Here is a 144,179-nt window from a genome sequence, read left to right as displayed (position 1 = left end):
TAATCTTCTCAACTAAATGCCTAACGAAAACAAAATGTCAAGAGCAACTGGGCTTTCTGTATTTCTATGGGAGACAACTCCAAAATGGAGACAGCCATACACAAAGCTCCAATTGCTCTCATTGTACAAGAAGGTACCCAGTTAATGGTACATGCTGACCTGTTCTTTACTGGCTCCTTAGGTCATATGAAGAGTCCTGGTTCTTCAGCTATGGACCTCAGGTCATTAAGGGCTTTCAAAGATTAAATCCAGCACCTTGAATTGAGCCAGAAACAAACTGGCATCTAGAGAAGCTGGCACGTCATAATACAGCATCCAACAGCAGATGAAAGATGGACAGTTGCTTTCAGTTGGATGTTTCAGAGTTTTGTCTTGACAAAAGTAGATATATTTTCCTTTGGAAAGTCTGTAAGCAGATATTGCATTTTCGAGCAAGTCTGTCAGCGCCATTTTTCCAACAGCAAGTGCTCACTTCATGTCTCTGTGTCACATTTTGGCAATTCTCGCAATATTTCAAACATTTTCCTTATTACAGTACATTGTTTTTTAGACATAATGCTATTGCACACTTAATAGATTACAGTATAGTGTAAACATAACTTTTATATGCATTAGGAAACCCCAAAAAACCTTGTGTGACTCGCTTTACTACGATATTCGCTTTATTGTGGTGGCCTGGAACCGAACCCGCAATATCTCTGAGGTATGCTTGTAATTTCCCCGTCACCCCATGAGAGGAATTATTTAAATCATAGCTTTAAAAAAAGCCCTGTGGAAAAGAACATGCAACAATGTGACAATTAATGATACGGAATGTTTATTCTTTATTGTTTTGTATTTGGACACAATAAATACATAAAATAAAGTAGCACATATATCAGCTATATTTTGGGAGTTATTTTCATAATACAGAAAGACACCAGATAGCACACTGTTCTCTAGACACACTGCTTGATTCCAGTCAACTGTATTGGAAGAATGATTGGGAAGAAACCTATACAACAGCAGAACAGGTTGTGAGGACTGCAACCACATCATTTTCTCACTTGTAGTTCAAGATAGCTTTGTAGTTACTGCAGGAACACCCAGCAAAGGACAGAGTCGCAGCATGCAGATGGAAAGGTTCAGCTCCGTGCTGTGGCGGTTTGAGGTTGTTCTGACTGTAGCTGCTTCCCAAGATATTCCCTGAAAGAGAGCGGAGAGAGAAAAATACATGTCAAAGAATATTTATGGAGATTTTAGAAAGTAGTTAACACAAATCCAAGAACTGTTCCTCAACTGATAGGAAAATGCACTCCCAGAGAGCAGAATGGACTTGAGAAAAATGAAATATAAGACAGAAAAGAACCTGAAAGGGGAAGAGTCACAAATGTCTTTTCAGGGTTAATAAAGGGTCACTTCTCTTGGCAGTCCTTCATTAACTAATGTAATGGTTAATCACAACAAAGAGAACATGTTCAGTTGGGTCTAAGGTACTGTGAGCTCTCTCTGCTCATGGAACCAAAATTTCTGCATCCTAATATCCTTCCATAGCAGCCCTTGAGATGCTGGGGGATCCAGGGATTTGAGGGTCTGCAGTAGGAAAGGGGAAAACCAGCAAAAACTGTCCTCTCCTCTGCAGCACAAGCTGCAGAACTCAACAGATGAAACCAAATTTCCTAGTTGACACATTTTAGATAAGGATTATGTTAATGATACAAAATAAGCAAGGCAAACATAGGCCTAGGAAATGTTTCACAGTTGAGTATATTTTTGCATATTTGGAGATATTATTAAAATAGCTTGTGTAACATGGGCAATAGTAATAAATCTGTCAAGGTGGAATTATGGGAGGCCAAGGCAAGATCTTCAATAACGAACAACTAATAGCTCGATGGTTATATTTCTAAAAGCTCCAACCTATAAATTAAGGCTGTTCATTGTCAACTGTTTGAATTCTATAAAGATGTATCCACTTAGTTTAAAACAAATGGTCTTGATTCCAACCAGCCACCTGTACAACAGGCAAATATGTCTGCTTGTGCAAGGGAAAGTCTACAATGTTGCTGAGTTTTCCCCACTCAAACAGCAACCTTCCATGGCGCATCCTGCACTGTGTCCAAAGGACCCCTGATTCTCAGTAGTGGTTTTTTGTGTGTGTGCTTAAAATAATTTTTTATTCATTTTTTAAAAGGGGTACATAAAGGGAGGAGGGGGGAAAAGGGAAAAAGGGGGAAGGGGTAGATAGGGAAAGGTTGTACATTTTGTTTCGTGTCCATGTCCGTCAAAACTCGTCTACATTTCTGCTCTTAGCGGCTTTTTGAAGGGTGCAGTTAACTGCAACAGGAAAGAGATAGTGGGCAATATCCATTCTGTAAATACAGATTAGCTTGCAGTTCCTACGATTCAACCCAACGTGAATCAGGGAACAATCCTACCAAAGGCAAGTACTTTGATGGCTTATTGATTTCACCTAGAGAGAAAACATGTGTTTTATGTCCCCTTGATTGCAATAAAAGAGTTTAAAGTACTGAATTCTGGCCCCAAGTTCATTTTTATTCATCTAGAGTTGCTTAAAAAATCCTATTCAAAGAAAAATTGAAGGTGTCTCCCAAATTAAGCCTCTCTGCTGAACAGTTTAAAATTCAACCTGAATGTTTTATTTGCTTTGGTGCTCTCATATATTTGCTTAATGTGCATGATTCAAAACATTTTCACCAGGCTGAGTAGAAAACAATGAGTATTCAAAATCTTGCCAGTTTTATACATACCAGCATAATGTTAAGAGGCTGGAGGGGGGGGGGACCCTGAGACTTACTGAACTTTAATTAGATTGTGTGTCAATGTTTAAAGCACCATTTGCTCCAATAAAGAATATAAGAGAAGCAATTACTGTCATCTGCAAACAAATGCCATTTCAACATTTCAAATGCATGAAATGCTAAACTGAAAAGCTGAAGAAAAATAAATTATGGAAGAGGTACAGTGCAGGATTCCAAAGTGAAACCCCGGAGCCAAGAAAGTACAAACTGCTGATATCAGCGGGGAGATAACCATGCTCCATTAAACTCACTGGTGGAGACATATTCAGAATACTCATATCTGACATTAAAATATATTTATGCAGATCTGCATGGTTGTGGGAGCTATTTGTGAACAGAAAAGCAGACATCTGCAAATTTGTTAACGTATACTAGCACTGCCATCCTAAGCAGAGCTGCCTCCTTCTAAGTCCATTGAAGTCAATGGGTTTAGAAAGGTATAACTTTGCTCAGGATGGCACTGTAGGTCACTCTTTTTTCCCCCCAAGTCAAAATAAATGTAAATTTAATGCAGAAGCTGAAACATAGCAAAAGAGAAGGAACATTACACATACCAACATGCTTATTTCTGAAGATCTCTTAGTAAATTTATTTTATTTATTTTTTATGACCCATGGGAAAAAGTTTTATTATGTATGGGCTGACATTAGTACACTGTACATTATGTTGCAACCAGAGTTTACATGCACTGTAGGTCTCTTGATCACCAGGGGTGCTCAGTCGTTGCTTCGTTGTTACCAAGGCAGTTCCATGATGCCACAATTTTTTTAAACCAGCTAAATGCAGTGTTATCTTTAAAAAGCATTTTTAAAAATATTTTCAGAGTACAAGATCAAAGCTTTGCAAAGCCTGGCTGAATCAATAAACTTCACTCCACCATGCAGGCTGCATTATTTATGGCAGTGCCACTTGCTAATGATTTAAGTTAGGAGGGGAAAGGAGACTTGATGATCCTGCCAACCACAGCAGAGCCCAGGCAAGCCACTATGACGGGAGATTTACTGACCAAGCGTTAATTAGCACCCCGGGTCTCTAATGTCCATGGTAACATAGAATAAAATATGTAGCCACCAATGAGGGCTTGATAAGAAAAATATGAGATGAGATAACTTAACAAATCAATGGTCCAAGAAGCCTTATTGAAAAATAAATGCTTGTTCTATAAGACAAACGTGCTGATGGGGCATGGACTGACAAGAGAGGCAACGGCTGCTGCAGACAAGCTCCAAAGACTGAAACCTACTTCCAGATCTGGGAAAGGAAAGGCTTGGAGAGAGGAGAGGTCCCTCTATGGTCCAAGAAGCCCATCCAGTTGTTTCTGCTGCTCTAGGAAAGTCCTACTGGTTCTACTACACTGCACAACACCTGCACACCAGTGAAATCCACCTATTTAAAAAGACAGGGCAAGAAAAAACAGCTTGCCGTTACTTAGGACGTTCCCCCACCTGCTATCTTGTCTCTCCTGAGTGATGAGCGGCTGGCTCATTGCCTCCCACATGGCAGGAAGAATGAACGGTAAAGCTCCGAGCACACACAAGCCAGCACAAGTACATTTCCAAGGAAGTCAGGTATGACAGTTACCCACTTCCTTTTTCACTTTGAGAAACAAGAATGAAAAGGAACTGCTTGGCTGTCTGTCCCCTCCCCAGATGTTTAAAATGTATATAGATATATTCTGACCCAGCCTAGGAAGCTGAGGAACCAGGAAACCCCTTTGTTGGTATAATGTTTGAATATGGCACACACGAGCTGCTATTAATTCACAATACATAAATTTTTATTTCACTTATACTGGGAAAAGGTCAAGTCAGACTGTCAGGGAGGTTTCAGGTTTAATCTGGACAGATGAAAAGGCAGCAGGAATGAGGGAAGCATCATATAACTATATAAAATGGATAGTTTGTCACAAAAATGTAGCTGTTTTGTTCTATAGACAGGTGTTTGTAACTGCTGAGATCACTTGGCTGTCATACCTTGTGTCAAACGAGCATAAGTTTATTTGACACAAAATTTCTTGAAGCAGGAACATACACACAGGTTCCAATTTTCCTTCTTTAACACATGACAGGGATCATCCCCCTTTCCTAGGAGCTATTTCCCTCAGGGAAAGACTACAGGTTTCACTTCCTTCTTTCAGGATCCTCCTCGATCCTTCACTCTCCTCCTTCTCTACTCCCTCCATCTTCCTTCCTAACTCTCAAATCACACCTACTAAGAAGGGACACAGTGTCGTATCTTTATTTGGCTCCCAAGGAGTAGAAAGATGGTAATAATTTGTAATAATCTAACACTGACATCAATCAGGCTAGTTAGCTGCATTTGCTGTCATTTACCCATCTCACAATGTCTAATTATACAAGGAGAACCATCTCAGATGGTTCATTTTGAACTTCTATGGATTAAATTGCTACAGATGAAAAGGCCTAATGTTCTTTCATTAAACCTGAAAGTCTGCTTTATTCCCCTTGTCTAAAAGCCATCTGTGGCAACTGTATTTAAATCCGTAGCTGCCAGTTTCAAAGAGAAGGAGGTGTGTGATCAAGGCAGACAAAAACATAAATCCTCCTAGAATCCGTATGAAGAATATGCTTTAGGACAAGATGCAGCAGATATGTACTGATCTTTAAAAAAAATTCTGAGTAAGTTCTCAAGACCAGAGCATTACATGATCCTCCAATTCTGATCTGCCTCTTATAAGCAAGTCAAAAGATTCCACTGACCAATGTACACAGCTTGTGCAGGAATGGGGAGAAGGAAATATATTTTACATTCTCTTTCTAGAATCTGCATCTTTAAAAAAAAATCCAGCCTCAAGCCATCAAGTGCTTCATGAGCGTTTTATACCAAATGCAATCCGTGTGGCAGCCTGCACTTTTTGCCCTGCGCTATATCAGGTCCCTCTGTGCAAACGCTCACTATTTCCCCCACCCCAATATGTCACGGTTCCTACCCTAGATGACATTAAGACAATTTTTTTAAAAAAACACCTTGATTTATCCACTACATCACTGCAGGAGCCTTTTAAAATGAAAATTGTATTCAAAATTGCTGAATTAACACATGATTAAATCGGGGAGGGGATGGCAGAATTAATCACCCATGCCCTTTCTAGAGTAACTTTTGGGTTTCTGACTCAGAAACAAAGATTTGCTTTATATTCTTCAAGGCCGTTGATTGAGGGGTGGATGAGAGGCTGTCAGACACACCAAAGCCAGTTCATCCTCCAAGGGCCGGGAGCTCAATGGCTTTCTTCACTGAGTCACACGAGTCTGTCTCAGAATATGAAATGCAGTATTGAATAAGCTTTCCTGGTCAGTTTTACCCATCAGTTTGTTGTATTTTAATCTACTAGCTTGAGGGGCAGAAGGGTGTTTGATATCCTACATAATAAGTCATACTTCAATACATATTAATGCTTGAGGGCCAAAATGCCAGTAATCTGTTATAACGGCAGTCTACTAAATAGCTGGTAGATGTGTAATATAGTAGTTAGAGCAGGGGTGTCAAACATAAGGCCCGTGGGCCAGATCTGACCCCTTGAGAGCTCTTATCTGGCCCATAAGCCAGCCAAGGAAGCCAACCCCCCCACTCCAAAGCAGGGCTGGCGAGGCATGGCTCGGCCCAACCAAGTGTTATATCTGGTCCTTGTAACAAATGAGTTCAATACCCCTGGTTTAGAGTTATAGGTCATTTAGCATGGGAGTTTTACCTGAAGTTCATTGCTCACTGGACCCGCACTTTTCTGTTGGGAGTCTCTGCACCAGCAGTTTCCAAGCTCAAATCAGTAAGTATTTGAATACCCACCCCTTGAAATGCTGCTTCGTAATTGGCTGTAGTGAGAGAAAATTTCCCTCCCCATCCAAACACAACTGCTGCATAAAAAAGCATTTTAAGAACATAAAAAATGGAGCAATCTGAAAAGAAGGGGGGGGGAGAAATCCAAAGCTCGGTTTTAAAAAGCCTTTCTTCTGCTCAGAAAGGGCTCTGAGGAAGCCGAAAGCATTTGAATCCCCGCCTCTGGGCATGCTGCTTTGTACATGCTGTGAGCGAAACTAAGCTTGCGTGTCCCACACTTTGCCTTATGCATGGAGATTTCAACCAGGCTGAGCTCAGGGGAGAGGGAAGAATCGGATTAACAGAGGAACAGGAAGGTCCAGGATTTGTGAGGGCTGGCAGTGAGGTCATCTCTAATGGAGGGACAACTCCGAGAAACAACCAAGACAGACGGGGGGGGGGGGGGGAGGTAGAGAGGGAAACGTGAAAGTACCCATGCATAGACAACCTTAGATTAGATCTGGGCGACCAGGTTTGAACCCCTGCTCTTCCATGGAAGTTCTTTTGGGCAACCTTGGGCCAGTCACTCTCTCAGCTTAATTTACCTCATAGGGCTGTTTAGTGAGGATAGGACAGGAGCGCAGAAGGGCGTTTTAAGATATAAAAAGGTATATGAAGACCTGGATCTAAGGTCAAATATATGCACTGGGCTGAGTGAAGTGATTCAACTGAAAGTCACTGAGGACTTCATTCTGCTGGAACTGGCTTTCTATATACATATATAACCTGGGGGAAGGACAGTGACATGTGCCACTTGACCAAATATCATGGGATGTATGGAGTGGAAGTTATTTTAGCACAACAGCATTACAGCATCAACACCTGACCAACCCACACTTATTGCCAGTCTTGTTTTATGTGTGCATGTGTATAAAATGCTGTCAAGTTGCCACCGACTTACAGCAACCCCTCATGGGGTTTTCAAGGCAACAGACTAACTGAGGTGGTTTGCCATTGCCGTCCTCTGCATAGCCACCCTGAAATTCCTTGGTGGTCTCCCATCCGAATACTAACCAGGGGCAACCCTGCTTAGCTTCTAAGATCTGATGAGATCGCGCTAGCCTGGCCATCCAGGTCAGGGCCCAGTCTCACCACCATCTGTAAAATGTGGATAATATAATATACTTAACTGAGTTGCTGTAGAGTTAGACCGGCAACTGCCTGATGTTACCAAATCTATTTTCTACTGATTAATGGGTATTTGTGGATGCCATTTCCCCTTGGTTCAGATACAATATGCTCTTGTGTGTGTATTTGGCTTAGCACTTCAAGTGCAAGAATAAAGCCAGAGACGTGAGGAAGAAATTTCTCCAGGTTCAGAACACTGCAAAGGCAACCTGGGAGCAAGTGTGGGATCACAACAACATAGGAAATTAATGGCTCAGGCAGAAGTATCGGTCAGACTCCATACTTCAAAAAATGAGTTCATTTGCAAGAACAGCAGCCCATTCATTTCAAAGGCGTCTTGCTAGAACACTCTATGCTCCAAATAGCTGAAACTAGGAATTTAAATGCAAAATCACAATAAAATTACTTATTCCAGAGAGCTAGCCACGGTAGTCGGCTGCAGCCAAAGATTTTGACCATGCTTACACGTTACATTAATATACTGACGAGATAATACATAGGACTGCTTGTGATAAATTTCCAAACGTGATTCATAGTGGTCTATTAAAAATCAAAAAGAGCAGTGAATACATCTCAAGGTTCCTATTTCTCAAAAGCCCTTGCTCCATAGGAGCGCTTTGGAAAACAAGTCATTTCAGCAGAAGAGATTTTACAGAAGCAATTGCTCCAGTGTAAGAATGATAGTAGCCCCTCCTGATCCTTGTAATGACACCCCCACCAAAAAAAAGAATGAAACTGTGGTTGCTTGAGCCTGAGATAGGAAAGGATGCAGTTTTGTCACAGCTGTATATGCTGCTTATTTTGACCCTTTAAAGCTGGGAGGGGCTGTGGCTCAGTGCCAGAGCATCTGCTTGACATGCAGAAGGTCTCAGGTTCAATCCCCGGAGATCCACTGCCAGTCTAAGTAGACAATACTGACTTTGATGGACCAAGTCTCTGGTTCAATACAAGGCAGCTTCATGTGTTCATGGAAAATGAAGCTGCAAAAGTACTGCTGTGGTCAGGGTCAGTTCAGGCTCCCGACAGCTGAAGTAAAGAACTGTGCCCCACTTTTCCCCTAATGGCAGCATGGAGGAAGATGGTAAAAGAGGAAGGGAAGAGAGCTGATGGGTAATATTACATGAAGCCATTTTTCTGTTAAACATTCGCAGTAAAGATAAATGCAAAAATACTACTTTTCTATTCTCTGAAAGGTTGCTTGCCACATTATTTTGCTGTAAGCCATTCTAGTGGAAACACAACTTAAGTCAACAAAATGAAGCATTCCAAGTGCCAAAGGAGAAGGGGGCCCCTCAGAATAAGCCTAAAACCTAATTCAACACTATTCACTTACATTATCTTTCTGAATCAAAAAAAAAGAGGAAATTGGTAGCAAAACCAAAACCAAAAAGCCTGATAATTTCATTCAATGGCAACATTGCTGACATTTGCTGAGCTCACTCTGAAAATTAAAGCCCGTGACAGCTCTTGTTTCAGTGGGGGAAGGCACCAAGCCTACTTAAGTACTGGCCCTTTAGGCATCATAAGAAGAACCCACGTTGGCAACCCAGAACCAGAAAAGAGTCTTCACGTACCAGTTGTGGACCATCAGCTTCTGCACAGCAAGCAACGCATTATAGCGCACCTGCTGGTCTTCGTGATGCATGTGGTTCATTACGAGCTGTTTTCCACCGAGCTGCTCAATCACTCTGTTGTTGTTGTTGTGTTTAAGAGGGGGAAAGGGAGAGTGAAAAATCAGAGAGAGAAGAATGGTAACGTATTTTTTTTTTTTGTAAAGTTCCCTTCCGTTTGGATTAACAGCAGGCAGAAACCTCCCCACCACTTGGCTGTGCTGAAATCCCAGTATCAAGAACTGGAAGTCCGTGCGAACGCCTCATGGGCCCACCTCGTTCCTGAACTCTGTCTCTTAGGCCCTATTCAGATCACCGTTCTAAACCAGATGTCATCTGTTGTTGGCCCGTTTTGGAATAAAGTGATACAAAGGTGGGTGTTCATACAGCTCATCTCAGTCCGTCTATGAGCCAACTCTAAAGCTCTCTGGCTAGTTCAAACAGCCCTGCAATTGTTTTCCTGCCTCTTTTGAATGTTCTGAGATTTGCATTATAGCGGTATAACAGAAATCTCAGAACATTAAAAAAAAAAAAGCCGGAAAAGAACACACCAGCAAAAAGGTGGGAAGACAACCACGGTCCTTCCCAAAACGCTCCAGGCAGTTCAAACAGCACACTGGAGCAATTCATAGGCGCAAGGAAGAACTGAAAACAGTTTTCATAAAAACCGGCTCAGCCTCGCTTTGTGAATGGGACACAGGCGGCTTTGTCTGAACAGGAAAAAAAAATCCATTAGCCACCAGGAACCAAACCGGTTATGTCTGAACGGACACAAAAAATCCACTAGCAACCTGCTGCTCAAACGGATTATAAAGGCAGTTTGAACAGGCCCTTTGGTAGCTGCCTATGGAACCTTGCCCCCGAGCCCGCTTGGCTGGCCTGGCAGAGCAGTCTTCCTTCTCTTGCCTTCATTATACACTGGAAGCAACAGGCTACATTTAAGGAAACCATCCCCGAAGCATTTTAAAATCCTGCCCTTTTAAAACCATATCAGCCCAAACAACTAGAAATCTCAAGAATGACTTTTGACACTGCCCTGAAGATTTTAGCGAGGCAAGGTGAATGTGTTCAAAAACTATTATTTGTCTCTAAACAGTCATCCTGAATATTTAACATTCTCAACTTTCACAGCAGGTTACATAAAAAGGGCGTTCTTGCCAGAAGCTCTGTCCAGCATTCTTGAAGGAAAACTAAAACTGCAAAATGAAGCAACCCAAGCCTATGATACTAGTTCATAAACTACACCATATGGCAATCAATACAAGCAGAAGACAAGAGGTTTTTGGCAGAGAGATTTTCTGCCGGGAGGCAGGGAAAAGAAGCAACGCATCTGTTACTTAATGCCTAGGACTAGATGCATTAGGTAGTGAGGTTAAACTTGCTCCAATAAATTAGTTCTGCTTGGGAACCAAGGGGCTGCTGGAGGAATTTTAAAATTTTAGCAGACAAGTGTTCATGTCTCAGATGGTGAATTAAAGCACTACGGGTTCAGAATAAGAGCAAAAAAGAAAGTCAACCACACACATGTGACACCTGGCTGAATTAAAAATGGCAGGGAGGCAGAATACACCTGTCAGTGACATCGGAGCCATTGTTTGTGGCTTCCTAAAAGCACCTGGTTGGCCACTGTGTGAACAGACTGCTGGACTTGATGGGCCTTGGTCTGATCCAGCAGGGCCTTTCTTATGTTCTTATCCAATAAGTGCCTACAGCTCTTGAACAACTACCATCCCCGCCGGAAAGGGTGTGATGATCATTTTTTATTCAACATGAGCAACTGCTTTGCAGCAACTGCAGCTAGGGAGACTTGCTGAGAGACTTGCTGGAACACAGACAGGATGGTGCTGCTGCAGTCGTCTTGTTTGTGGCTTCCTAGAGGCACCTGGTTGGCCACTGTGTGAACAGACTGCTGGACTTGATGGGCCTTGGACTGATCCAGCAGGGCCTTTCTTATGTTCTTATGTTAATATTGTCTAAACACTAAAGCTGCTACGAGGGACACTTCACTTGGTCTCCTGCTATAAGTCCAGCCTACCAAAATATCATCTGCAGCCTGACTGTGTAGAATGGAATATTACCAATGTGAAGGATTTCTAATTCTAACCAACTCTTCCCCTCTCAGCTTCCCTTTTCTCCTTTGACCCAAGAATCTCCCTACTAGGCTTGTGCCCAGTCCTGTTTCTATCACAAAACTCTCCTTCTGTATCAAACCTGTATTCCACCTGTTATGTCAGTACAAACCTGCAGCAGAAGCACCTACAAACTATTGACTGAGAAGAAGAAGAGTTGGTTTTTATATGCCAACCTTCTCTACCACTTAAGGAAGAATCAAACTGGCTTACAATCACCTTCCCTTCCACCCCCCGCAAACAGACACCCTGTGAGGTAGGTGGAGCTGTAGCTCTAAGAGAGCTGTGACTAGCTCAAGGTCACCCAGCTGGCTTCATGTGGAGGAGTGAGGAAACCAACTTGGTTCACCAGAGTAGTGTCTGCCACTCACTACTCCGGTTCTCCAGATCTGAGTTCACCGCTCCAAACCACCGTTCTTAACTACTACACCACACTGGCTCCCAGCATGGAAAAGTTTCCTTCCTGACTGGAAAAGTTTCTTTCCTACCTGTGTTTTCAAAGCTGACAAATAGCTCCATGGACCCCTTTGCTCTCTACCCATACAACTATCTACTGCCCATATGACAGGCAGTTCATGGATACACAGACTCACAAATGCCCAGGGAAAATTCCCCTAGCAAGAAAACCTGCTTCTTTGGCACCCCTTGCAGCCATGTGAGTGAGTGTGTGTGTCTCCTTTTTGATATGGTCATGTTATATTTGATATTAAAGACCTGTGACTTGCTGTTCCAAGACCAAACTAAACAGGAGTTAACCTTCCAAATAAGGCTTCTGATACTCTGAAGTTAGAATTCTTCTCAAGCCTACATGTGCATGGTCAATGCTGACTTTTTACTGCAAGTATGAAGCAAGACGCCCTGACCTGGATGGCCCAGGCTAGCCTGATCTCATCAGATCTCAGAAGCTAAGCAGGGTCAGCCCTGGTTAGTATTTTGATGGGAGACCACCAAGGAATACCAGGCCTGCTGTGCAGAGGAAGGCACTGGCAAACCACCTCTATTAGTCTCTTGCCATGAAAACCCCCAAAGGGGTCGCCATAAGTCGGCTGCGACTTCATGGCACTTTACACACACATGAAACAAGACAATATTCCTAAACCTAGTTTTCAGCTGGTTAAAAAAAAAATACTACATCTTTGAGTTAATTAGCAAATATGCTGTTTAGCAGAAGGTATTTTGTAGACCTCTTGTTCAAGAATATCCCTTCTATTTGTTACCTGACTTCTCCCCTGAACTGTGCAAAAAAGATTCTGCAAAAAGAGATCTGAATTAAAAGATAATTCACCTTTAGACAGCTGAACACTGACGAGCCTGCTATATATAGGAATTAATAGTGCCTTTTCTCCAATCTTAAAATGCAATTTTAATATGTAATCTGAAAGCTGATCTACATATCCTCCTACATCTCATAATCATGTAACAACAAGTGTTCTCTGGGGAGGAATCCTCTGGATAAACTAAGCAAGAATATCTATGCCATAGGACTATTTGCTTCTCTTTGTGTCTGCCCCAGCTAAGGAGGGAACCTTGTAGCTGCAAACCAGGAGGACCCCAGCCTTCAAAAGAACACACGTACAGAAAGTGGCTAGTCCCATTTCAAGGGTCTACAGGAAAAGGTGAAACAGCTAAACCTGAGGAATAACAGATTATATTGTCTAACAGAAACAGCATACTCGACTACTGCACCTAAACTGAACTACAGGAATAGCAGTATTGGGAGGTTTAAGAGCAACCAGTAAACAACATGTTCCACGGACATTTAAAAAGAAAGAACACTACACTAAAACTCCAGCACTGACCAAGTGTCAGCAATTTCAGATGGAAGAATAGTACACCTGCTAGAAGAAGAGTTGGTTTTTATATGCTGACTTTCTCTACCACTTAAGGAAGTCTCAAACCGGCTTACAATCACCTTCCCTTCCCCTCCTCACAACAGACACCCTGTGAGGTAGGTGGGGCTGAGAGAACTCTAACAGAGCTGTGATTAGCCCAGGGTCACCCAGCTGCCTTCATGTCTAGGAGTGGGGAAACACATCTAGTTCACCAGATTAGCCTCCGCCGCTCAGGTGGAGGAGTGTGGAATCAAACCTGGTTCTCCAGATCAGACTCCATTGCTCCAGACCACTACACCACACTGGCTCTCTTGCTACATGGTCACACTGTCTGCTACACAAGTCAGAATTATTATTTAATGAAGCTGCCCTTACACAGGGATTTTTCACCACAAGGAATGCCAGAGGGGCCCTGATTTAAATGGGAGCATCTACATGACATAGTGCTCCATCTGAGCATCACTTGGGGGGGGGGCGCTCTTGGGGCTTTCCCATTTCATTTGGTTCCAAGGGAAACCTCCTTTGATCCAATTCCCAGGTGGAACTGTGAGGTGGCTGAGAGTGGAGCATCCATGAGGACACTCCTCTCCAGCCCATATGGGAAGGAGGGCAGAACTAAGATCTGCCTTCAAAAATGGCACAGCTAAACTCTGCATTTCCTCCCCGCACCCCCTTCAGGCCCTTGTAAGGACTCTTTCCTGCCAAGTCACACGGCAGCTTTTCAGTGTGGCTGGGAAAGAGGGTCTCGCTGGGCTGTGGAGGGTCCAGCTGGCCTCTGTTCTGTCTGTCGTATCTGTGCAGAAGTACAGACACAAATAAAGGGGGAGACAAAAGTAGTGGCAGGAGAGAGAAGCATAGGGACAACGGGACATATGGATAGATGCTGTTCTCACCTATTCCCACACCACTTGCTACAGTACCTAAGGTGGGGGATTATTCTGTATTCCCAGGTGGAAGCAGCCTCACTTTTCAAGAACTGTGTAACCGGCCTCGAGTCTCAGTGAGAAAGGCAGAATATGAATGAAGTCAATCAATAAATACATCTGTCAAGTCAAATAAACCCTTCCACGCAAGCATATGGTTTAGCCATTAACTGCAATGCAAGATGAAGGCCTCCATACCGTTTCCCTCGAGGATAGTGTCGGACATATTCTCCCACATCGTGAGCAGCTACAGCCAGGACCTGAGGGTCATCCGATACCTCCAAGAGCTTTGTCAGAATTCTAAAGGATTTCAAATAGACAGTGAGCATTCTCTAAAAAGAACTAGATTAAAAAGAACTAGAACACACACACCCCGCCGCCTTCACTCAGCATCACTGTAAGAAAGGCAGAAATGGCCTATTTCAACCAATATCTTTTTGGATTTGCTTAATGATCAAGTTACCTTGACCAGCACTATTAATCATGAAGCGTATACAAAACTAAGCTACCCAAAAGACACAAAGCCTGTAGCCAATAATCAGAAGAGAAGCAGAGAACAGCAACCTAGTGTGGCAGATTACTCAGAGTGCCAAATTAGAACTGGGGGATCAAGACCTCAAATCTGTACCCTGCCATGAAGCTCACTACATGATCTTGGGCCAGTCATACACACAATTCATCCAAACCAACTCCATGGGATTGCTCAGAGGCAAAAATGGGAACAGGAAAGGGGGGGGGGAATCATGCCCTGATCTCTTTGGAGCAAAAACAAAATGTAAAAGTTTTGCTGATGCCATTGCCCAAGAAGATTATACAAATAAATCTAATATGCTGACAAGCTTTACTTCGAAAGAAATTCTTAGTTTTGTCAGGGACCAAAAAGCTCTAGTTGTGTGCAACATACCAACACAGAGATTCACAACGCAACTCCACCGAATGCTATTTAAACTCTTTTGAGTAAATTTAGTTCTCTGCAATGTTTCTAGACAGTCACATATTTTGAAAAAGAAGTTAAGCAGCAGTTATAACAAGTCACGGGACCACAGGCTCGTAGGCAATGGTGTTCACAGCACTTTAACTTGCTTTTTTTTTTTTGGCTGGGCAGTTTCAGTTGAATTTTACACTCAAAATCTGATACACAAGAGGCAGAGAAAGATAATGGTTTTGTTTTTCATCTCTCTTTTCATTATATGTACTTGGATGGATAAAGAGTCAATCTTTTTTTTAAATTAAGCTAGTTCCTGTTTGTATGAAAGCAAGTCAACATTATCTAGAATAAGTGATTTACTTCATCCTTAGCAAAAACCTTTGATCTTTAAGGAGCATCATATATATCTACAGTCACTTTATTTCTAAGCAGAGATACCAAAGCACCAATTAAAATATTATGGATACCAGAATGAGTATCACATTTTGAACAGACAATATTTGAACTTCCAGGGAGGTGTATTAAACTTCACTGAACACTTAGCCCAGATTCAAATGTTCTGAGAGTGATATGGTTACTGATGAAAAAGCACACTTGCACAGAAGCTTCCTATTAAGCCATTAGTTTAAGTAGATGTTCTGCATTCAAGCATTGTTAAAAGAGACAAAAATATGAAACATAGACTCTCCCATTGCTTCCTACAGGCTCTTGAATGTGAACATTTATACACACGTTTCAAATGCTGAGATGACAAACCTTTGGGTTAACGAAGCAAGTATGGTGCTATGACTCATGCTCCAAAATACTGTGAAGGGGCCTAGACTGAGAGGTTGTAGTGCATAGCTTGAGAAAAATTAATATTGTAATGCCCTTGTATAGAGCTATGTTGAGGCCCATCTGCAGTACTATGCACAGTTCTGCTCTCTATACCTCATGGGGTGGGGTGGGGGAGATCCTGCAGAACTGGAAAAAATGTGCAGAAGAGAGCAACCAAGATGGTTAAGGGGTTTTCTATGGGTGCTTTTCAGGCTGGAACTTTTCAGTTGGGGGGGGGAAATTACAAAGGGGGACACGATAGAGGTTCATAAAAATTATGCAAGGGATGAAGAAAGTGGACAGAGAGAACCTTTTCTCCCGCTTCCATGATACTAGAACTTGGGGGCACCCAATGAAGTTGATGAGCAACAGATTCACGATGGTCAAAATGTCTTTACTTAATAAGTAATTAATTGTGGAATTCACTGCCAGCAGACATGGTAAGCATAAGTGACTTCAAAACAGGATTAGACAGATTCACTGCGAATAGGTCCATGAATGGCTACTAGCCATCATGACTAAAAGGCGCATCCAGATTTAGAGAAAGTAAAACTCTGAACAGCACTAGGAGATAAAAATCACAGGAAGGACTATGCCCTGACTGTTGGCTACTGTGTGAAACAGGATGCTGGAATAGATGGACATTGGTGTGATCCAGCAGGGCTCTTATGATCTAATAGTGAGAAGTTCCACATGGGGGAAAAGATGGTGGAAATGCACCATGTAGAGAGGTCACAACACTGGGGTCAGTAAAGAACTAGAGCAACTGTTGGTATGATCATCAACCTATGTACAAGTCATCAAAAGAAAAAAAGGAGGAGAGTGAATCCAACATTTATGAGTAAACATGTATAAAATTGGGCTTTGTATAGGATGGCTGTGATCTGTTAATGAAATCTTTAAGATTAGACCCAGTCTGATAATGTCAGAAAAAGCTACTTGCCTTAAGATAAATTGCTGGTAACCTGCATAGGATTGACCACTGCAGATTAAGATACATTCACAAGAGATTAGTTGTCGGAATTAAAAATTATGAGTTTATATCTTATTAAACAATATATCTGTGACTGTAGTTTCATTTTTGCTCCTAACCCACACAGGAAGACGATTAACACTTAAAGATCACATGGGAGCATTAAGCCTAACTTGTGAGGACAATATGACAGACAAGTGGGGGCCCGCGAAACTTGCTGGGGGAGGAATCCCATCTCCCCCCCATCGCAGCTCCAGACCTCCTCCTCCTCCCCCAGCCCCACTCTCTCGATGGCTTTCCCAATGCTGCATCGGATGAGCAGAGCCAGGCCTCCCCCACCCCCAACCACTTACCTAAAAGCCTGAGCGGCTCCAGGCATCCATCGCCGCTGCGGCGCAGTCTGGGAGCTACTCCTGGAGTCTGCCTGCCACTGGCACGGCCAGGCCCAGCTGTCTGTGGCACAGGCTGAAGACAGTTGTCTGCACATGTGCAGACAACGCTCTTTTAAAAATCAGGGAGATTTAAACCCCCTGGCCTTTTTTTTTATTTTTTATTTCAGATTTTTCTCAGGGGCTTCCCTGAGTCTGCAGAAAAACCTGTTGGGGTGAGTGTGCCCCCTATCTGCAGGTTTAAGTATCCGCAGGCAAGGCACACACTTCAGAATTAGATATATGGACTGCTTTTATGGTGTATAAGGTAACACAGAAGGTACAACTTATACAGGGGGTTGGAATGAAAATTTCTCTTTTGAGCTGGCAGAAGAGGCCACCAGTAGCACAGAAACATTTAAGCCAACTCCAGGATGTCTCATTGCACCTTTGGGTAGCTACAGGTTAGGGCATTTTACATACAAAACTCAGATGCAATACAGCATGGGGGCATGTAGCTAAAAGGAAAGCAATCAATTGTTCCACTGGGCGAGGACAAAGTCTTGGGGAGCCTCAAGTCATTCTTTGGCTCTAGAAAATAAAAACGCAGGCCCTCTATCTAGTGCTGCAGCTATTAATATCCAACTGAACTTTGGTTATTTTGAACAACACAACCATTCCAACTGTTTTGTTGTTGTTGTTGTTGGTTTCAAACGGAGCAAAAAACAACAACAACACAGAAGTTTTTGAGAGTCAGAAGAAGAACTTACTTCAATAGCTCATAGTTCTTTTCATTTAATCTTGCAGCATTCTCTCGCCAGAATTTCTCCGATTTGTGCACAGGACTCCACTCTAGTCTTCCCGACTTAAGCTCCGAACTGTACTCATCAAATGAGCTGCAAGGCAGAGAGAGAACACAAAAGACAGAAAAATAAATCTGATGTGCATAAATGCAGTAACAAAATATGGTAGGGTAGATGCAAACTGCAAAGCTCTAATTAAGTTTGCAGATTTATTTATCTCATTTATCCTCTATAGCTTTCTCCCCAATGCAGACCCAAAGCAGCTTACATCATTCTACTTTCCACCATTTTACCTGCACAACACCCCTGTGAGGTTGGTTAGACTAAGTGTGCATGACTGACCGAAGTCATCCAAGCACACTTCCAAGGCAAAATGAGCATTCAACCCTGGATCTCCCATTATTCTGGTCCAGTACTCTAACCACTACACTACATTGGCTCCCTTCAGATTTAAGAAAAAGGAAGGTTCCACTTAAAGCTCCCCAGCACAAGAAGCTCTGTAAAGATTACTGCAAAAGTTACAAAGTCGCATTTAGAGCCACAATAACTATGAGAACTTGCAAATATTCCAACCTCTCAGTTAACAGGCAACATAAAAGAAGAATTGGTTTTTATATGCCGACTTTCTCTACCACTTAAGGCAGAATCAAACTGGCTTACAATCACCTTCCCTTCCCCTCCCCACAACAGACACCCTGTGAGGTAGGTGGGGCTGAGAGAACGTGACTAGCCCAAGGTCACCCAGTTGGCTTCGTGTGTAGGAGTGGGGAAACAAATCCAGTTCACCAGATTAGCCTCCGCCGTTCATGTGGAGGAGTGGGAAATCAAACCCGGTTCTCCAGACCAGACTCCACTGCTCCAAACCACCGCTCTTAACCACTACACCACACTGGCTCTCCAGAAGTATAATAGTGTGACAATAACGATGTTAATGGCTTTAAATTTGAACCGGGCATCCTAAGGACTACCGACTCCCAAGTTATCCTACCAGGCTATTATGATCTTCACTGGACCAGCTCTGTGTGCTTCTCCCCACTCCCCTCTAAAATGCGAGCACAGAGCTTAGAGCAGTTCCCATTTGAAAAACTTGCGGCCTGCAGCTTGGCATCTACTCATTTGAGTTTGAGGCGCTGGATGAAGACAACTGTGCTTTTCCAAAGCTTTCGTGGTGGATAATGTTGGGGGAGGGGTTCCCTGTCCTCTTGACTTCCTGATACTGCATTGCAGTCATACTGCTGAACGTGGATTTTATCGAGGTGGAGGGTGATCGGTTTAGATGAAAACATTAAGCATGTTAACCAGACAAAAAACGCAGCTATCCAACTCGCCACTCATTAAAATAAAGGACAGAATCTCGTTAGGGAAAGTTTCTCCAATTAGCTTGTAACGTAAGGCCACTGGATGTGTGACTCCCTGTAACAAACATTCTCATTAAACAAACATCTTATTTGTCCAAGAAAAAAAATGCTTGAGGCTGTGAATCTTGCTGGCAGGTGCTATTGAATCGTGCTGCAGAGAACGGTTAATTGTCATGCTAAAGTGACCAAATGCCTGCAAGAAGGATACTAATACGATTAACTTGGAACTATAATTGTTGTAACCTGCCCTGAGCATGGCCTTGGCCAGGGGAGGGCAGGCTAGAAGTATGAAAAATAATAACATATAATTGGTACCTCCAAGCTCTTCCTTGCTCAGAATGCCATCACACTAAGAAAATCAGCATGTAACTACATTTTCAGGCTGCTTGTCTGCTTATCTGTTTCTACAAGGGTCGGACAATATGAGCCTTATGCCTCTGCCTTAAAGAAAGATCACAAGCAACACACACTCCCTGTCTTGATTCGTTTCAAGCTGTGTTTAGGCTGGGTTATGGGACTGAGACTTCCTTGGTTGCCTTCGTTGATGACTTGATTGAGAAAAGGACAGGGGCTGGGGGGCTGTCTAATTCTTCTTGATCTCTGTGGCTTTTGATGGCACTGAACATGTCATTGGAGGGGGGACACCCCTTTGAGGTGGCTCTGTTCTTTTTTAGGGGGAGGTTCCAGAAGTTAGCCTCGGGTCATTACTACTTGACTCCATGGGAATAAGCCTCTGGATTCCCACGGGGTTCAACCTTATCACCCATGCCTCTCAACATCTACAGGAAACTGCTGGGTGAAGTCAGCAGGAGGCATGGAATTCAGCGTCACCAACATGCAGACTGCACCCACCTCTGTTTCCCCCTACCCAGGTGGTACAGGCCTGGAATCAGAATGGAAGGTGAAATTCCCGTAGATGGGATCATTTTGTGCTGGAACGATGAGATTCACTGCTGGAGAGCAGTTCTGGATCATCTGCTGCTCCTGGACTCCCAGGCGGCAGCAGTGGCCAGGGACACCTTTTATCAGTTTTGACTGATACGCCACCTGAATCCCCTTTTGAAATACCAAGACACTGCTGTAGACATCCATGCCTTGGCAACCTCTAGATTAGGCTAATACTATTTCTTCAGTCTTTGTATATGATCTGAAAACTCCAACTAGTGCAAAATGCCACAGCCATACCCTTGTCTGGTGTGAACAGGAACAAATATACCATATCACAATAGTGAAACAACTGCACTGGCTTCCTATTTTTTCCCCCAGGCCAGGTTAATGGTACTGACAATGACCTTGAAAGTCCAAAATGTCACAGGCCCGGTCTACCTCAGAGTCTACTCCCATGGAGAGCCTTCTCCTCATGCATGGCCCAGGGTGGCTCTTGCTCCAGGGGTTATTTTGTAGGGAAACCGGGATAAGCTTCACATGCAGCAGGGCTTCCTTCATAAGTGACCCAGAGTTCTCCATCAATACAGCTGTCCTACCAACGAAGAAACACGGTTTTGCAGGGTTTCTAAGAGAGTATGATGCAATGAGTTTGTCGACTGAGGTTTCACACCCTCCTTGTCAACTGCAATCTGAATAACTGCACTCATCTTTAATTATCATTGTGGCTTTAAAGTTGTTTTAATGATATTAGGATGGCTGAACACTATTTGTTATATGCCACTTGGAAGTTTTTGAAAAGGAGCTAAGAAATCTAATAAATGAATTTGCATACAGAATTTGCATACAGATTCCGTTACTAAACGCCACAGGCAAATTTACCTGAGGTCCTGGACACTCTCCCCAAGTTTCTCCAGTAGAAACTTGATATCCTCACTTATGTCTTCATCATCATATTTCTGTTGCTCCAAGTTCTCCAGCTGCTTTAGAACTTTGCACTGGATCATAGCAAGAGCGTACTCTTGGCGGGTTTCTCTTTCAGTAGACTTTTCTAGAAGATTCTGGAAAGAAAACAAATAACAAAACTTCTTCATGAAAACCTTGACTACCACCATTAAAGGAGACTTATTGACTCCTCTGCACTAACACAATCAAAGGGCACTATATACGTGAGTCATCCCAATCACTTCCAACTTACATACTTGAAGATGGTCCATCAAAATAAGCTATGCGAACAGGTGGAAGGAGCTGAGACAAGATGGTGGACTGCAGTTCAAGCAGAGACCACCCTTCAAGATACCACCTGTAACTGCTCGGTATTTTTTTTTTTTTTACTATTTCAATTATGGAGCTCAGGAGGACATTTATTAGGGCAATGGCACTTACACCACAGCTTGTAGAGGGCCACATTTGCAGTTACCATCAACCAAAGGAGTCACATTTAATTCCATCCCCAGCATGAGGCCTGTACCTCAGGGAGGCTTGGTGCTTAGCCATTCTTTTGGAAGCTGCTGTTTAAAGGTGGGAACCACATGCCAAGCACAAGCCCCACTGCGCAAGGGTCTTACCCACTTTTCTGAAATCTAGGGCAGGTGCCACACTGTGGAACAGTGCTCATGGAAGCAAGAAGCTATATTATACTGGCTGACACTATTGGCCCATGCAGTTCAGTATCGTCTATTCTGATCGACAGAAGCTCAGAAAGAGAACCGTCCACCCCCATACCTCCTATCTGAGACCCTTTAACTGGAGGTTTGAGGGACTGAACTTGGGACCTTCTGCATACAAAATGTGTGTTCTGCCTCTGAGCTACAGCCCCTCCTGACTTTCCTTCCATAGTAAGAACATTTCTCTGTATAAAAGATTTCTAGTCCACACCTGGAACTCACCCGGAATGCTGCAAGGATGATCCTGGTTACTTTTTCTTTCACAGACTCCTGAAGAATGTCTGACAAGACTGGGACAATATTATAACGCCGCAAATATTCGCACATTTGAGGACTAAATGCCAACAGCCAGACAGAGAAAATCATCTGATACTGGAGCTGGAAGCCACATTTGTTACTCAGCACGCCCATGATACTGGAGGGGGGAAAGGTCACATGAAAACATAACAGAAGCATTTGTGATCTTAAGTGTCCATGTTCCCAACACCCTCTTACAATGTCACTTGCCACCAAAAAACCCTCCAAAAGACTAAAATATCACAAAGGGTAAAGCTGTTCTTTTTCCAAGGCCATTTGGAAGCACTTCCGTCATGAGTATCAGCTTAATGAGCACTGAAATGTCCACACACTGCACTTGTGAAAAGGTTCCCTTATGATTCAGCAGATAAGACTCTAGACAGAGCCAAATAGTAGACAGTCATTTAGTCCAGATCATCCTGGGGAGCTTTGGAAGGGCTGCCTCTGCTTCAGGATTGTACAGAAGAGCTTTGAAATTTCAACAGGAATTGCAAATTTTAAAAGATGGTCCTATTTCAAGGTTTTATGCTAGTGTGCTTTCAAAACACAGCTCAAGGGGAAACAGAAGCTCTGAAACAGACAACTTCTTTGCTGCACTTCAGTCTTGTGTTAGAAAAGGATTTAGGAACAACAGTTTCCCCCTATAACCCATAATTTATCTGCTGTGCAATCCTAAGCATTTACTCCAATGTAAGTCATAAGAATGCAAGGTTTTGCTCCTATGACTGCAGGTGAAGTTGTATGTGCACTACAAACAGTTCCTAAAATTAACATGGCTTTCAGGAATGGGACTGTGAATTGCCTGGAAAGGCTACTGAAAGTTCTGTTCAAGACCCCTGGTTTCCATACAGGACTATTGCTATGGTTGCGCCGATGCTAAAATAATACAAGTTCACTTGCCTGAAGGGGCAAGCTGCATTAAAGGGACAAGGGACAGAGTGACAGTTTTAGGGTGATGTGTAACTTGGGAAATGCAGTCAGGCAGTGTAACATTCACTAAACTAAATAAAATCAATCAGCATCCATCTTCTGCTGGAAGACCAGGTTTTTGCCCCAAGGCACCAAGCGACAAATCGCCCCAAACACAAACTGTGAAGTGGGGGACCAGAAACAGGGAGTAAACCCCAAATTGTCATTGGTCTGTACCAAGGAATTCCCTCCAGTATGGAATCACTGAAAGAGAGATGCCCCACAATGTACATCTTTGACTATTCTTTATCTTGTCCACACAACACAGGGGAAATGAGCCTCACCAAGCTTATTCAGAGATGGGCGGAGACTGACCCATCCCTCAGCCAAGGACCATGGGAGGATAGTCAGCAAAATGTAAGTTAACTCTGCTTAGTCTGTTTTAGGTTTGTTTCTCTCTAGTCAATCCTGTGATATTTTTTCCTTTGCTGTAAAATACTTCCTAACTATTTGTGCTTCCTGTTTAATTCTTTGTTCAAAGTGTTTGATCTTGGGAAAGAGGGACTGCCTTGTGTAAAGGACTCCAGCCCATGTAAACCCACAGACTGCTAAGCAAGGAGGGGGAGACCCAGAAGGGAGGGAGGGGTGGAGCGATAGCCAGGAAGGGGAACGCACCTAGCCAAGGGGACCAGAAACAATCTTTTCTATTATACCAGGAAAGTGCCAATAACTGGAATCTCTCTGGTGGTGGCTGCCACCCTAGATTTGATCCAGTTAGGTGAGCAAAGCCAAAACTGGGCAGAATGTTCCCCGCAATGCCCAGTTCCTCAGCAATGTAGCTCAGGCACCGAGCCAAGGGGCAGGTGGAAAGGAATGAGTAGGTTGCTAGGGGAGTGAGGTCATGACAACTATAACCTCCGGAATTCTCTGAAAGACAAGAGTATTACATTGTTCTAGGATATCCACGTAAACATGCTCGAGAGGATTTTTTTTTTAAGGAAGGCCAAACTCAACAGTCTGAAGCATCATCATCACTTGGAAAATATGCCATTTGTATGTTAAAAGTTTAACTTCTTCAGTGCATCAAATACTCACCAATTCACCCCATCAGATTCCACCCAAGCAAAACGATATTCATTGACCCTCAGCATCAGCTGCAGACATCCAGCGACACACTGCACATATTGTGAACTCTAAATGAAAGATGGCAAAATACCGTTAAGAAATCCTAATTTACCATGCCATCCTGCCAAAACCGAAAGAACAGTTAGGAGTCCTGCAGGGCAGACGCCTATGCCTCCTTCACGGGAATATAAAATGAGCTCATTGTTGCTAGTGCCTGATGTTTTGCCACAGTTGGATCCAGTTGCTGTTGCAAAAAGCATCCTCAATCTTGTTTACCAATTCATGCAGTCAGGCCATTAATCAGTTTATTTATCAGTACTCTGGCTCAAACTGGCTGCAGATAGTGCCTCAAAAGAAATAGAAATACACTTCAGTCAGTGCTAGTTACAACCGCGTGATGAATTCGGAACACCTCAAAAAGCAGGATAAGATCAATGCCACATCCAAGCTTGGCTAATTTCACAATATTTTTTCTGAGTTGGGCCCTGCCAGCTTTCTCGCTGGCAAAAGAGGGAGGGAGGAGGTGAGCCTCTTCTGTCAACCAAAAAGGTTATGCCAGGGATTGTGGGACCCATTGGGCAAGAGCCATACAGGACAGGGGCTGCAGCAGGGAAGGAACTGGGCGGGACTGTGGAAAATCTAACCCTTTGTTCTCTTCATATTTCTTGTCTTTCCCAAGTCAGTTTAGTTTATAAAAAAAATGAAAAATACATCACAGATGATCAGCACAGACAGCAACTTTGAAAATAATGACAGGAGTGACTGAATTTACTAGCAAACCCGCGTTGACTGAAATGTTAATAAACAAAATGACAACAAATACGTATTAGCTTAAGACACTACTGTTGGCAGATTGTGTTCATCCTCTCTTGTCCCTGTATAAATAGCATAAAAGCAAAAATATGCAACGAAGGACATATGATTGAATGGGTAATGCTTCACTTTCAGAAGCAAGAAATATTTAGAATTAAGAGCATCCGCTTTATATATCTCTGGGAAAGGTTCCGAACAGGTAAACCAGAGGCTATTCTGTGAGGCTGCATCTGTATTATGAAACATACGTTCCTCAGAACTATTACAGAATTGCTACTGTCAACTCACCCTCTTACAAAGGACATCTTCCTATACAGCTTTTATTGAATCCTTGAACTTCAAATCAATTAGCCATGACTCTGTCCTCTATGGCACGATCTCCAGGTAGGAAAAAATGCTGAACATCAGTACATGTGAAGCGAGACATCAGCGTTTGTTTTGCTGCCAGTTCGCTGCTTGGAAGCACTGTGACAGCATCCCAATGCACACTGCTACTGTTTGGGCTACTGCCTAGTAAATGTCGGGATGTGACATCACCCCATGGGTCAGGAATGACCCGGTGCTTTCACAGGGGACCTTTACCTTTTAAATATGGGCTCAGATTGGAAAGTGGACCTTTGTCACATATCTAGGGTGCACTCACCTGCTCAATAACACACAGTAATACATACATGAATCTGGTACAAGCGTCCACTAGAAAACCCTCCTCTGACACAGCCCTTCGTGTGGTCAAACTGCCCATCCCTTTCCTGCACAATTTCATGTTGGTCTCCATAACCCTGGGAACAGATGCCTCTATAAAGTGGACCTCAAGGTAAATCACAAGAGCCCCAAAAGCCGCATGGCAGCTAGTAGGCCCATCTGATGCCTACATCAGCTTCAAAAGCAACTTACACCAAGAGGTGTCAGAGATCAGGCTAGATTGCCTGCCTACAGAAAGTTTAACAGAGATTCGAATCCCCACTCTGCCATGGAAACTTGCTGGGTGACCTTGGGCCAGTCACATGCTCTCAGCCTCGACCTCCCCTGGCAAGTGTTTGGATGGGAGACCTCCAAGGAAAAGCAGGGCATGACAAGGAGGCAGGCAATGGCAAACCACCTCTGAACATCTCTTGCCTTGAAAACCTCATGGGGTCATCATACGTCAGCTGTGATTTGAGAATACTTCACACACACACACACCGTTTATAATCCTTCCGTTTCCACATCCTGGAAGTGGAATGCTGTAATTTGTTTTAACCATTATCCCTTTCTCCTTCAAGGCTGAGCCTCAATGATTGAAAAGATGCCATGAATGATCCAATAATAATATTTTTAATGACCCATGACAGTCCACCTCCATTCCAAGATTATGTGGCCTGTATCTGATTTGAATGCTTTAATTTCTTGAGAGACATCTAGTGGCAACACTCAGTACTACAGCTTTGAGACAAATGGAGTGTCACTCTTTGAATGCAACTTTAATATTTTTAGCTTTTTACTACTGCTGATCCATAAGTCTTACAGTGAGCAAATACATGACAAGTGATGTCAAGGCTGAAAGAGTGATTTTTATGAAATGCAAGATTTGCATAAACATGCCTCTTACGTTCTTTGTAGAACTCATATAACATCCCCCCTTCCATTAACTATAGTGAATAACCAGAGAAAATATTGTCGAAGGCTTTCACGGTCAGAGTTCATTGGGCTGTGTAACCGTGGTCTTGGTATTTTCTTTCCTGACGTTTCGCCAGCAGCTGTGGCAGGCATCTTCAGAGGAGTAACACTGAAGGACAGTGTACACACCCTCATTAGCAGATTATCTTGATACTTACAGGACAATGATTAGCACATTACCTTTGATACCTTTTGCAGGACAATGATTCAGCTCAACCCAACCCCTTTCTGACTATATATTACTCTTCCTACACACTTGACACTGAGAGACACTGTCCTTCAGTGTTACTCCTCTGAAGATGCCTGCCACAGCTGCTGGCGAAACGTCAGGAAAGAAAATACCAAGACCACGGTTACACAGCCCGGATAACCTACAAGAACCAATAACCAGAGAGTTGGCATTTTAAACATTGGAACTGTTTCTGCCATATCCCTAAAGACAGAATGAGTGATCTGTCGAAGTGGTTTGTCCTCTGAAAAAAAGAATCAAGGTACAGTGTTTTAATACAAGTTCAGGAAAAACCTGCGCTCGGGCCAAAGGTCTTTTTCATAAGAACAAAAGAACATAAGCCACTAACAAGACGAGTGCAGCAGCACCATCCTGCCTGTGTTCCACCGCACCCAAAATAATAGGCATACTCCTCTGATACTAGAGAGAATAGGTATGCAGCATGACTAGTATCCATTCTAACTAACGGCCATGAATACCCCTCTCCTCCATGAATATGTCCACTCCCCTCTTAAAGCCCTCCAAGCTGGCAGCCATCACCACATCCTGGGGCAGGGAGTTCCACAATTTAACTATGCATTGTGTGAAAAAATACTTCCTTTTATCTGTTTTGAATCTCTCACCCTCCAGCTTTAGCAGATGACCCCGTGTTCTAGTATTATGGGAGAGGGAGAAAAACGTCTCCCTGTCCACTCTCTCCAAACCATGCATAATTTTATAGACCTCTATCATGTCTCCCCTCAGCCGCCGTCTTTCCAAGCTAAACAGCCCTAAGCGTCTTAACCGCTCCCCACAGGACAGTTGCTCTAGTCCCCTAATCATTTTGGTTGCCCTTTTCTGCACCTTCTCAAGCTCTGTAATATCCTTTTTTAGGTGTGGTGACCAGAACTGTACACAGTATTCCAAGTGTGGTCTCACCATAGATTTGTACAAGGGCAGTATGATATCAGCAGTTTTATTCTCTATTCCTTGCCTACCGTATTTTTAGCTCCATAAGACACACTTTTTTCCTCCTCAAAAGTGAGGGGAAATGTCGGTGCATCTTATGGAGTGAATGTGCGTCTTATGGACCCTAGCCCAGTCCATAAGACGCACATTCTAGCCTGGAAGGATGGCGGGCGGGGCACACAGAGCCGGCTGGGCGCGCCAGAACGACGCGAGCCGGCGTTCCCCACCCCGACAGCCAGCTGGGAGGCGGGCGGGGTGCACAGAGCAGCCCCCCCCCCCCGCCTCCCAGCTGGCCTTTGGGGCGGGGAATGCCGGCTCGTGTCATTCTGGCGCGCCCAGCTCTGTGCGCCCCACCCGCCAGAACGACGCGAGCCGGCGTTCCCCACCCCGACGGCCAGCTGGGAGGCGGGGGGGCGCACAGAGCGGCCGGGCTCGCCAGAACGATGCGAGCCAGCGTTCCCCGCCCCAACGGCCAGCTGGGGGGGGGGGCGTCTTATGGTCCGGTGCATCTAATGGAATGGAGCGAAAAATACGGTAATTATAGCCAGCATGGAATTTGCCTTTTTTACAGCAGCCGCACACTGGGTTGACATCTTCATTGAGCTATCCACTACCACCCCAAGATTCCTTTCTTGGTCTGTCGCTGCCAGCACAGATCCCATCAGTGTATACGTGAAGTTGGGATTTTTTGTCCCAATATGCATCACTTTACACTTACTCACATTGAATCTCATTTGCCATTTTAATGCCCATTTTTCCAGTATGCAGAGATCCTTCTGGAGCTCTTCACAGTCCGATTTTGTTTTAACCACCCTAAATAATTTGGTGTCATCTGTAAACTTGGCTACTTCACTGTTTAACCCCAACTCCAGGTCATTGATGAACAGGTTGAAAGCACCGGTCCCAACACAGATCCCTGAGGCACCCCACTGCTCACATCCCGCCACTGTGAGAACTGACCATTGATTCCTACTCTCTCCTTCCTATTTTTCAGCCAGCTCTCAATCCATAAGAGGACTTGTCCTCTTATCCCGTGACTATGAAGTTTGCTTAGCAGTCTTTGGTGGGGGGCTTTGTCAAAAGCTTTTTGGAAATCCAAATACACAATATCCACAGGCTCATTCCTGTCCACATGCTTATTGACGCTTTCAAAAAACTCTAATAGGTTAGTGAGACAGGACCTACCCTTACAGAAGCCATGTTGGGTTTTGCCCAGCAGACCTTGCCCTTCTATATACTTGACAATTCTGTCTTTAATAATGCTTTCCACTAATTTACCCGGAACAGACGTTAAGCTAACTGGCCTGTAATTTCCTGGGTCCCCCCGGAACCTTTTTTATAAATGACCGTTACATTGGCCATTCTCCAGTCCTCTGGTACAGAGGCTGATCGAAGAACATATTACGTATCTTTGTTAGAAGTTCAGCAATTTCCCATTTGAGTTCTTGAAGAACTCTAGGATGAATACCGTCTGGTCCCTGTGACTTGTTAGTTTACAGTTTGTCTAGACGTTCTAGGACTTCCTGCCTTGTTACCACTATTTGCCTCAGTTCCTCATTTTCCCCTCTCCAAAATCTCTGTTCAGAAGGAATCTGCCCTGTATCTTCAAACAGTGAAGACAGACGAGAAGAATTCATTTAGTTTTTCAGCAATCGCTTTATCCTCCCTTAGAGTTCCTTTACTCCCATTGTCATCCAATGGTCCAACCGCTTCCCTAGCTGGTTTCCTACTAATATACTTAAAGAATTTCTTATTGTTTGTTTTGATGTGTTTAGCAATATGCCCCTCAAAATCTTTTTTTGCATCTCTAATTATCTGCTTGCATTTTCTTTGTGCAAGTTTGTTTCAGTTCAGGTAAGAACTGAAAGGAGAAGAAAAATATCGTCTCTGCATCCCTAGTCTATGAAAATGCACACCAAACAAAATTAAAATTTTGACAAAGAACAAAGCACATTTACACTCATAACCTCACCCTTTTCAAAGAAGGTATAGTACAATGACTCTTCAAAATGCTATCATTGCCACATGCATATGGTGCATGGCCAAAATGATCACTCAAGAATGATGACAAGAGCTTGTGAGCCAATTGCCTGCAGTTAAGTTCTGCATGTTTGGAGGTTCATAAAAAGCTTGATGGGGCTGATAACAGCCTTTTAAGTGGATTTCACAATTTGGACATTCACTACTACATATACATCAATGTGCTCGCGATCCTCTTGGGAAAATGAGATTCTCCGAGCATGTCTTCCAAATACTGTTCATCAGTTACTGAAGTGCATAGGAATACCCATGGGTAAGTAGCTCTCAAAGCACTTCAGTATATTACTCACATCAAATCCTACATTACCTTTAATGCAAAGGATCATAATACTGCAATCCAAAATTTATTCCCAAAGTCTCACTGAACTGTGGGACTTCTGAGTAAGCCTACTTATGAACTTTATAATGAGCTATAGTAATTAACACACTTCTACTGGATGGCTCCCTTGCCTAGTACTAGGCTCTTTCCTAACACAGGGATCAGACTTATTTCGTCTCCTGACGTACTCAAGCAAAAGACTACATCCCCACACTGGCAAAGTTGCCAGCTTCCCCTATGGACCGCTTGGATCACACTGAAAACAACTGTGTGCTCATTGCTCATGTTTCAAAGGTGTAAGAGATAGCCATTGGGTTCACAGGGACCAAACCTCAGAGTAAGACTATATTTGATTTGTGGAAAAAGCCAGTTCAAATGCAAGAGCTCGGAATATATATTTAAATATGGGTTTCTTAAGAGCATTCCTAGCATCAGTTTCCACCATTTGCAAAACGGCCCACAAACATATTTCAAAAGGAACGTATCAAAAGATACAAGATACTTACATCAGTTCCAGTTTCATTAGCACTTCCAATACCACGTAGTTTCTAGTATATAAGGAAAAGATTAGGTTCTAAAGATTCTCAGTGAAGTACAATAGGAGATAATCCTATATGTATTAAGCTACATGCACAGCCTAACAGATACACAAACAAGATGGAGCATTTTTGCCATCTATACCTAATTACAGATCTGGTGGTCTATATATTGCTCCCAAATGGGTTGACAGCACAGCGACTCTGAATTAGCTATGAGGGAGAGCCTGGATTTGTACTGGGACTCTCCGGGGTTCATTTCCAGCTACACTGGCTCTAATAATGCACTATACATGGGGAGAATTTTTTCAGTAATTAAAGCTTTTAAAATTATGATTCTCACATCATACCACAGTTTAACTGTTTTGATTTGAACTCAAAGCCATTAAGGGATTTATTCAATAGGAAGGTTTTCCACGCAAGCTCCATTATGTTTAATCAAGCTTGTTCCATAGAATGTCCCACTGGATATGCCCTTTTTACACTGCCATCCCAAGCACAGTGGCAGCCCTCTAAGCCCATTGACTTTAGTGGACTTAGAAGGGTCTAATTCTGTTTAGGATGGCGATGTTAATTAATTTAAATCCTAGAAGTCTGATTTGTAGTACAAATATTATATATATATATATATACACACACAGAGGTATGTATATATATACACACACACAACAGTACTACAATATTATTTACCTGTGAACTCAGCTGGGTTTTAATCCAATTGAAGTAGTAGTTCAAGTCACTGCCTTCCATAAGTTCTCTTCCCCAAGCTGCCAGTTTAGCAATAATTCTGGCTGCCTGAAAGAAAACGAAGAAAATAAAAACTTCAGCCTCGCACATCTGTAGACATTGAGATGACAAATCCTAATAGCTACTTCAGCTAAATATTAGTTCATTCTAAAGAGCAATGTTAAAACATAAACAGATTGTCACGGTTTAGTTTTAAAACATACAGCAAATATCAAGGTTTAGTCTTTCGTGTTTTTGGACCAAAGGGTTGATGCATTTAAAAGCACATGAACCTGCACAGCCTAGGAGAAATCGACATGACGAGCAGCCTGTGATTTCTACCACTCAGTGGACTGCACAATCAGAAGAGTGGACTGGGAATTTCCCTGACAGCAAGCATAACTGTGACAAGCCTTAAAGAATATAACAAAATAGACTATCAGCTATGGCATCTCCTTTGCCAATATCATTTGCTTGTTTACTTTGCTTGTTTACTTTATTTGTAGTCTGTTCTTCTCAGAGAGACTTAAGGAGGAGGGCATGAGAACCATTTTAGCTCATTCTGGCTAGCCAGATGCTCAGATGCCACTCGCCAGTCTGAAGTGCAACAGTGTGAAGCAACGGCCCCAGACTTACCTAGGGCCACCTTTGCGGCCCAGGGCAAGGAGCTTGAAGCGGAAGGCTGTTGGGCCAGCCCTGCACTGGTGGCATGGCTCTTTGCCCTTTGAGGGGGCGGGAGGGGGAGGGGGACTGTTGGACAGTCCTGATGAGAAGAATCATAGGATTCTTTTAATACAACTGTTAGTTATATTTAGGGGTGTGCATTCGGAAAACTCAAACCAGGTAAAAAAAAAAACCCCGAAAAATACCTTTTCGGTATTTTTCAGGGGATATTTTACCAATTAAAAAATGGCGGCAATAAAAGGGAGTAAAAAATAATTCCAATTTTTTCGGCATTATTCGGGGTACTTTGGCCCCACCAACATTCCCCCCTCCCTTCCCCTTACTTACCTGCTGGCTGAGTCAGATCCCCACCGACTGCAGTCTCTGAAGTTCATGGACTTCAGAAACTGCAGGCAGCAAGGATGTCACTCAGATTGGTCCCCCTGCGAAGTCTGGCACTTAAGAGCCCAGCACTTAGATCGGTGTCCCCTGCTGCCCCCAGTCTCGGAGATGGCAGTCGACCCTGCGTATTTTTCAGGTTTGGGTTTATTAAACGCAAAAATTTTCAATTATTCGGAAAAGCCAAATCATTTCTATTTGGCTTTTCTGGGTTTTCGAAATTTCCAGGTTTAATAAAACTGAACCTGAAAAATACAGGAGAAAATATGGTGCACACCCCAAGCTTTACAGTTTTGCAGCACTGCAAACCAGGGACTTCCTGAACTGCTTTAACACTCCACACCCTTCAATGGTGTATGGAATTGACTTTCAAGAGTCTCTAGCCTCCTCCCAAATTCAGGATATCTTACCAATGGGAAGCTTACCATATGCACAGTGAAAAGATCTTGACGGTTCAACATCGGCAGAAAGTAGGACCAGGCAGTGTTCTTGCCTCGTTTTGCATAGTCAAAGAAAATACTAACACGCTGGTGATTTTCCTGTAAGGATTGTAAAACAGAAGTGTGCAATTGTTACCAGACCATGGGGGATCACCAAGTGTGGCAAAGGGCTTCAAAACTATAAAGACAATTGGGGAAAGCTGCATAAATAGAGGCATATTTAATAAAGGAGTATAAGGCCAGGTACTAGCACAAAAGTAAGCAGAAGGACAGCTATTCCTTGAAGAATACCTGCCTAGCAAGAAGCAGTGTTGGTAGGGGAGGGGCAGATCTGGCGCTCATCAGAGAAAGGAATCTTTTTCTGGCTAATAAACTATGCTTTTGACTCAGACAAGCATCCTATTGAGTTACATTGATATAAAAAGTCAAATTAAATCCGAGAAATGATTCGTCTACTCTCCTTGGTACAGATGACTCCATTGCTGGAATACTGTCTTCCATCCTCACATCTCACAAAAAAGCCAGGAAAACATAGCAGGAACACATGGAGAAAATTACATATTATAAAAGACTAGAGGGATTTGTTTAACCTACAGAAAATGTCAGGCAACACTCAATAAAGGTCTTGATGTGTATTAAACTGTCCGATGAAAGATGATGCTCAGCATTCTTTGTCCGTCATGTGCCACACACCAAAATAAATGGGGAGAATGTGCTGCTGGTGAGAGGCAGGTAAAATTGAGAGTAAGGTGTGGAGCATTAGGATACATGCATGGGATGAGCACACGAGATAAAGCATTGGTTTACTTTGGCCAACAGGATTTGATCCTCAAGACAGAAGGACTGTCTGAAGACGCTGCAAGTCACTGCCCAGGTATATCCAAGCATGCCCATCCCATGACAGCATAAGGCAAACACTAGAAAAAATCACCACCTCTATTGCCCTAGTTGCAAGACACCCAGAAGCATCTAACTGGATGCTGGGGAAACAGGATGCTGGATTAAATGGACCTTGGTGTGATCCTGAAAGGTGTTTCTTATGTCCTACTTCAAAATATGATTTCTGCTTTGGGAAGGAGACCCAAGGGCTCAGAAGATCCATAGCCTAAACATCTGTGTTGGGATTCTTGTCTAGAACAAACCCAAGGTGTTATGTAGTTACTCTGGTCTTACAATTGGCCTATATGTGTTCTTATACAACTCTCCTGTTAATCACCATGATTCACATCAAGAATTTAGCATATAAAGTATTAGAACAAATTTTAAGCGATTTTTCACTATTCATTGGTAATGCATTGTAAATGCATTACAAAATTTACTGTAAAGAAGATGCTCCTGCCAGAGGGGAAAAAAGTTTCCAGACAGCAAGAACTGGTTTTCTCATATAGACATGCACCGTTAGATCAAATTCAGTCAGGCATATTTGACATTTAATGCAAATGTGTTCTGGGTATATCCATCAAAAGGAAGCACAACTTTAAACATGCAGCAGACTCCTGAGCATGGAGTCCCAAGTAGCCCTGGCTACCCCCTGCACATCTACCATGCAGCCTTGTGCATTTCCCCTTCAAATTAAAAGTGCAGTGTAAACTCAGAAGTTGGCAGAAAATAGTGAAGATTTGAAACGACTACTGCTGAAAGTTAAAAGAGAAAGTGCCAAAGCAGGACTACAGCTCAACATCAAGAAAACAAAAAGTAATGACTACAGGAGAATTACTCGACTTTAAGGTTGAGAATGAAGAAATTGAAATTGTTCAAGACTTTCTATTCCTTGGCTCAACCATCAACCAAAAGGGAGACTGCAGCCAAGAAATCAGAAGGAGATTGAGACTGGGAAGGGCAGCCATGAAGGAGCTAGAAAAGATTTTGAAGTGTAAGGATGTGTCACTGGCCACCAAGACTAGATTAATTCATGCCATCGTATTCCCAATTACTATGTATGGGTGTGAAAGCTGGACAGTGAAGAAAGCTGATAGGAAGAAAATAGATTCCTTTGAAATGTGGTGTTGGAGAAGAATGTTACGGATTCCGTGGACTGCCAAAAAAACAAATCAGTGGGTTATAGATCAAATCAAGCCTGAACTGACCCTAGAAGCTAGAATGACTAAACTGAGGCTATCGTATTTTGGTCACATCATGAGACGACAAGAGTCACTGGAAAAGACAGTCATGCTAGGAAAAGTTGAGGGCAGCAGGAAAAGAGGAAGACCCAACAGGAGATGGATTGACTCAATAAAGGAAGCCACAGCCTTCAATTTGCAAGATCTAAGCAAGGCTGTCAAGAATAGGACATTTTGGAGGACTTTCATTCATAGGGTCGCCATGAGTCGGAGGCAACTTGACGGCACTTAACACACACACAAACTCAGAAGTGACATGCCACTGATTTCAATCTGACTTTCCACCCTAGTAAGTTTGCTTTGGGCTCCAGCCAATGTTATTTATGTGAAGAAACATGACAACACGTGGAAAATAGGAAGGAGCAGGCACAGACTTAACTGATTTACTAGTTCAGAGGGCAGATTACTACTTAAAAGCTTTCAGTCAATGATTTGTGTTGACGATTAATTAACTGGTTTGTGTTGACAATTAATTAACTGGTTTGTGTTGACGATTAATTAACTGGTTTGACAAACTATTACTCAGTGACCTTTCAAGCGGTTCTGAAGCACAACTAGGGTGCCCTAACAAAAAGCTAGAGCCTGTGCAGTCCTCTGGGAAATGCCTCCAGTGGTACACTAATTGACCAGGCACAACGGCCATTTCATAACAATGACCTTCCACTGAGGGGATATGGCATTAAGGATTGTAATGCATTCTTCCTATTAAAAGTACTACGAAATAATATTTAAGGTAGTACAGCTTCTTCTAACTTAATATCAGCCCTAAAAGGTAAAGGTCATCCCCCTGTGCAAGCACCGGGTCATTACTGACCCATGGGGTAATGTCACATCCCAGCGTTTACTAGGCAGACTTTGTTTACGGGGTGGTTTGCCAGTGCCTTCCCCAGTCATCTACGCTTTACCCCCAGCAAGCTGGGTACTCATTTCACCGACCTCGGAAGGATGGAAGGCTGAGTCAACCTTGAGCCGGCTACCCGAAACTGACTTCCGTCAGGATAAAACGCAGGTTGTGAGCAGAGCTTTTGACTGCAGTACTGCAGCTTACCACCCTGCACCATGAGGCTGCATATCATCCCTGTCTGTAGATAATTGCCCAAGTGATCACAATAAAAAAACATGGGGTTTGGTTTTTAAATTGTGACAAACAACTGCCCATGCCCCATGCTGCAAACTGCTGCTACTTATCTCAACACACTTGCAACTTGTCAATACCCTTCTACACAAAATTGGTTCTACTGGTAGGTTTAAGCTTGTAGCCCTTCACATCATTAAAGTATGAAATGGATAACTAGGGATGGATCCAGATGGCTTTTTCATGCAACCTCATCTAATTCCTCTCAATGCTACAAGCTCCACCCCACATGCCTTTGGTCTATGCAGGTCCCATGATCTCCAGCATGGTCTGGTTGGTGGTCTCAGGGGACCCTCCCCTCCTTTTTCCCCACAGCCAAAATGCTGGTTGGAGCCAACAGCTGCTTTTGAATTTTTACCTAGATTTCAAAACAGCTTACAACTATAGAGCAATATAAAATAGTAAAACAAAACATAATTGGAGATGCTCCCCCATAATTGGGGGAGACCAGCCAAATGAAATTAAATACATGGCAAGGACTAGCAACCATTTTGCAAAAATATTGACAAATATAGCACCAGTGCAGAAAAGATGCTTTATAGGAAGGTTTTTAATGACTGATGGAATTAAAAACCTTTTAAAACCTTCCTTTAAAAATAGCTCTTATGATGTATATAAATGCCTAGCCAGTATGACCTGGAAATTTGTTACAGTCACAGATTTCCAGAGAAGAATGCCAGCCAAACCTCTGTCTTGGGGAGGTAAACTCAAGAGACCCTCCTCTGAAGTCCCCCCCCCTTTTTAAAGGAAGGGATGTACAGATGGCACTCGTTCAGAATATCGTAATGCCCTAAGAACTGGGACCCGATTAACATCAGTAACTTAAATTGTACCCAGAATCTGTGTATATAAAGACAAATATAGCCTTCCAGGTTCCTCCAGCTAGTTCACATCATCATCTGGGCTGCTAAATGCTAGACCAGGAGAGTTTCTGAGCAGTCTGCAAAGGCCACCCCATGCAAAGCATATTGCAATAATTAAAACAAAACACTACAATAAGCATGTACGATGGAAGGCAGGTCAAGTCATTCAGTTGTTCCCATAAACAATGAACTTGTACAACACATTTAATCTTGGGTTCCTGGGACAAATGGATACTTGGAATAGCATGGCTTAATTATTTGCATTTGACTACTGTTGTATATTATATTAATGATATAATATTAATTTATGTTACATACTAAAGTTTAGTCTTGAAGTGTTTGAAGTGACAAGAATTCTGTTCAATGGGCTGTGCCTTTTAACATGTGAATAGCTACACGTCACTTTAAAAAATGAAAAAAAGGTTAAGTAATTCATTTAATAACCATTTGAGCCAGTCTAATTTGTAGCTGCAAGTTTTACCTCACTTCATGGACTATGCTATTAATACATTCTACAGATGTTTTTGTACATGGGCCAGTATTAAAATACAGTTCTATATACAGCATGCTGTGGAAGCAGAAACCAGCAGCAGTTGCTCACAAAACGTTTATTCCACTGCTGCTGTGCAACATTCAGAAACTTCAGCAGAGAAGGCAAGGAAGTTCCACACAAATCCCATTAAAATCAAATAAGGCCGCTTGCCAGGTAGCATCCAGCCTTTTAAACCAACATTAAACAGAGAGCAAGGGAAAAGCCACCTACGTTGAAACGAGACACCCACATATCAAGAGTTAAACATTAAAAAAGTTAATTAACTTACCTGCAGCATATCATCAACCATAGTTAAAATGTACTGAACTGTCTGTTCCTTGGAGATATGAGTCATCAGGTTTATGAATGTTTTAGCGCACTAGGAAAAAAAGTGTTTCAAGAAATTAAAGTATTGGCCACTGTTTTCATTCTCACTTTACCATACGATTTTGAAAACACAGGCAGCGCAGAAAACATTTTAAAACATCTGCGCTTGTTTGACCGCAGGATTCATTCGTTTACTGTGATTTATACCCCACTTTTCTGGTGCTAATACCACCAAGGGAGCTTACGAGCAAAATTATATAAAAATGTCAAAGCACTAAAAATGTATAATCTCTGAAACAAAAACACACAATCAAAAGCAATAAGAAACCAGCAGGGACAAGAATAAGAACAGCAACACTAAGCATTTTTAAAATAGTTGCTTTGAGGAAACTCCCCCACACATACACACACACCAGCAGTTTAAAATTCAGAATCAGAATCCGTTCCTGGAATTTTTGCAGAAAGGGAGGGATCTAACCATACTTCAGGGATTTTCACTGTCTGATGGCAGCAGAAGAACAAGTTCCCCACCCCCCAGACCCTGCTAGCCTTACATCTTGTTCTGAGTAGGCCTCTCAGCAGGGACCCACCAGCTAAACTCAGATCCTGGGGAGGTTCATATTGGAGGATGTGATCCTTCCGTTATCGGGACTGAACCCTTCAGGGCATCAAAGGCCAAAATCTTTAAAAACCTTCAGTACTGTTCTTCAGTACAAGCATTGAGTATAGTGGGGACTCTCTTCCAAACACATGACCACTGCAGACTCTATTCATTTGATTAGTTCTCCCAGTGGAATGCACACTGAGTACTAACAAGGGCTGCTTGATTTATACACCTGGGGGTGGGGGGAAAGAACCAAAGAGCATGCTGTGTCCAATTCATGTCCTGCATACTGAAGATAAGCGGATTTACACAACTGGTGGAACAGTGTGGACATTTTTGCAAGTGACAGCATTTAAATTTATTTCGATTCATAAAAGTGAAGAAGGTCGGAGACAATTCCCAAGGCAGCTCTGACTGCTGAACGCCTCCAACAAAACGAAACATGCTGAATGCCTAGGTTGCTTCTTAAGTAAACCAGTGTGAGAAAAGAAGAAGAGTTGGTTTTTATATGCCGACTTTCTCTACCACTTAAGGAAGAATCAAGCCGGCTTACAATCACCTTCCCTTCCCCTTCCCACAACAGACACCCTGTGAGGTAGGTGAGGCTGAGAGAGTTCTGAGAGAACTGTGACTAGCCCAAGGTCACCCAGCTGGCTTCGTGTGTAGCGGTGGGGAAACAAATCCAGTTCACCAGATTAGCCTCCGCCGCTCATGTGGAGGAGTGGGGAACCACTACACCATGATGGTGTAGTGGTTAGGGTCATCCCTTCTATTTATGGTGAATTAGCATGGCTATTTCGCTTCTGCTTTTCACAGGACACTGTTGTGAGAGACAAGAGCGCAGCCTTCCGTGCTGCAGGTTGGCTCCAAACTTCTGTCAATGGAAGGAGTTTGGAGAGGTCGATTTTTGCTGCCTTCCCACCACGGCCCCCTATCCTCCTTAATACACTGAGCAAAAATCACTCCCTTTGCTTTGGCACAAACAGAGCAAGACTCAAAAACAAGCTTGCTCCGTTCCTGCAACAGAGGACAGACCCAGACATGCGATTTTATTAACTATAAATATTTTTAAAGGAGTGCTAAGAACTTTGGGGAAATCACTGCTGGTCAAGACTTGCCTCTTTTTCGATCACCTTGAAAATTTCCTCACAAATAAAACTGAGAGCAAGTGTCCATGTGCCCAATGGCAGCAGTTAGCATGGCAGCTGGGAAGCTAGTCTACAATATCCCAGGTCATTATGGGATGTCTCTTTTAAAAGCAGCTCAGGCTGCACAGGTTGCTTGTTGCACTTGCACATTTGGAAGGATTCGTCCTACTTTTTCTCTTCCCTTGCTCCCTAACCCTTTTATTTCCTTTCTTGTTTGTTCTATACATCCTGAAGGTACACACTGCCATTGCTTAAAAAAAAAATCCCTTTGGTCAATTTCATTTCAAGTTCCTCAGCCAGAAGCTGCACTGCTCCAAACAAACACACTAGCAATGCAATCCTATGCACAGTGATTCTGGTCTAAACCCACCGAAATCACTTAGACTGGAACGACTCTACATAAGACAGCACCTTAAAAGTTCCCACCCAGTGTATCAAAGATGAAACTGACAGCAGCTTTCTCAGCCACACCGGGTGAGGCATTTGTGAGGAACAGAAAGAATCTCACATCTGTCTGTCAGTCTCTAACTGATGTAAATGTTTTATGTACTTAAAACAACCTGGTTGACAGCAGACAGGAAGGGCAAGCGGGGAAGGCAGACAGGGCAGGAAACTGCAGAAAAGGGGTATTGGAACGCACATACGCTATCACCTTTTATGCACCATCCAGAACATACGCTAACTGCTTGAATACAAATGGACAGTTTGTCAAATGTTCAGCTCTGCTGATTGCAACTTGCAGACACCTTGTGAACTGAACCCTCTAAGTGATCAAAGCGCATCTGGATGCTTTACCCTGCTTTCAGCCAAAAAAAAAAAAAAATGATGCCCAAAGTAGCTTATATCAGTTTAATACCATTCTCAATATCTGTTTAAATATGATGAAACAGGCATTTCCGGAAGAAGTCCCAGTGGGGCACAGGGGACACAGAGGGGCCTGCCTGCAATCTCTTCTCCCACTGGCCTTGCCAATGGCAGTGGGTGGCTGGGAGGAAGGGGCTCTGAACTGGTGCTCTACCCAGGTGTGATGGAAGTGTACCAAGCTGCTGCCTCTACAGTACTGAACCAATTCCTACAAGCTAGTAACAAAGCCAGAGTTAATTACATTTGGGTATTTCTAAATAAACCTTATTATACATATTGGTGTTTCTGCTTGTAGCCAACAATGCCTCTTTACCATGTTTCACGTTGCATCCAACACACAAAGGCAGCTATAATCTGGCTCTGAAGTTAAGCGCTCACTTTGCAATGGGGTTTACTGATGATGATGCCTGGATTTTACCCCTAGTTCACAAAGAAACACACATTCAAAATCTCTCGGAATGATTCCAACGCATCACAAGATAGGTGGGGCCTCACCAGACATGGATGCAAACCTTGTAAAACCAAGATGCCAAAGATAAAACTTCTAAAATAATGAACTTCCAGAACAGAAATCTCCTTGCAAAGGATGCTAAATTACCTGGTGGCCTTCGGTTTGTAGCAACTCCTGTTTCTCTTCTGGGCTTCTTTTCTTTTCAAATTTTTGAATAAAGTCACAGTCATCAGCTGAAATCATCTGCCCCCTGGAAAGAAAATATGCAGCTAAGAGAACAGTCTGTTTCTTGCAGTAATCTTTTGTTTCATGAGCACAGCTCCCTTCCAAAACTTATTAAATAAATGTGGAACTCTATGCTGTGTGAAACTCAATGGCTTTGCATTTTGCTAAGAGACCTGATCTTATAAAGGAAGAAGGATGAAAAATACCACTTCAACTTTTTTTAAAATTCAAAAGCCTCTTCTTGGCCTTCCAAATTCTTCACTCTATCTCAATTACTGTTTCGTATGCTCCAAAAAGAAGAACTCACCAAAATATAATTTAAAGGCGGGGGAAAAATAGACTTCTTCCAATTCGACTTGAAAAATTTGTACATATATGTGAAAAACACATAGCTATTCATTTTAATCTAACATGTTGCTTTTCTACTATAAATTTACTTGAGCAAACCAGTAATTTAAATTTGCCAGTTAGAGGAGAAAGATTTAAAAACTTGTATCAGAACTTAGAAGGTAAGAAATTGACCATAGTACAAAATGGTGCAAACTAGAAAAATTAAGTTTAAATCAGCACTGAACAGGCAGGATTCAAAAGAAAACAGTAAGCACAGCCGGAGCATCTCTGTTTACCTTGATCTGATCCAAGCATGTAGACAAGGAGTGGTAATTACAATTCAAATTTAAATAACTAAACAAGTTCAACACTTACTAGACTTAAGTTTCCTTAAATCATAATCAGATTTGCTGATTAAGAATTTCTTCCTGAAGAATGGCAGTATTTGGGCTGGTTGTCTGTTCTGTTTGTTTGTTTTTTAATTTGTAAACAGTGCTTTTGATTATAGCTTACAGACTTATACATATTGCATGGAACTAGTGTACCTGGCAAGACAGGACAAAGCAGAAAGTTGATCAGCCCCGAACCAAACTGGAATTCGACATACCGTATATACCCGTGTATAAGCCGACTCGCGTATAAGCTGAGGTAACTAATTTCTCCCCAAAAATGGGGGAAAATTAGGCACCCGCATATAAGCCGAGGGTCAGCTTATAACCCCTCCCCCCCCCAGCAGGCTTACCTTAGATCCAGGTGCGTGCGCAGGCAGGCGGCGGCGCCCCCCCCCCCCTGCAGCCCAGGAGGCCCTGCAGGCCGCTCCTAGGCCGCTCCAGGCCCGGCAAAGACGGCGCGGCCTTCCAGCGGCCGCAGAAGGCCCCCCCAGGGCGCTCCTGGCCGGGGGGAGCCGCGCGCGCCCGGTGGGGGCAGTGGTGCGGCCTTTCAGCGGCCGCAGGAGGCCCTCCCAGGCTGGTGCCGGCTGGGAGGAGCCGGGCGCGCCCAGCAGCAATGGCGGCACGGGCCTCCAGCGGCAGCAGGAGGCCTCCCAGGCCGGTCCTGGCCAGGTGGAGCCGCACGCGCCTGGCGGTGGCGCGGCCTTCCAGCAGCCGCAGGAGGCCCTCCCAGGCCGGTGCCAGCCGGGAGGAGCCACGCGCGCCCAGGAGGCCCTCCCAGGCAGCTCTGACTGCTGAACGCCTCCAACGAAACAAAACATGCTGAATGCCTAGGTTGCTTCTTAAGTAAACCAGTGTGAGAAAAGAAGAAGAGTTGGTTTTTATATGCCGACTTTCTCTACCACTTAAGGAAGAGTCAAGCCGGCTTACAATCACCTTCCCTTCCACTCCCCACAACAGACACCCTGTGAGGTAGGTGGGGCTGAGAGAGCTCTAAGAGAGCTGTGACTAGCCCAAGGTCACCCAGCTGGCTTCACATGTAGGAGTGGGGAAACCAACCCAGTTCACCAGATTAGTGTCCGCTGCTCATGTGGAGGAGTGGGGAATCAAACCCAGTTCTCCAGATCAGAGTCCACCGCTCCAAACCACTGCTCTTAACCACTACACCATGCTGGCTCAAGGATATGTGGCTCAGTGATCTCAGAACAAGACTATTGCAGCTTCCTTTGGTCTGGCTCCTGTGGCATTTAGGCATTGGCTAGCATTAGGTGTGCAGGAGTGGGCTCCCTGCGTCACCCTAAAAGGGGGGGTCCCCTTAAAGGGCTCTGGGGCACAGAGCATGCCAGCCCCCTTTGGGGCTGACATATTGACAATGCCCCCCACAAGGCTGGTAGCAGGCAGGAAACACCACTTCCACTGTTCCCAGCCCTAAGAATTGTTCTCTTTCCTTGGTTACCCCAACAGGTGGGGTTGTTGTCAGCAGTCAGGCTCTCAGCTGCACCCACTGCACCCACTATGCTACACCAAAGGCTGAGAAACCTGTAACCACTAAAGTTGTGACCTGATTTTTCCCAGTCAAGTGAGTCTGTACAGTTCTCTTCCCCCCCACCCCACTTTCAGGCACATCCCCACTCCAAAGTCTGAACACAAGGGTAGGACGTAAGTGTCAGGAATGAATGAATACGTAGTCCTTGAAAGACAGTTGGCCAACTACTACCAGGCATCCCTCCTCTTTTTGAATGTTTGCAGGATTAAAGAAGGTTGCTCAACATATTTATACAGCTATTTCCATTGCACTTTTCAGGCTAATGCATACTTGCAGAATTTATCCTCACAACTGCTTTGTGAAGTTGATTTAACTTGAGAGTGGTTTATGCAGACTCACCTATGCTTATGTATTTCCCACAAATTGTCTTGGAAGAAAGTTACTGAAAGGCAGATGATAAATGTTTCAATAAACAAATACACAAAAAAGAGATTATGAAGATGGAATGAAGTGGGACTTAATGGTAGATTACATGGAGAAGTACCCAGGTTCATACCACAGCATCTCCAGCTAACAGATCTCAGCTTGAGAAAAACCTCTCTAGCTGGTACGCTGAAAAGCTGCCACCAATCAAAACAGCCAATACGAATGAACCAGTAGTCTGATTCAATATAAGACAGCGTCATATGTTCAACTTAATTCATCCAAGTTCAAGCCCAATTTATCCATACCACCATGCTGACCAGAATACTTTTTTTTTTTCAATTTCTATACAGAAAGACTGGAAATTTGGGGAAGCTCTGAAATATTTTCTCTTTTGGAACTAGTGAAATACTTAAAATAAGGAGTTACTTGGAGTTATAGAATGAAGTTATTTATGTAAGAAAATCTACAATAGAAAATATAATTCCTGTATATTCTGTGGTGTGTGTATGTGTGTGTGTGTGTGTGTGTGTGTATATATATATATATATATATATATATATATATACACACACACACACACACACATACACACACACCTGTGTATATATTCTCAATATAGTCATTGCTTAAATGTGTCTAATATGTCTACGATTAACACGTTATGAGTATGATAATATAACACTGAAAACACAAAACTTTTCAGTATTCTATAATAATAATAACTGAATTGCATATAGACTTTCAAGAGTCTAAGCTCCTTTCCTCAGATGAAGGGAGCTTAGACTCTTGAAAGCTTATACCACCCAAATCTTGTCGATTTGTAATGTTCTAATGGACTCAAATTTAATATGGCTACCCAGTGAAACTTTCCCCATATACCATCATCATCAAGTCTTTATTGCATTAGCAAAAAAAAAAAGCCATAGCAACAATACAGACGAGGGTGGAAAGTCTGCCGAAACAAAATCAGTAACATTGAAAAACAGTGTTGCCCTGTGTGTCTTAATCTGTCCATCACAGAAGGATTATAAACGCCCCCCCCCCCAAAAAAAAACAGAGAACGGTTGGCTGCACAAGAACGGTTGGCTGAAAGCAGGAAGGTGCCCGAGGAGGAGGGTCGGACAGGAAGAGAGTCAATCACGTGCTGCGAGCAGAGACAACGCAGCAGCTACTGTTGCTGCCACTCCCCCTCAGCCAAGTTTCAGGCAGGCGGAGAAGAAGAGTCTCCACTCACCTTCACCTGGGGAGGCAGGGAGGAGAAGCAGGAGTGGTAGCTCATCCAACCCCCACCCTCCAGGCAATGACTCAGCCAAGACAGAACCCAATGTAGCTGCATTCCCTCACCATGAAGCTCAGGCAAGGGGAGGAGAAGGGGGGGGGGGCGCTGCCTCCAACTGGCCCCTTCCATCAATGCAACAAAGAAACCCCACATAGCTTCCCAGCAAGCAGGGGAGGGGGAGGGCAGGAACCACATGAAGAAGTGAGCTGTGGCTCACGAAAGCTCATACTTTGCCAGAAATTGTGTTAGTCTTAAAGGTGCTACTGGACTCTGGTTCTTTTCTACTGCTATTGACAGACTAACACACAATCCGTCGTGATCGAGGACCCAAATGGTTGGTCTGAGTCTGGGTTAGAAGGGGGAAGGATGTGGGGATGGCAAGGGGCAGTTGGGGGGGAGACAGAAAATGAGGGGGGTATGAGTGCTAGGGAGAAGGAGTGAGAGAGACAGGAAGCGAGGGGGCATGAGTGAAAGAAAAGGGTTGAGGGAGAGGGGAGGTATAACAGGCAGGGGAACTGGAAGCTCCCACTCCACAAGTTCCTTCAAAGTCCCCACTGGTATATTCTAATAACAAAGTCAGCCAAATCTGAGGATTCTTAAATTTAGTGACTGGAGCTGTGAACGGGCAAGACAGATCTTTCTACAAAACTAAACAACACTACAAGTTTGCAGAAAAATCTGAAATCCTAAAGAAATACATTGAGAGGTTTTTTTTTGTTTTTTTTTAAAGGTAAAAAGCCACACCTATTGCTTTAACAAATGGATTCCCTCGGTGGCCATTTCTAGGCAACCAAAGCATTCCAAGGTCTGGTTTCTGTGATTAAAGGCAGGGAAAGGGAGCAGGGTCCTTTCCAGGGTTGTTTTATCCTTTGAGGGAAGATTCATCGAAGCCAAGACTGACAGCAACCACTGGGTGACTTGATACCACCTGAGTTGCATTACTCACGTAGGCCTGGCTGCTTGCTATTCTTCAACAGCAGCCACTCTACGGAAGCCAATGTGCTGTAGCAGTTACAGCTTCAGAGTAGGGTCTGAGAGACCAAAGTTTGAATCCCCCATCTTGCTATCTTACTCATTGGGTAATTTGGGGCCAGTCACATACTTTCAGCCTAACCTACCTCACAGGGTTGTTGTGAAGAGAAAAAAAGAGGATAATAATGTAAGCTGCTTTGGTCCCCACTGTGGAGAAAGGAGGGGTATAAATGAAGTAAATAAATAATAAATATACTGAAGATGGGAGGCAGATAAAAGGTAGGCTGGTGAATAGCTGAAAAAGAATGAGGCAGGGAAAGGGGAAGGGATATGGGGGTTGTCAGGAGGAGGGAAAGAGGAAATAGCTTGGGGAGAGGGATTCATAGAAATGTGATGCAGCACCCCACAAGTCCTTGAGGGTACCCTACCGTGAAAGTGGGCCTGGCCAGTGGCCAGCACCACACAACTGGGTCATAGTTTTCCTAGGTAGAGGCTGCTGGGAGAGAGGGAAACCTGAAGACAAAGGGGCAGATAAATGTAGGTTGGCTGTTGAGTAGGAAGGGGAGAAGGAAGCTGGAAAAGAGGAGAGGCTTTGGGAGCTGTCAGGAAAGGGAAAGAGGAATAGTGAGGGAGAGGCAAATGAGATACCTCCTGCAAGTCCTTGTGGGTTCCCACTTCTATTTTCTAACAGCGAAGTTGGCCAAATCCGAGGATACTTAAATCCTGTGACTGGAGCTCTGAACGTGCAAGACCGATCTTTCTACAAACCTGAAAAATGCCTCAGGTTGACTAAAAAAATGTGAAACCTAAAAATCAACACCCAAAATAAAAGGAGTGCTTTTTTACCATCTAACAAATTAGTCACGTGCTCCACCCCAAGCATGCATACAATAAAAAAGATGTATTAGCATTAAATAGAACCATTCCAATATACATAACCATTGCTTTCTCTCCCCATCATAGCTGAGCCTCAACTAACCCTTGCGTCTCTGGAGAGAAGGGCTTTCTTCTTGCTCTCTCCTCAGCATGAGACACAGCGTTAGCTTACACAGTAAGACTGCCAAGGGCCAACTGGCTCCAGAGAAAAGGGGAATAAAATTGGCAGCATCCCTCTGAGGCCAGCTTGCTCTTTTCCCAGGTAGCTGCCATAGTAGTAGTAGAAGTTCTACTCTCTCCTCTGTGGCCTGTTTGCTTTCCTCCTGGCAGGCACCTGGGTGCTGGGACAAAAGGGCAGAGGCTGCGGAGAAGGGGTGGTAGCTGGAGAGGAGGAGCCCTTTACTTCCACCCCCCAGCAAAAGGCCTGCAGCTCAGGGAGGCTTGTGGCATATCCACTCTTCAGTCCCTGTGGAAGCGGCTGTTTCAAGATGTAAACCAATCACAAGCCCTACAAGTCAATAGCCTTGTCTACCCCATGTTCCAAGAAAGCGGGCACCACACTGGGGAACAGCACTTAGAAGAGCCACAGGCGGCATGCCAAAGAACCACATGTGGTCCTTGAGCCACTGAATGAATATCACTGATCTAGACAATAGAGCCATTACAGAGAGATTTCTGTTTTCATGTGATATATCAATTTGTTTAGAAAGGTTACTATACACATTTGGCATAATGAGTTGAGAGCTTTTTGCCACCTATGGAATCTATTTCAAGAACTCCTGAGGTTTTCATGTTACTTTTTTAGCCCACGTCAGAGAACATTTGCTATATGTTCCTGGGAATAAGGCTTTTGGTATTTTCTACCACTGGGTTGATTCCAAACTCTCTGAAAGAACATGGACTAACTAGCCATCTGTGACTAGGATTCCCCTTGAAAGTGCGGATGCTTCTGTAACTTCCTGCATAAAGCTAACAATGATTTATGGTATGTGGAATTTCTATGGTACGTGGAATCTCTATAGCTCAGGGGAAAGTTGTTGTGTTTTTTTTAAATCAATCCGATACCCCCACATAAAGCAATGGTCAACGCTCATTGCCAAGAATCATGCCACTACTTGGGATGTATTAAGTATATCATTTAGAACAGGCTTGCGTAGCAGCATATGGTGTAAGTCTTCTGAGCCCCAAAACAAAGCCTTTACAAAATAGTCTAACATAATATTTCATTCCATATTTCTTATCAGCCACATTAGAAAATTAGTCCAGAGTTAAATGAACCAGTCCTGCTCAGCAGTGGGGAAAATAAGACATTTAGTACTGTTGTCTTGGAACTGACAGGGCCATCTTTCCAGCCACAGTAAGACAAAGGCACAGAATTACAATGCTACAGCAGAAAGAAGCAGCTGTTACAGGCCTCTGTGCTTCTACTTTTTTTTTTAAAAAAGAACTTTTTCACTCCCTGAGTGACACAGCAGCTTGTGATTCAGTTTTCCTTTTTGTTATTCATTTCCTTACAGCAAGCACAGTTCCTCTTCTGTGCAGAGGGCATTGCAAGGGCTGCTTTGGTGGTGGAAAGCGCCATCAAGTCACAGCCTACTTATGGTGACCCCATAGGGTTTTCAAGGCAACAGATGCTCAGAGGTGGTGGTTTGCCATTGCCTGCCTCTGCATAAGGAACCTGGAGTTCCTTGGTGGTCTCCCATCCAAATACTAACCAGGACCAACCATGCTTAGCTTCCAAGCTGTGATGAGATCAGGCTAGCCTGGGCTATCCAGGTCAGGGCTGCTTTACTTCCCTGAAATGTTGCTTTTTATCAGAACTCATCTCATTGTTCACCGTTGACTTTAGCAGCATTGCTCTCATTATGTAATTTTGTCTGCAGGAGCTAAGAGATGACAAAACATGTTGGGAGATTCCTTGGATGCTTGAACATCTGGCCACCTAAACTTTCTGCATTTTATTTTATTTGTCAATTAAAAACAGCCCCTGGAAATTTTGCTAGGAGGGACTATAGTTAAACTTTTTAAGCCACCTTTTGGCTCTTGCTAGCTAGGAGGTTTCCTCCCTCTATGGTAAATTATTCCTCACTGCTTCTTTCATTCTCCTCTGATGAACACCATGTGCTTTGGGACAAGGCAGGATTTTGCTCTCTAGCTTCTTGGACTCTGGAAACAGAGTTTGGTTAATAGAATCCTGTAACTGTCACAAAAATGATCACATGGGATTTTAGACATATATTTTCTACTTCCGCAACTCCCACTAAAAATTAATCCTCATATATTCTAAACTCACTGAAACTTAACACCCCATAGCTAAATGCTCAGCTTCATAAACTACTGATAAAATGTATATTTTTATTTTACTGCAGACTACTAAGATTTTCTAACAACAATTGAAGCATTTCCAAATTCTGGAAGCAAAAAAAAAAGGAGGGATATTAAAGTCCACGTGGAGTGATAGAAACCTTAAGGTAGGGATTTCCTACTAATAGAGCCGAAAACCACCATTTATGGATGTTGTGCGAATAGTAACTGAGAGCAAAAGGCAGAAGGTTCTAACCCTGTCCCGTATATGGCTTCAATTGGAGAAAGCAGCTGAGGTGTTTAATTGAGGGAAGGATCTTCAGAACTGTGAAAAGGGAGGACTATACCAGGGGCCAGAAGGAAATCTTTAGAAGCAGGACTATGACTTTGGATCAACCACTGTGTACATCTACTCTAAGTTGGGCCTCAACCATCGTCCTGTCAATTTTCAAGTGCTACCATCTGTGGAAAGCTCTGGGGACACTGAATTACCTGATCAATGAACAAAAGAAAGAAAAGAATTACAGGGACATCCTAATCTTTACCTAAGGGTTGCAAAGTGTTTGCATTCTGATTGCATGAAGTCACTCCACTAAGGAACATGTTCAATGCACAACACAGTGTAATCCAAAGCATGCTCATCCAGCAGTGAGACCCATCAAGTTCAGTGAAACTTACTTCCCAGTAAGTGAGCGAAAGATTACAATCATAACCTACCAAACTACTAGAATTTCCAGACAAATTGGTACTTTGACACCTGGATTTTGTAGCTTTGTGAACCTGGATTTTGCAGCTTTGTGAACTTTTTAAATAAAATTTTCCACTCTACAGAAGTTACTGTTCTAAAAAGTTCCATCTTGCCATAACAATACATTTCCACTGACTCAGGATTTTTTCCAGTTCTCATAACAGTATGAAAGACTGACTTTAGACACTTTGCATGAGGATTAACGTCAGTAACAAGTCTTACAGCCTACAGAAAAGTATTGATTACTTACTGGAGATACGACTGCCAAATGACTTTGTTAGCCCGAACCTCAGCAGCTTTAGCAGCAACAATGTTGGTGGGGACAGCAGCATCCACAGCTCCCCGGATATCCATTTTGATCTTGATTCAGAGCCTGAAAAGAAAACAAAGGAAATCAATATCATTTTTCTGAAACACTTTTCTTAAAGCACTTCACTTTCATTAAAATCCTATTTCATCCCATTGAAATCAGCAATCTTCGATTAGATGATGCAATTTGTGGTTCATACAATGAGTCTCCAGAACTTACCAAGGTACCCAAAATCAGCATCTTCCAGTGGAACTAGAGGCATGTGCAAGTGTAAAAGACTGTATGTTTCATTTCAGATATCACAGCAAGTATCTCACTCATCATATTATGAATCCTGTCATCATATGTTAAAGAAAAGATTCAGCAGAAGAACACCAAAAGAGTGGGCCAAAGGAAGAGAGACAGAAAAGTACATCTGGCAACTTTGATTTGATCAAGTTCAGTACATGCATTCTTAAAGAAGCACGTTCCTCCCACCACTTTTTCCCTTTAGGACCCAAAGCAAAGTTCTTTAGACTGTTATTCAGAGAACAACTCATTCTACCCTTTTCTTTCTTTTTCTGCCCAGGTTAAAATCACTTACTCAGGAAGGTGGTCCCAGTGGGGAAACTATTTAACAATTGTAGCCTCTCCACTGGTGAATCTAAAAGAGTGATTAAAAATACTAAGTCCATTTATTTATTTGTTATTTTACATCAGTTTTATTTTGATTTTTTTCAAAAAACAAGTTACTCAGAATAATTCATTATTGAAAAGCAACTAATAGGCAGTTATTGTGAAACATGCTTTTCACTTACTTCAGAGCAGCGACTGCTATTCCACATGAAGCACTTCTTCAAAAAAAAGTTCCTCTTTTTAAAAAAATTGCATAAGATAAATTCTATGTACACGACAACAGATCTGTAGCTCCACATTTCATAATGTGAATTAGTTTCCAAATAATGTTGGAGTTGGTAGGCAAAATTCAAACCTCTTTTCGGGAAAAAGGTTTCCTGTGCATGTTGTTTTTATGACTCATATTGCAGATACACTTTCTGCTAAGATACTATTAACTAGTGAGCCAGTGTGGTGTAGTGGTTAAGAGTGGCAGACTCTAATCTGGAGAACTGGGTTTGATTCCCCACTCCTCCACATGAAGGTGACCTTGGGCCATTCACAATTCTCTCAGAATTCTCTCAGACCACGCAGAGTCAGGCAACAGCAAACCACCTCTGAATGTCTCTTGCCTTGAAAACCCTACAGCGTTGCCATAAGTCAGCTGTGACTTGACGGCACTTTCCACCACTATCGACTAGCTTCTATTTTCTGATGCCCTTGAACACAGGTATTTTCCAATTACAGGGAGAAAAACATTTTAAATTAATCTGTCCTAAATATTAACTAGTAGCAATTGGTGGGGCTAGTTTATAAGGAAAAGAAGAAGCAAAGGAACAAAACTTTCATACCAGAACCAGTGACCTTCAGCATTTCTGCTTTCAACTTCCTAAAGGTTACTTCTGGCCTAGTCTGACTCTTTGATGCCAAAACAAGTTGCTTGTTTTTAACAAGTCAATTCATGGTTGGGACAGCAACTTCAGCCTTTTCAACCTGTCCAAACCAGCTCAAACTCCACCTCAACCATCTGTCCACACACAAGAACCAGCTGGATCTTTCCTTCCTTCTACTAGTGTACTCTAATTATATCTTGCAGTGGGGGACACAATTACTTCAAGCCCTCAAACAGCAGTAAAAAAAAAGCAGATCTACCCTCAGTCGAAGACAGCTATGCACCATTTCACATTCTGACATGCAACACATTTGAAGGACCTGACCAACGATTAGAGATTTTAATTTTGCAAGGAACAGCTTTGTCTGAGCAAGCCCAAACTAGAGAGTCTGACAGTTCCTGCCATTCAGTCACGTTGACCATGTTGACGTTCTTGCCTTACATGACAAAATGCATCTTGGTTCACTTGCTTGAGTTACTTGTTACGTGCAACACCTACTCTAACCTCATAAAAATACAAAATACTGCCAATTCAACCCATTCACAGAAGGCAGGTTTAACGGTAGCTAATCCCACGAGAAAGCGCACGGGTGATGTTAGTTGTCTCTGTTACAATACACAGGGGGGGGAGGGGGACAGCAGAACAGCTACGCCCACCATACCTTGCTCGTGTGACCTTCCCAGATTTTGTTATCGAAAACAAAATACTGGGAACAAAATACTTAGTAAAATTAGAGAATTGTTTAAGATTAGACTTCAAGTAACCGTAGACCTGATGTTTATGGGAATAATGGGGTGTGAGAAGGTAGAAAAAATTGAACAAGAGATGTTTAAAGCGATTATATTAGCAGCTCACGCAGTTATAGCGTTTGGATGGAAAGATAAAACAAAGTGGACTATGGACAGGTGGAATAATTATGTGTTCGAATATGTGCAAACAGATGTATTGGGATATTTAAAACAACAGACGATGGGAGAAACAGAAGAAATGGAACTGAAGACTAAGTGGAACCCATACATTAATTGGGTGAAAAGAGGAGAAGTCAACGAAGAGACTTTAGTAAAACTAAAAAGGCTATGCTCATGGCTAAAAATATGAAAATATGATATTATGGATTGGTCCGTGGGGGGAGGGAAAGCGGGGGGGGGGGGAAGGGGGAAATTTGTATTGGAAGAAGGAAAGTGTAAATTGTAATTATAAAGGTATGGAGATGTCAAATGACCTCCAATGCAATAAAAAATATATTTAAAGAAAAGAAAATACTGGACCAAATGTCCTAATCATGCAAGGCAATTCTCACGGAGGTCCTGTAAGGGTGGCCTACGCGCTGGTCGATTTCTGGATCCTATCTAGTAGAAAAGGGCAAGAGTCCAGTAACACCTTAAAGACTAACAAAAATATTTTCTGGTAGGGTATGAGCTTTCGTGAGCCTGCGGCTCATGAAAGCTCATACCCTACCAGAAAATATTTTTGTTAGTCTTTAAGGTGCTACTGGACTCTTGCCCTTTTAGTCTTTAAGGTGCTACTGGACTCTTGCTCACGAAAGCTCCTACCCTACCAGAAAATATCCTTGTTAGTCTTTCAGGTGCTACTGGACTCTTGCCCTTTTCTACTACTGCAGACAGACTCACACGGCGACCCACTGTGGATCCTATCTAGTTTTGCCATCCTGTGGCCCCACCAAAGTCCCATCAAAATCGCTGCCGGGGAAGGACGGGCGGGCCCCTTCGGCCCAGCACCTCGGCCCTCGATTCCCTGGTGGCGGCACAGAAGACGACGGCGCCAAAGGGCTGGCTGGCTGGCTCGCTTACCTCCCTCCCTCGCTCGCCCACTCGCTCGCTCGCTCCAACTGGCAACGAGAGTCTTGAAAGCTGCAGCGGCGGGTGACCCACGCAGACGCGCTGAGGGTTGAAGCGGAGGCTACAGATCATGTGACACAGCGCCCAGCTGACAGTAGCGTAGACGGAGCTACGGCTCCCGCGACGGCTCCAACCACCCAGGAAGGCGGAAGCGACGCGGGCTGTCGGATAAACTTGGCCGCGAAGCGCGCGTTTTGTGCTCTAGGCACGCGCGCAGCGCTCGGGGTCAACCCGACCCGTCTTTCGGAGCCACGGCTCTGGAAACATAATTTATTTGGGGATTTTATTTTATTTTCTCTTGCCAAAAAAAACAAAGTTTGTGCAAGTAGCCTTTTTGTCTATGATTCGGAGCCCCGGCTCTGAAAACATAATTTATTTGGTGATTTTATTTTTTTTCTCTTGCCCAAAAAACAAAGTTTGTCCAAGTAGCCTTTCTGTCTATGATTCGGAGCCACGGCTCTGAAAACATAATTTATTTGGAGATTTTTTTTTTTCTCTTGCCAAAAAACAAAGTTTGTGCAAGTAGCCTTTTTTGTCTATGATTCGGAGCCACGGCTCTGAAAACATTATTTGGTGATTTTTTTTTTCTCTTGCCAAAAAAACAAAGTTTGTCCAAGTAGCCTTTTTGTCTATGATTCCCTTCCCCCCCCCCCCAATTGCTGCACTAGAAACAGGAGAAAAGGTCGACGAGTTTTGGATTGTTTGTTTGCTTTTAAATTTTGAAAGGACTAAAAGGAGATGGGCCAATCCTAGACTCCCACAGTAGCAAAGTAAGGTTAAATGGAAAATAGGTATTATAAAGCAATACTCTGGAAAGTGCAGTAGAAATTGTTCTTACTAATAAGAATTCCGGGGAAAGTTTCAACTTATTTGACTAAAATAATTAGCTTGTAAGAAAATGTCAGATCAATACTCATCCAGAAATAAGGGTTTGGAAAAAATAAAGAGTTTCAGAAGGAAAATGACAGCATGTTCCCTTCCTTTTCATTTCCTGTATCAAAAAGATCTCAGTTTTAAGTGTTCTGGAAATTGCAGTTACTTGATTATCTACCACCAGTTGACCTTTTGAAATATTTCAACCTAAATAATTTTTATTACATTTCTGCTCCAGTATTAACTCTTATACAAGATACAGAATGGAAGTCTTCTGAAAGTAAAGAATATGCAAAAGGTTATGCTAATACAGAACTCTCATAAACATTAGAAAAATGAATAAGTGGAGAGCCTTTCATAATCTAAACCCTGAGGTGAATGAATCAGTATTTGATAAGAACAAACATCTCCCCACCACCACCACCACCACGTTCAAAAAGGGCGTTACCAAATTTTGGAATTGGGTTGGAGATTCAAAAACTAACACCTCCGCTTTGGAAATGTCATGATTGTTACACATGACAGAGAATGTTGGTATCTAGCGTTTAATTCTTCCTGGCTGACAAGTAACTAAAAACTACACATTTCATTCCCAATGGTTTCCACACAGGGACAGGATTTTGCAGTTTCCCTGTTGCTGGTGCAGCCACAGAAAAAACACAGCAGCCACCTTTGACACACACCCCGTATAGGGTTGCCAACCTCCAGGTGGTGGCTGGAGCTTGCCTGCTGTTACAACTGATCTCCAGGTGACAGAGATCAATTCATCTGGAGAAAATGGCCATTTTGGAAGGTGGATTCCATGGCATTGCACCCCAATGAAGTTCATCTTCTCCCCAAACCCCACCCTCCTCAGGCTCCACCCCCAAAATCTCCAGGCATTTCCCAACCTGGAGCTGGAAACCCTACCCCCATATAACCTTGATCCAAACCAAACGTAAAACAAATCACTTGGCTGGCTGTTACCATGCATCTATATAATAAAATAATCTGAATGTCCATCTGTCAGTCCATTTGTGGCAGGCATAACTCATCAGAAAATTAAATTAGGAATCTCAAAATGAGATGATCATGGGACTTCTGGGACCAAAAATGAAAGGAATTGGAATATCCTGGCCCAGTCCATCTTCAGACACACCCCATGCTATTTGTAATCAAAGCCAAGCTAATTTCTATCTTCGGTTCCTCATGGATTACCACTAAAGCAGATTAACATTCTATTATCATACATGTGAAGGGGGGGAGCACCTTTTTACTACTCTGATAGATTATAGGGAAATATTAACTCCTCCCTTCTGTTCATAATATTAACAAAGGTTTGCAGCTATTCTACTATTAAATACATTCTAAGTTGCCAACCAGGATGGATGAAAAGGAGTTGAGACCAAGACTGAAAAATAAGGGGGAGGGGTTTAGAAGTGGGGAATGGCAGATCTTGAAAGAAACAGTAAAACGAAGAAGAAGAAAAGTATGGAAAATAGTTAGAGACATTAAGGAAAAGACAATGCAAGGTGTTTTTGTTTTCAATTTTGCTACCATACACTAACAGGGCTGCTTCTTTGCAAGATCTGGCTGTGAAGCAAAACTATGACTGTAGTTTGTCCTGGCTGGTCTTGTGTTGCTCCAATGGATTTAGCAGGATCTGATAAGCAAGACTTTCCCTCAGCCTGGTAGTAAATGTTGCAGAAAGGGCGACCCAGCAGACTCTGAGCAACTACTGTTTGCAACTCTGCCTTCGCTGCATTCCTAGTAGCTGCAGTGCAGAACTGCATTCGTTTTTTAAAAAAATAAATGCATTCCACATCTGCAGCATGAGGCTGGCTTCAAGCTGCCCCCCCCCCCCAGCTGACTTGGACCTAGGATTACCAGGTCCCTCTCTGCCACCGGCGGGAGGTTTTTGGGACAGACCCTGAGGAGGGTGTGGTTTGGGGAGGGGAGGGACTTCAGTGCCATAGAGTCCAATTGCCAAAGCGACCATTTTCTCCAGATGAACTGATCTCTAGCAGCTGGAGATCAGTTGTAATAGCAGGAGATCTGCTATTACCTGGAGGTTTAGCAAACCACAAGGTTTGGAAATCAGCACAGAGATATCCGTACAAAGCGGACACACAAGTATCGTGTTTAAACATATAATCAACCAAAGTGCAGTGATACATATAAGGAACACATACAACTATGTACACAAATATACAATGCTTTTTCTAATACAGTCTTTGTGCAAAAAAAATTTTTTGTAACAGTAGTTGTAGAAAAGTTCTTTAAAAGGTCCAAAAAGTACTATTTATAAATAGTACCTTAAGGACCTTTTAAATAACTTTTCTACAACTGTTACAAAAAAATTTTTTTTGCACAAAGACTGCATTAGAAAAAGCATTGTATATTTGTGTACATAGTTGTATGTGTTCCTTATATGTATCACTGCACTTTGGTTGATTATATGTTTAAACACGATACTTGTGTGTCCGCTTTGTACGGATATCTCTGTGCTGATTACCTGGAGGTTGGCAACCCTACTTGGACCTCAGGAATTTTGTCCCCTCAATCCCCCCCCCCCAGCAGCCCTGAGCAGCAACGGGGCTTCTGCATGGCAAGTGGCCCCACAGTTTCCCTGCCCAATCCCTTAGAAGTGGCCACCCCCTCCCCTGGGCAACCAGGGCTCTAGCAGTTTAAAAAAGAAATCAGCACAAGAATATTGTTGTACGATTGTGACTACAGTTATAGCAGGTTCTCTGAATTCCAGCTTTCCTTTTTTTAAAAAAAAGTATGGCTCTATTGCCTTCCATTGCGAAGATATGCCTTTCCCCCTTATATTTCTACAAGGGAAGAGGCTAGTAACTTACCTTTTAATTAAATGATATCTGAGAATTCAGAGAACCTACTACACATATTGTTATAACAGTATGTCACTGTAATGATATTCTAGTGCTGCTTTATAAAAAAAAAATAACCCCCCCCCCCATAGCAGGGGAAGGAAATAGATGCTGTGGGGAGGGTGTCAGGATAAATGGCTACTGTGGGTTAGAAAATTCAGATTGTGCCACCCACACAACAGCCATCCAAGCTTTACTGTGATCTTTCCCAAATCTTAAGAGCAAAGCATGTTTGAGAAAGGTCAGAGAAAAGCTAAGCAAACTCTGGAGGTACACAAATGCACCACAGTGCTGTGGGGAAGCAGAAGAAAAATGGCTTCCCAAAAGCATTGAACAAAGGACAGATAACCCGTGTGGAAATGGCCACAACATTGTTCTTAATGATGAGGAGCAACAGTGGCAGGAACACCAAAGAACTAGGGAAACAGAACACATGAAGCTGCCTTATACTGAATCAGACCATCAATCCATCAAAGGCAGTATTGTCTACTCAGACTGGCAGTGGCTCTCCAGGGTCTTATGCACAGGTCTTTCACATCACCTTCTCCCAGATCCTTTTAACTGGAGATGCCAAGGACTGAACCAGGGGCCTTCTGCATGCCAAGCAGATGCTCTGCCACTGAGCCACGGCCCCTCCTGATACAGGTTGTAACACCTTTCAGTTCTCTCTTAACAACAAAGAGGTAAGCCAGGAGTCACATTCCATCTCTTCTGGGTGAGAAGCACCATTAATTTCAGACAGTAAAACCCAGTTTATCTCCTTGGACTTATTGCAGCCCCTACAAGTACAGCAGCAGGGACACCCAAGAGCTGGTTTAATAGTGTGCCCCCCCCCCAATATTTCTCTTAGCCACTGCAACACAAAGACCTGAGTCCCTAGGACCAGTCTTTCCAAGAGTCTGAATGTTCTCATCAAAAGCGCAAGTGGGTTTCACCCATCTCTACCTGGAAGGCTGCCGTTTTCCTTCATCTTTTTTATATAACACTGTGTGCCAGCGCATACTGGCCACCATCCTTAGGGTTGCCAACCTCCAGTTACTCCAGTTACTCCCAAAAACCTCCTGCTGGTGGCGAAGAGGGACCTGGCAACCCTAGCCCTGCCTGGAGGAAAAGGGTCAGACGTTAGCAAATGAGAAGGGAGGTGGGGTTGGGATGAGATGGATGGCAGGAGAATCCAAATGAGACGGGGTGGTTCAAGAAAGATGTTGCTAAGAAAGTGAGTGCTGAGGAGGAAGCAACAAAGAAGCAAAGCTGGCCTAGAAGAAGAATTCTCCCAAGTCCAAACCCATTGAAACACTGGGAGTTGCAGGACAGTAGTTATCAGTTGTTTAAAAAAATGCTGCAGGGACCCAATTCTGATCAGGAGTACAGGAAGGATAGTTTTGAGCTTTCTGTTTCATCTCATTTTCCTGATCTAAAAACCAAGGAGCCAATATGTTCCTCTGTGGGGCAGTTCATGGGTACAGATTTCCCCAACAGGGCAAAAGCAGCTCCAGGGGAGGATGGCACACAAGAGAAGAGCCCGAAACCTTGCTCCCTGTGGTCCTGATTTTGCATGGCCACGCACCTGTTAAGTGCATTTTTTGAAAAGGTCAGAGCTCCAGTCATAGAACTCCCAGCATCTCATCTGGTTTATCCCTCACATAAGCCGCTTATTATCCTGGGAAACAATAAGTCCTTCTAAAGTTAGAAGGAGTGTAGGAGACTCCAGTCTTAAGCCCTTGTGAGAAATGTACATGCTTGTTCTGTACCCAAACCCAACATGTTTCTAGCTCTCAGAACCCCTGAATATTTCTACTTAATATGCCACTATGCCCAACGTCTGAGACATTGCATACAAAAATTACATTATATCAAAGAATCGTATTAAGAATTAAATTTCATTCAAGGACTGTATTATGAATAACAAAAAAGGTTAACTGCACAAAGCAAATTCACAACATTGTTGAACTTTGTAAAACAGCATCGGAATGTTGTATAACATATTCATAAGAGCCCCTTCATGGGAAACAAAAAGGGAACCATTTCCCCCGCGTAATATAATATGCATAAAATGTATTAGTTCAGTCTCAAAAGCTGATCTGAAAGAGATTGCACTCAACAAAACGTGAAATCTGTGAAATGCAAAATTCTCCACAGTAATTGGATTACAGCAAGTGCAGAACAGGGTGAAACTGAAAAGCAACAATTTGTCCCAAATATAATTATGAAAGTATTGCTGACAGTCTGAAGTGGCTATATCATTAACGGGATTTAATGAATGAATCGGTAACAACAATTTAACCTCCAGTTTCACTCTGTATTCTTCTGCTCCCACCTTTATTTCAGGAGGCTGAACAGATGACAGATATGTATAATCTAAATGGTGCTGTTTAGTGTAACCTGTTAATTAATTCTTGTGAGAGAAAGAAAGAAACTATGTTTTTTTAAGCAAAGATCAAAGGCCTATTAATAAGCTACCTGTGTGGCTGTTGCTAATATGGAATTTTCATCTCGGTTCGAAGGATTAACTAAAGACCATCTGTTCAATCAATTCTTACTCCGATTGAAAATACCAGCAGTTCAGTGGCATGTGCCCAGCACAACTGTCATCTAGCACCTAATCTTTTCTGTACAAAGCAACATGTAAAAACCAATTAACTGTATGCTGCTAATGTGCACTCCATCTTATCGAGACAGTTCCAAGGAGTTTAGGTATCTTCCTAGGTATTTCATCATAGATGCCAAATCAGAATGCTCACCTTTAAAAAAAAAAACAACCAAAGAAACCTCTTTACCAACATATTGAGGCATACAATAGTCAACAAGTTAGAGCAAAGAATTAATATTGAATGGACTGGAAAAGGAATTGCTGCTCAGTGAACAGATAATCCTGTTTGCTTTCCCAGCCGTAAGCACCGTAGGAAAGATTTAACTAACTTCACTTGCCTTGATGCAAGAAGTTAATCTTATGCTGCTTTCATTTACTTCAGTGTCTGAATTTTGGGCGTGTTTCCTGAAAAATGGTGTCATTTTCCCAAGAGAACTGAGTGTGGAATTGAATTCCAAAACATGCCTTTTTATGATCTGTCAAGGTGGAGGCACTATCTCTTTTCCATTAGAACATCAAGCACAACTGCAGAAGAGGAAAATGAAGGCACCACTAAGAAAATGCAGCCATTTCTCAAGGTAAGGAGAAGTCCTGGATACTGAAATGAGAAGAGGGATGGATTAAATTATTATAGCATAACTCCAAAATCTCTGATCATTTATGCAGGGAGAGTGTGCAGAGCCTCTAGAATTATTTCTATAGTGCCAGCTAACAGCAATGCACACCGAATGGAAGGACTGCTGCAAAATCACACTCTATTCTCTAAATGTTACTTGGTCCTTTAGAAAAGATCCCTCTGCCTTCTTCAGCTACTTTGAACCCTTTCATAGATAACGTTTTTATCCCTGTGGGGGAAAATATGTGCCTGACGTTTGGAAGCCTTCCAATAAATATTGCTGATTAATTATTTTCTCTGATCCCAAATGATCTTAGGAATATTGTCGAAGGCTTTCACAGCCAGAGTTCATCAGTTAGGTTATCCGGGCTGCGTGACCGTGGTCTTGGTATTTTCTTTCCTGACGTTTCGCCAGCAGCTGTGGCAGGCATCTTCAGAGGAGTAACACTGAAGGTTCAACCCCCTTCTGACTATATATATTACTCTTCCAACACACTTTGACACTGAGAGACACTGTCCTTCAGTGTTACTCCTCTGAAGATGCCTGCCACAGCTGCTGGCGAAACATCAGGAAAGAAAATACAAAGACCACGGTCACACAGCCCAGATAACCTACAAGAACTGATCTTAGGAATACTTCTGATAAAATATTTTTCCAGATAATCCTCAGGTAGGATGTGAGATGAGCCAGTGTAGTATAGTGGCTAAGGGACTATGAGACAACAAATCCCCGGTTTGGAGCTTACTGCCACTACAGACTAATATGATGACCTTGGATATGCCACCTGCATAAGACACCCATCTGGAACACTGATCTACTTTATAGGGATGCTTAGGGTTACTGGGTGGTGGCAGTGACCTGTGTCTCTTGGTAATCTCTAATAAGAAGAATGTGGTATTGTTGCATTCAGAATTTGGAATAGTTTGTGGTGTTGGTTTGGAGGAAACCATGGTTTACCTGGTTCATACGTCACAGCAAACCATGGTTACCACTAACCAGGGAGCTGAGAGTATCAGCCTGCCCAAAGGCAGGTGAAGGGAACTATATGAATCTATAAGAAATTTACAGTGGTCAGTCAGACCATGTTTTGCTCATGAGACCTGAACACAGCATCAGGTCAAGGAACAACTTCAGCACAGCCAATTCGTAAGTGTGGTTGGTTTGTGTCACAATTCACAAGGCTCTAAGCCACATAAGGTTGCCAGTCCCTCTGATGGGGACAGGGCACCACCGCCTGTTCGGCTTTGGGCAGATTCCCAGGTTTTGGTATTCAGCGATCCGAAACCTGAATATTGCCGAAATGGCTGAAAGTTTTGAACATTTGTGTGATGGATGCTTTTATTGAACTGGGCCATCTACTAAGCTGCAAGTGCTAACTGGCCGCTCACACTGTGTGTCACAAGCTCAATTCTGTGGAATCAGGCAGTCTGTGATTCAGTTTTTTAGAATTTTTCTTCAGATGTTTGCCTGAACATCCACTGAATGTGCAGAAAGGAGAGTAGAAACACACCCACTGTTCCTACCACGATGTCCTGTCTCAGCCATCTATTCACACAGAGTTTTCCAGTGTGTATGGGGCAGCTCTGGAATGAGATGAGGGAAGACCATGCCTTAAGCAGATGATCTTGGACGACGACCAGCCTCTGCTGCCACCACCTTCACCACCTGTTCTCCCCTGCTTCCAATTGAGGCTCTGGAGCAGCTGGAGTTCATTCTGCAGGCATCTTTAAAGACTGCAAGGCAAGCTGAGAATGCCCACTTTGGGGAACCTTGTTGTGTATATCCACACAGACTTCTGAGGAATGCTGAGGGAAGGTGTGTTAGTTGGTCCGTTTCTTGGGTGGAGATGATGTGGTCTCAGGCTGCACCCTTTGTTGAGACACCACTGGCACTGTGCACCTTACATATGTACACGTGTATGCACATAGACTCCTTTGTTTGGTTGGGTCTGCTTTGTGTGCAACCTTCCCAGTTGTGTGGAGGAGTCTACATGCCATACACTGGTGCTCACATTGGGGTTGCCGAAAACATTTGGCTGAACATGTGGACATCGGGGGAGTGGGGGCAGTGCCCCATTCCTCTGTGTGCTTTCACTGAATGTATGGGTGAATGTCTAAAGAGAGCGATGGTTCTGGACTTCATATGGTCCCATGCAGTGATCAGTGATCTGGTCATCTGGATGGTTTCAGCTACGCCTTGAATCACGATGACTGCCCCCCACCAGTCAAGAACAGTAACTGAGAATTTCAGTTTTTATTTTTAAACAGCACGTTTCCAGTCCTGTAATGGAGAGCAGCTTAGAATTTTAAAAGTAGTGTGTCTGCTGAAGTTATCTCAGTGGTGTGTGCAGTTGCTAGAAGGCAGAACTCATTTTCTCCCTGTTTATAAAACAACCCCACTCCCTCCTGCCCAGATTGCTCTGAAAGGAACCCTGTCTTTCCTTCCCCTCTGCTCTGCTATTTTTAAAAGAAAAGAATACAACTAAATTTAAAATGAGCGAATTATAACAATGAGTGCCAATTTTTCTACTTTTTCATTTTGATCAATTTGCTGGATTTTGTTAACGTGGTTGCAGAAAAGAAGGGTACTAAGTGCAGGATTTCTGTGTTATGCTGATGCTCCTGCACGCTTTCTCTGTGAGCATTTGCTATTCGTGCTTCATCCTAAGACATATTTGCTCACATCTGCTTCTGGGCATTGCAAGCCTGAATCCTGCATCTATGGCTTTCATAGATCTGGCGGGGCCTTTGATTGTCTGTTGACTTTCTGCTTGGTTGCCTGGAGTTTTAGACCACGTCAAGACCCGTGGAAGTTTGTTCTGAACGTGGTTGCCTGAATCTGTTTTTGCTCCTACCTTTCATTTTCTTAATCCTCCTGATGTGATTTGTTTGTTTTCTGACACCAGCCTGACTCCGAGTTTATTGGTTTCTGGGCTAATCCTCTCCGGCGCTGAACCCTAGGTCAGGTTCCTATGGGATATTAATCCTTTCCCAGACCTCTGTTTCTTCCTGTTAATACCCAATCCATAGTTGTACCATAGCTCGATCTATAGACTTAAATTAACATATTTCTGGTCCTTTCATTAGGTAAAATATGTAGTTTGTGTCCACAAATCATCTTAATTATTGAGCAGCATTTAAAAACCATTTAAAATATTCATCATGACACTCAGATTAGCCCTGTGAGCTGTTTACTTCTACCTTTTGCTTTGTTTTGCAGTAGGGTTGCCAACCTCCAGGTAGTAGCAGGAGATCTCCTGCTATTACAACTGACCTCCAGCTGATAGAGATCAGTTCACCTGGAGAAAATGACCACTTTGGCATTGAAGTCTATGGCATTGAAGTCCCTCCCCTCCCCAAACGCTGCCCTCCTCAGGCTCCACCCCAAAAACCTCCCACCGGTGGCAAAGAGGGACCTGGCAACCCTATTTTTCAGTGTGTTTTTGTTTGTTTGTTTGTTTTGCAAATGTCAGAGAGGCTAAAATAGGTCAATTAAAATTGTTCCTGCTGTATTGTTTGCTCTAATTCATCTTAAGTAGAGCTTATCGTCACAAGGGAGAGTCCACAAAAAGTGAGTTTTGAAAAGTTGGCAGGTAGACAAGCTGCTAATACTTGCTCCCTTGTGTATGAATAGACCAGCTTGCTTTGTGTTTGTTTTATATTTATCATAAGTCAGGGCATAATTCTGGGGATTCAGCTCAATTGGCACATTACCCCTGCTTTTAAGGGGCAATCTGTATTTGACTCTGGAACTTGGGTATGTAATGCAGCTCTGAAAAGCAGATTTGGGACAGCCTGATTTGGATGAGGGCTGCAATAGTAAGTTAAAGTTTGGAGGCCATGCCAGCAGAGCCAATACATAAGTGTGGCTGGTTTGTGTCACAATTCACAAGGCTCCAAGCCACGTAAGGTTGCTAGTCACTCTGATGGGGACAGAGCCTGTTCAGCTTTGGGCAGATTCCCAGGTTTTGGTATTCCCTAACCCTAACCCAAAACCTGAATATTGCCGAAATGGCTAATTTGGGGTATATTTTCAGTTCAGGTATATCGATATGCACAACCCTACTAGCAACCCTAACAGTTTCCCAAGTAGGCTAAATAGAATGGGGGTTCTAGTGTGACACATGAAAAAGTGTGTTATCCTTCTCAATTTTATCGACACATGGTATAGTATGCCTTGAGTCTCAGTGAGAAAGATAGACTATAAATAAAGTTAATATATTAAAAAGGAAGGAAGCAGGCAGGAAGCATCAGGCATGCCCAGAGCTTGGCTTGTCTTTTCTTGGCATCCTGGCCAATCTTTTTTTAACAAAACAAGTAAGTTCCTCTTGAAAATTTCTGTGAAGCAGGGTGGGAGACAATTCATTGGTATTCCTTTTAGGGAACAAATCTGAGTAAAAAGATTCTGATTTTCCACTGGGCCCTCTCTGCCCAAGATGGATCTCCTGTGGCCACCCAATGAATATGGCTCGATCTTGGGACTATTCATTGGCTGCTTTCCTTGGTCATTCTTAAACTGTGGTATCACATTTCACACACCCACAAAGCAGTAAATAACAATGCTAGATTAAATGTTTGATCCACTACACCAATCAGTCTGAGTAGAAAAGTGGTTAGGGGTTGACCTATGACTAGGGACACCTGGGTTAAAATTCCCATTCTGGAACAAACATCAGACACTGGGGATTCTGTCTGTCTGAGGTCCTCCCAGTGCCCCCCTTTTAAATAGATGGCACACAGGATCCTTGCTGGTATTAGGACCATGGTGTTCTTCAGCCTGATGTCATCCTTTGAGGCTGCAATTTACTTTGTTAAACAAGCATGCGGATTGTGATACCGGCTTGTAGCTCACTGGGTGATCTTGGACCAGTTCCTCCTTCTCAGCTTCGTTTGCCTGACAGGATTGTTGTGAGGTTGAAGGAGAGGACTATTTATGCTGCCCAGAGCGCCTTAGAGGTAGGGTGGGATATAAAAGACTGGGATATCATAGAGATGGGGGTCTGTATTTTCCCTCCATGTGATAAAATTGGGGGAAACGACATGGAGAGGTCTAGCTCCCCTCCAGCACCACTGCAGTCCCAATCTAATTCTCCCACCCCCACATACACGCATCTGTATTCGCATCTGAAACCTCACAAGAAAGGTTGCCTGGAGAAAAATGCCCTGTCCTTTTAACCGATGCTTTGTGAGATTGACCAGGTGATGTTATTTACCTCCATACCACAAGAAACTTTGATGGTCCATTTCTGCAGATGAAGTCGCTTTTAAAGGGTCAGGACCTTTTTTTCTCCAGGCCAGGCCTACCCACAGAGGATCCTGGATCATTCCCTCTTTGGCTACAGAAAAGCTCCCAAATACTGACTCAGCTCTGCCTGCGAAACTTTGATCTAACCGTCATTTCTATCAAGAGGGGTTATCGACTGCACAGAGGGAACTTCGTGCTTATTGGGCTTGAAACATTTTTTGAACCTATCCTAAAGGAAACCTTTAATGAAGCCTTCCATTTTTCTTTTCTGTTGTGCTTCCTTCCTGTCAACTCCCAGCATTAAAGAGTAGAGCTAATGATTTCAAGGGCCCAATTAGCAAGCTGTGCTTCCTGATCCTATCTCTTTGACCCTGAGCGAGAGGCAAAAAACATCTGTCTTGGTTGATATCAAAGCTCCTGCAGGGATTTGGAATGGATTAGCTTGGCAGGCTCCCCAGCAGGAAGATCAATTTGTGAGTTAGTCATGTGCCCGCGTGCCAACAGTGTTCCTCGAGACTCAACTGTTAATCTGCTTGCTGGATTATTAGATTCTACACAGGAGTCTGTTTCTGCTCTTACAGGCTGCCCTGAAGCCCTCACGCATGGAGTCCTGTGCTGAGTTAAAGACTTTCAAGCAGACAGGTGCTCAACTGGGCAGCCATCAGTGATAGGCCGCCATGTCAAATGTCCCTCTGCTTCTGTAAAATGTAAAGGTAGTTCCCTGTGCAAGCACCAGGTCATTACTGACCCATGGAGTGACATCACATCATGCCATATACTGAGCAGACTATGTTTACGGGGGTGGTTTGCCATTGCCTTCCCCAGTCATCTACACTTTACCCCCAGTAAGCTGGGTACTTATTTTACCGACCTCGGAAGGATGAAAGGCTGAGTCAACCTTGAGCCGGCTACCTGACACTGACTTCCGTTAGGATTGAACTCAGGTCGTAAGCAGAGCTTTTGACTGTAGTACTGCAACTTGCCACTCTGCACCACAGGGCTTGCTTCTGTACTGGGACAAAAATATTACAGCGCTGTAGAACCAATATTCCCCAAATCATTGCTGATAACCTTGCATTCTGCCAATAGCTGGTTTCACCATCTCCTCCTTCCGAGGGATTCCAAAAGAGGCAAATATCTCTCCCGCGACTTGCATTAAAGAGGGAAATTTTCCCAGAATAGATTTTAACCTCACACAAAAATTTAGTCTCACACAAAAAAATCACAGTGAGTAGCCATGTTAGTCTGTCTGCAGTAGTAGAAAAGGGCAAGAGTCCAGCAGCACCTTAAAGACTAACAAAAATATTTTCTGGTAGGGTATGAGCTTTCGTGAGCCACAGCTCACTTCTTCAGATATCTGAAAAAGTGAGCTGTGGCTCACGAAAGCTCATACCCTACCAGAAAATATTTTTGTTAGTCTTTAAGGTGCTGCTGGACTCTTGCCCTTTTCTACTACAAAAAAAATCAATGACGTTATTTCACCAGAAGAGTCTAATTTTAAACCTCTAGCGACACCTGCTGGCAGGTTCTATTTTGTGATATGACATTCCAGCCATTTCAAATTTAGATGTACAGTCAATATTTTGACCCTAAGCAAAGATCTTGGTTACAGCATTTCGTTTCAGTATCTGGCATGCATGAAATACTGTTAGTAACAGAATAAGAAGAGGTCTTGCAATGAACTTGTAATGATCTACAGGAATGATTGCTTTAGAATGCAAAGCAGCAGCATATGTGTATACATGGTGCCATCTTGTCATTACAGGCTGCTCTTTAATGCCACAATCCTTCATTAGAAAGATGGCCGGGATCATGTGGGGTCATGGTGCCTGTCCTAGCACATATGCACATGCTCACTTGGAGGCATCCTTACTTCTACAACCGGAGGGTCCAGTTGGTGCTCAATGCTTTGGGTTTAAGGAATGTCAAAGTCTGAGCAGCTCTTTAAAATGTATGGCTAATGAAACGTGCTGGGCTTGCATGCAGGGCACTGGAAAACATGCATAAACCACTGATGTAGCTGTGTTGACATATGAGTTGTTCCCTTAAATGAGTGTTTAACTTTTTGGCAAATGAACTATAAGTCAAGTCCAGGCTGTTTGGTCAGGTCACTACAGTGACATATTTATGCCTCGGTACAGTCACCCAGCAGTGGACAGCAACAGAGCATGACAGAGGCAAGAACGCTGAACCTGGTGCTATGGCTCCATGCAGAATCACAATGCATTGTGACTTGGTTAACCAGGGTTTGTGAAACAAAGTCTGGTTCATTTATCAGACATAACATACGATTTCCCCTCCAGAAATGTTCTTCTTGCATTCCTTGAGATGTTTAATTTCATTTCCATGAAATATTTCAACAACCGTAGTATAGTTACATAATATCTTAAACATTGGTCCCATTCTGGTTCACTCCATAGGATGTCATAAAAACTCAGTCCTGTGAGATACTTGTTCCTCCCCATCAAAATGAATTATATAAACAACTATCAGCCTATTTTCAAGTCATCTTTTTTGGGCAAGATGTTCAAGAGAGGATTGGCAACACAAATCTAAGTCTTTCTGAGTAAGATGGATTAGCTGTGTCTCTTTCAGTCTGGCTTCTGTTCCTGGTATGGGACAAGAATTGTCCCGGTTGCCTTCATGGATGATGTACACTAACAGGAGAATTGTATGCATGTTGATCCTCACAGACCTCTCTGTGACTTTTGATAACATTGACTGATTATGTCGGTCATTTCGGACCACTTTCTGAGGGCCTGCTTGGTCATGGTGGTGGTAGCGGCAGTGAATTGGCAACAGTTCTCTGTTACCACTGTAGCTGTGCAAAACCATCCAGTGGAGCTTTTCTAAGTGGTAAAAGGCTGCCATGTCTGATTCCTGACTTGGATAACTAAAGTTGACTTGGACTTCTTTGCTAGGCATCTTGTGGATAAAATTGATCTTATCCATCAAGTCTTGGATTCTACTGTTGGAGAAGATCAAGATGTAGTAAGAGTACAGGTGTGGTCTGGATATGAACAAGTTGCTTGGAGAAGTGTATCCAAACACAAACACATCTATACTCAATCCTTGCTCATCTTTACTAACTACACCAAGCTGAGGGGGAATGCCAGAGCAGAAACTGATTTGTTCATTCTGGGAGAGACAGTGGGTGAGCCACATGGTTGATATTTATACCTGGACCTTCAGCAGCTTTCAAGTACTATCAACCATGGTAGCTTTCTGCCCAGATTGTCTGATAAAGGCACTGAGGTGCTGCATTCCAGGTGTTCCTGTCTTGTTCAGCTTACCAGTATCAGAAAGTGTTACTGGGGTGCGGGCTGTTGGAATTCTGCAATGTTCATTCTATTCCTCCGCACTTTTAAAACATCTGCACAAAAGGTCTAGAAGAGATCGTCCAGAGATTAACAGGGAAATGTCATCAATGTGCTGATACCACTCAGCTCCTTTTCACTGGAGTCAGGAGAGACAGTTGACATCCTCAATTCGTGTCTGCAGTCAGTAATAGCCTGAGTGAGGCCCAATAAATTGAAACTTAGTCTAGATTAGACTGAGGTGCTGTTGGTCAAAAACAATCACCATTCCGAGGATCAGCCTGTTCTGGGTCACTCCACATATCTCCTAAAGGGCAGTGCAATGCTAAAAGCTGCCTGCTCTGTAGCGACCGGCCGCTGGTGTAATGGGAGGGGGAGCTGCTAGTCTGCTCCCTAAAGCATTTGGTTAGTGAGTGGCCAGCCAGAAAAAGAGTTCATAGCTGGCTTTTTGAGGCCACAACCACATGAGCATCCCCAGCAACCATGTCATAGCATCCCATCCAGGTGTTGGGTTGCGATGGCTTGGCCGTGATGGACAGGGCAGGCAGAACCAATCAGGGGCTAGGGGCATAGCCCAGGGGTGGGAAGGGGCATGGTCAGGGATGCTGCCCCCCCCTAAAGGAACGGAGTCCTGTCACAAGTCCCTGGGCAGCTGACAGAGTGGGCAAGGGCTCCAGCAGAGACCCCAAGCAGGCCCTCAGCCCACACAGGGCAAAGGGTGCCCTCATCTCGGAAGGGGCACAAGGATATGACAAAGAGAGCGCACCCAGCCAGGGGTCTCCCCCGCTCACCTGTGGGGGTTCCTCCTGCCAGCCCATCCATGCTGCCACGGGTGCCCCCTGGCCACCCCACTGGTCACCCCCACCAGCTGTGGAGCAGGAGAGGGGATCACTGGGGTAGGCTCAGATGTGGGGACATGAGCACCACCAACAGATCCCCGAATAGCCTGATCAATGGAGCAGAAGTGTTTTGGGACTGGAATCAGCATCCTTCTATTCTGGGTGCTGTCATTCCAGTCACAGAGCAATGTCCCAGAGCCAGTGTGGTGTAGTGGTTAGGAGTAGTGGGCTCGATTCTGGAGAACGGGGTTTGATTCCCCACCTCCTCCACATGAGTGGCGGACGCTAATCTGGTGAACTGGATTTGTTTCCCCACTCCTACACACGAAGCCAGCTGGGTGACCTTGGACTAGTCACAGTTCTCTTTGAGCTCTCTCAGCCCCACCTACCTCACAAGGTGTCTGTTGTGAGGAGAGGAAGGGAAGGTGGTTGTAAGCCAGTTTGAGTCTCCTAAAAAGGTAGAGAAAAACAGCATATAAAAACTGACTCTTCTTCTTCTATCTGTGCCCAGAGACCATCATTCTAAATACATTCTGCACCCATTGTAACTTTTGTGTTCATGAATGAATATGCAAGTCAATTGGCATTCCTGGCTCCCAGTATATCCATGCCCATGCAAGTCAATTGGCATTCCTGGCCCATGCAAGTCAATTGGCATTCCTGCCTCCCAGTATATCCAATAGGAATCCCAGCATCTCCCATTGTTCCCAACAGGCAATCTTGTCATTCATTTTATTACATAACCTCTCTATGCACACCTGGCTGTCCCTGATGTGCCTTGTGACATCCAGAAGCCCTTCCAGGTGCCTGGCAGCTGCTGCCACAGACTATCAATCCCTCCATGCCCTGGGAGAATGCATCGCTCCCCCGTGGCAGGTCTCCAGCTGCTCCCACTTGGTTGACACCCCAGGGCCCAGCAGGAGCTCCGAGAACCCTGCTACAGCATCCAGGGCCTGAGTCAGCATCTCAACTCCCCTACTAGTGCCCCCCCTCAAAGACACTGCCTGCTGCATTGCCTCCGCTCCCAGCCACCGACTCCAGGAACCCTGTGATCCCCTGCCCCCTCAGTGATATCTCCCTGGATGTCTTCCTAAAGCAGGCACACATGTATTGACTTCATTCCTTTATTCTATTCATATCCTGCCTTTCTTCCCAATGGGGGCTCAAAGTGGCTTACATCATTCTCCTCTTCTCATCACACCAACCCTGCAAGGGAGGTTAGGCTGTGTGACTGGCCCAAGGCCACCCAGCTAGCTTCCATTGCAAAAGGGGGGATTTGAACCTGAGCCTCCCAAATCCTAGTCTGACACTCTAACCACCACACCACCATGGGGGCTCATTCAGTCAGACCACCCACTGGGCCATCCCCCCTTCACACAGCAGCCAGCAAGGTGAGCAGAGGGGCGAACCAGGTGTGAGGTCAGCTTGGGAGGTGCTGCCGGGCCCCGTGATGGGAGGGGGCAGTGGCACCCGTACAACCACCCACAGCCACCCAAGAGCCCTCCCTCGTGTGTCATCAGGCAGCCCTCAGGGGGAGTCACAGTTGGGGTGGGGAGGGAAGTGGGGCAGGGAGGGGCATGGGGCTCCTGTCATGCAGTCAGGACCAAACAGACAGACACACAGTTATGACACAAGCTAGACTTTATTGAACTGCAAACCACGTCGAGGTCTGATGACTCGAGCTGCCGCCTCCCTGGGGCCATAGGGGGTACCGACTGAGCCTTCCCTGGCCCCGCATGCATCTAGGTAGGGTGGAATTGCAGGTGGAACTTGGCAGGGCTGGCTGAGCGCAAGGCTTCACTCCAGGAGGATGGGCTGGGGCAGCAGACTGAGCAGAGTGTGGGTAGGAGCGGCACGAACCGCGCCCTGAGGCCAGGGACATGTGCAGCGACAAGCGGCCAGGAGCGCCTTGCTGGGGACAACCATGTCCGTCGCAGCCCGCCAGAGACTCCCCTCCATGGCCCAGGGGGCAGAACTCTGCTGCAAATCCCCCCCCCCTCCCAAGGCACAGGCTGGGTCCATCCAAACCGCGCTTCCCTGTCCTGTGCTGAAGGGCTTCTCATGTGCTAATGATCCCTCCACTGTGGCAATCGCTGCACAGGACCCTGTTCCTGCAAGATAATGAGTTCAAGGGTTGTTTAGTAACCCACTCCACTGTGAATGGGGCCTCCACCCCCCAAAAAAAAGCATGCCAAGAGGGAACCCATCAAACGAACGAGCTGTCAGCCCAGTGTAAAGCTGAAAGCTTGGCCCCCTCCCCCAGCCCATGTCCCATCCCACACCCTTGTGCACGGGGGACATGGTGCCAAGAGTTAGCAGCTCCTGCCGGACCCCCCCCCCCCCACTTGACTGTCACGCTGCTGGGTTTGGGTGCGGGAGGCAGATTTGCCAGGGCAGCTCTTGGCCTCGAGCAAGGGAAGGAGGTTCAGGAAAGAGACCCGTTTACCTGTCACTGTGTATCCTGCCTCCAGAGATGGAATACCTGGTAGGGTTCATTGGACAGTGAGAGTGGGGACATTGTTTGCCCCTGTGAGTGATTGTGCAAAGTGCTCGCCCCGTGGTGCTAAGTGCTCTCGCTGTGCTTTTCCTGCCACCAAAGTGCCTCACCACTCGCTCTAAGTCTGCACGGCAGGAAGCTGTCAGACAGCATCCCATGCCATGCACCCTACCTCATGAGTTGTGGGGCATCCAGCCGGGGTTTTGTAGGGCTGAGGGGGAGTTGATTTAGTGCTTGGGAGGGAGCTTGGCCCCCACAGGGGAAGGGAGGTGATTGGTCATGCCTGTGGTCGACATCCTGAGCTGGTTCGGGCCTCATGGGCATGGCTGCGACAGTGGGGGGCACTTGATTTTTTAGTACAATTCTCATCTATGGGCTATACCGTGTTTTTTGTTGGTGTATCTTTCAGCTTCTATCAGGGGCGTTCCCAGGCTAAAAGGGCTTAGGGCGTTGACTAACCCTGGCCATGACCCCGGAACCACCCACAACCATGCTGGCTCAGGGGCCTATGCCTTAGTTGCACTTACAGGCAGCCACTATGGGGCTGAGTCCACTCCTGAGAACAATGGAGTGGTGCTGGGGGGGCTGTGCCGGCATAACTGGCCCTTACATTGGCATAGAGATACGCCAGCACAGAGGTCAGTTTTCTCCTTAAGCACATCCCCCCCTTAGGATATCACTGTTAGGTCATTTATGCATGGGAGTTTTACCTGAGGTTCTTTGCTCGCTGGACCCACACTTTCCTGTTGGGAATCTATGCACCAGCAGTCTCCAAGCTTCCCGCCCCTTGAAGCACTGCTTCGTAATTGGCTGTAGTGAGATAAAAGTTCCCTTCCCCAACCCAACTACTGCATAAAAAGCTTTTTAAGAACATAAAACAAAAAACGGAGCAATCTGAAAAGGGAGGGGGATATCCAAGCCTCAGTTTTAAAAGGCTTTCTTCTGCTCAGAAGCTTATTTTAAGTTAAGACAAGATGATAATATTATAGGTATAAGAATTGGGAGAAATCATTACAAGGTTAAAGCATATGTGGATGATTGTGTATTTTGACCAATCCTAATTGTCAAATGGAAAAATGGAACAACATTGTAGAGGTCTATGGAAAGCTTGCAGGATTTAAAATAAACAGGAGCAAAACGAAAATTTTGGTAAAGAATATGACTCTACCACAACAAGCAGACCTAATTAGTAAAACAGGGTTTATTATTGATTCTAAAGTTAGGTATCTAGGAATATGGTTAACTTCAAATAATCTTAATTTATTTCAGAATAATTATGTAAAAATTTGGCAACAAATTGTTAAAGATCTTAATCAATGGAAGAAGATACCGTTATCATTATGGGGACGGATTTTAGTAATTAAAATGATGGTATTACCAAAGATGCTTTTTTAATTTCAGAACTTACCAATTATAAAAGGAGTAAACAAATTTAAAGTTTGGAAGAAGGAAATTCTGAATTTTCTATGGGGAAAAGAAAGACATAGGATAGCCTACCATAACTTAATTGAATTAAAAGAAACTGGAGGCTTGGGTCTCCCAGATTTAAGAATGTATTATGAAGCAGCTTGTTTTGGCTGGTTAAGGAATTGGATACTATTAGAGAATCCTAGATTATTAGAATTGGAAGGTTTTAATATAAGATTTGGTTGGCATGCATATCTGTGGTATGATAAAGATAAAGTAAATAGGGATTTTAATTTTCATGTTATTAGGAATAGTTTATTACAGATTTGGAAAAGGTATAAAAGATGTTGGGAAGTTAAAACACCAGGGTGGATTAATCCTATAGAAGCATTTATGAAAAGGGGAACACAGCTTAATCTGGATATAGGTAATTATAGAGATATTATTGAGTATTGTGGTGATACTTGGACTCTTAAAACAAGAGAAGAACTCAAGATTGGAGATTGGTTTATGTATTATAAATTAAAGGATATATTTAATAAAGATAAATTAATAGGATTTAATAGAAATAAATCTAAATTGGAATTAATATTAAATATGGGAAACAGATAGCAAAGATGTATAAATTTATTATTGAAACAAATTTAGAGCAAGAGAAGATAAAACCAGTTATGATAAAATGGATGAGAGATTTGGGGTATAATATTAATCTTGAGGTTTGGGAAAGATTATGGAAAATAGAATTTAAATTCACAATCACCAATGAAATAAGAGAGAATTTATATAAGATGTTTTATAGATGGTATATTACACCAGAGATTGTTAGTTTAAATTTAAAGGGGGAAATTCTGATTTGTGCTGGAAATGTGGAATGGAAAAAGGAACTGTAAAAGGGTTTGTAAAAAAATTAAAAAGTTTTGGAGAAAGGTAGTAAGGGAGACTAATAACTTGATTAATACTAAAATAAATATAGATCCAGCTTTTTGTTTATTAAGAATCTCTAGAGATAATTTGAATAGGAATGATAGAGTCATATGTCAATATAGTTTTACAGCAGCAAGGATTATTATTGCAAAATCCTGGAAGCTAGTAAATAGACCTCTAATTAAGGACTGGAGAGAAAAAATATGGTTTTATATGCGGATGGCTAAATTAACAGATTCCCTACATGGGAAAGATGTGGAAGAATTTTAAACTATGTGGTCAAAAGCCTTTGCATACTGGAATAAGCTGGTAAAAATGAATTTTATTAATATTGTGAACGAGTTGTAGATTCAATTTTTGATAATTCAGTTTAATGCTAAAATAATGTATTAATAAACTGTTTAGACACTTCTCCGGAAGTTCAACACAGTGGTGGGAGGGATTAAGGGCACACTGGTGGAGGGTGGGGGGAATAAAATGGGTAAGATAAATATAATAAGAATGTAATGATTGTATTTTGGGTTTTTTAAAAAATTATATATATATCATTCTTATTATGTAGTTTTCTAAATTGTTATACTTTTTTGTTGTTTGTTTTATTTTGTTTGAAAATATAATAAAAATATAAATTTAAAAAAAAGTAAGGGCTCTGAGGAAGTAGGAAGTATTTGAATCCCTGCCTCTGGACATGCTGCTTTGTAATTGGCTGTGAACGAAACTAAGCTTGTGTGTCCCGCACTTTGTCTTATGCACAGAGATTTCACCTGGGCTGAGCTCAGGGGAGAGGGAAGAATCGGGTTAACAGAGGAACAGGAAGGTCCAGGATTTGTGAGGGCTGGCAGTGAGGTCATCTCTAATGGAGGGAAAACTCATGCATAACTCCAAGGAACAACCAAGACAGACGGGGTGTGTGTGTGTGAATGTGAGTGAGTAAACAATCTTAGACTCATATTTGTAAACAGGGCCTTAGATCTCTATTCTGGCATGACGCACTTTGCTCCACATCAGCTGGTGTACCAGATGCTGCATTTCGTCAAGAAGAAGTATTTGGGCCAGTTGTCCATGTTCTGATCACAGCTAGATTGGATTACTGCAATAAACTCCATGTGAAAATGATTCCGAAGCTTCAGGCAGTACAGAACACAACTTTAAGACAGCGCTAGACTAGTCACTGGAGCACATTGTGTGCGTAATGTGCCATGAAGTCACAGCTGATTTATGGTGATCCCGTAGGGTTTTCAAGGCAAGAGACGTTCAGAGGGGGTGGTTTGCCACTGCCTGCCTTTGCGTGGGCTGAGAGAGTTCTGAGAGAACTGTGACTGGCCCAAGGTCACCCAGCAGGCTTCATGTGGAGGACTTGAACACACTGCACTAGTTTTAATAGAGCTTCATTGGTCGCCTAGTTGATTCAATGCGATAATTCCAAGTGTTAGCTGCTACCTTTAAGATCCACCATGGTTCAGATACGAGGTTTCTAAAATATTCCTGAGAGCTAAAGCCTTCATCAGAATTACTGCCTTCCATGAGACATAAGATGGGTAGCTATCAAGACAGAGCCTTTTTAGTGGTGGGACCCCATTTTTAATGCCCTCCTCACAGCTGTATACCTAGCCTTTTTTGCACTTCATAAGCCAAGCTAAGGTCTGGTCCAGAAATGCAAGGAAATGGGGTAGAAGGTGGAATCGAAAACACCACTGCAGAGTGCAGGGGGAAGATCACAGAAAAACAGAAAAACAGCATACGAAGCAAAGGGAGGGCAGAATTCTCCTCTGTGCAGTGCTATTTCTGCCTTTGTAGGATGTTCTATAGGTGAAGGACCATTCAAAGCTGCTATCGATCACCTGCAATTCTACCGTGCCAGGGCTCTATTACTTCATTATTCATGTTTATCATATTTTTGTCTTATGTTGTGTTATTTATTTACAAGATTTCTGGGCTGCTTCAGAGTCCTGCTTGAGGTGGTTTACAATGAAAGTAATAAATTATCAGTATAAAAACAACAAGCCAAATGAGCCATTTATCCTGCATTTCAGACAAAACTGGCTTCCAAAGTAGATCACAGGGTTTAAAAAAATGACACCTAAAATGTAATACAACTGCTCCTTATGGAGAAGGATCCTTGGCTGAACTCAGTCCGGTATGATGGAAGGGTGTTTGATTGCTTCCTCCCTTCCCCATGATGGTCTCATCAATGCTGGTGGAAGCTCAAGGGAAGAGGCTCTTGACTGTGTGGGACCCCAATTCAATGAAGGCTTAATAATATTAATAATTGTTACTTGAGTGAGCCAGTCCACTATCTCACCTACCTCACAGGGCACTGAGGCAATAAAATAGAAGAGGGGAGAGCCACATATCACCCCGAAGGAAGGGCAGCATCCAAATGTGATAGATAATCATGTAAGGGAGATAGATGTACATACAGAATCACATGACAGTAGCTCCTGGTGATATCCTCTGTTTATGGGGATTTGATATTTCATTTTATTTGTTCTATTTAAATGTGGCATCTTGTAAACTCTGCAGTCCTGAGATCCTAAATGGCCACAACTACCCAACGTGAAGCCTTCCTTGCACTTCATCAGAGCACATTTCCTGATGTATATTAAAAAAGCAAACAGTATTCTGGCAGACTCTAATCTGGTGAACCGGTTAGTTTCCCCCTCTTACACATGAAGCCATCTGGATGACCTTGGGCTAGTCACAGCTCACTAAGAGGTCTCTCAGCTTCACCTACCTCACAAGGTGTCTGTTGTGGGGAGGGGAAGGGAAGAGAAGGTGATTGTAAGCCACTTTGGAGGAGGAAGAGGAAGAAGAAGAAGAAGTAGTAGTAGTAGTAGTAGTTTTTATATGCCGACTTTCTCTGCCACTTAAGGGAGGCTCAAACCGGCTTACACCTTCCCTTCCCCTCCCCACAACAGACACCCTGTGAGGTGGGTGGGGCTGAGAGAGCATGACTGGCCCAAGGTCACCCAGCTGGCTTCATGTGTAGGAGTGGGGAAACAAATCCAGTTCACCAGATTAGCCTCCGCCCCTCATGTGGAGGAGTGGGGAATCAAACCCGCTTCTCCAGATCAGACTCCACCATTCCAAACCACCGTTCTTAGCCACTACACCACGCTGGCTCTTAAGTGGTAGAGAAAGTCGGCATATAAAAACCAACTCTTCCTCTTCTTGGCTTGAGACTCCATTATGTTTCAGTGCTGTCACCATAATTATTAATGTTAGCTTTCTTGAGGGAAAAGGGAACAGGAGAAGCCTCCGCATATTTCCATACTACCCAACCACACAGTTTGTGATTTTCAATTAAACTATTTATCCCACTACTGTGCTGTTCTGCTTTAATGAAAGCAGCAACCTGGCAGACATACAGGGCTGTGTGGTGGACTCACGCAGTGTGCTGTACAGCAGGCAGGGTCCAAGTCTGTCTGAAGCCCCACTGTATAGTATAGTTAACCGAACTGTTAATCCGGCCTTCAGGCCAAGTTTCTTCAGATTTCAAGCCTAGTTGCTTAGATTAAGCCAGATGAGCCTTTGGCTAACCTCTGTTTCATGTTTCTCTCTCTTCCCTTCCACTCTCTCACACCTCTCCCCAGATTCCCCTGTACCTTCCAGCCCTGTTGCCAACTTTCCCTTTTTTTTCCAGTCCGTTCTTTCAGCCTCTGTCCCGTCATCCTCTCCTCCTTCCATCTTTTCCAGCTGCCCCCTTCTGTAACATCTCACCCTTCCCAAAAGGGACTCGGCTCCGGAGGGAAGCAGCAGCTCTGGGTCCACTCGACACCTTGCTAGGAGGCCTCTTGATAGAGCTGGCCTCACACAGCTGCATCTCCTTGGAGACCCTCAGATGCCCTCAGTGTAAAGCAGCAACATTTGGGAAACCCGGGACTCCCCCCAAACAACCCAGTGATGTGAGTACCACTCATCAGACAGGCTATTCTTGGGGGTGGGGGTGAGAATAGCAGCAGTTCATCCACATTCAGCAAGAACATCCACTTTAGCAAGATCGTGGTGTTTGGTGGCTCATTTCTAATACGAAAGGTGACGGGTTACCTGGAACTCATACCCTTTGGAGAATAGGAACCTATGAACAGCCCTTCTGGATCTGACTCAAAGATCCCAGCATTCTGTTTCCAAGAATATCCAGGCAGAAGACAGGCAGGGGACACCCTTCACTTGTTATGCTAAGCATCTGGTATTCTGAGGTAGACAGCCTCTGGATCTGGAAGTGCTACTAGTATGTCCCCCCCAAGGCAGATATTTATATCTGTACTTATATCATAATATCTATATCTGGATGAGAAAAGTCCTTTTCAGAGAACCAACATGGAGTAGGGGTTAAAGTGTTGGACTAGGATCTGGGAAAACAAGGTTCAAATCTCTACTCTGCCAGGGAAACTTGTGGAGTGACCTTGGGCCCATCACAAACTCTCAGCCTAACCTACCTCATTTTAAAAAATGTCTTCATGCTGAACTGTCATTCCAGCCGTCACTGCAAAGCCATACCTGCTTTGCATTTCTTAAGAGCCCCTTTAACGCGACCTATTGTATTTGCTCCGCCCCGCATCGAAGCATTCACTGAAGGAACCATGAAAAAGCACAGCTGCGGCTTAGCAATGCAAACGACCATTGCTAATGGCTATGCAAACAAAGGAACGAAGGAGCAGGCGAGCGGGGGTGGTGGAATTTGTTTGACTTTCTCCTCTTGCCTCGGGACCGTGAATAGTCGTTTTAAAGGAGGGGGGGGTTGGGTTTTTTTTTTTTAAAGCAGCTTTGAGCGAGCATCAAAATCGACCCTGAATAAATGGCCCTACACTTCCTTGCAAGAACAAGCCCCCTTGCTCTGAACGGGGCTTGTATCCCAGCGAGCCACTGGCAAGGACGGGCTTGGGCTCGGTCCCTCTGACGCTCCGAACGGGCGGCGCCGCTTACGGCGGAGGGGCGCCAGCAGGCAGCCGCCGCTGCATCCCCCTCGCTCCATCTGCGTCGAGGCGGGGAGGGGGGGTTGCGGGGGTGTTTTCGCTTTCCTTTCCGCGGGTTCCTGCGCCAATCAAAAGCGGCCGCCAGCTGCCATTGCGACCGCGGCGGGGGGAGCAGCAGGCGCCCCGCTGGCTCGGTAACCAGGGAGCCCGGACGGCAGCGCCTGCGAAGCGGGAGGAAATGACGCGAAGGTTATTTATACACCGGATCAATTCCAGTTGCAGGGGCAGCATCGCGCCGCTCCCTCTTCTGGAAAGCAGGGGGTCCAACGGGCTGGGCCCCAAAGCCGCCGGCGGCACGCGGCACTCCGATTCCTGCAGCAGGGAATCTCCTGGGCGGGCGGCTCTTTCGCCTGGCTCCGCCAACAGGTCTCTAGCAGGGGTCTCCCGTCGTCGGGAGTTTCCCCGAGGGGGACCGTGATTTGCCTGGCGCCACTGATGCAGGGGAGGTTTGGCCGTGGATTTGCCACTCTTTAGATGCCCATTTTCCCCATCGAAATGCTCAAGAGCTCAAAAATACCCCCCCCCGCAGAGTTTTTAGAACATGGATGGGGAAACGCGCGTCTAGAGAGCGGCAAACCCAAGGCCAAATCTTGTCGAAGGCTTTCACGGTCAGAGTTCATTGGTTCTTGTAGGTTATCCGGGCTGTGTAACCGTGGTCTCGGTAAAAAATACCAAGACCACGGTTACACAGCCCGGATAACCTGCAAGAACCAAGGCCCAATCTCCCGTGCGCAAATGCCCTGGATTCGCCCAGTTTGACAGCCAAACCTCCCCTTGGCCAACCCGCCACGGAGGCCCGAGGCGGCTTGCTCGGGGCTCCCCGCCACGTGGCGTAGCGCCGAAGCAAGATTGGCATCGGGTCCGCGACGGGCGACGTCCGCGCCTTCCCTGGAGGGGTTTCTGCCCCCAGCCCCTAAGAGCGAGGAGAATAAAGGAGACGGCGGACTTTGCGAGGGGGCCCGCTCGCAGTCCGCCTCCCCCCCCCCGCCCCTTCCTTCCTTCCTTCCCCTCCGACGCAAACAGGCTTGTTGATCCCTCCGATTCTCCTCCCCGGGGGAGGGGGGCGAGCCGGGAGCCGCCCCCTGGCCCGCCCGCCCGCTCCCACGATGTGCTGGCCGCTGCAGATGTGCGCGGCTCCAGATGTCAAGCGCCCGACTGGCACCCGCGCGCGCACGTGCCCCGGCGCCCTGCCAGAGGGCCCAGGCGCTGCCCGGGGCAGGGTTGGCGGCGGCGGGGTGGGGAGAGAACCGCAGCAGCCCCCCACCCACTCACCCCCCACCCAGCCCCCGGGCGGAGCCGGCCGGCCCAGCGGCTGGCTGGGAGCTGTCCAGGGTCCTGAAAGGAGAGCGGCGGCCGCGGCGGCCCTGGGCGCGGCGCGGCCTCCACCCCCGGCGTCCGAGGGGCTCCGGGGCGCTCCCGGGGCTGGAAGGGCAGGGGGGCTCGAGGGCCGGGCCGGGCCAGGCCCGGGTGGGGCAGCCGAGCCGAGCCGAGCCCGGGACGCATGCGCATGGCTGGCGAGCCGCCGTCCCCGGCCGAAGAGCCCGGCGCTACGGACCCAGGCGAGCCGGGCAAAGATTTCCAGCCGGCTCCCGGCGCCGAAGGGGACCCTGTAAGTACCCGCCGGCCTCGCGGGCCCCGGCTCCCTCCGCCCCGCCGCCCGGGTCGCGCCTCCACTGCAGGGGCGGCCGCACTCGCTCGGCACCCTCCGCCTCCCCCTCCGGGCCGCCGGAGCGCGCGGGGTGTCCCCCCAGCCCAGGGACCCCCAGGGCGGCGACGGACGCTCCTCTCGTTTAGACCACGGGGGCAGAGGTGGGCTGCTTGTCGCTCGAGGGGAGCCCAACCCGCAGCGGCAGGCCGCGGCTCTTGGGGGCTCCTCGGGGCCAGAAGGCGTCAAGGGCCGGCGGGACCCCCGGGCAAACGGCGCGGCTTGGGAAGCGATCTGTCCCCGGGGGAGGGGGGTGTCCGTTTTGCGGCTGACTTGGAGCGGGAGGGCGGGCCGGCTCGGCCGCCTTCTGTGCGGGTCTTGGGCTGGGGCTACAACTGGCACGGGGGTCTCATGGAAACGCCGGGCGCAGAGCGGACTGGCCCTTGGGTCAGCTGGCCCGATGGCCAGTGGGCCCCCTTCAACATTAGGCAATCTGTCCAACATATCAATGAATCAACATTAAATGATCGCCTTGTAGTGGTGGGTGGGCCCCCTTCGCCTCCTGGCAACCGATCTTTTTAGACCCAGCCCGCCACTGGGTGAAAAGGTGAAAAGCAGCAGCCGTGCTGAGGAAGGTCCTGATCCAACCAGAGCTTCCCCGCGCGGGGACGAGAGGAAGGAAGGAAAGAAGCCCAGGGGACCCGACCGGACCTCCGCTCGCCTCGGGAAAGAGGAGAGGGTGGGCGAGAGAGGCTGGAAGCAGCAGGGAGGGAGGTGGCGGATCGACCGCAGGGATGCGGGTGGAGAAAGCGGCGACGGCGGGGTGGGTGGACTTCTGTCGCTCCCCTTGGCATTTCCCAATCCACCCAACCCAAGTCGCGCCCCTCCGCCCCTCTTGGAGACTGCTCAGAGACAGACCTGCCCGGTCCATCTCGAGGGAGACCCCTCCGGGCAGCCCAGCAAAAAGAAATCTGCCAGGAGAAGTCCGAGCGGGACTCCTTACATCTTTCAGTCCACCCTCGGGCGGCCGAGATCCTCCTGGATTAGCGGGAGAACCCAGCAGGGTTAGGAGGAAGGTCGTATTCGACAGTAGCCTTGGCCATTTATGCACGGGTGGTCTCTAGACGCCCATTTCCCCCATCTGAATTCTCAAAACTCTGCATGTGGGCTTATTTTGGAGTTTTGAGAATTTGGAAGCGGCAAATCCAAGGCGAAACCTCCCGTGCACAAATGGCCTTGGTTCGTGTCCCGATGTTCGCATTTATTCAGCCGGAGGTGGCCTGTGTTTGGCTCTCTTCGTGCCCGCTGTCCTTACCCGCTTTCTTTCCCTAGCCGTTCCCGTCCTGGGGTGGAATTTGGAGGTGCCCCGGCTCTAGCAAGCTGTCCTCTTCGGTGTCAGAGGCGCGCAGATTGGCATTGTGTAGGACGCAACGTCCTGTTTGGATTTTCCCATTTTGAGTGAATGGCACGCTCGTTTTGGCGATCTCTCGGTTCTTTTATCCAAGTCTATAAAGAAACATAAGCGACCGACGAATGTAAAGGCTATTTATGCCTTGGCCTCTTTATATATCTACCGCTAGAGGGCGGCGTTTGGAACTTTGGAGAGCCCAAAATCTCCTTACAATTAGTTTATCGGTGTACAAAGAGGATTTTACCTGTAAACATAGATACAAACTCTACCTATGGGGTATGAATACACCAGGTCCTAGGGCCACCATGAACAAGAAATGGTATGTCAGTGGCACAGGTGTATGCATATAGGGAGACTTGATCCTCAAGAGCAGGAGTTACCAAGGCTGTGAAAGTTTGTATCACTCCCGCTACGGGCCCTGAGAACACCTCTTTACTCTCTCACACACACAGCTGGTAAAGAAATGGGTGCCTTTCACTCCTATGGGAAAAGGGAGATTATGTGATGTTGTTACAGCTGCAAGGGAAAAAACCCCAGATTACCCTCAGTCTTGATCCTGCGTTACTCAACCCTGACTGACAGGGAACCTAACTGGAAAGTGTAAAGTGTTACAGCTCCCCATCTTTACAATATACAAGGCAAGCCTCTCTTCCGTACACGTCAATTTCAGTTAATGCTTAGACGTCACCAAAAGGTAGGATGACTACTGGAATCCCCTAGCCAAGACATGAAGAAGATGCTACTAGTAGCAGTAATTTTGAAAACAATTCCAAATCTGCTTAGTATTGTTTTCCAAAAAACCCTGCTACTGATAGCATCTCCTTGTGGCAGCCCTAGAAAAGAAAAGAAAAAACATTCTGGCCCATTCTCAATTGTATTCTGCTGTCTTACATATCCAATCCCAAACACCCTGTTTGATTTTGACATAAGTTGTTTTTTAGAATGAATCACAGCATAGCAAAGCACAAGCAACCATGTCAGAGAGGGTAAGGATTTTCAGAGTCTGACCTCCACAAAAACTCAAAGTAAGTTTCCTTGAGTTCATCCCCCCCCCTTCATCCTCCAAAATTCCTACGCCAGGTTGTCTAATCTGGTTTTTATTAATAAAGGTGATTGTGGCAGTTTCCACATGGAGATTTTGCTTCACCTTGGCTTCCTTACAGAAGCAACAACAGGGAATCATCTCTGTGCAGAAGCAGCCTCTGAAATTGAATGAAAATTAGAGACAGCTGCTAAAAGCAGATGTTCAGTGACTTTAAACATGCAAGTAGAAATGGCTGCAATTTAATCCAGAGGCAATTTATTGTGTATAATCTGCCCTATTTATTTAAAAACACATAAATTCTAACACCACTGATATAATAGTCAAAGCCAAGTAAACTATCGGCTAATTCATACAACAGTACCCTGATGCAGCTGTTTGTTTATTTTAAATATTTCTACATACCCACGTCTAAAGGGTTGCTTGGGTGGCTTCCAACAGAAATTAAAACAATACCCCCACCCCAAAATCCCTCCGCAAAAAACCAGCACAAAACACAACCACAAAAAAAGCAACAGTAAACCCAGCAGGATAGAATTTAAAACATTGGCAATATAAAAAGCAGCTTAAATTCAAATTCTACAGCCCGATACAAAACAACCCCATGGTTTTTTAAATGCCAAATGACTTCTTAAAAAACAGAGTGTTCAGCTGCCAATGGAACCAGTGGACTTCTCTTAACAGGGCATGCTCATTGTCCAAAAAAAAAAAAAAAAAAAAAAAATAAGCATGTATATCTTTAACTGGGGATGGATGAACATTCAAATGTACATCCTCACAGGAGAAATCACACATTGATACCTTGTTTGCAGTCAAACAGTTGAATTAAGGTTGCAGTGGATGCTTAACGATTTTGTTGCTGCTTTTGTGTTCATCTGAAATGTAAAGACAGTGGTGGCACCCATATTATTCAGCTTCATGGATCAAAGACATGTTTTATTCATATATTTCAAATATTCCTGTCCCGCCTTATCTCCTTACACTCAAGGTAGCTTACAATACAGCAACAGGTTGAAAGGACACCAAATCAGCATAGCAAGCCATTGGTAAAATAAAAACAATGCACAAAACAGATTAAAAGGACACATTATTGAACACGGAGAGCTGAAAGCACATTCCATTGTTGAGTGTATACTTGGTGGCAAACTTGAATTTGCTGCCATGTAATGTGTGGAATAGTCCTGTATGAATAGGATTATTTTGAATATCAATTGAAACTGAAAGACTGACATCGGTGGGACTTTCTTGTATTTAATTTTCTTGTGGCTATGCCTCCTGCACCTAAAATCGATCATTCACTAAACAAGTATAAGATACGGTAAAATGGCCCTAGAACACCATATCATTAGCACGAAACAAGCCAGGACAAAAGTCTAACCCAGTGCTTTTATAAGAGATAGCTCAGAATAAAAGAGTTGTTTGAATGCATTATGACTGGAGAGATATGCAGAGGACTTCCGATTATATATTAATATGGGTAGAATCTGAGGTGGGTGTCTCAACCAGCAAGTTCTGGCTGGCTACCCTCCATAGCCACAACAACTGAAGAAATGCCAATGTAACGTTGTATGTTTTGAAGTTGCTGCATTTTTCTGTCCCTTCCTCATTACTTAGGTGATCAGGCTGTTTCTTCTGATTCATGACATGAATTTTGGGGTAGCAGAGGCAGCTGATCACGGTAAAAAGGGTGGTGCCTGGTGGATGTGGGGGAGTCAGGCTGGCAGACTGGCTAGACGGCTGAAGTCCTACCAGCTGAATTAGGATGTTCTGTCAAATATAATCATGCACATAAGACATACCAGAAACTGGATAGGCCAGCTAAGATTGTATGCAATTGGGATCCTGTATTTTTTTAAGTCTCTTTTGTATAGTACAATAGCCTGGAACATAGTCATAAAGGTTTATTTATTTTTGTTGTCAAGTCACAGCTGACTTAGGGTGACCTCTTCGGGTTTTCAAGGACAGAGAGGTTCAGAGGTGGTTCATCATTGCCGGACTCTGTGCAGCAATTCTGTTGTCAAGTCACAGCTGACTTAGGGTGACCTCTTTGGGTTTTTAAGGACAGAGAGGTTCAGAGGTGGTTCATCATTGCCAGACTCTGCGCAGCAACTCTGGACTTCCTTGATTGTCTCCCATCCAAGTAGGGCCGAGCATGGTTAGCTTCCAAGATGTGACGACAGTGGGCTAGCCTAGGCTATTCAGGTCAGGGAAGTTGAAAGTTAAGCACTTTCAAATCCTGTTGATTTCAGTGGAAGAGTTAAGCATGCTCCCAAATCACTGAGATTTTAAGAATTTAAGTTTGGCTGGATTGTATCCCTAACCTGCATCTGGAAAACATTATATACGTTGTTCCACTACTACTATTGACAGTGAAGTACTCTTTAACGCTATCCTGCTATCTAAACAGGATGAGCTTATCTGTTTTAATCTTAATCAGCTTTTTCATGTGGAAACTAATGATTTTACATGTCTCAAATGGGGGGCCACTGGACCTTTTGAAGAAGTTTGCTTCTTAAGGTACACGTCACAGGAGTCTTCCTCTCAAATTCTAGACTTCCAGTTGACCAAATGTGAGAGCTTTGCAAAATAATACTTTCTGGGTAGTGGCACTTGCGGAAATGAAGAATAAAATAAATACCCTTCAACGTTATCTACACAAAGATTATCAGAGAATAGACCAGTATGCAGTACTAACCTCTTTGCAGAATTGCTTGTAATGTCGGATTTGCTGTGGATATCACAGCAAATCTATACCAGCTGCTCCACTGGGTTTTGGGAAGTTACTTCTGCCTCTTTCCTTGAGTGTGCTTGTCTGGAAAGTAAGCAGGTTATACATTCCCCATATAGCTATGGATGCACCTGTGGTATTCTAATGCAGTTGTCAGATTCTAGAGTAACATGAAGATCCTAACAGTCACACCCAAAGGGAACGGTGTATGAATCAGTGATTAATACACGGGTCCACGATGAATCACCCTGATGCAAATCAACTTCCCCAGTAAAACAATGTCAGTTGGTTGCTAACTCTATTTGATCTGAGTCAGATCTCAACTCTTAATACAATACTATATGAGTCACTGTCTTATACAGTGCCACATAACTCCAACAAGCAGTACCAGCTGTCAGAATGCAATGGTGAGGTAAATCACTGCATACTACACTCCATCTGGCTTTTAGGGAGCAGCCCATTCATACTAAAGCTGGATGTTGTAGGATGCTCATTAGATTCTGCTTTCACAGGAGTTGGCAGAGGCTTCTGCAACTGCCTCCTGGACACCACTGTCCCCTTGGGTTGTAAAACTGCAAGGTTATTAACCCATCCATAAGTTCCTCTGGAAGGAAGGTGGGATGGTATACCCGGATCTCATCAGATCTAGGAAGCTATGCAGGATCAGTACTTGGAAGGGAAACTACCAAGGAAGGCTCTGAAGAGGTAGGCAATGGCAAACCACTTCTGCTTCTTACTTGCCTTGAAAACTCCTTGCTGGGGTCATCATAAGTCGGCTGCGACTTGGTGGCACTTTACACACACAAGTTAGTCTCCCCATTCCACTCTAAAAATATGTAAATCCAGTTGAGGGAGAATATTTTGTTCCAAGCCAATTATTGGCACAGAAGCCAATTTGACCAACAAGAAAAAGATTTTCTTGCATATTAGTTTAAGCTCAGGGCTTTTTTTTAAAAAAGTTCTATACCATGACCTTGAAAACATTAACATATGCACAGTCCCAGGGAAATTCAGAACTTGTAGGGTCACAATGTCGACATTAGCCAACCTCACAAAGCAGCACACTTGGAACAAGTAATTGTCCCTGTGTAAAGCTCCTTCACGCTGTCAGATCATTTTGGTGTACATGCAGGCTTTAGATTATTAGTGGGAAGGGCTATGCACTGCTCCCCGTAACTGTGTGGGTGAGTGTTTCAGTTTTAAGAATGGCTTTTGAAATGTAAAGCAATGCTTTCATGTTTGGGGAGGAATGGAGCTCTTTAGAGCTGCTGTTTTTTTAAGGGGGGTACGGGGTAGTCATTTATTTATTTACTTCATTTATATCCCGCCTTTCTCCTCAATGGGGACCTAAAGTGGCTTACATCATTCTCCTCTCCTGCATTGTATCCTCACAACAACCCTGTGAGGTAGGTTAGGCTGAGAGAATTTGACTGGCCCAAGTTCACCCAGTAAGCTTCTATGGCATAGTAGGGATTTGAATCCGGGTCTCCCAAATCCTAGCCCATGATCACTAACTTTTAAATAAGATCTCCATATTTGTACTGAATACCAAATGAAGAGGAGGGCTTTACCACCACAAATAATATTTTCAAATTGGTTGGCTGATCTACTCTTTTGACTGAAATGCTGCATGAAGTTTGTCAGATTGTAAATCAGTCTCTGTGCATGGTTATCAATTGATTCAGAACCTTACGCAAGTGTATTTAAGATTGTTTTTCACATGGGCCCACTGAGAAATATTTTAAGTGGCACTGAAGGATTGGGTGCCCAGCATGAAGATCCATCCTTCGGAACTGTGCATCTTTCTTGTCTGTGTGTGTGTGTGTGTGTGTGTGTGTGTGTGTGTGTTGGGGGGGGGAGTAGGAATATCATTCAGTCATCTTTCAGGTGCCCTGACCACTTCTGGGAACAGAAGCAGAAGGGTGCCTCGAAACCGACTGCTCCACATTTAATAAGTTCATACTTTCCCACTCTTTAGTCACAGATGTATTTAAGGAATTCAACCTGTTCATGTATAACAGTAGGACAGACTTTTTAGGTTGGGCTTTTTATTACCAAGGTACAAAGCAGCACATTTAGAAGGGATGTCTGAAAATCAGAGAGCAGCTGAACAAGTAAAAAAGAGAACAGAACGAGCCTTCATGTAATATGATTTAAGTCTGCCATATTAAGAGGTCAAACTGGATCACCCTCTAAATCCATTCCAATCTTATGATTAAATGAACGAGAGCTACATGCTCAGGTCCTAATCCAGCAAAACCATTAAGCACATCCCTCGTTTTAATCATTACATCGTTTCAAATGCTGGCAATGCAATGTCCTTTTTTTTTTTTTTCCAATTTGTAGGGATAAGCATCTGGGTATTATTATTAACCAACCTTGGTAACTGCAAAGTCCTCATTCTATAATATCATCGTAACTAATCCTGACTTGAAAATTAACAAAAGCTGGCAATATTGTAAAGGATTCAGATCTATTCAGATGTCAGAGCTATTCTGGCACTTGGCAATTTCGTTTACATTTTTTTAAAATCAGAAAAAAATTGAACGTGCAGGTGACAAGCTTACAGGAACATTCACCAGTTATCAGAGCTGCCATCTTCCCACCCAAGATTGCACTGATAGGTCTGTCATTCCAAAGTGTCAATTATACTAACGAATCACATTACTGATTTTCTGACATGGGCAGAAAGATTCATTTAATTCTGTAATAAGCAGAATAGTTCCTGTTTGCTTGCTGGCTTCAGTTTGCTGTGAATAGGTGGAGTATAAATATTTAAAAATACATAAAATCCTGTACTCTTTGGTGCTGTGAGTGCTAGGCAAATGTTTTGCTTGAACATACTGGTATATAGACCTGCAGCCATGTGCACAGACAAATGCCAGGCAGAGTCTGCCTTACATTTGAAAGCGTGTGGACTGCAGTCAGGGGACAGAGTGATACCAATAGGCCAGGGGGCAAAACAGAAGAAAGAGAAGAGATCAGCAATGAGACTGCAGTAGATATCTCTCCACATCTTAAAAGTTCCTTAAACGTAGCTGTAGGAAGGACAATTGTGTGTGTGTGGTGGGGGGGAGGTGAAAATCTTTCCCCAGTACCCTCCTCAAGAAAGAAGACAGGCAGCGTCTCAGTCATAATTTAGGAAAGCAGTGGGCAGGGTACCGTTAAACTGAACAGTTCATGAGCAAGAGGATCTAACTCTGCTTATTCATTACTTTGCTGTATTCCACCTCTTTCAGCATCTCCCCCCCAGCATTTTTCTCTGCACTCAGTGCTGGGCTAGATCAAAATGCTTCATACATCAGAATGCTGCAAGAATATACATGGGAAAGACTTGGCTTCCCTTGCCCCACTCTCTGTTTTGGTTTAAAAATATACTTCCTGCCACCTGCTTTAGACATAAGCAAGGGACTCGTGTTTTAAAAACTGTCCTCATATATTCTTTCTGCCCACCTGCATTTTTGCCTGCTTTGCAAATTAGAAATCTTCATTCTCTATAAAATGAGAACACATTTTCCTACCTGCCTGAAATCTGAACAAGATAATTCCTTAGCTAAGGTGTACCATCCTAAATTCATCAGCTTAAACCTTGATCAGCCCAAATAAAAACATCTCAGACCAGGGTGTACATATGTTGGGTTGGATCTGTGGGCACGAGGATCATAGACCCTGCCTGTGTTCTTTTGCGCAGCAGCTCTTTCCAGCTCTTGGGATTGTGGGATCTGCAGGGGCTAACAGCTGTGTGGAGGAGGCTTCAGAGGGGAGGGGGAAGGAGGCAAAATTGCCCCCTTCTTCCTCTTCCCCCAGCAGAGCTGCCCCTTTCCCCTCCCTATTGCAGCCTCCCAAACTAGTGTTGCCAACCTCCAGGTGGTGGCTGGAGATCTCCCACTGTTACACTGATCTCCAGCCAATAGAGATCAGTTCCCTTGGATAATATAGCAGCTTTGGCAATTGGACTCTATGGCCTTGAAGTCCCTCCTCAAGCTCCACCCCCCAAATCTCCAGGTATTTGTCACCCTGGAGCTGGCAACCCTATTGCAAACACACATGGTTCTAACCCCATACAGGTCCCACAACTTCCCCTAGGTTGGACATGACTGCTCAGGGGAGGAGCATAAGAGGAAGATCCACACCCATCAGTGCCTTCTACCAAAAGATCACTGAATCAAAACTGTTGTGTGTTCATATACACATTGGCAAAATATGCAGGAACTAGTGTTGATGTGAATGCCTGAAAGCACGTTCCACCCCCTGGCTCCATTTTGGTGACCTTGAACAATCAAAGATCCAGATTCTGCATATTTTTTTGCTCGATATGAACAGCTGTACAGCTGTGAAAGTGACCTAAACACAGATTAAATACACATGCAATGAACACTCAAAAAGAGGAAGACGACTTGGGCTTTTTCCCTGCTTTTCTCTACAGTAAGGAGTCTCAAAGCAGCTTATAACCCCCTTCCCTTTCCCCATCCCAACAGGCATCTTGTGAGGGAGTTGGGGCTGAGAGTTATAAGAGGACTGTGACTGGCCCAAGGTCACCCAGCAGGCTTCATGTGGAGGAGTGGAGAATCAAGGACAGTTCTCCAGATTAGAGTCTGCCGCTCTTAACCGTAACACTACACTGGCTCTACTATCTCCAGCAAGCCCAGGAATTTTTACTAAATTCAGCCAGCATTGTCTGCTCACAAATGACAAAACTGAAACCCTTTAACATTAGGTGGGAAAACGCCACTATATTTATTTAATTCACTTTGGCTTTCTAGCCTCCTACAGTAACAACATGGGCATGTACATGCAAGAGACTTGTGTCTAAGCCATTTTAATTTCTTAAGAGTTCACTTCAGGAATTAGTGGTGTTGTTCAGAAGTGATATAGCTTGTTGGCTTACATGTTGATTACAGAGGGATGGACGTGCCAAGATCTTCTGGCTCTAGAGGCAATTTGACTGTGTGTGGTCCCATAGTTTGAAAATGAGTGAGGAGAAAGACTGGCAAACATACTAGTACTGTACACCCACACCAAAGCTGTTCCACTGCATTGTTAATTCTGGTTTCATTTGGATTTCTTCACCCCTTTGCTGCTGCACCTCTACATTCTTTGTGCTCAGTTGTGTGCGCACGACTTTCATACAAAGACAAGCACAGAAGCACTGAGATGCAAGAGAGACAAGGAGGAACATGTGCAGATTCAACAGAAATGCTGGGCTGAATGCGGACAGATTCTCTAAGCAGTACTCGCCTGTTAAGGAGGCACTTACTTGGAATTAAACATGCTGCAGAATGGTGCATCTACTAGCGAGTTGGATTTGCTCATAGATACCGCATGTTCCACTTTGCCATTTCAAAAAGGCAGGTAGGGTTGTTAGCTCTGTGTCTGGAAAATTCCTGGAGATTTTGTGGGTGAAGCCCGTGTTGGCCCCCTATGTGGCCCAGCACCCTGGTATGCCATGAGGGCATGTGCGACCAAAGCTGCCAGGAAAAGCAAGGCACTCCCATGCCAAGGTGAACAAAAGATTCCGGGGCTCTGGACTCCATCTTGGTGACCTGTGCAAACTTTGGCAGCTGTCAGGCAGAGATGGGTTGTTTGCATTCCTCTGACCTTGAGGTGGAACAGCTGGAAACAATAGGGAGTAAATGAGCCTCCCTCACATCCTTAATGAAGAAGAAGAGTTGGTTTTTATATGCCAACTTTCTCTACTACTTAAGGGAGACCCAAACCAGGTTACAATCACCTTCCCTTCCCCTCCCCACAACAGACACCCTGTGAGGTAGGTGGGGCTGAGAGAGTGACTTGCCCAAAGTCACCCAGATGGCTTCATGTGTAGGAGTGGGGAAACAAATCCAGTTCACCAGATTAGCCTCCGCCACTCATGTGGAGGAGTGGGGAATCAAACCCGGTTCTCCAGATCAGAGTCCACCGCTCCAAACCACCACTCTTAACCATGACACCATGCTGGCTCTCATGAAGCACTCCAAGCAGACACCTGGAACTGATAGCCAGCACCTTAATCTCATCAGCAATCCAGGAACTATTCAGCAAACTCTGACTAGTTCTTTTGCTTATCTGAATCATCCTTCTACCTCATCTAGCATGTAGAATAGATTAAGCGAATACATCTCCTGTCCACGCCTCCCTTCCTGGGAAAACCTCCAGACATCTTCACACATCTGAAAATCTATGTTGAAGTCATTGCCGGTAATTAATCAGGCAAACTAAGATATTCTTCCATGTTGCTATTACCTCATGTCCTTTTCATAGTTTAAAATCTCAGCCACTGGAGAAGCAATTAAACCTTTTGTCCCTGGCAAAGTCCATTGTTTTTCCAGTTACATCATCATTATTATTATATTTCTAGCCCACCCTCCCCACTGAAACCAGCCGCAGGGCTCATTTTTGCTATAAGTAGCGGCCTTTTCACCATTCAAACATGCACGTTTTTTCTTGGATCTGAGACATCCACCCCTTATGTCCATGTAAGGCTCTTTTTCTTCCAAGAGACACTGGCCCATTTCTCTGCCGCTCAGTGCTGTTTCATTTGGACGGCACATTCTTCTGGATTGGTAAATATCACCCTAAATCCTCATATCCTTGTGTCCACCCCCTCTTCCATTTTTATATCTTAGGCTCTTGCGTGCTTTGGGTGTGTGATTTTGTTGCTGTGTGTGTGTGTTTCAACTATTATTCTTAATAAAACCATAAAACTTAGAAACAACACTTCTTTAAGAGTTTTCCAAGAAGACTTATCACTGTAAAAATTGGTATAAAGATCCTGTAACCCCCTCCCTCACTAAATGTAATCTCCAGAATGCTAATTCCCCCATCTAAAAATGGAGACTGTCTACTGGGGTAACACCTGAGGAGGGGAGGGCTTGGGGAACGAAGAGACCTCATCAGAGTTTAATGCCATAGGGTCTACCTTCTGAAGCAGACATTTTCTCCAAGGAAAATGATCTCTTTAGACTGGAGATCAGTTGTAATTCTGGGAGATCTCCAGCCACCACCTGGAGGCTGGCAACTCTAGAACTCAAAACTTGTGATTTCATTCAGGACAGCTTGTCCACGATGGGGAGAAATGTTGAATCTCTTCTCGCTCTGCAGCTGTTAAAAGTACAGAACCTTTGTTAAAAACATAAAAAGACAAAATCCAAACAACAATAGCTAGGGAAGTATGGGAATTATGATTCTCCACGACAGAAAAAGGGGGCGATGTAATTAAAGCCCGCTTCCTCCTCCTTTCTCTCTCTCCCAACGTGTTCTCCTGGCCTGGCCCCTCAAGATCAAATCTGCTTAATTTCAGAACAAAAAGTAAGTTGGAATCATGCACAAGACAACAATATGCCATCTGCTTTATTATAGCGCTCGCTCGGTGCAAGAGCCAAAGCAGCCATTGAACGGAAAGACTGGGCCCAATCATCTTGTCAGCCCTTTTCAGCTTTGGCAGGCCTGGTGCACACTGTCATTCAGAGAGGGCTCTCCAAACAAAGAGGGGCATCTCCAGCAAGGAGAAAGCCAACAGAAACCTTCTGAGCTGTAATTCTTAACACCTGTGTTGTTTTTTGAAAAATCAGAATCACTTATCAGAAAGTGTCTGACCATACAAATGCAGCCTAAGGTAAGGCAAGTATACAGCACAAATGGAAACTGATCCTGCAGTTGTCCCTTCTCTCTAGAAAATCTTGGGGATTTTCAGTTTGTGAGAGGGGCTAGTAGTGACTGCTAAAATAATTCTTAGGACCTTCAGCAGGCCACTTTGGCAATTGGGCTCTACGGTATTGAAGACCCTCCCCGCCCTCACCAAGCTCCACCTCAAAAACCTCCCACTTGTGGCAAAGAGGGACCTGGCAACCCTATCCAGTAAACAGTTCAGACATTTCAGGAAGAATAATATGTTTACTTGCAACATAACTATAAAACAATGAGAGTAGCTATGTCAGTTGATAAAAAGAGATATTTAGCTATTATTTTGGGGAAAATATTTAACTGTTTGAATATTTCATTGTACCCTGTGTGGTAAGCAGCAGATTCCACTCCACTGCAGAATGGCAGAAGTTCTTCCCTTTTTTATTTTTAAAAAGCTCATCTTATGAACTACAAATAACATGGTAAAAAAACAGGGGGGGGGGAACACATTAATCTTATAAACAGAATCAATAAATCTACCATGCCACAGAATTGAGAAGAGAGGGGAATATTCATGGAAACAATGCAATGAGATAAATGTGTAATATTTGGACTATGCAGGGAATGTGTTTGATAGCATATGACTTTATGGTAAATACATACCTGGTTGACTTGTTGGTGTGAGGGCTATTTTGTGGCCGAACCAGCTGCACCACGCAGCGATAGATTTCTAAAGACTGGAGTAACGTCTCCCACCAGTGGGGGTTTAAAGCAATGTACAACATTCTTCTCACCTCCTCCATTTCATCCTTACAACTTCCCCATCAGGTTGAGCATTACTGGCCTTAGGGCACCCAGTGAGCTTTCATGACAGGGTGGGGATTTGAACATGCATCTCTTTAATTGGATACTTTGACCACTACACCATATTTGCTTTCAATGCCATTGCATTTTAAGTGATCCATTTAAGGGTGTGTTCTACCACGTCCTCCCTGATATTGCTAGAGATCCCGAGATATGCAATTTTGATCCCATTTTCAAAACACTGCACTCTCCGAGGGATTTCTTGGGTAGGTTACACAGTGGTGGTAACTCTGAACTTGCATGGAAGTATGAAAATAAATCATGATTGTGTTGGGAAATGTCATATGAATCGACGCAAAGGGCTGGGAGCCACACTTTTTTTTAAAAAAAAGGGGACAGATGTACTTTCAATACACCATCTGCCCCCGCACTTCACAGGTGTCAGGGATCATCCTGTCTCCCACTAGTTTGAAATTCAGGAGCTACACTTTCTGCCCACAACAAAAATTCCTGTGAATAATTGCTTTATCCCCCTTTCCAAACATCTTATTTAGCACATAACTTCAGAAGTGAATGGAAGGGAAGGTCCTTCCCCAGTTGCAAAATGCAGGAACTTTTGTTGTCTATGTCTCTGGAGTCACAGAAAATCTCATGAGACAATCCCATTCCAGAAAAGCCATTCCTTATGTTGTCTCAGCTGGCAGACTGTTTGTCCTGCCTCCTCCTACTGTCGGCTTCCCACTCCCTTCTTACTTCAAACTCTGCATGGGAAGTAGGATGCTCACAGCGGCATGTTTCTGGCTGCAGTGTTCAGAAAAACCTCTGGCCAGCAGGAAGTGCCCGCTCTCTGGTCGTTTGCCGTCTTGCCCAGTTCAATTGCTTGGGCAGGAGATGCCGTCAGAGATGTGAAGCCTCACAGGTATATTGGACATGCTTCGTATTTCCCCTGCTGTGTCAAGAATTCTGTTGTAGAGCTTTTTGAATACAAGTGAGTATAAAGCCCTTCGTAAGTTCAGATCAATAATACAATCATACAGGACATAAGAGCAAAGGCCTTCCTCATCCAATTAGGAATACAAATTCAGCAGCCAGAATTCTGCTTGCTCAGAACTAATTCCACCTAGAAAAGCCATTGAATGCCAAGACTGTGGAAGAAACTCACAGCCTGTCTTGCTTTTTTCCCCACAGACTAACTTCCTTCCTAATTTTCCTCTTGCAGCCCATGGGATCAGAACGGATGGAGATGCGGAAGCGGCAGTCATCTGCGGCCCAGGAGACACCGAGCTCCACACAGGCACAGCCTGTTGAAGGAAACCGAGGTTCCAATGCCTGCTGCTTCTGTTGGTGCTGCTGTTGCAGCTGCTCTTGGTATGCCTTTGAGTCACATTCAAAGCTCCAGGGGGACACCACAGCTAGTCACCATGGGAACGTAAACATGCACCCCTTGGGGTAACCAGACAAAGTATTTACAGCGGGAAGAAGATGCAGCCTTTGTATAGCTTCCTTTTATAGGTCTCAAGGTGAAAAAGAATGAAATAATAGATGAAACAGGATTTAAATAGAATCAAAATTTAAAAATAGAAAAAGGAACATTCAGATACGATGCATTTCTCTGCTACAACACACCCTATCAGGTTAGCCGTATACTTTGAGTGCCTTTTTCGTGTACTCATTTCGAGAAGATAGTTCAGTAGCAGAGCAGGTGCTTTGCATGTAAGGTCCAGTTCAATCCCCAGCATTTTCCCTAAAATCTTGGGAAGTAGAAATATGTTGGATTCTGCACCTGTTAGAGAGTACTGGCTTACTGGCCAAGAGTTTGACTCAATAGAAAGTAGCTCATAATTCTCAAAGATGTGTAGAATACAGCGGTTCAGCAAATCTTTCAGCATTTCAGGCAAAATTTGAGAGGTACATGTGGCCAAGATAGTTTGAGGTCTCACTTTGTGGTTGCTTCATCCATGGAGAAAGCCAGCTATAAATACAAGTCCACATGGTGCTCTATCCACAGTTCAGATTACAAAGGCTAACCGACCAGCCAAGCAAATACAAAGACTGAAGTGTTGCTTGATCATGCAGCACCACTTGCTTGGCTAACTTTCTGCATTCGTTCAGTCTTGGTGGTGGTAACTACATGATCGTTCATTGCACTGAATTGCAAAAATGGAATGACATCCACACTAGGTTTGCTCCCCATAACCACTGAACATCATCACCCAATTATAATATCTTTGAAATTATAATTCAGAAGGAGGAAGGTTTACACAACTTTAGTTGACTGGGAACCAAAAACATGAAAGAAATTCTAAAATATGAGGTTGCTCAAAGGAAGTGGTAATAGAAGGACTGTTTATACTTATAACCAATGTTTATACTTATTTATATAGCACCCTTAAGATGCACCACACTTTACAGATCCAAGCCCAAGTGGATTCTGATTTAAAATGTGATATAGGGAAGCAAAGGTACAGAGGAAGGTGGAAATAAACAAGGAAAGATGTGATATTCAGTTTAATTCTAGGTACTTAGGCTTTGTTTGCATATGTATTGGTTACCAAGACCAAATAATTTAGGACAGATCAGGGAAGTGCTAGCTATATGCATGCATAATCTGGCTAACATTCTGAAATCACCTTTAAAGGAAAGCTTTTCAGCACTATTCCTTTATCAGGATAATATAAAATGAATTTTTTTTGCCATCAAACATCTGACTTATGGACACTCAAGGCAAGAGATGTTCAGAGGTGATTTGCCATTGCCTGCCTCTGCGTCACAACCCTGGTATTCCTTGGAGGTCTCCCCATCCAAATACTTGCCAGGTTCAACCCTGCTTAGCTTCTGAGATCTGATGAGATCAGGCTAGCCTGGGCTATCTAGGTCAGGGCAATGAGATGCATACGGACACGTATTTGGGGCTATTTCTGTCAGATTTCAACAAGGAACAGAATTCATTTCCCTAGCATAGATGAACTAGTCCGTAAAGCCCTGTATCTTCTCATCACTGTGTCTTCGATATGGACAGGATCAAGCATTATTGAACTCCAAGGTTTGATTCAGGGGCAGATTGGGACATTAAGTTGTCTCAGGAGCAAGACAAGCCAAACAGCACTTATACCACCACAGGGACTGCTTGGCATTGCTTGCTCCTGCCTATTGCAGACAGTCAGTGGCTGGCCGACTGGGAAACAGTCCACACTGGTCCGGATTAATAAAGCCACTGTTGCAGTTACAAGTCAGTCATGCTGCACCAGTAATGTCTGCCTATTCTGGTGCAGGACAGATCATTGTCTACTCCATTCACTTGATTTCCATCTACTGATGACTGGCTGGGCAACACAACACAAAGGGCCCTTACAATATTCTAAGAGCATATGATCTGAGACTGAGAGCAGGGGCCTGCCTTCTTCCTCTTCCAGGGCTAATAGCAGCTGCCAGTGGTGGTTTCAATCAATGAAGCCATGCATAGGGAAGAGTTGAGCACTCCCCTCCCTTCAATCCAAATCAGGATCATGTGCAGGTTTTTATCTTCCTTTTAAAATAGCTGGAGATAGCTGTTCATCTTATCTAATTTGGTCCTAATAAATTACTCATCAATCACAGCCTAAAGTCTCTACCTTCATTATTTTTTGAAGGCAGATCTACATTCAATAGCCACAAGGACTGTGTGACACCCCCTCCCCCACTGCCCAAGTAGCTGCATACTATTGAGCATGCCTCAGACTAGAAAAATCCTTCTTTTGCCCCAGATGCCTGGAAATGTACTGCCTTTCCCTGGCTGCAAACATGCCTATCACACACAAGTTTAAAACATGCAGAAATTACAACTTCTCTCCAGCATGTAGACTAGATGCTTCCTGAAGTGGATGGATTTAAGACACCAGTATATGAGTCAGGAAGAAAGTTATTTTTCCGGTTAGCTCCTGACGTAGCCAAGATAACCATTTCAGTGTGTGAGGATCACTGTTCAAGTACTAACAGCTTTCAAATACCGTTATTAAACATGGGTTTTAAAATGCAGCTGGTTCCTCATATCTATTTACTTCTCCTCGGACAAAATGGAAAGAAAAACACATAATGCATTTTCACATAATGGATACTTCATTTTCACAGTCTTTAGATCCAATATGAAATTCACAAGCAATTTTCTCACGTTCTTTTAAATGCTTCTTTTTTAGATTCACAAGTATCATGAGACAGGAAAAACAATTTCTCAATTGGGTGCTAAAATTACTCGATATGCATGATTCTCAAAATTACTGCTTCCATTTAGGAGCCTGGGCGCAGGCTTTGAACAGCCATTTGTTACCTCTAAAATCACTTACTTCCCCAGAATAACTTTTCTAGTAGCAAGAAATGTGAAACGAACTGCAATTTAATGCTCTATTTATAATCCCTATTTATAGAAAGTATTTCATCAAATAACCTGCATGAATTGCAAAGGGAAAAAATTATGAATAAGAACCAAAATAGCACCGCAACTATAGAATTTCCAGCATTCAAAGCTCTTTGAAAAATTAAAGGGGAGGGGAGTCTCCAGCTGGGCTTTTGTTGGTTGGAGCCACAACTTCTGCCCCATACTTCCAACTGCATTTTAGGTTGGATGAAGGTTTTCTTTGTAATTATAATGCATGGCTTTTCTTGTGTGACTTTAAAATTAAGTGGGCACAGCTGCCATTTGCAGAATATGACATTTTGTATGGCATTTTGCTTAGCCCAGACAATATCAATTTTGCAGAAAAGGCATACCTCATTTTATTGTGTGTTGCTTTATTGTGCCTCACTGATATTGCATTTTTGAGCAAGTCTATCGGCGCCATTTTTCCAACAGCAAGTGCTCACTTCGTGTCACATTTTGGCAATTCTCGCAATATTTCAAACTTTTTCGTTGCTATTACAGTATGTTGTTCTTGTTAGACATAATGCTATTGCACACTTAATAGACTACAGTGTAGTGTAAAAATAACTTTTATATGCAATGGGAAACCAAAAAATTAAAGTGACTCGCTTTATTGCGATGGTCTGGAACGGAACCTGCAATATCTCTGAGGTATGATTGTACAGATATTTTTGCTGAACAGGTCTGCTCTTCTGTAAAAAGGCAGAGCTTGTTATCCATAATCCATAGAGCTTGTTATCCATGGATCTTTTATTTCATTTATATAGTAATAATGTACAAATAGTGCAGTGTTTTATATACCCTCGTACAGGCTTTACAATTCTTGTAGGATGCGTTGTCATCAACCAGAAACCCTTCAAATTTATTTTAATGAAGCATATTTTTCAGGCCCTTTGTTTTTAATCATTAATCTGTGCACACTAAATAAATATTTCTTTTTTTCTATTTTTGTTGTATTTAGCTCAACCTCTTAGGCTTTACAGTAGATTTTGGGTTGTTTGTTTGTTCCCCTTTTTCTTTTGTTGGTTTCAAGTCATGAGGCATGCCTAGGGTTGCCAGGTGGGTGGTTTCGGTGGGCAATTGCCCGCCAAGCCACCCAGCTGCTCCAGAGCGGGGATCATGTGCAACACGAGCATGTCACTTTCGGGTTTACCCCCAGAAGCGCCAAAACCACCCACCTGGCAACCCACCCACCTGCAGCCGCTTTAGCACTCAACCCCCCAAAAATTTGGATTTTGAGTGCTAAAGTGGCCATGGCAATGCGGTGCTTCTGGGGATAAACCTGGAAATGACGTGATCACGCTGCACATGCGATCACCCCAGCCTCAGCCCTAAAACCTCCCACTGATGGAGAGGGAGGACCTGGCAACCCTAGGCATGCCACCCCCTCCCCCCCCCAAAAAAAAAACACACCCAAAGGAATGTACCAGTATATGCTTTGTTAGTGTAGATTCAAGACATCACCAAACAGTTAATTACAAGTGGGGACCTGCAAGGACTGGGGGGGGGGGGATCTCATTTTCCCTCTCCCACTATTTTATCTTTCCTTTCCCTGAAAGCCCCTACAGCCTTTCCCCTTTTCCTGCTTCCTTCTCTTTTCCTCCTCCTCCAGCTTTTCCTTTTTCCTTCCCATTGGCAACCTGTCTCTGGGAAAAATTTGCATGGTGCTGGCCACTGGGCTGGGCCCAGCTGTGCAGTGGGAAACCCACAAGAACTTGCAGGAGGCACCTCATTTTCCTCTTTATCCCCCCCATACACTCCCATATCCTCACAGTTCCCTGCTTCCTTCTGTCCTTCCTACACACTAACCAACCCACCTTTTAACTGCCCAAAGCAATTTATTGTTCTCCTGTCCTCCATTTGATTCTCACAAAAACCCTGTGATGTTTGCAGTTAGCACCTGAAAGACTAACCACTATACCATACTGGCTTTCATGGGGGGTGGTGGCTGTTGAATAGTAGCAAGCAGCCAGACCCGGATAAGGCATGCAACTCAGGTGGTAGCTAGTTGTCTGGCAATGGGACCCAGTGAGTCCTCCCTCAAAGGCCAAAACATGCCTGGAAAGGGCCTTGCCCCCTTGCCTTTTATTGACAGAAACCAAGCACTGAAGGCCTGCAATACTGTTATGGTTGCTCAGCAATGGCCACTTAGGGCATTAGTTTCTTAAAGCTACAGGCACTACTATTTTTTTAATGGAGGGTTAACCCCCAATGCATTTTTTTTAATTTCAGATTTTTCTGCAAACCCAGCACTTTTTCATATTTGCAGAAAGATTATTGTCTGTTCTGACTTCTGTTTCTAGCTTTGGTATCCACAGATTTGGCCACACTGAGAGTTAAATATATTTATTTCAATATGATCAGACTTGGTTTGTTACCTTGCAGTCTTACCGTTAGGAATCAAGATGAGAGAACAAGAGCAGCATCACATGAACTTAGAACAGATGCCATTCCAAGTTGCGAAGAAAGGTAATTAACCAATACAGAAGTTTTTTTTTTAAAAAAAAATAAAGCTTAATATATTGGGTTAGCTCTAACAAGGCACCAGCAGAAGACATTTCCTGACAGTTCTTTCTTGCCTTTTCCCAAGCAACACCCCCCAATATCTCTGAAAAGCTTATGCAAACAGTTATGTATCCTATGTGGGTAAAAAGCCATGCAGCCTGTGGGACTGCAGGGAGGTAGGGAAACTGGATGAAATCATTCCTACCTTGCTCTTTCTGCAATAGAAAGCACCACCACAGGTAGAAGATTCAAATTCAAAACCTTTATTGGCATAATAATCATTTTACTTGTAACTGCAAGTGTTAAGAATTTTACCACTTACTGGCTGGGGATTTCTGAGCATGTACAGATGGAAGATTAATCTTAAATTGTTTCTTGGTATTCCCTCAACATCTCAAATTTTAACTTCATAATGATTCTTCCTCCTGCTCAAGCTCAACACCTACTCTGGAAGATGTTAATGACTGGGGCCAATCATTTGACAAGTTAATGAGGACACCAGCAGGAAGAAATGCTTTCAGGGAGTTCCTCCGAACAGAATTCAGTGAAGAAAATATGCTTTTCTGGATGGCCTGTGAGGAACTAAAGCGAGAATCCAACAAAAAAAGAATTGAAGAGAAAGCAAGGCTAATATATGAAGACTATATTTCTATCCTTTCTCCAAGAGAGGTTTGTAACCCTTCTCAAAAGTAATTGAAATGAATTAACCAAAATAAAATATTAGCACAGTACATCATTAACAGAAACATGAAAACATTTAACCTATGAAGAGAAGATTTAGAGTGATGTGCTTTAAAGTCCCTGCCATGCAATAAGCTCTGAGTACTTCATCTGGGGAAACTATATATCTAATTCCCACATGTGCCCCCTGCTTGCGGACAGCTAAATCCGTAGATCGGAGGCACACTTCCTCCAACAGGTTTTTCTGCAGACCCAGGGAACTCCCTGTGTCTGCAGAAAAATCCAGTTTTTTTTTTAAAAACGAGGGGTTTAAATTCTCCCTCAAATAAGAAAGTGTTTTCTGTGCAACCACAGAGAATGCACTTACCTCAGGCTGTTGCCAGTGACAGCACAGTCCAAGAGCTGTGCTAGGCCTGGCAGTGGCAGCTCCAGCCAAGAGAGAGAGAGAAAGACAGCTCCCAGCAGGAGCCTTGGCATGCCAGCCTGAGACTGGGTGGGGGAGAGAGAAAAAGGTGGCTCCCGGCAGGGGCCTCAGCACGCCCCCCAACTGAGAGGGACATTAGAAAGAGGAAGAGAGGGAAAGGTGGCTCCTGGCAAGGGACTTGGTGTGCCCACCCGCTGAGAGAAAGGGAGAGGGGGAAAAAGTGGCCCTGCTGCGCCAGCGGAGGTCCATCTGGCTGCTGTCGGGCTGAACAGTGAGAAGGGAGGGAAGAGATGGGATTCCCCCACACACACACAAGTTTCATGGGCCCCTACTTGTCTAGATAGAAGAGACAAAGTATCACTGGAGAACAAATATGATATTTGATAACTTGAGTGTTGCAGTCAAGGGCCCAGTCTGCTTGGATTGCGGAGGGAGAGTGCAGAGGTGGGCAAATGGCCAGTATTATTTTAGGCTGCAGGTGAGGGATTACACATTTTAAAGTTTGTTCAAATTAATGATTGATTTCTTATAAGTGGAAAAAATGTAAAAGACTGAATTAGTTCTCTCAGATGAAGCAATTTTCACAAGGGAAAGTAATAAAATGTAACTGCTCTCTCTGAAGTGACACAGCCTATTCTATCACCTCATTCTGTGCAGATTGAGCCTGAGATGGGTTCATTTGTTGTGTTGGATGGGGTGTTAAATAGAATTCAAAAACCAACAATAACAACTATAAACTACCCAACATGGAGCGGTTTTTATCCTTCTTACGGTTAAAGAAATGGGAGGTCTCAGAAAGCCTATTGAAACGATGCTTGTAATGTTTCCTAATGTGTCCATTTTTTCCCACTTGTTCCTCCACTTGGAATATAGTTTCTTTACAAACTCGAGATCCACAAAGTTCAACACATCCCCATCTCATGTACTGTACTTTGCTAGGCACAAGACAGCCTCCTATTTTTGTTGAAACAAGCAGACAGCAAAAACAAGAGCCTGAGATGTAAAGTGTGCCCATGAGGTTTTGCTCATGCGGGGGGAGGGGGGAAGGATCATACCCTTCTAGCAGCAGCTCTGTGCTCCCCAAAAAATCCATGAGAAGAGCAGAATATCCTTCAAAATAGCATCCCACAAGGTGAGACTGGCTATTGCCAAAAGAAAATCACTGCCTTCCTGTGCATGTCTGCAGTACTTTGCAATTGTTTCCCTGGCTCCCAGATAGATGGCATATCTGTTCCTGTTTGCATGCCGTAAAGAGCTGGTGGGCTGCACTTGGCTTGATAGTCACAATCTATACAAGTCTGATTTAAAACTATTTTGCCATATAACCACGGAAGGGGAGCTTTTCCTTCCTCATGTGAAAAAGCAAAGTGTAGGACAAAAAGATGATAACAAGGGAGAAACACATTATAATGTATTTTAGGTTTCAATGGTAGAGGCTTTGTATATAACCAGAACTGCTGGAATGGGTCGAATAACAAAATGTAGATGTATTCGATTCCACCAAACCACCTATCTCCACTTTTGCAGCAAGACAGAAAGGAATGTTATTGTACACTAACATATATTTTCTTTATTCACAGGTCAGCTTAGACTCCAGAGTAAGAGAAGTTATCAACCGGAATATGCTGGAACCATCAAAACATACTTTTGATGATGCTCAACTCCAGATTTACACTTTAATGCACAGAGACTCCTACCCGCGGTTTATGAACTCTGCTGTTTATAAGGACTTGGTTCAGTCAGTCTCTGAGACGTCTGCTGAAGCATAGAAATTAATGTACTTTACACACACACGATACTCTGGACTATCATTTCCTAACACAGAATTTAGAATTTATGAGTTCATTACTTGAAAATAACTCAGGCAAATGGTCAAATATGTTCTAAATATGGAAGTTTCCAGAACCACTATCTATTTGCAACTTGATATCTGGTGGCAGAGAATTTGGAGCACAAAGGAATCACACATGCTTAAAAAACATACTTGGGAATGATCACAAAGAAAATAAGTTTGTTGGTGATAACGGGAGCTGTCTCCTCATCACTCAGCATTCAAACTACATGCTGACATCCACTGTGAGGGTACAGAACAGCTGGGATCAGGCTTACACTGGTGCATAGATTCACCTTTAACTGTACTCTCAACCCCATGTCTGAGTTAGAAGGGAGTGCTCTATATTCAAGTCATCAGAAAATACTTGGGCAGATATCGCAACAAATGTAAGTGCAGCATGTTCAATGGGGTATTGGACGTGTTCCTTAAACTGTAATCTTTCTCCCCACTTCTGGCATTCATAACCAACTTCAGAGATTGAGCCTTAGTGATTACAGTCAATGGGATTTGGCCTTCAACCTACAGTGAATCACACACCTACTTGGACATGAGCTGAACGTTAAATGTCAGCAAGGCAATGTAAACAATTTTTCAAATAAACAGGTGAAAGGCACTGGTCGGAATAATACCTCCTGTAAAGTGTTATTTTATTACCAGGATGCATTTTAAAAAGTGCATTGTTAATATTTCCAGACAAACAAAAGGATTTACTTTGAAAAGGGAAGGGAGCTGGGAATTCTTTGCCTTCAGTAAGGTACACACAGACACATAAACTCTTCTCATCAGCTGATTGTATTACTCAACCTTACTTGCAGTATTGTTCAGAGTTGGTGATGCAGTTACCATTATTCTGTGTAAATAGCTTCATTTTAACCAACATACGAGAGGAATTAAAATATGTCTTTCTCAATACAGCTAGGCCGAGGGCATTAAGCATTTACCTTGTTTTAACCGCAAATGGTAAATTTCCTAAACACACAGCCCAACTCACAAAATATATCTGCATTGGTCTGTACCCAATCATATATTTCAAAGTCCTGCTTTCTTAGGAGGGGGTGGCAGTCTCCAACAATTCCAACCATTGTAGATCACTACCTTGCTGTTTCTGAGGCCCACTCACCTAAAAAACCTGGAACTGCATGGTTAGATACAAGTCATTGCAAAGACCCTTAACAGCAGACAGCTTTTATCAACAACCGAACACATTAACCTTTCCAGATAAATTCTAAAGAGGTCAGAGACCAAGACTACTTGGAAAGTAGACACACTGATTTAGAAACCTTAGCACCTAATCCTAAATGTATAGGGGCATCGTATCATTATACGGAGATTAAAGCAATGCACTCCATGCATTCTTAAACACACAGTTCTTCATTAGTTCCAGATAAAATCCACATGTACCAGATCTCATCTCAGATTAAGCTGTTTCTAAAATAGCAGTTTCAGTAGATCCGCAGAACAAAGTGACTCAAATTGCAAGGGACAACCAGGTCTAAAATAGATTGCAGGCTGATGGCTACAAGTTGCTTTTCTGTTCTACCTTATTATTAATATTCTCATGTGAGCAGTACAAAACAAAAAACATTAACCAAGACTCTTCTCCACTGGGAGAAAATACATATACACACTAATTTAGTTGATTATTCAATGCATCATGTCAGAGATGTTTTCTTTTTCTTTTTCCATAACCCATTACAAAAATAATGAGCTGTGTCATCACACAGCAGCAAGGGAGAAGACCTGGAACAAAGTGTATGACCTATGACTGTAAGTTCCATCATCTTTCTCTATAAATGATACCAGTTATATATCCACTTAAACCCAACAAGAAAGATTAGAGGCACACAGTTCTATGTTTGAAATTTGAGGCAAGCTAGAATTCCTCTCTCGCAATCTTGCTACTACGTCACTGGAATAGTTTAGGAAATGGAAAGTAGGGGAGAAGAGGTAGATGGAGTAACTATGAACATTTAGTGATCACTTACTCTGTGGAATGTAATAATTTTAGGTGGCACAGCTAAGGTTTTGGATTGGTTTAGAAAACAGTAAATGAAATCCAAAACTTTAGATTAAGAAGTACTGGTGTTCAAAAACTGACAACTTCTAACCAAGTGAATACCACAAGTGAATTGTTTCTTTAAAAAAATACCCTAATGCCCAAGATAATACAAAATAAGTCTTGTTTACTATTAATCTTCAAGTGAGATTATATGTTATCACCACAGCCATAACTAGCACCAACTCCAACATCTTAATGTAATTATCGAAGCAGAGAGGGAGCCCTAAAGCTAAAAAGAACCAAACATGCTTAAGGAACTCAGCATATAGAAAACATTAATAAGAAGTAAAAGGAGACATTTACTTCTCAATGCAAAAGATTGAAGTAGGCCACAATTAGCATTCCAAATAGATCAGAACAATTCAAACTTTCCACACTGAATATGGAGGACTTGGTGCCTTTTCAAGTTCTTGTTCTAAGTTACTCCATAAGTACAAATACATCAAGTGTAATTAAATCAACAGCTTTAAAGAACAGGTCTGCAGACAGTATTGCATACATATTAAAGAAATGTCAAACCATGTTTGAAGTTTCTTATTCCTTGTTTTTTCATATAATCACAATGAAATATCTTCATAAAAATCCAGTTATTGACATTGTCTACATTCCATGACAAATTTAAGCACCATTCACACAGTCAGATATTGCACTAAAATAATTATTCGGGTCAGAATTCCAAAGGTGTGAAATCAGAGTGTGAAGGAAAGTGCAGGAACACAATTTTTTTGCTTTTTTGTTTTTATCAAGCTGTTCATAATGCAGAAGATACATGTTGTGTTAGTGGAACAGATACACTTAATAAAGTGAAACAAAAGAAAAAATCAACAAAACATGGAGACTTTACAAAAAACCATTAATACTTGGTCAAAGCACTTGACTATTATGGTAGATAAAAGATTCAATTTTGCTTGAAACTAGTACTTCAGCAACTATTTTAAATATTTCAATTATTGTTTGGGTTCTTAATATCAATACTACTGCCAGCCCAAAAAGATAGTTTAAATAAGCCCTTGAGATTGCATATGCTCAATGAGATGTTTGATTTTATTTTTTCATTGTAGCTTACCATGTCACATCAAAAAGCTTTTGGAATGAATTTTCAGAGATTTATCTTGCAACACAGAACAGGGGGCTGTTATTCAACTCCTCCCTTCTTCTCACATGCTAGGAACATTAAAGTATTTGGTAATAGACCAAATTCAATTCATATGGATTTGAACAAAGAACACAGCATGATACCGAATATTCAGGATTTGACAAACACATGTGAGCAAACTGGTTCTTGTGTCTATTCTGAAACAAGGACTCACTATGTGATCTTAAGAAGCAATTCTCAATCTCAGCTTCTCAGCTATATAACGGGGAAAAAGCAGTTTCACATCAGTGTTATGGAGTGAACGAATATTGCCAAGTTGCATGTGTTAATTAGATAGAGCAGCCATGTAAGAACTAAAGTGTTCTTCCTACAGATTTGAGCCCACTGGTGGGTTGCATTAGTCTTGAAGATGGGTCCTCATTATCCATTTGGGACAAGTAACTCATTGCAAGCTAAGGGAAGCAGCCATCCAGTAAAGAATAGAAAGAATCATCTGCTGAGCATTTTAACAAGTTGTTAATGTACTTTTTCTCTACATTGTGCAGGCACATTCATATTTATCATCACAGTAAGTCAAACCTACTGTCACAGAATCAATGTGCCCCAGGGGTTAGGGGGGATATAAGCCATTGCTATTTCAGGCTTGGCATTTATCAAGCAGCAGGGTGCCCATTAGCACCTTGCAAACATTCTATTTCCCTGACATTAGTTAGAAGCCACAGAGCATTCATACTGTGTGTATTTTTTCCCATAAAGCCATATTAAAATTGTATGGTCATTTCTAACTAGGAGGGTAAACAGATTTTAACCTTGCATTCAATGCACTTTAATCTTAGTTTTCATTTGCAGAAGTCACAATATAGCTAACATCCACCTAACATAGAAACAAGAGCATCACAATGAATTAAAAATGATATCACTGTAGCGTAAGGGCCAAAAGCACTAAAAGAATTTAGAACAATCCTTTCAAGTTTTAATAATCTTCTCTTTCCATTGCTCCTATCTGTTTAATACCATAAACAGGGCCTGAGGTGTTTAAAGTTGTCAATTATTACTCATGTGCTAAAATGTGTTTCTTGATCAAGTTCCTACCCCAAGAGCACTCTATTACGCAGTTACTATAGTAGTTAATGTCAAAACTGGGGTCTGGGAGACCCAGCCCTGAAATTGCCATGGAAGCTTGTTGGCTGATCCTGGGACAGTCACACACTTTCAGCCTAATCTACCTCACAGGATTATTGTGAGGATAAAATGGTGGAGAGAAGAATTATGTAAGCCACTAAGATGTAATAAGTAGAATACTTAATTTGGGAAGATTCAGGGTAATAAGTTAGAAACCTGTGGAATCTCACACAAAACAAAACCTCATCTACAGAAATGGCTATTACAAATATATGCAAATAGGTTGTCGGTTGCCAATTATATTTTACAAATACTTAAAAGATTTGCACTACTGTCCATGGTTATTTAGTATTTAAATCAGGAAGGCTGCAGTCTATGAAAGCTATATGCTCACAATGTAAGCAACAGTGCACACAAGGGTTTTAAAAAAGGAGGGTACATTGGTGGATCAGACTAAATGGGCATCTACTATTCAAGAATCCTGTGTTAAGTAGACAGGCAGACCCTCTGACAAGTTCTGACAAGGCAGGGCATGAAAGAGAGGATCAGATGTTGGGGATTAACATATGAATAGTTACTGGAAACATAACTGCCTTTTATGGCCAATAGTTGTAACAGGCCTATTCTACATTAGTGTGTTTATTTCTAAAGTTACCTACGACAGTTTGCTGTCATCACAGAAAATCTTTTGAAGTTTCACCACAGAAGTTCAGCTGAAGAGAACTACTTTTGTACAAAGCATTTACTTCTCTACAGCTGTTAGAACTGACGCAATGAAAACATCTAAGGCTGAACATCTTCCATGCGTTCATGCAGGAAAATCACACACAACTAAGTTTTCTTTCTGAAGTAGATTAAAAACAGCTATAATTAAGCACATTTAAATTTTGTTTACTATAATACTTAAAACGATTTTAAAAGATCTATAAGAAGAGACATTCATGCCATATAATTTGACTTAGTCACTTGATGAGATAGTTTACTATCAAAAGTAAAATCAGAAGTATCTACGGCAACTTAGAATTCTCACCCAATAGCGTGAAAATAAAATAAATAGTTTTTAGTTATTATGGTGTTTAGGTTCAAAATAATTTATCAGCATTGTAAAACTGAAAAGTTCAGCAGTCAGTGCTTCTTGTACCATCTAACAGTGCAATCTTAGGTAGGGTTACTGCAGCCTAAGCCTACTGAAGTCAATGGGTTTAGGCTGGAGGAAGTTTCCATAGGATTGCACTGAACATATCCTTAAAACTGGACAGAGGAGACGACACCTCATATCCGAAAAGTTTAAGTTGGCGTATGCAAATTAACAACCTTATCTACTAAGAAATTCCCTTAGATGATTCAAAAGGCCTCATTATGGGTTTAACATGGCAACACTGCAGTTAATGAACTGAACTCTGCAGTTAATGAACTTAAATATTTTGGTGAGACAGACAAGAAAAATCGTGTTATCCATTCCAATTTGGGCCTTAAGCTTTGACAGTTGCCATTTTAACAATGGTTCCAAAATCCCTATATGTGGCTAACACAGAAGCCCAACCCCCATAACTCAGATTCTTATCTAAACACAAATAGCCTTATCATTTTTAGCAACTGATATACAGAATTGTTAAAAGCCTTTGCTTTTCCAGAACTGTTTTTGAAGACAAGAGTCTGAGAAATATTCTAACAAAACTTCACCAAAACAGATGGTGAATTACCATAATTTTATTTCTGACCTTGCGGGTCTGGCAGTCAGTGATCTACATGTAAAAAGTGATAGTCATCAACAGTTCACAGGAACCAATATCTATATAAATGGAAAAATATTAGTTTTAAATCTCCTAGGCAATATGCCACTCAGCATCTTTGTTCATTTACAAAGTCTAAAATAATGATGGCATCAAGCATATAAAGGAAACAAAGCTGTAAGCTCAAACTAACCACGCAGGAATTTCTTCAGAATTAAGGACAAAAAAATAGCACACATGCTTTAGAGCTGCACAATAAATTGGACAGATCAATGCAAGTTACATAATCAAACTTTGCCAGGTCCTGAAATAGGGGGCTTGTGTTACAAAACATCAGATTTCATTATTTAGTATTCAAGGGCCAGTGCAGAAATAGTTTATACAACCAGGCCACCTACACCAATTGTCATTGAGATATTACATTATACATAGTATAAAGCGAAACTATTTGCCCTAACATACCAAAATGGTTCAATAGGAGTATGCTATTGTGAACACCATTCTATAAGAAAACATTTCAGTTAGATATGCTGAGTGCAAAGACATACAGTGCTTTGTTCACAAAGTTAAAAAAAAGCAGTTACCCAAATGTCATTGATAAAAGTTTAATGTAGACTTGCTTATAAAAATGAAAAAAAAAAACCTTCTTTGAAATTACACCATACAATAGAGCATCTTGACTCTGCTGACTATTCACTACAGGGATGGCAGCATCAAAAACAAAATCTAACTTTAAAGATGTCTGTTTAAAAGAAGTGTGTGTGTGTGGGGGGGAAGCCTTTTGCAGGAAACTAGATGCTCGACCTAGTTCTTAAAGCTAATTATAAAATCCTCTTTTCATACTGGTCCAGATGTCAACAATTTCTTCTTCTAGCAGAACTGTCAAAAGAAAAGAAATATTTATGAAATATGCATGCCGCGGAGTTCTAACTCCTTAATGATTGAAAGCAAATGAATATATTCTACTTCTTGTTATATCCACATCAGTTCCTTTTCAAAAGCCATGATAAACATTTTCTCCTCATCACATATTCATCACTAGCAGAAAATATATGAAAACTGTATAGGAGGGGGTTGCTAGACGATTTTTTAAAATTCTGTAAGGTGAACTAAGGTCTGCTTTTGCGAAGCGGCAGGTACTAGTTTTACAATCAATTTCAGATGTGGAAACATCTTGGACAATTTAATGACTAATGGCACCAGTATAAAAACCATGGCTGTTGTTTTAGAAACTTTCCATATAATATATACAAGTGACCATGGTTTCATTTTTGAAGTCAAGGAACCTCAACCTAAACATTAAAATAAATGGATGGTATTAATTTTTACTAATTTGTTAATTTTTATGTTTCATTAGGTATCATAACCATCAAAAATAAAGAATACGATGAGCTGTGTTGGATCAGACCCAGGATCTACTCTGGCACCCTGTCTGCCAAAGTGGTCAGGCAGCTGCTTTTGGGAAGCCCGCGTGCATCGCATAAAGGCAATTGTCCTTCCCACACTGAATACCAATTTTTATTTACTTTATTTAAAGTATTTAATGCTGTGCTTCTACCCAATTTGGAGTCCCCAAGGTGGGGTCAAACACATTAAAATGACTTTAAAAATGCATATATGTAAAACAATTAAAAACAACTATAGCAAAAGACATACACAGAAAAAGAGGGTCAGTGAGGAAACGCGAAACAAAACAGAAGACTTCACCTGCTGGTGAAAGATCATAATAGAGAGGGACAGATGAATCTCCCAAGGATATACTACCTCTGAACTTGGAGGCTCAGAGGAAATAATGCCGAGGACATCAGAACGCTTTAAGAGATGAGTCAGTGACTCTACCAGCCATTGTGTACCCTACATCAAGATACATTCTATGGACATTTCTAACTCCCTTTATTTTTTGTACTTAACATCAAGTCTGATGAAGAGTCCTGGGGCACCTCTGCTCACTATTTTCTGATATTTGGTTGGTCATAATTATAAGAATTATTGTAACTGTTCAAATGGGACGTGCTACTGGACTCTTGCTCTTTTCTATTGAGCCATCTTAAACATTGTCATCCATTGCCCACCTCAGAATACAATGGGGGGATTGGTTAGAAAAAGTTCGGACTGAAGTAATTTTAAAGGCAAAAGCTCTTACAATCACACTTTGGAAAAACAAAGTAGATGTGAGCAAAAAAAGGTCTACTCTAGAGAACATGTAGAATAAACTGGAGAGATGGTAGGAAGAACCTACTCTGTCAGTGGCGAAGAAGGAACTCAGGAAAGGGGCGCTCCTCGTTTGGACCACATCACTGTTTGGGTGGGAAACAGCAGTAATGGCACCAAGAGAGGGTTCAGCGACTCCTAGTGGAATTTTAAGCTAAAGAAAGAATCTCTACACAGCAGGCCTGCTCATGTGCAGACCCAATGTGGGACGGCACAGAAGACCAAAGATGAAGGACGGCTGCTATTTGTAAAGCACCAATCTCATAGAATGTTTGTAAACAACCAACTGTGGTGAATGTCTGCCTAATCAACTGCCTAGGATATCAACCCTATCTCTTTTTATACCAAGGCTGCAAAAGATAATGTATTGGAAGTTGAATTTTTTGAAAGAGGACATTTTGTATTATATCTATATATGACACACAAAATTGATTGTTTTTACCTTCCATCTGTTTCCACATTCATTACACACAACAAATGTTGTCATAGGTTCATCAGCACTTCGGGTTTGAACCTACAGAAAGTAGAGGATAGCAGCTGTTAACTTTCCAAGACCATGCTATGCCATTTGTCTACACAAACCCATTATCTCACAAACTATGTGTAACATTTTAATGCAATATTAAAGCTTAAATGTTGACCCACAAGAAATTCCATGTGAAGAGTGTGGGGCAGAGAAAGCAGCTACATGCTCCTTCTTCTGCTCCATCCCTCACTTACTTTCTCTTCTGCTTCCCCATTTGCCACCTTTCTCTCTTGCTTCTCCAGTCATTGTTCTCCTTTGCTTTACCAGTATGGTTAAGAGCAGTGGACTCTAATCTAGAGAACTGGGTTTGATGTCCTGCTTCTCCACATGAAGCCTACTGGGTGACCCTGGACCAGTCAGTCCTCTCAGAAGTCTATCAGCCCTTGTGGAGGAAGGCAATGGCAAACAACCTCTGAACATCCCTTGCCTTGAAAAACCTATGGGGTCACCATAAGTCAGCTGTGACTTGATGGCACACACACACTTTACCACTTCCTACTCAAATGGCTGGGGGAATAGCATCCAAGATGATACTGGCCTCTTGCAGGAGTTTGCTTTTCAAGGTTGTGTTTTAGAGTAGAACAATTCAAAAAACCTGGAGGCATGGTCCTACTATTTATTTCACCAGCACTCTACCCAAACAGCAATGCTGAGGGAACAGATTAGGATTATATTGCTGTAATGCTCTCCACCCAGTAAGTGGGTCAGTTCAGGCTGCTTGTGACTAATGATTTTAGCTTCAGGCATTTAAAAGACAACTGAGGTAATAAGAGGGACCTATACTGTAACCTATGAGTAGGGTCCAAAGAGCCCATGCTCATAGTTGTTTCCTTTCTAGCAGCAGCCTTCTACTTCTCATGAGGTGCTGCTCCAGAAGATGGCTGCTGAGAGTGGGAGGGGGCTGCCATCAGAAGGGTACTCTGAAGAGCTGCAGGGTCTGGCTCACTGGATCCTAGCCAATATGGCTAGGTACTGTGAAAGCTGGGGCTTTAAATGTATTTATTTAAAACATCTATTAGCTGCCTTTCTACCTTATAGAAACTCAAGGCAGCTTTCAGTGTAAATAACAATAAAATACAGCAAAACCACTAGTTAAAATCAATAGTTTAAATCTGCTGGTAGGCAAAAGAACTAATCAAATGCCATCATTAATAAAACGATCTTCAGCTGCCTCCTAAAGACAGCAAGTGAGGGGGCCAGGTGCACCTCCCTGGAGAGGTTGTTCCACAACCATGGGTTAAATAAAATTACAATAGAGGTACCATGCTGTGAAGTATGACCAGTGTGGTCTCTATCCTAACCTCTACCTGGCAGATTGACCTCAAGTGGCTAAATGCAGTTATTTTAGATGAGACATTAGGCCAACAGAAAACAACAACAGTGATTTGTATTGACTTTTGAGGATAGGAGGAATAAGGATGTTAAGTGAAGAGGTAGAAACTATTTACAAGTATAACACACAGCATTTGCTAGACTCATTTAGTTGTAATGTTTCACTTGTCATTTCCTAGGTAGAGAGAACCGTTGTCATCCAAGCTTTTAAAACTCTTGGGGTGAATCTTTGGCTTTTCCATAGTTTTAGGTACAATATAATTGTGAAGGCCTTTCAGAAATCAAATTCTTTAGCCAGCTTTCCCCAGAAGCTAGGTTCTGAATCCTATAATGTCTCCACAGACAGGATCCGTCCAGTCTCTCTCGTGCTCTCTGGAGACTCAAACCTTATCTCCTAAATTATTCAATATATTAGCCTGCCTTTCTCCTGAAAGTCAGGCTCTGAGACAACACAGATCTATGGAGTCTCCCAAGGCAGGATCCCTCCAATCTTAATCTCCAGAGGTACAAACCCTATCTAATTCCAAAAACAGTTTTACTGATTTTCTTCTCAAACCCTCCTCCCATCTAGCTCCTCCAGCATTTCATGGGTCAGGATTGGCTGTTAGTTGCTCTGCACACCCACCAAACAGTAATTAAGGGAATGAAGATTGACAGAAAGGGGCAGGACCTTTGCCCATCCATCACAGATACCAACCTAAGCCAAGACGCTTTCCTGCTTTGGCTGAATCCTGCTAATTTCAGCCTAGTTAATGTCCTCATCTGTCTGCACTAATGATCCAGCAAAGCCTCTATTAATACTCCATTTTAATATAAATGACTTTACATTAAAGCAGGTCAATAAACTCCACTTAACAGTAACTTCTTCAACATGTGTAATTAATTACCAATTCAAGGCAAACAATCCTACTAAACTAACATCACCAGTCCACTAAGACTGATTAAGTGTTTCTACAAAATATAGGAGCTGTACCAAACACACACACACACAAAAACCTTCACTTAAAAAAATCTGCTATTCAGCTATTACAATAAGAACCAAGTAAAATATCACAAGATTTTGTAAGCACCACAACTGCATATTTCATAAAATGTGTATATTAACAATGACACAGCATAAATATTGGACAACCTGTTCATCTTAGAAACTTGGATGCAATTAAATATTTTCAAATTTTCTGTACTACTGTAAGCATTGGTATGTGTCATCTTCTACAAGATTTTATGAACAAGACACTCATGCAGTTATTCAGTCAAAATGGAGGAGAGAGGAGAGACAGAGGGGGAGAGATGCAGCCTTACTGGAATCAAGAGATACTATAAAAGCCACTCAGATATTTCTAGTTGAAAATCGTTTCTGAAGAGGCACAAAAGGAATCACAATATTTAAAATACATATTTATGACCGAAGGTGACTTGACATACCTGTGTATAAGTGCAGTTCTTCTTTTTACATTTACCACATGTAAACAGATCAGTCTGGGTGCCTCCAGTTTTAGCCATCTGATGCTCTCTTATAGCTTCTTTTGTTAGATTTTTCCGCATCTCTTTTAGTTCATCACTTGCCATTTCCTGTGGTGCAGGCAAAGACACAAACATATTGGTTTTGAGTACTTTCAAGTAGGTTATGGTTTTCAAATACCAATTTATACAAAATATGAACAGTCTAAAGCCATCTGCTGCTCAACAGTTTCAGTATTCAGCATATGAGCACAGAGCCAAATGAATGCAACAATGCTTACTTAATTAGTTTGAGTTCCATTGACCAAATTATTCCTTACTATGATTATTTATTATTCCTTCTCAACAGAACATTCCCACATCACAAATCAAGTCTGGGAGTAGGAAGAATGCATGACAGCAGTTCTTATTCCTGTTTGGGTAGTACCAATATTAAGTCACAGCTGCTCAGCCCCATGATTTATCTCACAAAGTTCGTGCAATCACAGCTGGCAACACTGCAACATCACTGAGAGTAAACAAAGCCAATTGAGAGGGAGGGCAATGCATACTGGATTAGTCATATGGGTTATCCTAGCCAGTCAGGGATCACTTAATGATGGGGATGTTATATCAATGATATATGGCCAATTAGATTTGGCTACATTCAGATGCCACTGAAAGCACACAAATCTTATCCAAGAAGCATTGTTTGTCACTGCCTTTCAATGCAATTATAAAAAAAAATTTGGAGGAGGGTACAACACTTTTATGCAGTCAATAATATTCAGTGTTCACAAAATGCGACTTTATTTTATCATTTTATTATTTAAGATTCTAAAAATTGCTGTTTCCAATAGAGGTTTAAATACATAATAGTGCCTTGAAGAAACAAATAAAATGCATAAAAACAAATTCCACTAAATAAGCACACAATACTTTTATTTTACAATACACATATAAGAGGCTGGGAACATTTTCTCAGTCAATCCCTCTGAAGGTACAGGCAGTAAGGTTTAGAACTGAGTTTTGAGCCTTCATCATTGCTGCTAGCTATTAGGTTTTGGTAGGCCACAATGCTAGTATATTTTAAAAACATACTAAGTTACACACACATCTTTGTTTTCAATGAAATCATAGCTACACAGAGAAAACCAAGGATGCAATTAACTGAACAAATTACTTACCTCAGCTGTCATTTTGGCAAACCTGTCAGGGGTTATATTGCCACATAAAACATTTTTCCTTAGATTAGGGTTCTTTGTGTCCTTAAGATTTGCTATCCTGCTACGCACCCTATTTTTGTACTTCATGTCAGTGTTTTTTAGCTCCTGAAATACAGGTGCTTAGGAGTTAAGGGCAACAAAGTATGAATAGTTCACTATTGCACTCTAGTCTTTTACATACATTTGACCAAAACTAATATGATTTACTATGATGGACAAGGAAGAGTTGACTGTGGAGTAGGTTTGGGGGCAGAAGGGTTGAGGGGTAGCTTGATTAGGCTGGAAATCCAGTAGGGACTTCAGTGAATTATTAGATAGGCAGGGTTTGAATGCTGTTTCTCTCAAAAAAGTTAAAAGGAAAAGTGTTATCTACTGTGGTATTTATGAATATAAGCCTCTCAAAGATTTCAAACTGTAAATGTGTATACTCTTCAGACTGAGCTCAGTTACCTTGTCATGCTGACCAGTTAAACAAACTTGTTAACTTGTTATAAACTTGTTATTTTGTTTTGTGTCTCAAGAGAGTAATATAAGCAGTAACAGACAGACACAGGATAAGCTTTCCTAGTCAATAAATCTGTTTTGCAACGATTTGTCTGTTCAAAGAATATACCTTCACCTGACATCTAAACATCCTGGTGAAGGAAGGGTGTGGATGGTGGAGCCTAACACCCCGATCTGGTCTGAGGGACTTGCCTTTTCTCCAGGCTTTCCCAAATTTGCTTTGCTGCCCGGATGGCTGTCACGTGGGCAGAAAAGTCAGAATTTTCCCAGTCCCACCCACACGGCAGCCATTTTCTGTGCCCCTATGCACATGGCATCCATTTTTCCCAACACCACTGGGGAAGCTAAAAAAAAAAAACGACAATTGAATATAGCTGCAACATTGTAACAATCTATATCAAGGGGGAAAGAAATATCTCTGCAACAAAAGGGGCTAGAGAACTTACTTGTACATAATTCTTATTATGTGATCATATAAGATCACCATCTTTCTGTAAGAATTCAATGCTATTTTTTGGTGACAGAATTAACACAAGATAGAAATCAATCACTGATGGTTTTGCTAATATTTCTAAGTGGTCTGTGTCCAGGATTATCTTACGGCATCCTCTCTTGTAAGATTTGCAGGGGAGAACTTGTGCTAAATACCAGTTAGAGAATGGTTTCAAAAACTTATTGTGCCAGGCTTGGGGGAAATATATTATTTTAATGTATATATGACAGTCCAATCATATTTCATAGTTTTGCTGCAAGGTGTCTTAAGGAACTGGATAGCTAAAATCTATGTTATTAATAAAATAATAAAGGGAATTGAACTGGGGCATCATGAATGATGAAGCAATGTAGTAAAAAGCTAGCAAAGAACAGAGTCTCCATTATTAAGAGAAGTAAGAGATCACATAGTTTTTCTTTAACTTTGGGCATAATTTAAGGCAGTCAATATTTTACACGAAATGCCTAACCTGTCCATAATTTAAGAAGGTCAATATTGTACATGAATTGCCTAACCTGTCTGTCCAAGACTAATTTAGACTACTAATACTGGCCTATCTGATGTAACCGTTGTAAGGATTGTGAAACACTCTGCACGCCTAAAGTGCTAAATATTATTTAGTAATCAATTACAGGCAGCAGTGGAGTATAAAAGTTAACAGCATTTCAAAAGGGAGCTAGAAATTAGCATCAGCCAACTATGAGCAGAAAAGGATATCTTCTTCAATCTGAGAACCTAGCTCTTCCTCATCTGCGCCAATTGCAATGTAATCACCTGAAATGGGAAAAGGCAGCTGCATAACTATTAATGCACTAAAAAGCAAAGACGTTAAACACAACTTTTAGAACACAACAATTTCTTTGAATTAAGTTAGTATTTATGAAGCAATATGAAAAAGTAGTACTTTGTAAAAACCTGAAATCTTATTCTGCACTATTTGACAGCCTTAACAGTATCAACTCTAAAAGATTAAATATTTAAGTTACTTAAGTACCAAAACATCACTCCCTAATATTCATAGATGATAATTCAATCCAAAGGAAATGCATGCAGAGGCAGGAAACAGCTATTTTAGCTAGAATCTTCTTGAGTAATGAGATCTAGTACATTAAAATATGAAAGGAGGCTCCTGCATACTTATTTCCTCCTGATTGTCATTACTGTTCTATATTGCAATCAAAGGGGACTGGAAAGTAGCTAAGAAAATAAACTTTCCAAGTTATCATAAATCAACAGAGGTATATTAGATGCCCCCACCCCACAAGCAGGACATTGCAAATTATTCAAGATCTTGGATTAATAACCATCAAGATGTGAAAGTATTCAATAACACTTTCCCAATTATTCTAGCAGAATCATGGGTAATAGTAATGAATAAATGTTTGCCACAAAATCAAATGCTGGAACCCCAGAAGTTTGGAAAAATCCATTTGAATGCTAAAAAAGATAGAGCTCCAGTATTTTTCAGTTCTCTATTCATCACTCAGTATTTCAAAATATAAACTTAAATCCTGGAATAGAGAATTAATACAACACCAGATAATTGATATAGGTAGGACTAAAATGGAACACAGGATAATGTTGTAAGCCACTTTGACCCTACTGGGGAGAAAAGTGGGTACAAATGAACTAAATAAACATTTTAGGTTAAGATCAGGTCTTATAAAGCGTGCATTTATTAATTTATATTCTGCTTTTCTCACCAGTGGGGACCAAAATGAAGGGGAGGGTTTTTAAGCAATATCATGTGAAGAAGTAATCAAATGTGATCATGAATGATAAACACTACCTGGTGAGCACACTACCTATCAATTTAATCTGCTGTTGGATAACAAAGACGACAATGTTGTGTGTGTATTAGATGTTTTGACAAGGGTTCGGCTTTGATAGGAATTAAAATTCATTATTCCAAAACAGTTGTAACAGAGTATTTATCTATTTTTCCTTTCCCTACATTTAACAGCCATTGGGTATTTATTTGTAATTTCACACTTAATTTTTTTAAATTATGTTTTCCTCCTGTGAAGTAGGACTCACAGTAGCTTGCAACCCCCCTCAAATGAAAGACAATCTAAAATCACAGCACAACAACATAACAAGAACAGCAGCCTGAGGGTGGGGCCGAGCAGCTGAAAGAACTCACTCCTTGGCGGAAGGCTCTCCCCTGCCAGCAGCAGGAGAACACCAAATCCAACCTAATAAATATAGTTTGAGGATAAATTAATATTTCCTTTGAAAGTTAGCAGGAAGATGTGGTTGCAATTACTAGTGTAGAACTGAACAACCTAATAAATCTCACAAAGAGATAACGACAAAATTACATAAAAGCTTAAGAAAACGCATTACCTACTTTCCAAAGACAGACATTCTGGAATGCAAAATGGGTGGAATTAATGTCAAAAAGCCAACACTGCTAGTCCCTTGATATGTTTGTATCATGGGGTTAATGATATTTCTTGTTAAGACAAATCAGAAAGCAAATGCACAGTAGAATGAAATGTAACAGCACCTACCTCCTGTTCGAAGAGCTGCTGCCAACATTTCTCTGCATTTCATTCGTACAGAATCAGATGTACTTGGAGCCCGAGGAAAGGAAGAGATAAAGGTGTCTGAGGAAGCATTTGCTTCATCTCTCTTGTTGTTTGAGTTGCTACTGGAACTGCTAAATGGGCAAAAAGATGCATGTAATACCTGCTGTCCCGTTAATCACTGCTCAACTTAAACATCCTGTTTAGTTAGGATGTTTCAGTGACAAAACCAAAATACCTGCAGTGCCTTCAACATCATCAACTATTCTTACATTAATTGCAAATGGCAGTAATTCGTGTGCAGATGTCTGATACTGGGCATGACTGAAAACCTGTGCCTTTAGAACTGGGAAGATCTGAAAGGATAGTGCAGATTGACCACTGATGTAACTTTTTATAGTCTGTTTATCTCTTACTTCTGAATTGTACATGCATTAGTTCAAGATCCAGATGTTACCCATAAGACTGAGTCCAATATGGTTTCAAAGTCCAAGATAAATGTAATCACAAAATTCACAAAATCACACAAGGTTGAAAAAGACCACAAGGGCCATCCAGTCCAACCCCCTGCCATGCAGGATCCCATAATCAAAGCACTCCCGACAGATGGCCATCCAGCCACTGCTTAAAGACCTCCAAAGACAGGGACTCCACCCCCCACCCGAGGCAGGGCATTCCACCATCGAACCGCCATCACTGTCAGAAAATTCTTCCTAATGTTTAAGTGGAATCGCTTTTCTCTTAGTTTAAATCCATTACTCCGTGTCCTAGTCTCTGAAGCAACAGAGAACAAGCTAGTTCCCTCATTAACATGGCATCCCTTCAAATATTTAAACATGGCTATCATGTCACCCCTTAACCTTCTCTTCTCCAGACCAAACAAACCCAACTCCTTAAGTCTCTCCTCATAGGGCATAGATTCCAGACCTTTGACTATTCTGGTCGCTCTCCTCTGGACACGCTCCAACTTGTCAACATCCTTCTTAAATTGTGGAGCCCAAAACTGGACACAGTATTCCAAGTGAGGTCTGACCAATGCAGAATACAGTGGTAGTATTACTTCCCTTGATCTAGACACAATACCTTTTTTGATGCAGCCCAGGATTGCATTGGCCTTCTTAGCCACCACATCACATTGTTGACTCATATTCAGTTTGTGGTCCACTCATTGTTAATCCAGACACAGGGCAAAACTAGAGATGAAAGATCTTCCCTATATGCTCAATGATTCGTGTTGTCCTGATTCTAGTTAACTAATCAAATATATAGCAAACAACGTAACTTGACCAATGAGGTATGTTGCTAAATAGGTGATTTAACCAATCAAATAAGTTTGTCAATTAGACCAAACGCCCTGCAGCTGCACTGGGTCCAATTAAACAAACTCCTTCTCCCACCCATGAGCACAGGCACTAACAAAATGGAATGTATCCCCTCCTAGATTCTTGTGCCCTTGAAACTGTTAGGCCTAATGGTGTGCCCAGCACCTGGGTTACTTCCCATCTCCCTTATCTGAATCTTTGAAGCTACAAGGAGCTTGACTTAAGTTTTCAGAGAAAGAAACTTCCATCTTTTCTAGGCCTCAGCCTGAACTATTATTTGAATTGAAGAAGAAACTGCTTAAAGGAACCTGTTTCTTGACACCATTTTGTTAGCACATAGCCCAATTAATTTTGCAGGTAACTGTTTCCCCTTCTTTATTACCCTAATTTTCAACAACTTGAAGTGATTGATTTAGCTCTTATATTATCAGCTTAAAAGATTAAATACCTTTCTTCTCTTGCTTCGGGACTATTTTGTGATGAAGATGCTGTTTCCTTTCTCTTTTCTTCAGAATCTTTATCATTTGATGGTCCATCTGAAACACGCATTTACAAAAATTATATATACATAATAACAGCAGCACAATATGCATATCTGAAGTGTTTGAAGAACTATATATACTTTCAGTATTTCTCATAATATCTCTATAAAGTAGATCAGTATTATCATCATCATACTGCAAACAGGGATGCTGAGAGTAGTAACTTGACAATGACTATCTAGTGAGTTATAGCGGAGATGAAATTTGAAAAGGAGACTTTTCAGCTCATGATCATATCAGACCTCAATATGATGTACAATTTAATAAAAGTCTAGCTTGTGCCACAACTGTGTGTCTGTTTGGTTCCAACTGAATGACAGGAGAGCCGTGCCCCTCCCTGCCCCATCACATCTGTGACTTCCCCTGAGGGCTGCCCAATGACATGTCCAAAAGGGAAGGTTTTTGGGTGGCTGTGGATGGTTGTGCAAGTGCCACTGCTCCCCATCATGGTCATCTGCCAAACATAGCAGGGGCCCAGCACCACCTCCAAGGCTGACCTCACACCTGCCTCCCCAATTCACCTCGCTGGCTGCTGTGTGAAGGAAGGTGGGCCAGTGCGTGGTCTTGGTGAATGAGCCACTGTGGTGTGGTGATTTGAAGTGCCAGTCTAGGATCTGGGAGCCTCAGGTTCAAATCTTTACCTGTGCCATGGAAGTTAGCTGGGTGGCCTTGGGCCAGTCACACAGGGTCAGCCTATCCTCCCTCACATGGTTGTTGTGAGGATAAAACAGGAGAGGAGAATGATGTAAGCTACTTTGGGGCCCCACTGGGAAGAAAGGTGGGATATGAATACAGTAAAGGAATGAAGTAAATAAATTTGTGCCTGTTCTAAGAAGGGTGGGGGTATGAAGAAGACATCTGGGGAGGTATCACTGAAGGGGCAGGGGATCACGTGGTACCTGGAGTCAATGGCTGGAGGGAGGCAATGGAGCAGGAATACTCGATGTCTATGGAAGGGGATGGGAAGGGCACTGGAAGGGCAGGCGGGCTGCTGACTCAGGTTCTGGATACTTTAGCAGGGGACTCAGAGCTCTTGCTGGGGCTCTGGGGCCACAACTGAGTGGGAGCCACTGGACACCTGTCGCGGGGGAGGGATGCATTCTCCCAGGACATGGAGGGATTGGCAGCATCTGTGGCAGCAGCTGCCTGGTACTTAGAGGGGCTGCTGGATGTCACAAGGGACCTCAGGGACAGCCGGGTATGCATAGAGAGGGGATGTACTAAAATGGCCACTAAGAGGGGCATGAAACCACAACAGAAACATACCTCCACAACACAACCTTCTATTTGAGGAGTGAGTTCTGACTCTTTACTGAGTATAAATGTAGCTGGATGATATAAGTAAGCCCAGTGGCGTTATCTTGCTACCTTCAGTAAATTTCTATCATAAATTTCAATTACATCAGTACCTAAACTGTATTTAACAATTATATAAAAATGCTTGTTAATGGTTGGAGACACAAGGCATGCAACACTTATCAGAAAACAAGTAGTATTCTCTGGTGGGGGATGGGGGAGTTGATGTGAAGTTTTGCAAAATTAAAAATTTGATGCAACTGTTCTAATTTTGCATTCATGAATCTTCTCAACATACTGACCACTGCAGAAACATTATCTATTAATAGTCCTGAAACAAAAATAAGGCCAAAATACCAACTGTTTATGTCTGTCACAGCTGATTTATGGTGCCCCAACAGGGTTTTCAAGGCAAGAGACATTCAGAGATGATTTGCCATTGCTTGCCTCTGTGCAATGTCCTTGGTATCTTTTGGAGATCTCCCAAATACTAGCCAGGGCCGAACCTGCTTAGCTTCTGAGATCTGACAAGATCAGGCTAACCTGGGGCTATCCAGGTCAGGGCTTTTAATTTTATTTTATCGTATTTTCCATATTGTTAATTCTAAATTTCTATGGCAGCCTTGAAGCTTAGCTTGCTAGTTTTTTTAAAAAAATTAAATAGGTTTCATACTGCTTTTCTTCCATCATTCATTCATTACAAACTGCTGAACATGAACTGTTAGGACTCTGGGAAACATTCTCAAAACACCCATTTTGCGCAGGATCTCTCCATCACAAACCATACTCCCTGCTCTTTACAGGCATTTTGTCTCTTAGAATAGTGTTGTATGCGCATGGAAGAACACTTCTGAGAGCTTGTGTTGCTTACTCCACTGTGGAAGTATCTATCATGTAGTCAAAAGGCAAACAAAAATTAAAAATGAAGTGTCAAAGGTTAATGGCTCTCTAAAAGCCCATTCCTGAGCTGAGGCGTACAGGGACGGCGGGGAAGAGGCGCAGCTTTTTTCATGGCTTTTTTTTGTTTAACCGGGGTCTTTCACCCCATAGGGAATAGCGAGGCTGCGCCTGCTAAAAAGCAGGTGCAGCACTGCCATTCCCGGCGCCGGCGCCCCCAGAACACCCCCCTGCGCCGGCGTGACCTCTCCTCACAGATGCTGGCGCCACGGAAAGGCTGCGCCGGCGGAGGGGGGAGGCGCGGTTTCGCGGTGCTCAGCTGCTGCCAAGACTGGCCTCGCCACCGGCTTGAATGCATGTAAACATGTGATTACACGCATTTACGCCGGTGGCGAGGTCACGCCCGCTCCTAAAAACGTTCGGCCCCATTCTCCGGAATGGGCTGTAAGATAGAAACGGTAAGCCTCAAAGACATCACTTAAAATTCAACTGGAGAAGGGAAAAAAATTAAAAGCTTAGTGCAGATATACCTAATAACTTCTTCCATGATTTAATAAGAGATTTTGCTAAAGATGTAACTTCTTCATCTGTGCTTTGCTTGCGTATTGCATTCACTGACATTCCAATTCTTGTAGACTGCAAAGACAGATATAAAAACTTATGAAACAAGTATTAAAAGATATATTAAACAGTAGCTCATACCAGAGAAATAGTGCAGAGCACACAAAATTATATCCTTATGAAGACTGCAGAGAGCAGCATAAAATTGCAATCAGATTTCCAACATACTTGGTTTAAAGTCACAGCTACAATGATCAAAGCATTTCTAATCTTCTACTTAGAAAGCCACTGTGGTACAGCCGTTACAGTGTCAGACTAGGATCTGGGTCACTCAGGTTTGAATTCCCACTCTGCCATGGGAGCTTGCAAAGTAACCACACACGAACATACACTCAGTCTAACCTACCTCCCAGGGTTATAGCAAGGATAAAATAGAGAAAGCGAGAATATTGTAAGCCACTTTGGGTCCCAATAGAGGAGAAAATTGGATAAGAACCTTTTCAAAAAACTAACTGCCTAATTATGAACCATGCCTATAAGGGTACCAGAGTAGTATATTTTGTTCTTCTTTAAGAAAAGAAAAATTGTTTCAGAGATTCAAGAGAGGGAGATGCTTGATTTCAGCTGAATTTGATTTGAAAGTGCTTTTCAGTTTGCAGCTATTTTGCAAATGGTTGGAAATAACCAGTTTCCAATATTAATTTTATATTTACTACCATTATAGCCACATTTGAATAAATCTAGTGTTTCTAAGCAAATATTTTAGCTCCTGGGAGTCATGTAATATGACATCATGAATAAAACAAAATTGTAACATAATACTCATTGTTTAATCATTTTGCAATATATTTTTGTAATCTAGTTGACCTTTCAGAAGTTGGGCTGTCTTGGTGGCTGCATGCCCCCTATTATATAATTATTACAGAATTACTATCCTCTAGGTCAGTGGTTCCCAAACTTTTTGAGTCGTCGAGCACTTTTTAGTACAGAAATTAGTCACGGAGCACTAAATTTCACCTAGCACCTATAGTACTAAAGCGAATGACAGTAGTATTTTTCTTTCCAATCTCTTCAGGGAGCACTATGAGATGTTTTGAGGAGCACCAAGTGCTCCTTGGAGCACAGTTTGGGGACTGCTGCTCTAGGTCCCTTCCTTTTTAGACTTGCAGAAAGCTTATAAAACCTGAATGTTCTGCGGACTTTTTTGCTGATGGATATGGGCCTGAGAAATTCTGAACACTGTGCATTGTTATTATGGCTGTTAACAAAATATTAATGTGGTGGTCTGTAGAAGCTGTGATGTGGTAAATGTGTCTAGTTCTTTATTATGGAGTACCTTTATAGTTTTCTTATTTTTGAATTGCGGCTACTGTTCTGTTTTTAATTCTTACCCACTCTGAACCTATCAAAAGGGAAGGATATCAGTATTACAAACATACGTACATCTGAGTTGATCACAATCATTCGTGTCTGACTCAGTGACAGGCAAACTGCTAATAATTTCTCTCATTAATATTATCCAACTTTACTTTCTCAGTATTGAATGTTATTTTTAGATATGCTTACCTAATCTGATATCAGATAGCACCTTTGAAAAGCCATGATAATATAGAGAAAATAATTAAACCTAACGACAAAGACTTATAGAAATTGTTTTATCTTTTATTAAGTTATCATCAAATGGGTTGGTTTAAATTCAAGGAGCAACCTTCAAGTAGATTATTAGAACACAGAATACTACTGCCATCTACTGTACAAGAAAAACATTACAGTAAGGCATTCTTACAACTGAACAAGCTGGCCATAATTTGTATTTCCTAAAAGAATGTCCCTTTTCTTTAACCCTAATGGCTGCAAGTCTTATTGGTTTGGTTTGCATCTAGTTTCAAATCTAAAAGCAACCATAATCAAATATCAGCACTAAATAAAAAACAAAGTCTAGAATGTATTTGGTCTAGAATGTATAATTCTAGTTATACATGAGACTTGTAATCAGCTGCTTTCCTGGAAACCTTTGTCAAGAATTGTCTCAAGAGAATGAAGACCACTTGTCAATTAAAGTGTGGGGTTTTGTTTTTTTACAGACTATGTTCTACAAATGAATAATGGTGTCTAAAACAGAAGCAGACTGGTAAGTAAGCCACAAATTCCCAGTCTAACCAGGGTAGCTGTGAAAAGATATTTTTCCCTAGAAGATAACCAATTAACTCCTTCAGAGAACAGAGAGCAGGACTGTGAAAGAATGTAGTACTTATCACATATGCTGTGCAGTTCAACTACAGAATTTATGAATATGTTTGACATGCAAGGCTTGACTGCATTTTGCTTACAGATTTTTTCAGGTTTCCTGTACAAATTACAATCTTATAGTTCTTTCTTCAGCCTTAAGTAAGCTGGCAGAAGTGAAGAGATGTACTGTTCATCGTTAGAATTACCTATGAAAGGCTGATCTTCTGCCAGACAAGCTCAATACAAAGAACAATGCCACACCATTGATTCAGGGCCCAGAAAAAAAATATTGTGAAAATAGTGTAGTATTGGTGCATGCTCAGAGGAGCATCGTAGAAGTCTTTAAAAGTCATGAATCAAAACGTTCAGTAAAATCATGTGTTGGCCTATGCAACAGCATCTATATACCCTATATTGGCCATACCCTATAACCTCTCAATCTCTCAGGTTTGGAACTCAGTGAAATCTGATTTCCCCCCCCCCTTTTTTTTTTTTGCAACGCTCAGGTTAAGAAGCTTGGAAAAATAACCTTTCTTCTTAATGTCAATTTAGGTAGAATAGAAATTACATAAATACTTATGCCAGTGTTCTGTATATTTATTTAACAATGTTTTATTTAATCTGATGTATGTAAAATAATCTGATAATTTTACAAGTTTTAATTAACATAGTGATGGTTTGTTGGCTGGGAAATACAATCAACAAACTTTGAACCTGGAATAAATAAACCTCAATTTGTTCCTTAGAGTTTGAGGGCTGTTTCCTGCAAGGATTTAACATTTTAAGGGAGTATTCCATCACCAAGCAGTACCGTGATTTAGTAGTTAATGAATTGCTTTAATTCAGGTAAAGAGGTTTTAATCTCCAAGTGGCTGTTTAAAGTAATGCCCTCTTGCAGGTGGACCCGAGCGACCAGCACAATACTACATCAGAATCAGCCTTAACACCATACACTAACTAATCCCTGCCCAAGTTCCTTTACTGCTGCAATCATTAGGACCAGGGAAAATGCAACAAAACCAAGTTCTAAAGAACAAATTTCCCATAATACCATGCAACAGCTCATTGACTAGAGCTACTCCAAGGTATTTGTCCTGTAAGCACTTTTTTGCCACGTGCCTGTTCTCTGCTCGTGGAATACTGTGTTCTGCATTCATAGGCTGATCTATAGGCAGCTAGTAGACCAACAGTGGTACTATGGGCAGGAGTTGGATCAACTTGCCTTTGTGAACTCTTCACTAGTCCACACTACATGATTTTATAAGGACAAGTGTTGTTTGACCCTCATGCCTGCTATCGTTTCAAAAGTCTTCTTTCCAAACAACTCATTGTTCAGGGAGATTATCTTGACTTGCATGTGTTCCAAATTTTAGCTTAATTCAATTACAAAGGGAGAAAGAGCCTGTCAGCATGGTCCAAGCCTCTTGTATGTACAAAGGGTGAACAATAATGAAGTGACTATAGTATATTATTTTCATCATTACCACCACAATAACAAATACATAGTTCATTGTTTGTCCAGCAACTTTTCCAATGAAGGGATAAGGCAAATTCTAATGAAACAGTCTCTTTTCTTTTTTATGGAACCCAACTAACTTATCGATGGTTTTGGAATCTTGTTCTCATAAACACACAACATATATATATGTCTATATATATATATATAGAAATACTGCAGCACTCGGAAAAAATACCTGTAGCAACTCCAATGTCATAGGCATATTCTTCAGTTCTTTGAGTAAATCAAGAGCCCCAGCCTGTAAAAATATTGTAAAGGATTCAGAGGTAAATTGTAATGGATTTAGAGGTAAACTGGCACATCTGTGGTAGCATGGCAGCGGAGTCAAGTAAATTGAAAGCAAGAATATCACATCCTAATAACTGACAATTCAGAAACACTCAAATGAAAATACAGCAGAGGTGCAGGGTACAGTTCAGAGGGAATCCAGCACAGCCTATTATTTGGCATATCTAATCCTGTTGGACAGAATATAATGCTTGAATTAGCCCTATAGGTAGCTGGAAAAAGTAAAAAGTGAACCCAGATAGAAAGATGAATAATTCTTGGCCTAGGGCCCTCATGCTAACTGAATCACATCTTCCCGATATACTCCTAACATGCCACATAAGTGTTCCTCAGACAGCCTTCTCCTTGTCATGCCCTCTCTTGAGGTCACAGGTTTTCTCTAGCCCAGTACAGATGACAACCCCAGAAGTTCAATAAACATGTGGGGAGGGATAACAGGCAGGAATGCTCTGGCCCTACCTCCTGCTTCTGTGTGATAGCTTGAACATCTGCAGGGGGTGACCATGTGGAGTAAGTGACCGCACAAACTCTCCCTCCCCATTAGCAGAAACACTTGGAAAGTCATATCACTGATCACAAGGTAGGGGGGATATGCATACCCACTCTCCCTGCCTGGGCATTCAGCAAATGTGAGGAGCTGTCATCCATACTGGGCTTCTGGGTTAGGGTATAGTTCTCTGGAAATGGCCTATCAGAGTAAGTGCAGAGAGCACATTAACTGGCTACATTTAGGAAGACATGCAAGGCAGTTCTATTTCAGAAAGCAATTCAAGGAGGGTAAATTGCTTTGGCAGATTTGGCTGCATTTTTAATCTGTATGTTTTAAATTTGTTAGTGGCCTTATTTTTATGCGTTCTTGCAACTGGATGTTGAGTTAATAGCCACCTTTTGTCTAAAGAAATAAGGCAGGATATACATATTTTAAATAAGTAAATAGACGTTTTCAGTCACATATAATGGGGTATATCCAGCGATTCATCAGTGGAAGGTGTTGCTGGTTGCGGATCATTCCCATATTCTCCTTCCAACAGCAATCCTTTTGGGAAAGTTTTTTCTATTTCCACCTGGATGAAAGGAGTGACTTTGTCCCTTTCCCTCACCTCCTGGAGCCACCCATCCTGTGAGGCTATTCATCATTTGTGCCCTGGAACCCCATTGAATAACTTATCTAGGGTCAGAAAGGACAAGTTGGAGGGAGGGAACACAGGAAACAACTGGTTTTTGCATCCATAGATCGTGGGATCCAACCCAATGTCCTTCAGCACTGTAAAGTAAAGCAAACTTATCTCAAGGCATGAAGGAATTTATTGCTGTGCCATGGAAGCGTACCTTGCTTCAAACCTTTCCAGACCAAAGACCCACCGTGCCAAAAGCGCATAACATCAGAAGCACATGACAGAATTATAACTTTACCAGAGGCAAGGCTCAGACTATGGACAACAGACCAAGAAAGCAGTAGACTGGAAACAGACTGAGGACCAGGAGGTGCACCACAGTGAAAAATAACCTAAGGGTCAGAACCACGGAGGAACTCATCATTGTGCTGCTCCTCACAGCATGAGTGCAAAAAGAAACACAAGCCATGCTACCCTTGCATGCATACAGATGCATGCATACTAGCAGCGGATTCTTTCAAAAGGCAGCTGTATAGGGGCTTACAACCCAGTATATGAGGAACTGTGACCCACCTGAAGGTCCTAAACCATGGCCTGAACGAATAGTCAATTTAACATCTGATCCTACATTCCAAGTGGTTACCTTTTTACATCTTTGCCAACCACCTTTACCGCTTGACATTACAAAATGAAATAATTAACCAGCCTACAGATAAATTAACTCTATATAAATTACTTGTTTTATTTTAATATATAACCTAATTTTTAATCCTTAATATTCCAACAATTGAGAATCACAATTTTTAACAACTAACATTTCAGAAAGCAGATATCCAACCAGTTTGAAGATCATCAAAGCCACCTAAGCAAACAAGTTATATTCATAAGCAAAATCTTAGTGTCATCTCAAAATGCAGTCATTGATTCTTCATAGAACATTTTCTGATTAAACATATACAATAAACTGAAGCACTAGCTTACTGTTATTTGCCATATGCAATATTTACATATAAAACTGAGAACTCTGACAACAAAAAATAAATCCAAAAGAGTAGGGAATATTTGTTCTAACTGCCTCTGTCTGGAAAAAATATCCCATTCTCAGGTGATGCAAGAGGCAGAAAGGGCTCTACTGCTTTCAGTGAAACTTGAAAAGAAAGTAGTTTGTGAGACACAGCTGCATAATCTTGACACGGTACCTTATTTATTCATTAAAATATCAATTCACATATTTTTGCAATACTGTTCAAACAATCAGTGCTAACATAATTGCTATGTAAGTCACAATACCCTGATCCTATTTCCAAGTCTGCTGAATGCACTCATGAGCATATTACTGCAGAGCCCGTTATATATAAGCCACTGTGCCTTTCATTAAGGTTTATCAAAATTAAGCCCTTCCTACAGGTAAAGAAGAATTTTACTACAAGGCTTCCTGAAGAATCTGAATTTTAAACATCAAACACTAATCTTCAAACAAATTACTCTGTTTTACATTACTTGTTAAATAAAATTAATACAAAACTGTAAACACTGATTTGTGTAATGCCTAAAAGAAATGAAATGACGCTTAATACAAAAAGTAGCATACTACGAAATTTCTTTCTCTACGTGAGAACAGGAAGAGCTGTTGCCAGTCAGAGTGGAAATACTGATGTAGCTACATCAATGATCTAACAGCATAAGGTACCTACATATGTTCAAATTAGCTGAACAGGTTCATATGCTTAACTTGTCTAGAAATACTGTATTATAGTTCTAGGTACACTTGAAAAAACGTCTGTTATGCTCACTGAAGCTTTACTCCTAAACAAATACAGTTAAAAGTAAAGCCCAAAATTAAACTCTCATTCTGAGAAAACTTAGACTGTGGCTTAAGACTGAAAAACATATTCCTCAGGAACCACATTCCATTGAATTCAGTGGGTCTTACTTCTATATGGCTAGGTCAGGGCAGCCTGGGGTCGGGGTGCCGGCTCCTAGCTCTTGATAGTGTGCAACTAACATATGCACCTACCGTCAAGAGCTTGGGTGTGATCTTGGATGCCTCCTTATCCATGGAGGCCCAGATTGCAGCCACGGTCAAGGTGGCTTTTTACCACCTCCGCTGGGCCCAACAGCTGGTGCCCTACCTCTCCTGCCCTGAGGCACAGTTATCCATGCGATGGTCACCTCTAGGCTGGATTACTGTAACTCGCTCTACGTAGGGCTGCCCTTGAGACTGACCCAGGGGCTCCAGCTGGTACAGAATGCAGAGGTGAGACTCTTTACAGTGGTCTCGCCCCATGAACATATACAGCCAGTGCTCTGCCAACCGCACTGGCTCCAGGTGGAGTATCAGATCAGGTTCAAGGTGCTGGTTTTAGCCTTTAAAGCCTATCATGGTCTGGGACCTTCATATCTTTGGGACCGCCTCTCCTGGTATACCCCCCGAAGAGTGTTACGATCATCTGACAATAATCTACTGGTGGTCCCCCGGCCCTAAGAGGGTGTGGCTGTCCTTGATGAGAGCCAAGGCCTTTTTGGCCCTGGCCTCGGCCTGGTGGAATGCTCTGTTTGGTGAAATCTGGGCCCTGCGGAACATTAAAGAGTTCCACAGGGCTTGTAAGACAGAGCTTTTCCACCATGCCTACAGTTAAGGGCAGCCACAGATATTATATTGGCTGGCCTCCCTATCCCCCCACCTTCTTAAGTTACATGCTGGATCGACCTGAAGGGGAAGCCTGCCTGTTTGTTTCGATCAATCTGGTTAAATTTGAGAGCTATCTGGGATTGTGTAGATTTTAATTGGGATTTTATTGTCTTACTTTTAGTATTGATGTGTATTTTCAATGTTGTAACCCGCCCTGACCCTGCTGTGACTGGGGAGGGTGGGAATTGCAAATAAATAGAAATTGCAAAATAAATAAAAATAAACAAATATGTAAATATGACTAAGACCTGACTACAACAACAGTTTTTTAAAAAAAAGGATAAACAATTTACAGAAGTAGCATCCAATTCTGGCCCAGTTGGCTTATGAAAAACAACTAATTCAATAAACTAGGCAGTATTAAACTTCAATATACTGCCTATATCTAGGGAAGGTTGGTCTACATTTTGAAAGGATTTATACATTATTTTGGTATATAAGAACTGCCTCTTAAAATCTTCCACATGTTGGGAATGCTCTATGCTCAAAGACGAGGTTGTGGTTTGATAACAATGTTTGAAATTCATATTAATGCAGAAAGAAAGGTGCTTGCCCATACTCTCTTCTATTTACTAAAGCTGGAATTTCTATCTAGTAAGAGGAAAAACTACTGCTTACCTTTTCTTCTCTAATTTTACTCAATTGCTCTTGATATTTGAAAATCCACATGTGCAGTATTACCTCTGCCAACTTGAACCTATTCATCACACAATAAGTTAATTTGTTACACTAGTTACACTACAGACCAAACATTTGATAGGTACTTGTAACTAAAGTGCTTACAGGCTCAATGCAACAATATATAGTTCACTTGAACTTAGGTTTTGTTGAGCAATAGCTGTTTTAGTATACATTCGGCACAAGCCAGCAGAAAACTCCCATGTGTAGAACAGCACCAGGACCAGAAGATAAGATGCAAAATGCAAATGTATGGGGCCTAAAATGTTTAATTTGTCATGTGAGTTCAAACAAATTTTAGCACACTTCTGTTGCTATTGTATCAGTATGTTGTGTAACTAAAAGTAGTTACTTTCAGTTAAGCTACTTCACAAAAGCAATAGCAGCATTTAAAAACTTAATCAAGCATCAAGGGTGTACAGCAAGTGTCTGAAAGTTTCTGTAGGGGTTATAGTCAGCAACTCATCTTATTAAGTAGCCCAGTGACATATTCAGATGCACAAAGCCTTCTTTTAGTGTTATCATTATAAAGGAATCCCCTCCTGTGGGTCAGGCAATACCCATCAAGTATGTATTGGCGCTAACTGAACTGGCATTATGCATATTGTGCTGGAAGAACAGCAGCTTTGGATTCAACTCATGACATATGAGTATATTACTACTTGAGCATGCAACTGGTCAGACCTTGGTCATCATTTTCAGAAGACAGATCAGAGAATCTCTCAAACACTCCTATTAACCAAGAGTCATATTCACGTATAACTCTGAAAAACACACAGGCTTAGATCCCACTGAACCTTTCTACTGATGGAAGGATTTTCACCAGCAGAGAAGAACTCCATCCTCTCTTGCTATAGCCCCCATGCCTCCCAAAATGCTGCCTATGGGGGACAGAGGACCCCCCCCCCCGGACCAGCATGAGGTAAGTTGACAGAAATCACACCTGGAAGGTATAGCCCAACAGAAGAATGTGACAGTTACTACAACAGATCATTTTTTACTGACATGGAACCTCACAAATGATGTGATTTTCCAGGAAGGCCCTGCTTTATACTGTGTCCTTTTAATTAGGCACATTTGATGAGAGGGCAGACTACTTGTCAAGAAACTGGCCTTTCTCTAGCTGTTCCTTGGCATTTCAAAACTTTGGTTCAGGCTTTTGGGTATAGGAAAATCACAGAAGGCTTCTCTCTGGGAACTTAGTGAACTGCACTTTCAAGAGAGACAAGGAATGGGATGGAGTCAGATACAGGTGCACATGAGATCATGGGGCCCAAGAGCTTCAAGGCCAGGAACCAGGAGGGAGTTTTTCTGTTGCATTACATCTCATTAGCACAAGGAACCCTGAGTGGGGGATGAGTTGCTTGACTTTGAGCATTTGCTAGCTGCAGAAGTACAGGTCATGTGTCTTGACAACACACCTGACTGGTCAACCAGAATCAGGCCTGCTGCTGGCAGCCTGGCATAAAGCAAGATAATTCATTCTAGTTTGTACCTGCTGGTCAGCCTCTTCTGATCACCTATCCTTTAGGAGTGTCAAACTCATTTGTTACAAGGGCCAGATATGACAAAAATGTCACTTGGTTGGGCTGGGCTATGCCTCACCAGCACAGATTAGGAGAGGGGGGTGGGGGGAGTTGCCTCAGCTGGCTCGCCAGCAGCGGGCTACCCAGCCTAAATCCAGGGTGTGTGTGTGTGGGTGGCTGCCTCAGTTAGCAAGCCTGCAGCGGGCTTGCCAGCCCAGATTGGGATGGGGAGGTGGCTGTCTTGGCTGGTGATCCCACAGAGGGCTTGCCAGCCCAGATTGAGTGTAGGGTGATGGATGGGGCTGGCTCGTGGGCCTGATAAGAGCTCTCAAGGGGCCAGATCCGGCCCCTGGGACTTATGTTTAACACCCTTGCTTTAGGTTATCTTTTGCCTGGAATACCTGCTCTTGGACTCTACCTGGACTCTTGTGTTTCGGTCTGGTCAAGTAGCATCTGGGTCAGAGTACCAAAAAGGCTGTCTAAGTATTTTAGGTTAGCTATTTAGATTTTATTAGTTCCTTGCTTTGCACTGCTCTTATATCTGCACACATTTATTAATTATATTTCTGTGGTGTTATCTGGGCTTTGGGGATTCAATCTAAACCTAGTACTTTGGTCTACATTGGCTAATGCTACCAAAGTAATTGTTTTTGGAACTCATCTTGCAAATTCTTGAATAATACCCAGTAGGGCTAGAGACTTGGTTCCTCAGTCTCTCAGCTTAGGGTCAGTCAGAGGGACTGGGGGTGGCTTATTATCCTGGGCAGTGAGGATTCACTCCCCAGTTTTGTCTTGCCCTGACCTGCCACTAAGCCTTGACACTACTGCCTTATCTGCAGAGGTGCACAGATGTGGAACACCCTTCCCCTATAGGAGCCTGCCATGTGGCAATACAGTATAATCTTGTTAAACTAGCAATTATGCTCTGGTGTGACATCCCGCGTGTATTCACAAAGAAAGATGTCCAAATCTAAATGAAGCTTACACCTCCTAAAGCAACTGAGTTAAAATATACGCTCCAGTGACTAGTCCCTAAGTTGAGAAATAAAATACAAATCTATATTAGAAATTTTTAGGAGGTGCTGTAGGGTTTTTAATGACTCTTTTAATGAGGTTTAAAGATGTAGAGGGTTTTATTAAAGATGTAACAAAGGCTTTTGATGAGGTTTAAGATGTAGAGGGTTTTATTGCATTTTGTATATTTTAATCCTTTGAGTTGTAAAGCAGGGCATAAATATTTTAATAAACACCCCCCATACCTTTAAAACTGATTAGAACAATATTTTCCTCCATCTCCGTGCTTACGAAAGTTTTTCCTAAAACAAACTAACGTTGCGACTGGAAAACATACAGGACCAATGCAAAAGGAGACCTGGGGAGGAGGGAGGTAATATTTTGAGGGCCAAATATTTTGCTATAGCTATTAGCTTAAAAAGATAAACAAACAAACAAACAGAGGCCCTTCCTAGAAATGCGCCGAGCATGTTTACACACAGCCGAGTGCCCGGCTCGACTGGAATCCAGGAGACTATCGAGATCCTGATTTATACGTGCAGAAACTTGGCTGTTCGCCAGGCAAATACCTCTGACAGTGACTGAGACTCGGCCTATCGAGTACCGTGAGGTGTTCGGGCCATTCATTGCAGACGACCTAGGAGTTGGGGCCCTCAGCCACTACGGCGGGCCTCGCCCCGCCCCGGCTCGAGGCACGTCCTCGCGGTTGACAGTTGAGGCCTCACAAAAGAACCGCCGCCGCCGCGCGCAAATCCCGTCCCCCCCCCCCCCGATTGCTCCCCTTCAAGAAAAAGGCGGGCGCCCAGCTGAGCTCGCGGCACCGCTCATTGGCCGGCCAGCCGTTCAAGCCGAGCGCGCGAGGGGCCGTTGCCTCTTCTCTCTCCCCCTCCCCCCAAGCGCCTCTCACCGCGTTCTTCTTTTGCACCATCTTGTCCATTTTCTTAGCGATGCGAATGATCTCCTCTTCGGTGCTCATGGCGACCGAAGCGGCGGGCGAAGAACAGCGAGCCTCTCGCCGGAGTCACCCGCCTCCGCCGACGGAAACCGCGGGAGCTTTTAGAGTCCAGGGGAGATGGGAGACGTCAACACGCCCGCCAGGCCGCTGAACAACACGCACGCACGCACTCACTCGCCGGCCTGACCCAGAAGCGACAGCGCGGCAACAGCGACGCCAGGCTGCGCTCGTCGAGCCCCGGGGAAAAGGAGCCAGGCCCTGCTGCGGCCCGCCGAGAACATCGATTCGCGAGCCGGGAAGAGGAACGCGTCGGGAGGAGGCGGAGTTTCGGCACGGCCAGTTGCGCCCGCCCAGCGGAAATGGAGGGCTGCGGCCTGAATTCGCGCTTAGTCGGGACGTCACTCACCCCTTAAATAGAGAGTTGCTGTAGCGGAATCCGCTCGGGGTTGCAGGTCGGGGAAAGACCCTGCGCCCTTCTGAGCGAATAGGAGGGAAAGGGAGAAGCAGCTGAAGGGCTCTGTTGATGGAAGAGAAGAGTATTCACGGCTACTAGTTAAAATGGATACTGGTCATGATGCATCCCTATTCTCTCCAGGATCAGAGGAGCAGGCCTATTATCTTAGGTGCTGTGGAACACAGGCAGGATGGTGCTGCTGCAGTCGTCTGGTTTGTGGGCTTCCTAGAGGCACCTGGTTGGCCACTGAAGAGACTGCTGGACTTGATGGGCCTTGGTCTGATCCAGCAGGGCTTTTCTTATGTCCGTAGTTCTGTAGGACCAAGAGCCCGCTCGCTCGCTCGCTCAGGGGTTGCCTTCAATACCTGGATTAAGGCACAAGTGCACGGGGTGGTGGTGGCGGCCAAGAGTCGACATGGAGTAGATGGTAGCTAAGTGAAACGGCAGATTTAATCCTTGTATCATCAGCACGTTGTCCCGCCATCACTTAGTGGTGGAAAGTGAGGTCAAGTCACAGTTCACTGATGGCGACCCCATAGGGCAGGGGTGGGGAACCTTTTTCCTGCCAAGGGCCATTTGCACATTTATAACATCTTTCGGGGGCCATACCAGGTGTAGATCTCCCGGTGGGGGGGGGGGAGAGGCTAGGGTTGCCAGGTTTCCGCCACCACCTGGAGTTTGGCAACCCCAGGGGAGGCCACACAGAGAAGGCCTGCAGGGCGCCCCCACTCCCCCCTCCCAGGTGGGAGGGCAGCCAGCGGTGGGCTCCAGCAAACGAGGCGCCAGGGGGACACAGCCCGCAGTCAATTGGCAAGGGAGGAAGGAAAACAGAGAAAGGAAAAGGGAGGGAGGGAGAGAGAAAGGAAGAAAGAAATGGAGAGAGGGGGAGAGAGAAAGAGAGGGAGAAAGAAAGAGAAAGAAAGAAAAGGACAGAGGGAAAGAAAGAAAAGGACGGAGGGAGACAAAGAAAGAGACAGAAAAAGAGGGAGAGAGGGAGAGAAAGGAGAGTGACAAAAAAAAGAAGAAAAGAGAGAGAAGCCTCCCACACACACACACACCCGCCGGCCCGCGCAACCGGGCCCCAGCCTCCCCACCTCCCCCACCCAACCACACACACCCTACGGCGCACGGAGCCCCGAGCGACTGGGCCCCAGTCTCTGTGCCCTCCTTCCCCAGAGTCCATAAAAGGCCCCCCTGAAGCCCGATCCCACATGCATGCTCTGCTGCCGGGAGCCGCTGGCCTCTTCCCCCCCCCCTCGCTGCTCAACAGCTGACAGGCAGCGAGAGGGGCTTACAATGTGCCGCGGCTAGGGGGCAGCCTTGGGGGAAGCGTCCCTCCCCCTCCCCTCTTACCGGCCAACAGCCGAAAGTCGGCGAGAGGTGGTCCAAAGGGCACTGCAGCGCCCCTGTAAGCCGCGGCCCCAGGAACACCCTTGGGGATGGTTGCGCCCCGCCTCCGTGGCAGGGCCCTGGAGCTCCCGAGGGCCACAAAAAATGTCCTCGGGGGCCGCATACGGCCCCCAGGCCTGAGGTTCCCCATCCCTGCCATAGGGTTTTCAAGGCAAAAGACAGGTGGTTTGCCATTGCCTTCCCCTGCTTTATTACCTTGGGTTTCTTTGGTGGTCCCACATCCAAATACTAACCAGGGCCAACCCTGCTAGCTTCTGACATCGCCTGGGCCAGCCAGGTAAAAGCTTTCATCACCATAGTCCCTGCATATTAAGCTATTGCTGGAATTTTCCTCAGCATTGAAAATGCTGCTAGAACTGCTGTAGACTTATGGATACATACGAAAATGCCTTATACTAAGTTGATCTATCAAGGTCCATAATATCCACTCTGCCCTGGCAGTAGTTCTCGGATGCCACAGGCTGGTTTTTTGCATGACTTACTACTCGTTTTTCCCCCTTTCCTTTTTTATAGAAAATACCAGGGATTGAGCCTGAAATTTACAGCCTGCAGAGGCAATGCTCTACCACTCAGCCATAGCCCGTTGCCTGTACAAGTGCAGCTTAAAGTATGAAGTTTGTAACGATCAGGTTTATGAGCACAAGCATCTTCAATGGATCAGAGACATCAGTCAGTAATGTGTTCGAACTTATGTAGTGGCTACACAGGATGAATTTGCCAGTTTCCATTTTTACTGAAAACTTGGATGTTCAAAGCAGTTTGTCTGATATCTTCTGGTGTAAAGTAGCACATGCTCTGTTGCATATTAACTGGTTTTCAGAATCCATAGGAATCAGGCACCTATCCCATTATTTTTTCTGTCCATTCTCTTATGCAGCAGAAGATGATCTGAACTAACAATTTGTATCCTAGGTAAACCACGTTACTGCAACAAAACGTTAACTATAATTTTTTTCTCCAAGTCATACTGGTTTCTGTGAATCATGTAACACTTGGTTTGAGAGAAATACAATCAAAATTAGTAGCAAACAGACTGACCTGTAAACCAGGATATTTTTGGGATTAAAGGCTGCCTGAGATAAGCCACCATCCCTCCTATACATTACAGGGTAAACTGCTTACAGCAGCATTCCTTTGCAAAGATGAAGGATGAACCTCTCACACCCATCCCACAATTATAAATATATATATTAAAATAAATGGAACCCTCTCCCCTTTCCAAGATGGACTCTACTTAAGGAGATAGAATCTGATTCCCCCTCTTTCAAAGGGTAGGAACCTATAGATATGCTGCCACATGCAATCACATAGCTCTCAGAGCACACTAAATTACTGCCAGAATCCTATAGCAATCCTATAGCTCAAACTAGGGAAAATTAATTAGCTTGGTGGCTGCAAGGAGGTACAGTCCTAATTCACTCATCTTAGTGACTTCCAGTATAAAATTGGTTTTCACTCTTATTTTCCAATGTAAAGTTTCATCCCAGACACACCTCTGCATCTATTGATGGGGAAGCACAGTTTGCATTCAATATTAAAGTACAGGTGTTGTGGGTTACTAGTATTCTATGTTGAGCTTCCCATTCATCAGCCTGCTGCTAGTTCAGTCATCAACACGGAAATTCTTTTCAATCTTCTGCACAAATCCCCTTATAATCAAGGGAAGAAATTTAGAACTTGGCTTGCGGCCTTCTAAGTTAGGACCCTTAACCTCTAAGATTTGGTAATGCACAGACAACACAGGCACTTTTAACTTGTTTTTAAAGTATGGTTGGTATGGTTGTCACTGTATTGTTTTGAGAACAGATGCCTCCATGAGGCATATCCTGCACTTCGTAGTACATGGACAATACCAATGAGGAAAGGTATGAGGGCTAGGAGTCTATGAAAACATTTAAATCAGATTGCATTGCTGAAATTTAAAACCATTGCTGCAGAAAATACTGAAATATATGGGAAGTTATTTGGGCATTGTAAGACATTCGTCTTTTTCTAAACATGGAGTTTACCTTTTAAACCCCAGGCAACATTATAGGTGATAGTAACCTACAAGTCTTCTGATGTCAGTCCGGATAACCTCCTCTGATGACAGGAAGAGTTGTTTATTTACTGTATTTGTACCATTCCTTTAGATTCCTCAAGTGTTTGCAAAAAACAAGCAAAGTATAGCTCCCCTCAATTTCTCCATCAAGGGTAGAATTTTGGGTAACGGGCAAAGATAACTGAAGACAGCAACCGTAAGCCAAGCATGAAGTGTACTGTACAAGGGTCAGAGCCATGGAGACATCTTATCCTACAGTGAGTGATCTCAGCAAGTAATTGGAAGAGATGGGTTGCTGATCCTATCTAGCTGTACAATTGAAATATTTCATAATCATCCTATTCATTATATATATCAATATGTAATTCCAGAACTCAAAAGGTGAATGGAAATGTAGTGTTCATTGTACAGCTATGCTACCTGCTGTATAGTTTAAAAAGGACTCCCCTGCCAGATTGTAGTTTGCTCTGCAAAGGAAATTCCCATGAGATCAGTAGTTGTGGAAACTACTAAATTTGCAGGAATCTTTTAAATCAATTATGCTGCGTTATTACTACATGGTAACAGACACATATAAGATCACCTCAAACAAGCACAACCTTTAAGCAACCAAGCTGAAAGTATGGAATCAACCTTTCGGCAGGGAGAAGTATAAAAATTAAAATGGTATTAAAAATGTGGTTCTTAAACAAGCAGCAAAGCACATGGCAAGAACAATACACGGCTGAAAATATTGTCGAAGGCTTTCACGGTCAGAGTTCATTGGTTCTTGTAGGTTATCCGGACTGTGTGACCGTGGTCTTGGTATTTTCTTTCCTGACGTTTCGCCAGCAGCTGTGGCAGGCATCTTCAGAGGAGTAACACTGAAGGACAGGAGAGACACTGTCCTTCAGTGTTACTCCTCTGAAGATGCCTGCCACAGCTGCTGGCAAAACGTCAGGAAAGAAAATACCAAGACCACGGTCACACAGCCCGGATAACCTACAAGAACCAATACACGGCTGGTATGCATCATTTGGCTTGATGGGTCAAACGTTGTACAGGCCCAGCATAGAAAGGAAAGTGTCAAAGCAAGGTAAGAGCTACCTCACAGTGGTCCATTGTAGTAACAAGTATACCAGGTACTACATCTCTCATTTCAACATGGTAACTTGCATAGGTTCCATGGGTTTTTCATACTAACTGAAGCCTTTTAAAGACATCCTTACTATTTTATCCATTAATTATACTAGCAAAGTTTTACCACCTAAGATTAACTGCAAAATACCATACTCAAAAATATACTTGCAGTATTCCCACCCCCTTTTAACCATATTTTAGGGATGTGCTTAAAGAATTGGCTCATTAAACCCAGACACGATTGTTCAGAATTTATTTCACAGTAACAGAAAGATTTACAATTGAACTACAAGAAAGCCATTTCAACAACAGATTTGCTACCATTAACTATAAGGTAACATCTTGATTTTTATATTAACTGTATCTCTTCACCTTAGGATAAAGGAAAGCCAAATTAAAGATGTCTATAAAATACCCCAACCTACACATATGGCTTCATCGATATCCTATTCAATACATTCTTAAACTATATTCTTTTTATTTTTCAGTAGCACCTATTTATAAAAAGATGCATTTTGTAGTTTAATGAAGTATAGCACACTTCATTAAGGCAAACATTTAATTAACAGACCTAAAATGCAAGTTAGAGTACTGTATTCCTTCAATTCACTGCATTAACATTATGCAATACTTAGAAGGAAAAGCTAACGGCTATATCCTATCAGGGATAAAACTCCCAGAGAAGCCAGTAGTTTTGCCTATCCCGCAACACTATTTGGGCTATGATAAAACTGTTTATCATCAACTTGGCAGTTATTCACCCAAATAACTTTAATACTGAATATATTTTGAGTTTTAGATGTTGAAATTTTAGGCAAAATATTAGAAGACATCAACATCTCTTTTGTGGGGTAAACTACTATTTTGGTGTCAGTAGTTTCATATGGTTTAGGTTAATAAAAATAATGAATACATTTCCATAAAGCAGATCATCTATTTGCATGACTGATTTAAGAATCACCACGGATGTCAATATTCCAAAAATATTTTTAAAGTATGCCAACCACTCAGAAAGCAAGGTCTTCTACATATTAGCAGAAGATCATTGAATGAGTAATATCAGATTGCCTTCCTCCTCTAGAAACCAATACTTATATAGCAAAGTAATTCACCAGTAATC

The 144,179-nt window shown here is 43.0% G+C and overlaps 3 protein-coding genes across 3 annotated transcripts; 1 reads left to right on the top strand and 2 right to left on the bottom strand.

Annotated features, from left to right (window-relative positions):
* Window positions 1-838: 838 nt before the first annotated feature.
* On the bottom strand, window positions 839-50,609 carry ATP6V1H (ATPase H+ transporting V1 subunit H). Its single transcript, XM_056854036.1, has 13 exons — window positions 50,485-50,609; window positions 41,347-41,449; window positions 38,095-38,184; window positions 33,141-33,254; window positions 31,618-31,722; window positions 30,898-30,939; window positions 24,357-24,454; window positions 22,278-22,470; window positions 21,271-21,449; window positions 18,113-18,238; window positions 14,456-14,557; window positions 9,338-9,451; window positions 839-1,185 (listed from the first exon to the last, which is right to left on the bottom strand). Exons 1-13 carry the CDS (start codon window positions 50,586-50,588, stop codon window positions 1,125-1,127), a joined length of 1,431 nt encoding a protein of 476 aa, XP_056710014.1. The 5' UTR covers window positions 50,589-50,609; the 3' UTR covers window positions 839-1,124.
* Window positions 50,610-60,550: 9,941 nt separating this feature from the next.
* On the top strand, window positions 60,551-105,103 carry RGS20 (regulator of G protein signaling 20). Its single transcript, XM_056853985.1, has 6 exons — window positions 60,551-60,801; window positions 78,662-78,973; window positions 96,514-96,662; window positions 102,073-102,156; window positions 102,627-102,861; window positions 104,878-105,103. Exons 1-6 carry the CDS (start codon window positions 60,685-60,687, stop codon window positions 105,064-105,066), a joined length of 1,086 nt encoding a protein of 361 aa, XP_056709963.1. The 5' UTR covers window positions 60,551-60,684; the 3' UTR covers window positions 105,067-105,103.
* Window positions 105,104-111,102: 5,999 nt separating this feature from the next.
* Window positions 111,103-138,066, bottom strand: TCEA1 (transcription elongation factor A1). Its single transcript, XM_056853988.1, has 10 exons — window positions 137,988-138,066; window positions 129,943-130,005; window positions 125,989-126,094; window positions 123,172-123,259; window positions 121,387-121,535; window positions 119,591-119,647; window positions 117,838-117,992; window positions 116,636-116,782; window positions 113,795-113,866; window positions 111,103-112,020 (listed from the first exon to the last, which is right to left on the bottom strand). The coding sequence occupies exons 1-10, from the start codon at window positions 138,054-138,056 to the stop codon at window positions 112,012-112,014; spliced, it is 915 nt and encodes a 304-aa protein (XP_056709966.1). The 5' UTR covers window positions 138,057-138,066; the 3' UTR covers window positions 111,103-112,011.
* Between the last annotated feature and the right edge of the window lie 6,113 nt (window positions 138,067-144,179).

Source organism: Euleptes europaea, chromosome 8, assembly GCF_029931775.1.
Source record: "Euleptes europaea isolate rEulEur1 chromosome 8, rEulEur1.hap1, whole genome shotgun sequence".
Classification (NCBI taxonomy): domain Eukaryota; kingdom Metazoa; phylum Chordata; class Lepidosauria; order Squamata; family Sphaerodactylidae; genus Euleptes; species Euleptes europaea.
Note: the sequence above shows the minus strand (reverse complement) of the source record. Positions and strands in the feature narration are given on the sequence as shown.

Excerpts from the sequence above, each read along its gene's own strand:
- RGS20 (XM_056853985.1), top strand. The coding sequence starts at position 60,685 with ATGCCTTTTTATGATCTGTCAAGGTGGAGGCACTATCTCTTTTCCATT. Across the intron at positions 60,802-78,661 it reads AAATGCAGCCATTTCTCAAG|ATTCCCCTGTACCTTCCAGC; the intron begins GTAAGGAGAAGT and ends ACCTCTCCCCAG. Across the intron at positions 78,974-96,513 it reads CCCCCAAACAACCCAGTGAT|CCCATGGGATCAGAACGGAT; the intron begins GTGAGTACCACT and ends TTCCTCTTGCAG.
- ATP6V1H (XM_056854036.1), bottom strand. The coding sequence starts at position 50,588 with ATGGATATCCGGGGAGCTGTGGATGCTGCTGTCCCCACCAACATTGTT. Across the intron at positions 31,723-33,140 it reads ATCTTTTCACTGTGCATATG|GCAGCCAGAATTATTGCTAA; the intron begins GTAAGCTTCCCA and ends GTTTTCTTTCAG. Across the intron at positions 30,940-31,617 it reads AAACCCAGCTGAGTTCACAG|AAACTACGTGGTATTGGAAG; the intron begins GTAAATAATATT and ends CTTATATACTAG.
- TCEA1 (XM_056853988.1), bottom strand. The coding sequence starts at position 138,056 with ATGAGCACCGAAGAGGAGATCATTCGCATCGCTAAGAAAATGGACAAG. Across the intron at positions 123,260-125,988 it reads ATCATGGAAGAAGTTATTAG|ATGGACCATCAAATGATAAA; the intron begins GTATATCTGCAC and ends TGCGTGTTTCAG. Across the intron at positions 121,536-123,171 it reads CCCGAAGCAAGAGAAGAAAG|CAGTTCCAGTAGCAACTCAA; the intron begins GTATTTAATCTT and ends TTGCCCATTTAG.